Genomic DNA, 124,299 nt, shown 5'->3' on the forward strand with positions numbered 1-124,299 from the left:
CAGAGAGTGGAAGTGTGACCTTCCTCCCATACTTGGGCATACCAGGGGTTGTGACTTTAAGTAAGTATATATATATATATATATATATATATATATATATATATATATATATATATATATATATATATATATATATATATATATATATATATATATATATATATATAGTGCTTTTTGACCCCAAAAAGTACTGATTTAAGAACTCTCAACAAGGTTAGCTAAAATCTTAACAAATACCTCCCCAAAATGTTGGAAATGCGAATCAATACACGGAACATATTACCATTTATGGTGGACCTGTGAGGAGGCTAAAATTTTTTGGAAAAAGATCAAAAATTGGCTGGAGGCAATAACAGGGGTTAAAATAGAATGGAAACCTGAAGTTTTTTTAAATTAGGAATAATGTCTGAGAAATACAAAAAAGAAATCTAGTATTTAATACTACATATAATTACAGTGGCAAAGATTGCCTTTGCCCAGAAATGGAAAAACAAATTAACTCTAAGCGAAGATGAAATAATAAGAAAGGTTATGGATTGTGCTGAAATGGAGAAACTAACTAAAGAAATCCAGGGAAAAGAAGAATCAGAATTCTACCAGATATGGGATAAATGGTGTAGGTGGATGGAGGAAAGAAACAAGAATCAATGAAGAAATATAACAAAACTCAAAAATAATAGTTATGAGTAAAATAAGAAGGTTAAGAATGGTAAAATCCGAATGAAATACAATAGAAGGGAAAATAATATAAGGTGAGCGATATCGATTAATAATCAATTAATAACCGATTAATAAGTGCTATTAGAAATAACAGGAAGCCCCTGTTCGTATTGTATTGTGCAAATGTGGTGTATGTCTAAGTTTTGTGTGTGTGTATTTTACATGTTTGTTAGTTAAAAAAAATAAGAACTCTCTTATTGAAAAGTTCTAGACTTCATCATTTCCATTCATTCCTCCATTCATCTAAATAAGTCTAATCAGTATAGCAGCCATTACTTGTAACACTTGTGAAAGGTATTTTATTATTTTTGTAGGTGCTTTAATAAAAACAGCAGCAAAAATCCTCTACAAAACATTTGCTGTAGTCCTTTCTTTTGTCAGTAGAGGGCAGAAGGCTACTGAAATTCTTATGTGATGTTCTTGCTCCCTTTACTGGTAAAAAGAAAATATTGCAACCATTTTTTCTTTTCCTTTTTTTTTCTTTTTTTAAACAAAGAGAGCAATTGGATTGGAAGACACAAAAGTAGGTAGAACTAAATGCCAGGATTAGGCTTTGATGCACTTTTAACCATTTTTCTTTGTTTTCTGACCACACTGTCTTTGCTAAATAAATAGGTGAACCATTTAGCTCCTTGCATATCCCAAAATGGGAGGAATAGAGAAAACAACCTTTCTCAAACTTGCTACCTTTTTCTGCCAATTCAGGCATAATAGGGGCTTTTTGCTATCAGGGTTTTGCAACTTTAGAAAAAACCAGCCAGAGGGGCCGTCAGATATATTTCAAGTTATTTTCACCTTACTTTTAAACAGTGAGATCTTATAAATTGCTGTTCCTTGCTATTCTACTGTAGAGGCTACACAAATTCATCTTAAACTTAATCAATTTTCACATAATAAAATACATCTCCTCCCCTTTTGGAAAAATAAGTCTTGGTAGCAGAGGTGGGTTCCTACCAGTTCGCATCTATTCAGTAGAACCAGTTCGTCAAATCTACCGAACCGGTTAGAAGAGGTTCTACCAGTGGACCCACCTACAGAAGCAGGGCTGGATTTAGATGAAAAGAGGCCCTAGGCCCTTTCACCTCCCATTTTTAAGTTTGTAAATTACATGACAGACAATAAAATACATCATTACTGTGATATATATCAATATATATCAATATATATAGCTGGCCTCCCGACGGAGGGCGGCTCTGCTCTGCGGCAAAGGCAGCGAGGCTAGCCGCCTCCCCTGCTGCACTCAGCTGCCCGGCTCGGCCCCCTCGCCCTCAACTGCCTGGCCACTGGTAGGCTCCGCGTCAACGGGGCGGCTACTGGGAGCGGCTGCGACTCTCGCCTGACCGCCGGTGCTGGGAACATGGGAACTGCTGCGGCGCTGGAACGATCTTAACAGAGGTGGGTTCCTACCAGTTCGCACCTATTCAGTAGAACCGGTTCGTCAAATCTACTGAACCGGTTAGAAGAGGTTCCACCAGTGGACCCGGAAAGCAGGCCACACCTACAGAAGAGGTTCCAAACTTTTTTGAAACCCACCACTGGATCTTAACCAATACATTTTTATGTTTGTTTATTAGTCATATGCGTAGAATTTCTCCTTATTTTCGGTTCAGTGTTTAATGTTCACTGTTTTTAGAATAGTGTAATTTAAATTTTGCTAACAATTTGAATGTAGGGGCCTCTTGATCTTGAGGCCCTAGGCTGAAGCCTAGTTAGCCTATAGGAAAATCTGGCCCTGTACAGAAGAGGTTCCAAAAATTTTTGAAACCCACCATTGGTCCTTGGATATGATTATTCTACACTATCATGCTCATATTTATAAAACTCAGTGCCTCTGTGAAAGGTAAGGATGACTATTGCGTTTGTGGTGCAATCAGAACATTGCGTGTGTTGAAGTTGTTTTAACGGAAACCAAAGATGCGCCTTTTAAAAAACAAGTTTACATCATATTCTTATGCATGCCAGTGCTGTGTGTGAGGTAATTTAAGGTGGTTCTGACAAGTGTCGTCAGCATCTTCATATCCGGTCACATGGGGGCAAGCCACTGCCATCCAGTCACATGGTCATCCAGCCACTCCTACAAAGGAGGCCACACTCACAGAGTAGGTTTGAAGAATTTTTGAAACCCACCACTGCTTGGTAGTTATTAAGAACTCCCAAGCCAGAATCTGGGAGTCTGAATTCTTGTCCCAGCTGGAGGACCTTGGGTAAGGTGACCAGATTTTCAGATTGGAAAAGAGGGACACCCTTGACCGGGGGGGGGGGGGGGGGCCTTGATTAAAAAATTTTTTTTTGTCAAAAGGTCACCCCAGGACACTGAAACCAGCATAAATACGAATCTGTTGCCAAACAAAATTTTGATCACGTGACCATGAGGATGCTGCAACGGTCGCTAAGTGTGAAAAATGGTCGCAACGGTCGCTAAGTGTGAAAAATGGTCGCAACGGTCGCTAAGTGTGAAAAATGGTCATCAGTCACTTTTTTCAATGCCATTGTAACTTTGGTCACTAAATGTTTTCCCCCTCCTCGAGACTCCTCACTTCTTCCTTCATTCCTCTTGCTTATCTACCTTCACCTTATCTGTCTTCTGCTCTTTCCCTCTCTTCCTTCCTTCCTCCCTCCTTCCATCCTCTTCTTTCCTCACTCACTCCCTTCCTCCTTTTTTCTCTTCCTTCCTCCTTCCATTCTTTATACGATATAAAATTCAATGAGGGTGAAACACACCAAATCTGGCAAAGCTGCCTTGCACCAACCTGGCCTGCCCATAGAATAGCAGCCACTTTGAGACACATAAACCTGGTCTGAACATATTGCATCACAAAGATTTGCAAAGATCACATTTGCAAAAAGGAACATTTCTTGTAGTAAATACATTTTATAAACAATTTAAAAGTAAAAATCCCTCCAAAATAATAAAAAAGGTATTCTATAAATAAAAGAAATCCTTAAAAACCATTGTTAAGTATTACACCAGCAATAATTTATACTGTCACCATTTCAAACTATCATCAGAAATACGAATCTGTTGCCAAACATCAACATTTTGATCGCGTAACCATGAGGATGCCACAACGGTCGCTAAGTGTGAAAATGGTCGCTAAGTGTGAAAAATGGTCATCAGTCACTTTTTTCAATGCCATTGTAATTTTGGTCACTAAACAGCCATGTTCCTGACTTAACAACCACCATGGTTCACTTAACGTGGCAATAAAAGGTCGCAAAATGAGGCAAAAATCATTTAACAAACGTCTCCCTTAGCAACAGAAATTGGGGGATCAATCCTGGTCGTAAGTCGAGGATTACCGGTAGCCAATTGCAAAAGGCAACTTTACTTGGAACAGGTGAGATTGTGCCCGGATCCCTTTCATGCCAACATCCCATCCTGTCCATGGGGAGAACTCCACAGGCGGACAAAAGCCCCAATCCCCTCTCAACCTCCAGCTGACTCTGCCATCCGCCATAACCACACATGCCCCTCAAAGGCAAAACTCAGGGGGCTGAATTCTACAGGGGGAGGAGTAAAGGGGGGATTTGAGGGGCAGCCCAAAGCACCATCTGTCTAAATTTGCATCAGGCAGGCAGTAACATTTTCATAGACCATGATCAGAGGAGCAGCTGATCCTATGGAGAGACTCCTCCTGCATTCAGTCCCAGGCCTACAAGTGGAAGTACCCTTCCTTCCTTCCTCCTTTCACCTTCCTTCCCTCCCTCCCTCCCTCCCTCCCTCTTTCTTCCTTCTAGCCTTCCTTCCTTTCCATTCTTTCTCCTTCCTTCCTTCCTCTTGCCTGCCTTCTGTCTTTCTGCTCTTTAGATCTCTCTTCCTCCTTCCTTCCTGTTTCCATCCTTTCACCAAAAATCAGGATGTTTTATTAGCATCAGCATCATTCTGCTGAAAATGCCAGATTCTGTGGTACTTCTGGATGAGATTTAGAAAATTACAGAGACATGAGGAACCATTATATAATTTAACTTGGCAAAACTCTGATTAAAATAATAGCAACAAAATGTAAGGTTTTTTAATTTTAAAACTCTAGCAAAACATAGATTTATTTCCAGTTTAGTTAATTAATGCCATTATAAACAGGAATGCAATTGATTAAATAAAAATGACTTTTTCTTTTATTAAGAATACTTATTCTACACTAAACTAGAAAATATTTCATAGGCCCTTCAACAAGTTTGTTACAAATTTTCAGGATTGCATGCATTCTTGAAACTGATACCATGTAATGTTAAAAAGCAGATAGCTAACTAAGTACACTAAAAACCATGTTTAATTATTTGCTACTTGAGGCCAATAGCAATGATGAAGAAATTTCTGTCATCCTCAGTGACAATATTTTTAGGGCCAAAAAATAAAACTCTGTATATTGGATCTGTTGAATGGAGAAAGGCCTGCCCCCCCTCCCCCAAATGAGACACCTTCCATGATAATAGGAGAGGAGAGCCTGGAGACAGCAATCACAAGGCAGAACGTAGCTAAGAGAACGGAAACTTGCCTCTTGGAAGGAATGACCCGGTTTGGCTCCCACTTTCAACAATCGAACAGAGAAGCGAAGAGGCAGGACAGACGAAGCGGGAGCCAAGCCGGGCTAGAGTGTTGGGCTGAAGGAAGGAGGGATACACACACTCGTGTTCTCCCCCTTCCTCTCTCTCTCTCTCTCAAATGGCAAATCCGAGCCCGGTCCCATGCCTTCTCCCAACCCCCGCCCTGTTCTCTTAGCTCTCCTCTCCTATTATCTTGGAAGGCGTCTCATTGGGGAGGGGGAAGCAAGCCTTTTTCCATTTCAAGGAGCTGCCGCTCCTCCCCCCACCTCTTAGAAGTCCAGCCAGCTGCCCGCCAAGCTCTCCGCAGAGACTCACCCAGAGTTTTCACCGCGATTTGCCTGGTGAGGGGAGGCGGCAGGTTGATGCAGACCTTCAAACTCATGCTGGCACTTTAGCGTGCCCCTCAGCCGCCATTCAGCGAAACATCTTTCGCTGAATGGCGGGCAAGTTCTAAACTGCCGGCATGACTTTGAAAGGGCTGGATTGCCTTCTGCATGGGCCGACGTGGAAGGCAAGCGGCAAGCCAGCCCTTCAAACTCATGCTGGCACTTTAGCGTGCCCCTCAGCCGCCATTCAGCGAAACATCTTTCGCTGAATGGCGGGCGAGTTCTAAACTGCCGGCATGACTTTGAAAGGGCTGGATTGCCTTCCGCGCGGGCCGAAGTGGAAGGCAAGCGGCAAGCCAGCCCTTCAAACTCATGCTGGCACTTTAGCGTGCCCCTCAGCCGCCATTCAGCGAAACATCTTTCGCTGAATGGCGGGCGAGTTCTAAACTGCCGGCATGACTTTGAAAGGGCTGGATTGCCTTCCGCGCGGGCCGAAGTGGAAGGCAAGCGGCAAGCCAACACTTCAAAGTCATGCCGGCAGGCAGGGCTGGAGCGAGCGTGCTCCGTCCCGGTGGGTGCATGAGCGGAGCACTTTTCCAGCGCTCCTGTGCCTGGAGAGCTCCCTCTGCATATGAGCCCGGGATCCGCCATTTGCGCTCCCTTGCTCTGCCTCGCCACCCGCCTTCCCTATCTAGGGACTCCTCCAGCAGAAATAGCAGAGTCGCGTCGAGCGCCGCTCTGCCTTTCTCTGTGCTCTTCCCGCCCGGACGCCCAGAGCCTCCCAGCCCGCCCGGCCCGGGGTGAGTCAGCTGCAGTGCAGCGGGTGGCGATCCCGCCACCCCCCCTCACTCGCCCCGCCCGTCACTTACTCTGAGTTCGGAGAAGAAGCGGCGGCCCCAGGTGGCACTTTTCGCAGAGGTTTTTCCACAGCTTGTCCGGAAGTGGAGCTGGAAAGGCGAGCTCGCTCCCCGCTCACTCGCTACGCTACCCCGCCCATGCGAGCGGCAACGGATGGGCGGGGGACTCATGCGGCATGCTAAGTGGACTCCAGCCAATCAGTGAGCTGGCTGGGATGGAAAACTTTAAGCACGCCGCGTTTTCCATCCCAGCCAGCTCACTGATTGGCTGGAGTCCAGGCCAATCCAATCTGTGAGCGGCAGGCTGGGCTGGCTTAAATTTGTAGGTAGGAGGTAGGATAGAGAACAGAACGATGAGCCAGCCCAGCAAGCTAGCAGCTGATGGGCGGGAGCTGCGAGCGCCAAAAAAAGCGTGCTTTTTAAAAAAGCGGGCGGGACGCGGGAAAATGCATTGGAAAGTGGGTGTGTCCCGCCAAAAGCGGGATGTCTGGTCACCTTAACCTTGGGCCTAGAGCTTTCTCTCAATGCTGGGAAAGAGGCAAAGAAACATATTGCCAAAAAAACTGCATGATCTAGTCTAGGCCATCACCAGGACTCAAGACTGACTTGAAGGCACGTAATATGCTACATCTGTGCTTAATCTTTAATAAGGGATATTCCCCTGACATCCACATGAATGGGAAATTCTGTAAAAAAAACCAGTTTGTTTATTAAGAATGAGGGAAACTATAAAAAGCCATATTCTGTTTATTTATAGCACTCACAGTAATACTATCTTTAATTGATGACAGCTTGCTTTTTTGGAAGTGCCCCCTCAAACTTCAATCGTAATATTTTCTTTGCCTTAAAATATTGTATCTCACCATTTTGTATAAACCCCAGCTCCCACAGCACAGCACAATGTGATTCAATGGAAAAGAATAACGTAGCAATGAAACAGACATAGGAAAAAAGGCAGCAGAAAGAGTCTTAATTAAGGAGTTGACCTCTTGGAGAAGAAGAGTAAATCTCAATTAGTTTTATGGGATGTTGGCTTCCTGAACAAGAAATTTGAAGAACTACACCTTATTTAAGGATGGTTACAAGACAGCAGTTGAATGATAGACGTGAGGAAGAAATACTTTAATCCTAAAGTGTCTTCATTTAATGACTGTAAAAATAATTTACAATGATTATTATATAATTTATTAATACCATTTTTTCCAAAAGTATTCTGAAACACAAGGTAATATATTACCTGACCCACATATTTATTTATTTATTAACTATCCTACTATAATTCAAATGTGCCTCCAATGGTTTATAAGTTTATAACAAGCTTCAGCTATAGTTTCCATACAACTTTAAGAAATACCCTGTTTCCCTGAAAATAAGACCTCCCCAGATAATAAGCCCAATCGGGCTAAAATAAGTCCTCCCCAAAAATAAGACCTCCCAAAAAATATTGCAATGCAGCAGCAGCCATGAGGTGATGATGTTCGCTGCTTCCTGCACCAATAATAAGACCTCCCTGAAAATAAGGCCGTGCTTATTTTGGGGGTCAAAAGAAAATAAGACCCTGTCTTATTTTTGGGAAAACATGGTTTGTTAACCAGCCTGCTTATACAATATTTTGATGCGGAATCATGAAATGCTAATGCTTGTTACAGTACTGTATAGAGAAACAACTTTTATTTTAATAGCCCGTCTTTATGAAATCTAGTCGGTTGACATAGTGAATTGTTTGTTCTTTATAAAACTTACATGGTTACCTGTCTGAGTCACATGAGCCATCAAATCACACCAGGCAGGATTCTGAATGGAACATTTTTATTCCATTCTATATTAATCAACTATCAAATATAATTAAACTATAACCATTATGCTTGAGTTTATTAGTTGCTATTTTGTTTTTAGACAGAATTTAAAATGTTAAAGTGTCAACTTGAGTAAAGCAATAGATGTATTTAATGACAGCAAATGCACATGTGTTCCTATGAGATCTGAAGCACTTCTGAATACTTTTCAAAGCTTCCTCAGCCCTAAAATGTAAAATCTGTGTCTGACGTTTCCATGTTTTCTGGCTGATGGCCATATTTGGAATTTTGAGAGCATTTAATAAATATGTTCACAAAAAGGCTCCCACAATCAATGACAAAACATGTATATATAGAAGGAAGACCCCACCACCCCCTCAAACTTCTTAGGATGCTCTTTATAACTTTATTTCTCATTTCCCACCCTCCTCCGGCCCTTTTTTAAACAAAGAACTAGACTGAAGCTGTTTTCTATTTTTATTTCTGACGGGACCTCTGGACTCTACAGGAGGTCCAGAAACTTTCTTGGAAGTAAAATATACCCTTCAAGCTGATGTCGCAGCACACTGACTTCTTACTTATATTCTTAAGTAAAAGAACCTTTAAAAGCAAAATGGTACAAGAATGCCAAGAGATTTATTGTTGGATACACTGGCTCACACTGCTTATTGTGGTTGATTTCCTGCCTGGAAGCAGAATGTTCTTCCTTATTGAGCCCCAAAAGTTGTGCTATAATTTTCACACATGAATTCCTATATTCATTGCATTAGCATCTTGTAACTTCAGTTTGGTCCAGTGATTAAGGCATCAGGCTTAAATACCAGGTGACCATGAATCCTAGTTCTACCATAGGCATGAAAAACCAAGTGGTTGACTTTGGGCCAGTCACTCTCTCTCAGAGAGCTATTTGGGGAAATTGGTGGAAGAAGGAATATTAGCTGAATTATTTATAAACTACAGGAGGGGTATCAAACTTGCGGCCCGCGGGCTAGATACATCACGTGCTGGAAATACCCACACCCAGTTTACTGAAGGGGAAAAAAGTCACGTGACCACTCCATGGCAACGCAGGTTTGACACCCTGAACTACAGTAAATGTAGGATAAAAATCAAATAATTAATCTATCTCCTCTGTGTAAAGCATATACAGTATGAACTCCCACTAAGATGGCTTACAGAACACACTCCCCTTCTTGCTCCTTTTTGAAGGACTTATATCAGTGTTTCTCAACCTTGGTGACTTTAAGTCCTGTGGACTTCAACTCCCAGAATTCCCCAGCCAGCTATTTTTGGGGGAGGATTTATTTGCTGACATTCCATGCGGAACCGGATCTCAGATTACAGTAGCTGGGTTGATATGGGTGTATCTATTGGGTAATGTGATTTATGACACTGAGTGAGGGAAGGAAAGGAACAGGGGCAAAGTTCAGAAGCAAATAAAGAGAGCAAAGGAATGGCTGAGAATAAATATTGTCTAATGAAGAATGCCTAATGAAGCTGTTAATAAATCACTGGTTTTTGTATTATGACATTGGCTTGCTTATTATGAATCAGGAACGGTATTGTTAGGAAACTTTACAGACAGCCATTTCTTGCTTTTATATATCGGGGGTGCCTAGAGAGAACTCAGAAAACCATGGCAAAAGGCCAGCTATCCAAAGAAAGCCTGATTGCAACTAGGGTTCAGCCTGACCTGAGACATCAAAGCTGAGATGGGCGAAGCAAGAGGAGATGAGTATTCAACCCCTAAAACAGCTAAAGCTGAGTCCCCACTCCACCGCTGTGCCCAGAAAAAGGGAAAAGCCCTAAAAGAGCTGGGAAGAGTGTAGGGAATGCTGGACTGGAATCAAGCCAGACCCCCAAAGCCCTAAATGGAGCCCTTGGAAAGTTTCATAGAGCAACAGAGGGAGGAATTTGACTGGATCACCCTCTGTGAAGAAAGGCCATTATGCATGCCAAAAGAGAGGGGAGGAGCAGTGGATCCTCTTCTGGTGATGATAAGCACACGGGAACACAGCCCCCCTTCTCCACCCATTAGAAGGAAGATGAAACCAATGCGTCTCCCAGATAGCAGGCAGGCTGCCCAAGGCAGACAATCTCCCCCTCCCTCCGAACTAGAACTGAGGATTATTTTCAGACATATCAAACGCAAGCATACAGAGGCCGACAGGAGGAGGGAAGGGCAGTGCTGATTGAACCATCTTGGTTCAGAGGAAAGTTCGATGGGAACTCAGACCAGTTAGCCCTATTCTTGACTCAGCTGAGATCCACCTGGAATGCTATGGACACCTCTACTCATTCCCCAGAACCATAGTGAATACTATCACAGCAGGACTAGAGGGAGAGGCAAGGGAACGGCTAGCAGACCTCTACAAGAGGAGAGCCCCACAACTGCAAGGCGTAGATGATTTCCTACGACTGCTAGAGGCCAGCTTTGAGGTGGTGGAGGAGGACCTGCATGAGGAAGATGAGCTCAGCAACCTAAAGCAGAGGGGTTGCCCCATCAAAGAGCACATCCGCCAATTCAGGAAAGTCATTGGAAGGCTACTCCCTTCACCAGAGCATCTGGTAGTGTATTTTTTCAGAACGAGTCTGCAGCGGATTGCCCAAGTAGCTGCCTATCATGACTTCCCAAACTGACTCTCTGAGTGGTTCCAGGTAGCAATAAAAGTTGACAGTGGATTGCACTCTAACGACATGAAAAAGCCACCAGACACAAAAGAGAGAGGTCAACTTGACCTGAAAATACCCGGCCGACAGCAACACAGTGGGCCCCAAAACCAGCCCCCCCCTCAAAGTCCACTGAAATGCTAGATGCATGGGGTGGGCCACATGGCATCTTCATGCATGAGCCCAACCCCGATGCCAAGGCCAGAGCAGCTACCCAGGGCATGACTGGAATGGGGCAACAAATGGACCACCCACGCATCCAAGAAAGCCCTCCGGGCTGCAGAGGTCCCCCCCCCCACCTAGATGAAGCAGGTGGACTCCAGGCAACAATGACTAGTCACCAGAATCCTATGACAGTGACGATGAGGGGGAAAATGACCCAATGGTGAGAGGACCAATTCCCCCCTTTCCTTTTTTCAATACGCTTCACAGTGGTATTCAGCAGATTCTGACCAGTTCTGGAGAACCGGTAGTGGAAATTTTGAGTAGTTCAGGGAATCGGTAAATACCACCTCTTACTGGCCCTGGCCCTATCTATTCTCTGCCTCCCGCGTTCCAGCTGATCGGGAGGGAATGGGGATTTTGCAATAACCTTCCCCTGGAGTGGGTTGGGAATGGAGATTTTACAGTATCCTTCCCCTGTCATGCCCACAAAGCCACACCACGCCCACAAAGCCACGCCCACAGAATCGATAGTAAAAAAGTTTGAATCCCATCACTGGCATATAGACAAATATATTTGGAGGACATCAGACTGAGGGAGGTCCTGCTGATTGCTTATTAATAAAGTAGAATATTTGTAGCTCAGGGTTGACATGAGGGGTCCTCTGAATTTAGCACTGACAATGTTACCTAGTTTGGGTAATGAAATGTCTGCAATAAAACAAGCAAGCTCAGAGACCACCAAGGACTCCTCATGACTGCTTGCTGTCAGACCTAAACTGTTGCTGAGAAAAAGAAAATGAACAGGAAATGTCTGCTTAGTAATACATTTGAAACTTTGCCCAGAACAGAAACTGTTGAGTATATGTACACTACAGCACAATGAGTAATTCAAAATGGACTTGATTTAGGGAAAGCACATCCTGCAAATGAGAATGTATCATACCATAAGTTAAATATCTTCTGAGTTTCTTTGGTAAATTATAGACACAAATAAAATATTTCCCTAAATATATTTACTTAGAAGAGCTAACTGAATTCAACAAAAATTACTCTGCAATAATCAGGTGTAGAAATACTGCAATAAACTCCAATTGCTCCAAAGAATTAGTTTAGCTCTTGTGAGCAGATCTGGTGGTGTAATGAAAACATTTGGCAAAGAAGAAAAAAAGTGGGGAAAATATTTGCAAAATGCAAATAGATATATTAAATAATTCATCAAATTTGGCTAAAGATGCAAGCAGTATTATAAAAAAAATTAAAACAGCTTTGTTGAGTCTAATGCCTTCCAGATATCTTGGATTGGAAGCTCCACTTTCCTCAGCCAGCCTAATGCATTTAGAGAAAACTGGGAAAACAATTTTAAAGCAATCTAAAACAAGAATGATGAAGGGTAGCTAATAAAAAGTAAAATTTGAGGAAAAATAAGTATTTTTGTGTGAACGGCCATTTACTAAGCTTTTCAAAATACATCTCTATAAATAAGCTTTCAAAATTATTCACAAAACACTCATAACAACGTTGTGTTTAACTATCAGTCTTACTCTTAATGCATTGCATTCATGAGTGAAGACAGAAATTAATAAGCCTTGCTTCGGTAAGTACCATAGTAGGATACTCACAACTGCAATCATCCTCAGGCGGTGTTTTAATAAATGCTCATATTCAAGAGATAAGGTTTCCCAGGCACTATCTTACATTCAACTAATTAGACTGCCAGATCTCAGTGTGCATAAATTAGTTATTAAGGAAAGTCAGCAATAATTTGGCCAAATTACTTCTAAACAGATAGATCTTTCCATCTGAAACAGAAAGGTGACTTGTGTTTTGCTGGAGCAAATTCATTAGTGGGTTTTGGCTTGAAATATCTTTCTGCTCTAAAGACAGCTGTTTCACATATGGATGTTCCGTAGCACTTCAACCGATAGCACTGGGATAGCAGACTGACAGGTGAACACATCAAATGGGTACTATTTCCCCCCACTATGGTGAGATAAATCACACATTTTTAAAAAATAGAAATTATGTAATAGTGAAAGTGTTAAGCTAGGTGAGACTCAGCCTTAAGTTCGTCTTCAGCAATGGAAACTCACTTGGTAACTTTCAGCCAGACGATACACTTCAATTCAACTTATACAGAAGGTTATTGTGGGGATAAAATCAGAGAATCCCTCCTCGCCCACATTGTAAGCTGTCCTGAAGTTAAATGCTGTGTAATGTGAATTGAAACTAACCCAAACACATTATAACATAAAGATAAAGGAGGCGGTGTTCATCTCAGTTTCAGCTGAAGAGTCAGCGCTGTCCGAAGACAGCTCCGTGGTCATGTGGGCTAAATGCCAGAGGTGCACGGAACACTGTTACCTTCCCATCAAAGTTGGTCCCTATTTTTCTACTTGCATTTTTACATGCTTTCGAACTGCTAGGTTGGCAGAAGCTGGGACAAGTAACGGGAGCTCACTCTGTTACATGGTGCTAGGGATTTGAACTGCCAAACTGCTGACCTTTCTGATCGACAAGCTCGGCAGCTTAGCCACTGCTTCCAAGTAAATTTAGCTAGAAGCAGGTATTTGTTTTTGTAAGTAGCTCTTATTAATGCAGTTGAAAGACATGCAGTACAATTAAGGTGACCAGACGTCCCGCTTTTGGCGGGACAGTCCCTCTTTTGAACAATTTGTCCCGTGTCCTGGGTTTTTTTTTTTAAAGTTCCAATTTTTTTTAAGTTACGAAAAAGCCTCCAGCCGTCTTGAGGCTCTCCTAGCAACTGGGAGCGTATATTCTTCGAGCCGAGCGCATTCCCGCCCGCACGTCCTTGGGAGCTGTTGCCAATGACTGAGGGAGGAGAAGACTTTACTCCATGTGGAGACCGCGGGCTTCCCTCACAGATTTTTTCTTCTTCTGTTGCTTTGAGCAGCCCCTTCCTCCCCCCCTCTCTCTCTCTCTCTCTCTCTCTCTCTCTCTCTCTCTCTCTCTCTCTCTCTCTCTCTCTCTCTCTCTCGGAGCTGGCGGACTGCCTCTGGGTCATGTAATCACCTTGTGTGACCTTTTGACAAAATATAAAATTTTTAATCAAGCCACCACTCCCCCCCCCCCGGTCAATGGTGTCCCTCTTTACCAATCTGAAAATCTGGTCATCTTAATACAATATAATGAAAAAACGCAGTACTGTAGTATCTCTAAATCATAATTCTTTAAATGATTGATGATGTGCCATCAAGTTGGTGTTGATTCTTAGTGAGCACGTAGATTTCCTCCAAAATCATATGTCCACAGCTGGTTGTTCGTCTCTCCTAGTGCTGTACACATTGCAGCTGTAATTAGGTCTATCTACCATGCTACTGATCATTCTCTTTCCTTTCCTTCCACCTTTCCCAACATTATAGATTTCCTAGAGAAATATGTTTTTGCATAATGTGTCTGAAATAGAATAATTTGAGCCTGTTTTTTTCTGCCTCTATTGAGAATCCTGGGCTGATTTGTTTGGTGATTTGTTTGTTTTCTTGACTATTATCCATGGTATTCTCAGAAGTCTTTTCCAACACCAAATTCAAAAGCATTTGTGCTATTTCAGTCCTTTTCCTTCATAATCATTGCTTTCATAATTCTTATTTTTGAAGATAGACACATCCCAGCATCTGAATATTTGTTGCATATTTGGGGCATATTTTTTGACTGCTGGGTTCTTTACTGGTTATAGTTGATACCAAAAGACAGAAGCAATTCTGTCAATATTTTTGTTGTCAGTTTTGAGGCAGCTGCTATTACTTGTTGTCATTTGTTTAGTCATGTTTATGTTTAATCTCAGTCTCATTTTTTTCACCATACTTTTCTACTTTCATTACTAGAGCTTGCAGATTATTTGTCTATTCAGCCAACTAGGTAATATTTTAAAACTAGACTTCTTCTAATCTAATGTCCTTCAATATATATTCCGTATATAGGCTGAATAAATAAGACTATTCACCTTATCTCACTCCTTTGCCTCTACAGCCAGTCTCTTTTGCCAGCTCTGATCTGACTGTGGCTTTTTAATCTGTATATAAGTTTCTCATGAGGACAATGAGATGTTTTCGGATTCACATTTTTCTAAGCACATTCTGTAGTTTGACAAAATCAACACAATTAAGGCCTTTCTACAGTCAAGCACATATAGATAGCTTTTTGCTACGCTTTGGCTTTTTTAATTGTCCAGTGTAGATCAGCAATAATGTCTCTTATTTCTCAGACTTTTGAAACTCAACTTGAACATCTGGCATCTCCCTTTTCATGTTGGACTCTAATCTACATTAGATGATCCTAAGCTAAATTATTTTGTTAGCATGTGATATTAAGAATATTATACAGTAGTTTATACACTCTGTTAACTCTCATTTTTTGGTATGAATATGTAGACTGGTGTCTTTCAAACTATTGCCATTGTATCATTATCCAGATTTGCTGGAAGACTTTGGTTAGAACATTTACAGATTCTTTGCTATAATTCTGCAAATATTCCATCAATTTCTGCAACTCTCTAACTTGGTCATGACTGGTTCTGATATAAATTCATCTTCGAATACTAGATTCTTGTAAGTAGAGAAACTCTTCTAAGGTGTCCTGGATGCTGGCAACTCTGTTGTACAGACTGTCAATGTACTCCTTCCATCTTGGTTTGATCTTCTGGAACCAGTTACTATCTGTCCTTTGACACTCTTTAGCATATCAATTTGAGGATAGAACCTTCTTCTGAACTTGGAGATCTTTTTGGAAAAGTTTCCTTTTTTCATATCTATTTCCATCTTCTACGTCTTTACATATGTCATTGTAATAGTGCTCCTTGTCTCTTCCAAAAGATCTCTAAATAAGTCTTTTGAAGTTCCTTTCTGAGATTTTTGCCTTTTCTTGGCTTTGGCTTTTCATTTCTTTCTGTCAATTTCTACTGTTTGTTCTGACAGCTTTCTTTCTTTTTTTGGCTGGTCTTTGGTCTTTTCACATTCATTGTGAATATCTTATCTGATTTTATTCCACAGTTGCTCTGGTTTCCTATGAATAAGACTTAGGACTTTAAAATTATTCCTGATGTTCCTGGAAAGGGTGGGTATATGCTCAAAATCCTATTGTGGAAATTGGCTGATGACTTTTTCCTTCCATTTTAGTTCAATTTCAAATTTTCAAATGAAGACTTCATGATTGATTCTACAGTCCTGGTCCATTTCCTTCTTATAACTGAGCTCTTTCACCTTCTTATAATAATAATACAACCAATTTGTTTTCTCTGTATGCCTTTGGTGATGTCCATGTATGCAGGCACTATTTTGTTGTTGGAAGTTTGTATTAACAATAAAGAAATTATTGGACAGGCAGAAATTAGTAAATTGTTCTGATTTATTTCAGTTTCTTAGACTGCAAGACCAATTACTGCATATTTTCTAGCTTAACATTTCAGCTTTAGCATTGCAGTCTCTAACCAAAGCAGTATATTCTACTTTTATGTTCTGTCAGTTTGAATGTGACTATAAACTCATTAACCTCTTCTTCTGCATTAGTGGATGGAGCATAAATGTGGATAATTGTCACATTAAAGGCTTCTCCATAAACTTTAATTGATAAGAGTTGGTCCTTTGTAGCCAAACGTTGCTCTTGCTATGTCCTTCCTGATATAAAAGCAACACTTTTTGTTTCCTGAATAATAAAAGCATGGCATTCATTTATTCAGACCATCTAATAAGACATCGATATATCATCAATTTATTTCACCTTTACTGTGCTGACCTTTTCCTTGTTCATGCTTTTTATGTTTCATGTTCCTGTATCATTTTTTCTTTGAAGCTGTAGATTTTCTTTTCCTGCATGGTAAATCAACAACTATATGTCCCTAAGGCTTTAATCTAGCCATCTTGTAAACACAATTAGCACTCTAAAGATCCTAAGATTTTCCTTAGTAACATGTTCAGCACTGTCTCGCCTGAGAGGCATCACCCACCACTATGCTGTGTTTCATTTTATATTTTCTATCCATGTGGCTTTCTTGATAAAATACAGAAATGGTTTATCACTGCCTTTTCCTACACAATATGAAATTATGCCCTTGCCATTGTCACTATAGTAAACTTTACCTCAAGTATGTGCCTATGTTACTGTTGCCCAATGCAGGTGCCTGCTTGCATTGAATGGGCAGCTGGGATGATTCTCACCCCTTGGGTGATTCTGAGAATATATATAATTGGCATAAACTTCAGACGTTCTGTGCTCAACTCTCCTAGAAACACCTTCCACCACTGCCATGATGAAGCAACATAGCAGGACGGTGGGGGTTAATAATTCTGTGCACGTGGCTTAAATGAAAAAAGTGAATACTTTATAATATATTTAATCAGAAATCAAGGGTTTTAATGAAAAGAAGCTTTTGGTACCAATATTGAAAATTCTTGAATGGAGGATAAGAAAACTGCTGAACATTCATTATTTTTTGATACTTCCAAATCATTTTTGTATTTTTAAGGTAGATCTGCTAAGCAAGATATAGCTTCTTCCAAGTGAAGAAACTTTTGTTTAAAGAAGCAATTTATTTGCAAGGGTTAGATTGACGTAGAAAGTTATTAATTTTAACTAAGTTTAACAGGCTCAGATAAATTTCAAAGTTTATTCAATTCATAGATTTATTTAGAACATAAAAACATCATCAGAGTTGGAAGGGACCTTGGAGGTTTTCTAGACCAACACCCTGCTCTATCAGGAGAACCTATACCATTTTAGACAAATGGCTGTGCGGTCTCTTCTTAAAAGCCTCCAATGATGGAGCACCTACAACTTCTGAAGGCAAGCTGTTCCACTGGTGAATTGTTCTCACTGTCAGGAAAGTTCTAGGTTGCTTCTCTCCTTGGTTAATTTCCATCCATTGCTTCTTGTCTTGCCTTATGGTGCTTTGGAAAATAAGTTGACTCCCTCTTCTTCGTGTCAGCCTCTCAAAAATTGGAACACTGCTATCATATCACCCCTAATCCTTCTTTTCACTAGACTAGATATACCCAATTCCTGCAACCATTCTTCATACGTTTTAGCCTCCAGCCCCTTAATCATCTTTGTTGCTCTTCTCTGCACTCTTTCCAGAGCCTCAACATCTTTTTTATATCATAGTGACCAAAAATTGGATGCAGTATTCCAACTGTGATCTTACCAAGACCTTATAAAGTGGTATTAACACTTCGCGTGATCTTGACTCTATCTTTCTATAAATGCAGCCTAGGATTGCATTGACTTTTTTGGTGGCTCCAGCACACTAGTTAGAAATTGAGATTATGTTCTAGAAGGTTAATAAAATACATTATCCATACTAGCCGTGAGTGTGAGAAAATATTTTGAAGGGGCTTGAACAAGCAGTGGCATGAATTGCTTTCCTTCTGTCCTCAATTTCATATTTTCCCCCCTTCTGTTCAATTATGTCTGATTCTTAGAGATTGCCTGGACAAATTCCCACACTTTTCTTGGCAAGGTTTTTCAGATGTGGTTTGTCATTGCTTACTTTCTAGGGCTGAAGCAAAGTGATTGGCCCAAGGTCATCCAGCTGGCTTTATACTGAGGTGAGACTAGAACTCATGATTTCTAGTTTGATGTCTTAAGCCTACATCAAACTGACTTTCTAAGTTAGAGGCACAACATACAGAAACATTAGTAGAAACTGTAAGAGGGATCTTGGAGTCCTAGTGGACAAACATTTCAATATGAGCCAGCAGTGTGCAGCAGCTGCCAAAAAAGCCAACACAATTGTAGGCTGCATAAAGAAAGGTATAGAATCAAGATCACGTGAAGTGTTAATACCGCTTTATAATGCCTTGGTAAGGCCACGCTCACCACATCACACATTCAGTTTTGGTCGCAATATAAAAAAGATGTAGAGACTCATGAAAGAGTGCAGAGAAGAGCAACAAAGATGATTAGGAGACTGGAGACTAAAACATATAAACGGCTGCAGGAACTGGGTATATCTAGTTTAATGAAAAGAAACACTAGGGAAGACATGATAACAGTGTTCCAATATCTCAGGGGCTGCCACAAAGAAAAGGGAGTCAAGCTATTTTCTAAAACACCTGAGGGTAGAACAAGAAGCAATGGGTGGAAACTAATCAAGGACAGAAGCAACTTAAAACTAAGGAGAAATTTCCTGACAGTTAGAACAATTAATCAGTGGAACAACTTGCTTCCAGAAGTTGTGAATGCCCCAACACTGGAAGTCTTTAAGATGTTGGATAATCATTTGTCTGTAGTGGTGAAGTGTTTTCTGCCTAAGCAGGGGGTTGGACTAGAAGACCTCCAAGGTCAGTTCCAACTCTGTCATTCTATTCTATTAGAAAACAGTCACAAAAAGTTGGTCAGACCATGTGAGAGTATCCCTGCTTTTGCCAGTAAGGCCAGTAAGGATGTTGGGAGCTGGAACTTCACTAACATCTGACCATGTTTGTCCCCCAATACTGCCGCAACTTCAATTCTTTTTTTAACTTTCCAAAGGGATTGTCACCTGGAAACATGTTCTAATGTTTCATGACCTGAGTGTGTTCTGATGTAACCACCATCCAACTCTGAGTGATACCAAAGTATCTGCCTCACCTTGGCTAAAAAGCCAAGGAAACCCTGAGCAGCAAAATAACTGTTTACTGCTCTTTTCTCTCCCCCACCTCACTCTGTCATTCCATCTTCCTATTGGCCAGTTACCACGCGCGATTCCGCCGTCACTCAATCAACAGCCAATGAACGGAAGCCGCCTGTACCAAAACGCAAGTAGAATCAAAACAAAGAGTGGGGAGGGAGATAAACTTCCTGCTTATTGGTTGCGAGGGAAATGCCAGCTGGGTTGGGATTGGCTACGTGAATGAGTCGCTCGACCTGGTGAGGAGATCGGAAACTAGGCGAGGGAAGCGCCTTAGTTGCGGGGAGCCGCTCGGGGCTAGAGGAATCCCATTCGCTGCCTTGGGAGACCCTTCGTTAGAGTCGAGGCTTTGACAATTTAACCTCCCCCGGCTTCGCCCCGGTAAGTAGGAGAAGATTGCAGAAAAGAACAGAGAAGGCTGCCCTTTGCTTGATTTCACCAACCTCGGGAGATTTCGACACGTGAGCGTTACATCACCTGCGGAGCCTTTTTCACCGTGTTTGGATGCACGTCGGGTAGGGTACCTGATTGTCCATCGCCGTTTTTAACCCGTGGAAATGTCAGGATAGTTAAGGCTTAAAGTCAGGGGGCGTCGGACCACAGTGAAGGCAAAGCGGTGATATCTCCTTTCCTTTCCCCATCGGAAGATGAGAGACTTTGTTAGGCTACGGGTGGAATCTGATGGTACTTTTTGGGACCACCAAATTTGATTAAAAGCGTAAGCTGTGCTGACCTTGCATTTCATTTTATGAAAGGCATAAAAACTGTTGTACGATTTAAATTGAGATATCTGGAGATGGGGAGGGAGGCAGTTCAGTGATGCTTATGTGTTACTAGATTTCTGGTTTTATTTTTTTTTCTTCGTTCAGTGGTTAGGTCTGAAATAGTTGGGAATGTGGGAAGAGTTGTTTTAATTTAACGGAATTATTTGAAAGAATACTTAGCGCTTGACTTGTATCCTTCCTTTTGATTAAACTGAGTGTTCTATGTAATAAATAATAAAAATACAACACACAAAACAAAAAATGTAAGATGTACAATTTAAAGACTCACTAACATTTTTAACATTGTTGAATGAAATATACTTTGGCTGTTTTGCAAGGGCAAAAAGAGTAGGGGCTAAAAAGCAACACAACTAGGAAGATATTTCATAGACTAGGAGTCACAGAGTTCTATCTCCATATATTATCCATTAGGTACAACAGCACAGTGCTTACAGACTATGATATTTCGGGAACTTATGAAAATATTTTAAGTTGAAAAAATAAAACTTACAAAGTTACTGGTAAAGTTAATATTTATATATCCTAAAAGTAAATTTGGGGTAATTGTTAAGGCATCTGGGTAGAAACCAGGATACCTGAGTTCTATTTCCACCTTAGGCATAAAGCCAGCTGGGTAGATTTGGAGACATTTTCTTTTAGCCCTAGGAAGGAAGCAATGACACCTTCAAAATCACTTCTGATATTGTGCCAAGAAACATTGTGCAGGGGCTTGTTCAGGCAGTCACCAGGAGTTGATTGGAAGGCAAATTCAATTAACCAATCAATATAAATAAATAATCAAGGTATTGTTATTACTTTATTAAATATGAAATTTAATACTTTCTGCTTTAATTATGCAGTAATTGGTGTAGAAAATCCTAGTAATAATGGTTTGAAGGTCAGAAAAATACTAAAAATAGCTTACCTTGATTTTTTAAAATAGTCATATTTGACATTCAACTATACAAAGGTTAACAATAATTAATTTGAATTGAAGAACTGCCAAAATATCATCATTGTTAGAAGTCGGGGCATTTTATTCAGGAAGTGCCCCTGTGTGGTTTAAATCTTGGGATAATCATATATTTTTTGCAGTTTGGAGACAAGTTGATTTATCTTGATGCTAATGCCAAACAGGAAATCAAATTCAGATGATTTTAAATTGTTTTTTCCCCTTACAGGTTACAAAAAGAATGGAAGATATTTCTGATATAGATTCTTTGGCTACAAGGATAAAAAATACAATGATTCAGTATTATAACATTGATGACAATGAATGGAGAGTTGCTAGGAAAACAGTAAGTTATTGAGCAAGTTTTCTTATTTGAATAAGACATCAATGTAAACATTTATATTATATTAAATTGTGTTGATGACCATATTTGCTGTGCTAGTTTTAGAAAAATAGAACACAATATGGTGATTTGTAGTTTTCAAAAGAGTGAAAACGACCAACCAAACCTTTGAAGATGTGTTGCTACTATCTGATAGTGATAAATTATAGGTTATATTGTTTTCACGTAAATGCTATTAACATTCTCTATCTGCAGTGGTCTTAAAATGTATAAAATGTACTTAGTTTCTAAGTTGGATCAGTTTAAATATATTATTTAATTATTTCACATTTAAGTAATGTCTACAATGTCTCCTGCGGGAGCTGCATTGATTGCTGATTTGCTTCCGGGTGCAATTCAAGGTGCTGGTTGTTACCTTTAAAGCCCTTCATGGCTTGGGACAAGGTTATCTGAGGGACCATCTCTTGCTACCCGACTCATCAGAGCGGGGAGGCAGGGTCCCATCCCCGAGGGACATATGCCTGGTGGGACCCGGAAGAAGGGCCTTCTCCATGGTAGCTCCCTCTCTCTGCAACATCATTCTCCCAGAATGGCCCCGACTCTAATACTCTTCTGGAAGTCACTGAAGACCTGGTTTTGCTAACAGGCCTGGGGAACCTGAACGGGATGCAGGCCATTAAGTGGCTTGTGTGATCTGCTGTCGCCAAGGTGGGACGGGGGATGGGAAGTAGGGGGTGATTTTGCTATATTGTACTATATTAATTTATTTGATTCTTTTTGTTAGTTTTTATTGTTTTAAATATGGTTTTATATTATGCAAGCCACCTTGAATCGCCATGGGCAAATAGGCAGCAATATAAATTCAATAAATAAATAAATAAAACAATTTAGGGATGATGCATGGGTATCAATGAATGAAGATGGATATGCAAAATAGTAATTATTGTATACTTTGTTATTTTTTAAAATAATGTTTATGTATTCAGGAAGTTTTTAAGGTTTGCCTGTATGTGAAAAATTCCTTCTAATAAGGTCTCTGAATAAGGTCTGAAATACACTTTTTAAACATCTTAATTATATTCCACATTCTTAGATATGAGTCACTGAATGTTTTAATAACATATCAGTACGGTGATCCTTCATTTTGTTTTTCTGCAGAAAGATGTTACTGTTTGGCGTAAACCATCAGAAGAATTCAGTGGGTGTCTGTAAGTTCAACTTTAATTAAAACATTTGTACAGGATTAAACTACATGTGCATGTATATGTGCTGTCTTAATCAAAATAAATAATAAGATTTTGCAGTATTAGAGCAAAAATAAAAATTGGGCACCCACCAGTACATTATTATCAGAACTATAATGTATACCATAATCACAAAACTGTCTCGTTTTGAAGATGAGAATTATATTGAAATAGTCTGAGGTAACAGAATCTTGCAAATCAGCCTGTGTTTTCTTTTCCTTCCCTCTTATACTCCAGAGAGTCGGGAAACTGGCCCAGTGTTTTTCTAAGACTTTTCTGACTCCTTGGGCTTAACACATGCTTCCTCGTTGTCTGGCTTTTGGATGTTTTCTCTAAGATTATCTCCATAGCTCCTTACAATTATTTACTTGGATATCATAACTATAACATTGGATCTTAATATTAAACTCATCAATTAGCTGTGTTTGAAACATGTGAACTATTTTTTTTTCAACTGAAGAGTAAATATACCTCCAGATTGCTTTTTCTGGCAAGTGCAGTACACTGAATTATAGGACACAGTATTATAATCCAGGGACACGGTGGCTCAGTGGCTAAGAAGCTAAGCTTGTCAATCAGAAAGGTTGGCAGTTCAGCAGTTCAAATACCTTGTGCTGCATAACAGAGTGAGCTCCTATTACTTGTGCCAGCTTCTGCCAACCAAGCAGTTCGAAACCACATAAAAAATGCAAGTAGAAAAATAGAGACCACCTTGGTGGGAAGGTAACAATGTTCCGTGCGCCCTCGGCGTTTAGTCCTGCTGGACACATGACCATGGAGACGTCTTCGGACAGTGCTGGCTCTTCGACTTTAAAACAGAGATTAGCACTGCTCCCTAGAGTTGGGAATGACTAGCACATATATGTGAGGGGAACCTTTACCTTATTATAATCCAGTCGAGAGGAACTAATTTTTATAAGTGTAACTCCACCCTTTCAAATGGGATTTGTGCATAAACACTTGGAAGAATTAGACACTTACTACAGAGGTGTATTGGTTTTTCGACAACTTCTAATGACTTCTACAAATATTCTTATTGTAAGTTTTAACAGTTTTAAACCCTCTTCTATTAAATCTGGTATTTAGGTATAAGACAGAAGGTATTGTGGAAGATGTTACCAATAGAATAATAGATCACATACGGCCTGGACCTTATCGGATCAACTGGGATAGCCTGATAACCACAATGGACATTGTTGAAAAGTATGAAGAGGTAATGCATGGGCCATATTTCATGCACTTAGCACTTTTAGGATTTTCATTTATAGATCATAACTATCAAGATTCTGATTAACAAATATAAGATGCATTATGTTTAACAATCAGTAAAAAATTAATTTGTGCATATGCTATAAGTGACATTCTTACTTATTCCTGTGTTGGAAACCTCAGTAGAGCTAGCTACCACATCTGAAATCTGTCCATTCCATCTAAAATTCTTCATTAGAGCAAATCTGAAGAAATGAAGAAGGCACGATATGTAATTGTTTTAAAGGTCATAGTTGTAGAACACTCTAATTTAGCTCTCTACTGATGAAAGGGCAAGTATAGCCTTTTCTCCCAAACTATTTTGTCCTGTACAGCACTTAACACTGGCTGAATATAATTTTCATGACCCTAAAAAGATTTTCTTGATCTTAGAACAATATTAATACAGGTAGTTCTTGCTTAGTGATAATAATTGGAAGTGGAATTTCCATCATTAAGTGATGCAGTCATAAAGTGCAATGTCACATGATTGTACCAATTAGTGATGGCAGTCCCCAGTTACTATGGTGAAGGTGAATCACCATAGGTTGTTAAGCGAGAATCTCACATGATCATGACTTCTGACTTCCTGCCGGCTTCCTCAGTGACTTGGCTTGTGGGAAGCTGGCAGGGAAGATTGTGAAGTTTGCGTGATCATGTGCAACAGTTGGAAAGCTGGAGTGGTTGTTAAGCATCCAGATTGTGATCACATGACTGCTGGGTGCTTCAACAGTCAGAACTTCAAGGACTGGTTGTAAGTACCTTTTGTTCAGCACCATAAGTTTTAACAGTTGATGAACAAGTGATCATTAACTAAGAATCATTTGTATATGTGTAGCATTTTCAAAACCAGACTGCATATACAAACAGGCTGGATTAAAATATTATGCTGAACAAATGTTTGTTTAGCTATGGTTTGTTGAATAAATTGCAATTAATTTGGTTCATTCAGTACCCTAAGCCAGGAAGTGCATAAACCCTATCATTGTTTTTAGGACTTGCAAATATTTGCTTAATAAAAATGAATCACCCATAAACTGCCTTTCTATTATCACTTTGCAGAATTGCTGTGTAATGCGTTACACTACAGCTGGTCAACTATTGAATATCATTGCACCAAGAGAGTTCATTGATTTCTCCTACACAACCAATTGTGAAGATGGACTGCTGTCATGTGGTAAATTCTAATTAATAATCTTTTATCTTCTAATCCAGTTTTGTAATAGTAATCTAAAATTGCTGAAACCGCAAAAATAAGACACGTCCTGATAATAAGGCCATGCCACATTTTTCGGGTGGGCAAAAATGTAAGCCTTCCCCCCAAAATAAGCCCCCTGGACACACCCCCTCCAGCCAGGCAGAGCGCCACTCACCGATCTAGTGGTGTCCCGAAGGCACCAATCCGCAGGAACAGGATGGGGGGGGGCAAAGGCTCGCGTTGCTTGTTGCCTTCGGGATACCGCTAGGTTGGTGAGCGGTGCTGTGCCCAGTTGGAGAGGGGGGTTGCCGGGTGATTGCTCTCTTGCGAGTGGGCTCCCAAAGAGTCGGGCACAGCCTCAAGGTCGAACGGCTTTGTTGCGCTATCACAGCAGCACTACACAGCAACCATGAGGTGACCACACTCACGAGCAGCTGCCCAGCAATCCCCCTTTCTAGCCGGGCACAGCGCCATTCACTGATCATGGGGTATTGTGAAGCCGCGTGAGTGCCTGTTTGCCGCCCACTGGCTCCCGCGGCTTGGCACCTTTGGCCCCTAGGTTAGTGAATGGGGCTCTGCATGGCTGGAGAGGGGGGTTGTGCGAGCGGCTTTTCTGCTCCCCGTTCACGCGCCTCCCAGCCTCACGATTCCCTTGCCTAACTCTCCCTGCAGAGCCAGGCCTGGCGCCGCTGCCCACTTCCACTGCATGGCTTTTTCTGTGGCTTCCAAAGCACGGAGGTAGGATGCTGAGTCTTTCGGAAGTTGCCACTCTGGGAATACGCTCTATGGTTGTACGCTCTGGGAGTATGCTCTGCCGGCAGCCAGCCCACAAACATAGAGTATACTCCCAGAGCGGCACTGCCGAAAGACTTGGCTGCGGATCTCCAGAGTGTGGAAGCCGGAGAATAGGTTATGCTTGGAGCGCGGCAGCGGTGGCACTCTGGGCCAGGGCATGGATAGGTTGGAAGGCACACCAGCTGGGGACGGAACAGGCGCTCGTGCAACCTCCCTTTCCAGCCAGGCAGAGTGCCATGCCCTGACCTAAGGGTATCACAAATGCTCCAAGCCGCGGGAGCTGGGGGGAGGGCAGAGCATCACGTGGCTTCGTGTCTTTGGGATATCACTGGGTTGGTGAGTGGTGCTTTGCCCGGCTGGAAAGGGGAGTTGCCGGGTGGCTGCTCGTGAGCATGGTCACCTCATGGCTGGTGTATTGCGCTGCTGCGATAGCGCAACACAGCTGGCTCTTCGGGCGCCCGCTCACAAAAGAACAGCCACCTGGCAACCCCCAAACAATACCCCCCCCCCGATAATAAGACCCAATCAATATTTTGGGGTCAAAAGAAAATAAAACTCTGTATATTTATATGATTTCCTTCAGATTTACAGCAGAATCTGAAATGTGCAGTTGCTCTTACTACACAGCAGTTATCTGCTAACTTTTTAGAATGAATATTACTTGTGTGAAAAGAATTGTTGATATCAAAAAATACCTGGTCAATTAAACCTGTTTTCTTCTGTCTGAAAGATAAATTTAGTACATTTGTGACAAATGTGGAAATATGGAGAAAATCTTGAGTATTGTAATGGTTAATTCACAACAAGGCTCACAAAAGCTGGGACAGCTTGACATTTTAAAAATCTAATCTTGATTATGCTAATCAACAGAAAATAAAATAGAAATACTTGCAGTATCATGAAACAATCAGCACAATGCTGTCAATAACTTTAGCATGCATAAATATTGCTTCTTCACATGCTGATTTCCTTAATTTATATGGCTGAATGAAGACTCTCCTGGTGAAGTGGTGGTACAGATCTGGGGTTTGGATAGTCCCTTCTTTTAAAATTTTACTCTCATCTGTACAAAACAATTTGGAACAGAAATTCTGAGCTTTGATATATAAAATAGTTGCATGTCTCCCTGAAATTATGTTTATGTGAGTGCACATGTGCCTAAGATAAATAATCTTTTCAAGTCCATTTATTTTATGTTTATTGTTTTGTATGCTTTTTATTATGCTGTTTAAAATGTTGTTCATTCAGTTAAAAAGCCATTTTCAAAATGTGCTCCTTTATATCCTCATATAATTGCTGTTAATGTTTTTGTTAAAATAGGTATTAGCCTGGATTACAGTGAAGTAAGGCCAGGTTTTGTTCGAGGATTTAACCATCCCTGTGGCTGGTTCTGCTTTCCACTCATGAACAATCCAAGACATAGTCTTTTAGTTGGATTTATCCAGACGGATCTGCGTGGGATGCTCCCACAATCAGTAGTAGACACAGCTATGGCTGGTACACTAATCAGTTTTTATTCTGATCTTAGGAAAGCTCTGAAGGCATAATTCTACAAATTTTCTGTATATATAATTATGATATGTTGGAAAATTTCACATGAAGACCTGTGGTTTTCCATATTAGATATAGTAGTTTTATTTGCACAGATCAGTATATTTATTTTGAAATAAGACTCTCAGAGAATTTAGTTGAGATGATTGTTCTAAAGTAATATCCATATTTATTTTAGAAAAATGCATATGTCCTAATTTTAATACCTGACTTCTGTGAATTATTTTATTCTCTTGAACACAGAACTTTTTATAGTTGTGGAAAGTGTTTTATCAGGGTATTAATTTCAAGGATTTGATTTCTTAACAGCGTATTAGGAAACCATGAACCAGTGTATTTGTATTGGGGAACTTCTTCCCCATTGCCTTCTACACATCTTTACAGCAGAATGTCTGCTATTCTTGGAATTTAAAACATAATTTAGGGTTCTTCTGTTCCAAGGCCCTCTCTCAATCCATGGCTCCAGGTTATGGTATTTATTGGACTACATTCAGTTATAGTCCCCCTCAATGCACTGAAGGTGATAGGAATGCAAATATACTGTTGCCATTATTCCAAATACACAGAGACCTGTTTTTATGGACTTAAGAAGTCTGCAGTTTTTCAAGAAAGATCTTAAGTTTATATACTAAAGAGTTATCAGAACAATATATTGGTTGTGTGAAATGGCACACGTTTCAGTGCAGCAGAATTGGTACATTTTGGAGCTCTCCTTGCCATATTGGGAATACTGCAACTCAGTATAGTTGCACATTTGTTTTGGAAATGCTATTGTTATGTATCAGAGATCATCTGGGTGCCAGATGTGTTTGTCTACTTAGACCGTAGTACAGTGAGAATAGAAATTGCATTCCCAATCATTGCCTTGAGGGACATTATAACATTGTTGTGGTACATGACTTTATGGTGGCAAGGGAGATAGCAATAAGAGAAAGTATGCTAATATACTTGGCTTGTTATGTTATTCTAGCACTACCTGAAGATGTAAATATGGGATACTAAAGAATGAGCTCATAGCTGACAGACTAAAATTGCTATAAATGCTTTACCTTGGTTTCTATTTGTTCAGTCGTATCCTGATCTTTAAACGGCTTCCAAGTGATCCAGATTTACTGTATTTTTCGGAGTCTAAGACGCACCTTTTTCCCTCAAAAAAATTGGTGAAAATCTAGGTGCGTCTTATACACTGAATACAGCATTCTTTTGCCTCCTGAAACCCTGCCCCCTTTGCAAAAATGGCCGTGCATAGCTTTTAGGAGGCTTCCAGAATTCTCCTGGGGGCTGGAGAGGGCAAAAATGGGCAGTATCCAGGAGCACTCTGGAAGCCTCTTAAGAGCTATACATGCCCTTTTTTGACAAAAGTAAGCTGTTTTAGCAAAAAACCGGATTATTTTTGGGAGGTTTGCAGAGTGTAAAAACGTTTTTTTTTTAAATTTGCCTCTTCAAAATCTTGGTGCGTCTTATACTCAGAAAAATACAATAATTCATGTGTGATCACACATCAAGCCAGTAATGTTTTACCACAGTGCTTATTCCAATTAAAACAACAGAAGCATGGGTTTTAGGAAATGAACTCTCCTATGTTTATTCCTCATGTATTCCCAGATCTCTGGAGCTATGATGATGGAAAAGGTCACTTACCCAAAACAAGATTAAAGGATAGGGTTCAGATAGATACTTATATTTAGCGAAGATGCCATAGTAAGTGAAGAAACCATAGTAGTGAAGAAGATCAAGTAATGCAGAATGTAATAGTTCAGTCATAACCAGGCGACTGAACTATTACTTTCTGCATTACTTGATCTTCTTCAGGGTTCAGGGTTTAAATTCTGCATCTGTTTCTTCCACCGTTATGCAGGGATAGACTTATTGCGACTTATTTCTTAGTCTTCAATACAGAGGATGACTATACCAGATATTGATCATTGATCTATCTGAATCTAATTTTTTTTGGGGGGGGGGGGCTTGGCAGCTTTAATCCCTAAACTATTAGTTGATGTCCAAAAATAACACTTCCAACTAGAGGTCTTATAAAACCATCTACTTCAAAATTTACATTTTAAACATTTGCTGTGACCAGAATTTGGAGAACGTGTTTTTGTGAAAGAATTGGAACAGTATGTTGTTAAACCACTTATGCCATAATTTCTAACTTTTTGAAGTTATCATGGCTTAATGCACAGTTTGGAAACTCCATAGGAGACTTCGCCCTGAAAGTGTATTTATTATGTGATATATCTTTTCATTAACATTAATTCCATTTCCTATTTTTGCCTTGCAAGTATGAGAAAGAATATCAGTGGCACAATCCAAAAACTACTCATAATATTCACATCAACTCTTAAATCACAGATTCCTTATTAAGGGCAGCTCAAAGCACTGCAATTTATAATCATCATGCCTGTAGCACTTCTTATAGTGTTGGTTTACATGTACAACAGGGTTGTCAAACTTGTGTTGTCACGTTGTTGTCATGTGATGTATCATAACTTTTTTCTCCTTCACTAAACTGGGGGTGGCCATTGCCAGCATGTGAGGCATCTGACCCACGGGTTTGACACCCCTGATGTACAGCATTGGGAAAATTACATCAGCAGCATGATATAGTACTAGATTTTCTCACACAGCTGTGAATTGATGTAAAAGAATCTGCTTCTGCATTATTACAAACAGCTGAACATAAGGGCTATATTTACATACTGCATGGAGTTCATATCCCCATGAACTTAATTTAACTGTTATTTAAATAGACAATTCACCTGGCTTTTATTGTTGTGTGGTAACTGATTGGTATTCGTTTACCTGGCATAGAATATCATTCTTTTTCCAGGAAAGGGACATTATATATTTCATTATTCGATAGCAAAGCAAATGCCTAATAAATGGTATCTGGGCTCAGAAAGTGTTGTAAATAGCATGTCAGCAGTAAAAATAATATTTCCTGAAGTTTTTCTAAATGAATTGTGAATAGATGGCAAAATTAACATTAAATGCATGCAGGCCATTGTGTCTGTGTAATATAGTTATTCAAGCCAAAATGCAGAATCTTAGATTTGACTAGAAGATGCTTTTAAAAAAAAATGTGCATACTGTAGAGCTTGGTATTTGCTCCAGTACTTCTATAATAGAAGTAAAATCTATTACAGATTTAATATTCTAGTTTAATGCTGCTAGCGATCCCTTTTCTGTTCGTTTATAATAATAAGGTTTGTTTGTCTTAGATTTTTAACTGTTAGTTCTAGTTTAGGAGGTTGATTGCAAAGAAACTGCCCAATCCTCAGTAGTTTCAAGAATCCGCAGATTTTGGTAGAAAATAGCAAAATATTTTCTGACTCCTTTAATAAAAACAATGATACAATTCCATATTCTTCCTAGGAACTAGACAATTAGAACCATTAAATTTAATGAGGCTCAGAAAATGTGCACTGGATTATAGGTACAGGACTTGAGCATCTTGCACTGGATGTTTCTTTTTAAAGGACTGAATATATAGTTGATACTGTATAGGTTCATATATATTTTATATCCTTTTTTTTTTACTAATCTAGACCTAAGAATTTGGTTTCAATATGTTTCTATTTTATGAGGAAGGGAGGAGAATCCAGATGTTTCAACTCCCCCATGCTTTCCCACTACTTTTGTTTTGTATTAGCCAAGGGAAACATGCACAATCTATTTTTTGATTGGTGGCATTAAGAGCCATCACTTTGAAAACATCCCATTACTGCACCTTTTCTTTTTTCCCCTTAAAGGGTAAAGCCAATAATGAGATGAATGACAACAACCTGTTAACCTTCCTGTGAGTTGATGGCTCTCCAGATTCAACTAGTTAAAATCAGTATACTGGAAAGGGGAATTATATATTTCATTATTTGATAGCAAAGCAAATGCCTAATAAATGATATCTAGGCTCAGAAAGTGTTGTAAATAGCATGTCAGTATGATTTAGGAATGTGTCATTACAACTGGATGGTATTCAGGCTTGATTCAACATTTTTTTTCAGGAATAAAATTATAAGTTTTTAAGAAATTAAACAGGGCTTCTTCATGCTTCCTCTTTTGTTTTATCTTTATGAAGCATTCAGATGACAATCTGGCAGAATATAATCTAAACTGCTATGCCATTGATCTGAATTTCTTGTCAGTTTAAATAGATGTTTGGAAATCACTTTGCAGGCTCAAGTGAGAATTCCATTTAAGGTAAGGGGGGGAAAAGATGTAAGAAAGATGTTTGTAATATAAGAACAAATGTAAATTGTGATGCATTGCTGTTCTGTATTATAATAGAGATGATTTATATTTATGTATTAAAGTGCTTAGATCAAAATCGTTTTGTGTGTTTCTTAAAACTGAACAAATAAATTGGTTTATCTAATAATATATACATATCTAATTACCTAAATTGATTCATGTCATTGGCATTAATCATTCTGACACTGACTCCATAAGAACGAGGAAAAAAGATGTGATGTAATCAAACTTCAATTGTATCCTCATTTTAATCTGTTATTTCTGCATTTTGTCTGTTTTGTCTAGAAAGCCACTTTTTCTCTAACCAATCTCTTAATTTTCTTTTCATTTTGCTTTAAGAATGTCATAGCTTTATTCATTTTAAGGGTCTTCCTTTTGTTTTCTACATGCACTTTATTTATAAAATATACTTGTTCTCTCTGATAAAGCTATTTAATCCAGTGCTGGACCAAGGCAAATCTATCAGTCTTGCATCTTGTAATACATGGAACACAAATACTTATATCATGGTTTCATGTTGCAGGTTTACAACAAAAAAAAGTAGTTCTTGTTTCATTTTGCAACTCTGCATTGAAAAAAGAACAGATTTTGAAGGAAATGAGTACTATACAAGGGAGAAAATACATAGGTAATATAATGTAGTTAAATATGTACATAATGTTGCCCGACCAAGACCATGGGAACATAACTAATTCTAGTTGTTGTGTAATATATCTTATGATAAAGACATCATAATTGTGTGTCTTAGTGATGAAAAAAGAAATTCAGACCTTCATATTTAAGCCATTGCTTTTAACTTGAAAGGAAGCCTATTTTAAGAGTTTATAATTTCAATCAAATTCTTATGGCTCAGCCATAAGAACCTCCATAATGATGGATGCTTGTCTGTTTGCATTGCGTTGCTTAGGCAAAGATATTAGTTGAGTCACTTCCCGTTGTAGCATCTTAGATCTGAAGCGTCCATATAGTATTAACTTATGTGCATTTTTGTTATATTATCATCTATGTGTGTTGAGTTATGATGGCATAGAGTGGGTGGTCAATTCTGACAAATTTCTTTACTTTCTAGCTATGTCCCCTGTCTGTGTCAAAGGCGTTGTTTAAGGCTGATGTCACCAGCTAATCAGCTAATCCTTTCCCAACTATGTGATGGGAAAGGATACATTGTGAAACTCAATTATTGACTGAATAAAGTGGTTCACCAGTGGAGACTCCTTTCAGGCAGCTACTATATAAACCCATTATGATCGCTATCATCATCCCCTGTTTGCAAGACAGTTTCATGATTGTCACACATGGCAATGCAAGGATTTAATAGCATTGCGATCATTTTTCTAGCTGAAAACTGAAACCAGGTTGAAACGAACAGCATTGGATTGGAATTGTTTGCCGTCACTGGAAAACCAAAGGAAACCAAACCAAAGGGCTAAATTAAAGATGTAAAAACAAGTCTCCAATATGTTGAATGCAAACACATTGCCTATCAAAATTGCCTTGTCTCCATCTTGAAGGGTCCCCGTTGAGCTCTGAAGATACAGATAAGGCAGGCTAGAAAGCTCAGCACTCTCCTAAACATTCCTATGTACCACTGTTAGGGACCTACATTTCAATCTATGAATCCCTGGATTTCCCTCAGGTTTGGAAAAGTCTTCATCCTCCTAATCATACCAATATGCTAGGGATCCATTGGCGGTATCCATTTCGCTTTGTGAGTTAATGAAGACTTAACCCTAACACTAAGTGGATTTGTCCTCCAATGGGTTTTTCAGATGGATGTTTCCAGGAAACAGGTAAGACTTACCCAAAAATTCTGTGCCCTCCTAATCATACTGATAAGCTAGGAATCTGATGAAGTCCAACTCTGAGGTCATGAAGACTTAACACTGATTGTAAGTGTATTTCCCACCAATGGTATTTTCTCATGTATTTTATCAGGAAAAATATAGTGGGAGGGCTGGAAATGTCCCTGCCATCCTAAACATACTAATTCACTAGAATGCTGAGACATCCCTTTTTCTCTTTTAAGTTTATGGAAATCTAATTCTAATTGGGTTTTCACACAAATGGAATTATCCAATATTTTTCACAAGGGAAAGATACAGAGGGCGTGCTAGAAAAGTCTCCACACTCCTTAATCATACTTACGTGTTAGGAACCTGTTGGGAATATCCATTTTAATGTTAATTGAGACCTAACCCCATTTGTATTTACCCTACATTGGGGTCTTCCCATGGATTTTACCAGGAAATGTAGATAAGATGGGCCGGAAACCTTTCTCCTAAGCCAGTGTTTCTCAACCTTGGCAACTTGAAGATGTCTGGATTTCAACTCCCAGAATTCCCCAGCCAGCGAATGCAAATTCGCTGGCTGGGGAATTCTGGGAGTTGAAGTCCAGACATCTTCAAGTTGCCAAGGTTGAGAAACACTGTCCTAAGCAATCTATTGATGAAGTCCATTTTGCTTTCTGGGTTCATGGAGACCTAAACTTAACCTTAAGTGGGTTTCACCTAATGGACTTTTACAATCTATTACCAGGAAAGATATAAAGGTTGCGGCAGAAAAGTCTCCGCCCTCCAAATGATACTGATGCATATTGACCTCATTTATTGGTGAGGTTGATTTTGCTTTTTGAGTTCATGGAGACCTAACCCTAACTAACCTTAAGTGAATTTACCCTCCAATTTATCAGGAAACATACATATATGGCGGCCCAAAAAAATACATGGAAAATCTCATCGGGTTAGGTCTCTATGAATTCAGTAAAATGGACATCGCTAATGTATTCCAAGCGCATTGGCATGATTTAGAGCAGAAACTTTCCCAACTGCCCTCTATATATTTAGCAATAGCAATAGCTGTTAGACTTATATATATAGCTTCATAGGACTTTCAGCCCTCTCTAAGCGGTTTACAGAGTCAGCATATTGCCCCCAACAATCCGGGTCCTCATTTTACCCACCTCGGAAGGATGGAAGGCTGAGTCAACCTTGAGCCGGTGAGATTTGAACAGCCAAACTGCAGAACTGCAGTCAGCTGAAGTAGCCTGCAGTGCTGCACTCTAACCACTGCGCCACCTCGGCTCTATATTTCCCAATGAAAAATTCCATTGGTGTGAAAACCCATTTAGGGTTAGGTCTCCATGAACTCAGGCAGCAGAATGGATGTCACCAACGGATTCCCCAAACATCAGAAAGATCGGGACAGCTAAGACTTTTCAGGTCTGCTGTATCTATGTTTCCGGTTAAAATCCATGAGAAAATACTGCAATGGGGGTCAAATCCACTAAGGGTTAGGATTAATTCACCATAACTTCTGACAACAAAATGAACATCACAAAAGGATCCCTAGTGCATTGGTATTATTAGGAGGGCAGAGACTTTTCAAGTCTGACCTATTTCCTGGTAAAATATATGGGAAAATTCCAATAAAGTGGAGGGGGGGACCCACTTAAGGTTAAGATTAGCTTTCCTTGAATTCAGACTGAGATAGAAACATCAAAAATGGATACCGAGCCCTTCAGTAAGCCCAGGAGGACACTGGCTTTTCAAGTCTGACCTATATATGATTCCTGGTAAAATACATGGAAAATCCTAATGGGCGGGCAAACCCACTTAGCATTAGGACTCCTTGAGTTCAGAATCAGATATCGACACTACCAAGGATTCATAGCCAACTGGTAAGCCTAGGAAGACACTGACTTTTTGAGTCTGTCCTATCTTGGTTTACTGGTAAAAAAAACATTAAGGGTTAGATCTTGAATTCACATTGAAAAATGGATATCGCTGAACAGATTTGTAGCCTGTCTGTAAGCTTAGGAGGGCACTGACATTTCTTGACTACCTTGTTTCCTGTTAAAATACATGGGAAAATCCCAATGGGTGGGCAAACTCATTTAGGGTTGCGATTCGGTGTCTTTGTCTTCAGAATGAGATATAGACATAACCAATGGATTCGTAGCCAACTGGTAAGCTTAGGAGGGTGATGACTTATTGAGTATCCTATCTAGCTTTCCTGGTAAAAAAAAAAGATGGGGAAAACCAGGGGGGGGGGCAAACCGTGTTAGGGTTAGGTCTCCTTGAATTTGCACTGAAAAATGGATGTTGCCAACAGACTCACACCCTATCATTAAACTTAGGAGGGTATGACTTTTTGAGTATGCTCCATCTATATTTCTGGGTAAAATCCATGGGAATATCCCAGTGGGTGGGCAAACCCACATAGGGGTAGGGTTAAATATCTTTGAATTCAGACTGAGATATGGACATCAGGAACGCATTTATAGCCCTTTGATAAACTTAGGAGGGCACTGACTTTTCGAGTTTTTCCTACTTAGGTTTCCTGGTAAAAAAATTGCCAAAATCTGATAGGGCAAAAAACCCACTTAAGGTTAGGGTCTCCTTGAGTTCGCACTGAAAAATGGACATCGCCAATTCATTCATAGACTATCAGTAATATTAGGAAGGTGCTGACTTTTCTTGTCTGCTTTATCTATGTTTCCTGGTAAAATGCAGGGCGAAATCCCAATGGTCAGTTAAACCCACTTAGGGTTAGAGCTCCTTGAATTCCAACTGAAATATGGACATAACCAATGGATTTGAGGTTCATCAATAACCTTAGGAGGGATTTTGAGTTTGCCCTATTTCCTGGTAAAATACATGGAAAAATCCCAATGGGCTGGCAAATCTACAGAGAGTTAGGGTTAGGTCTCCTTGAATTCCGACTGAAATATAGACATCACCAATGGATTCATTGTCCATAGGAAAGTTTAGGAGGATAATCACTTTTTGTGTCTGTCCTATCTAGCTTTCCCGGTAAAAAAAAAAAAAAGATGGGAAAAACCCAATGGGGGGAGGGACGCACTTAGGTTTATAGCAATAGTTAGACTTATATACTGCTTCATAGGGCTTTCAGCCCTCTCTAAGCGGTTTACAGAGTCAGCATATTGCCCCCAACAACAATCCGGGTCCTCATTTTACCCACCTCGGAAGGATGGAAGGCCGAGTCAACCCTGAGCCGGTGAGATTTGAACAGCCGAACTGCAGTCAGCTGAAGTAGCCTGCAGTGCTGCATTTAACCACTGCGCCACCTCGGCTCTTATTGAATTTAGACTAAAAAATGTTTGGCTCTCCTTGAATTTAGACTAAAAAATGTTTGTTTCCAATGAATTAGTATCCCATTGGTAAGCTTAGAAGGGTGCCGACTTTTCTTGACTGCTGTATCCATGTTTCATGGTTAAATACATGGGAAAATCCCAATGGGGAGGTGTAACCCACTCAGGTTCATGGTTAGGACCCCTTGAATTCAGACTAAGATATGGAAATTTAGAGATTGAAATGGACATCGTTAATAGATTTGTGGTATATTGGTTTGCTTAGGAGGCAGGATTAGTCTCCAGTCTCCATTTATTTGTGAAAAGGATGGGCATGTTCCCTCAGAAAATAAGTTCACACCACCTATTTGTAATACATTAGTAACTTGAGAAATTCTTTGGTATTTCAAATATATTTTTATAAAACAAAATTTCATTTGAGTTCATAACGATGAATCCTTGGAAACTGATAAAAATAGAAAACTTCCCCATTTCCTTTTAGAACTCTCAAGATCGCCCTAAATCTGTCTTCCTTATAATTTGCCAGATAAACATTTCCTCCAGATATAGCAGAACGTTTACTATTTGGCACATACTAAGTTGGTTGAGGTGTCTTCTCTTTTCTGTCTTCTACAGTCTTCTTGATGCAGCATTTGTAGCAATAGATGAGAATCCTTGTTATCTTCCTCAACAATATTGGTAATATTTCTGGTTTGGACAGCCTATCCCTCAGAAGGACATGGGTGGGGGGAGCAGAAGGGAAGCAGATAGTTTCTTGTTTAGTTTTTTTCTTTTGGACTCTCAGAAAAGATGTACAGTATGTTGGATAGGATTTCTGATTAGCTCCTTGGATAGGGAAATGAGCTGTTCCATATTCATGTCCTGGGGAGAGGCAATCTGTAGCATCTCTTTTCAGAGTTCTGGGATATTTATTTGTTATATTTGGTTTTTTTTTAAATTTATTTATTTCAATTTCATGCTGTTCAACTCCAAATGACTCTGAGCAGTTCACAAAACACCAAATAATTTAAGAAACAACAAGCATCATCAGTATATAGATAATACCAAACCCCAAATCAACACATACTCTTTACCTAGCAGATAGGTACCTATGTGGCACCTGACAAGAGGAAAGGAGTAAAGAGTGACCTCCTCCTCCAAACAGCTCTGAAGGAAGGGAAGGGAAGGAAGGAAGGTTCCATAACACTTGTATGTGTTGCTTATTTTTTCAATGAAGACTTTGTCAAGAGATGAATCAGTTCTGTTCACCTCATGGTCAAGTTTCAAATATGCTCAATAGACAATGAGAAGGACCAAATGGTGGCAATTCAACAACAGGCCATTTGTTTCTGGGAGGCAACAAACATATTGACTCATCAACCAACTCTATGGCTTCTACTATGAACTTAGCAATTACTCTTACACAAACCAGGAGTTTTTACATCCAGAGCTCAGAAACACTGACATCTAAAGAAAGAGCATTAAAACATAAGCATAGCACTCCTTAGCCATAGCAAAAAAAAAAAAAAAACCAGCTGGACATGCCACACTATTTAATAGTAACCTTCAAAAGGCTTCCATAGCTGCCAAAACTTTTTTTTTTTTTAAAGATTTTCTTGGTTTGTCTTCAGATTCTCTCTCTCTTCCTTGAAAAACATGAGTCTGCTCTTGACTGTAAACTGCTACTGCATCTCATAACATTGGCAGATACAAGAAGTCTGTGTCATTGGTGTGTGGGGCAGGGGGAAATCCATTCAACATTATACATTGTGGTCATTGGAGAAAGCAGTCTCCATGCAGAAACTCTATCACACTGTTTGTTGCTGTGTACAGTGGTATATTGCTTTGCTAAAACCAGTGCTCCACTATGTATTCTATGAATTCAAGAGATGTTCCTAGATCCTCTGCTGGTTCTGGTGGGATGGGGTAGGTTTTGTCTGCTGCTTCCTGGGTTTCTTTCTAGAGCAGGGTTGTCAAACTTTCGGCTCATGGCCTGGATGCGTCACAAACTGGCCACACCCATGCTCAGCTTAGCAAAGGGGGGGGAGTCCTGATACGTCATGTGACAATGTCATGATAATGCAACTTTGATACCCCTGTTCTAGAGGATGTAGTGATTAGCCCACCCAGGTGCCACTAAGTCCCCTACTGATCTCCTTGGTAATGTAATATTTAGAGGCAAAACAAGGTAAAAAAGTGACAATACACTCACTCAATGGTCCAGTCTGCTTGTATCTGCTACTCTTTTACAGTCCTAATCCCTCCCTCCCTTCATTCCTTCTTTCCTTCCATTTTCAGCTATAAAGACTGGTGCAAAAACAATGCTGCTGTTCCTGAGAAGTCAAAAGGAAACTTTCAAGCCCCTGACAAGAAAGGAACATTAAAAAGTCAATAATCTCACAGATTTATATAAGGAGTTTTAATGCAGGAATGGGGAGGGGGGGTACAGCACCATATCTTAGAAACAGTGATATAAAGCTTCAGCCCTCTTAACATTACATTCATTAAGGTGGAGTCTCTGGAATTTATTAATCTCTTTTTCTTAGGCTTTTTCTATCCTGGACTAAGCTGCCACTAGATAATCCACTAATTTTCCTGTTGATTATATCTACATATCCTCTTATTTCTTTTGCAGTATCCTCACAATGTATCACTAGTGGTTTCCTCACAAGAGACAGAAAATACATTATTTTTGAGTCTGTCAAAAATACTACACCAATAATTAAGACAATCCTCTCACCTTCATCAATTTGATGACCAAGAATTTGATGGCAAGGCAGTTCTACACTTTTGCCAAAAATCTCTGTACCTTTGGTGAATCATACAAATATGTTTGGAAAGAGGCAAGAGGCCCATCTTAATACCAGTCTGGAAAATCCTTCTCTAGTTATTGAACAAAACTTCCATAACTAGATCTAGAAAATTGATGTAGCTGAACCAAAGAATGTCACTGATACTATTATTATGAAAAAAATTGAATTTCTTGCTTTACAAGTCATAAGCAATCAAAACATGGAATATGAGAAACATAAGGAAAACAATATATATTTATTGGAATTAATGAGTAACTATTAAATATCAATGTTATATCAATGTATGCACTTACTAGAGATGCAATGAAAAAAATTATGGTATGGAATTTTATGGTAAATTGCAAGAAATGACATGCTACAGCTAATATGTGCACGGAATGTTGGGGGAAATGGTGGAATCTGGAATTATATAAGATAAGGATTAGATAAATTTAATAATGCAGAAATAGATCAATTTTAAGAATATTACTCTTCAACAGCTCCTTCAAGCAACATGAACAGAATCTTTATAAACTGATGTCACCAGCTGGACAGTATCAGAATGAAATGAATGAAACTGGCATATAATAGGAAATAAAAAAAATTAAAAATCAGTCAGCCAAGATACTTTTAGCGAGGATAGTGGGAATATGAATAAATAATGTATGTGTGAAAACTAACAAAATTACAGAGTGTTAAAGAAATATGAAGCCTTTCACAATTAGTAGTTGCCATGGGGTGGTCCAATATTGGGTAAAAAAAACTGCCAGACCAAAATAATAAATGATACGAAAGACCTAGAGTAGGGCTGTCGAACTCATGGTCCGCGGGCTGGATGCATCATGCACATTCAGTGGTGGAGGGACTAGGCTGGCTATTATCCCCAGGGGCCTGTTCCGCCATAACAGCAATCTGGATGACTGGAAGGGACTAGGGGCTCTTCACTCACCACCCAAGTTGGCACACAAACGCTTTAGCGCTCCGCAAGGGGAGCCACTGAAGGTAGCAGGCAGGAGTAATAAGTTGAAGGCAGTCTCTCAGGTGCGAGTTAATCTCACTCCCAGCACCAGTGCAGATGCAGAACTAACGAGCCTGATCCCTGATGCTAAGGAAGAGCTCGAGCCGTGGGGAGCAATCCCCAAACCAAGATCCCGCTGGAGGACCGGACAAGAAGTCTGCAGTGGCGATCTGCAGGGAGCAGGGCAGGAAGAGAGGCACCGGCAGGCAGAAATACGCGGGAAAGGAAAAGTGAAGCCAAAATGGCAGCCATGCCAAAAAAGGCAATCCAAAATGGCCTCCGGAAGCAAAAAAACACCTATTGGACCTGTTGATTTTTTTGGACTAGTTTGGATTTCTTATCAACGCATACAGTTCCACACCTTCATTGAAAATCCGGCAAGTCAAGGCAACACCAGAGGCGTGGCTAAAGTTTCAATTCAGTCCTGGGCAGATGAGCTAAGTTTAACCCATTGCTTGGATTCTCCAAGCAGCGTACTGGAAAAAGAGCATATATAGAACTTTTTGCTCAAGAGGTTATTGATCTAAACAGAATTAAAGAAGGTGTATGGTTTAGATATGAGGTTACCAAATGAAGTCTCAACAGTATCTATATGATCTACAAGGAGTTAGAGAATTTGGGGCATATTTAGGCAGAAAATGTCTAAAGCCAGAAATACACATGATAACTTTGACAGTTGTCCTCTGCCATGTATTGTATACAGATGAATTAACAGACAAATTGGGCAATGCTAGCTATCTCTCGAAATTTGACCTGATGAAGGGTTATTGACAGATTCCATTAGGAAAGAAATCTATAAAAATGGTACTTGCTATCCCTCAAGATCTTTCGCAAGTTATAAATACCTTTTGGGTTGCATGGAGTACCCAAAAACCTCCAAAATCTAATTAATAAAATACTTACAGGACGAGGTAGTTAGTGTGGAGTGTATTTAATGATATAGTCTTATCTATCAAAATCTGGGAGAAACAAAATAGTTTTAAAAAGTCGTAACTTGCTTAAAGAAGGTGTGGCTATAAGTATCAAGTGGGGTTTACATCAGAGGTGGGTTCCTACCGGTTTGGACGGGTTTGGCTGAACTGGTAGTAACTTGTTGGCCTGGATCGCTGGAACCGGCAGTGACCCAGACCTGCCACGCCCAACCGGTTCTCCTGTGGCACCACCATCTTGATTTTTGGTTCTGCCGCATGTGCAGAACAATTTTCATTGCAGAAATGTAAGGTTTCCCCCCCCTTTTTAATGTTTTGCGCATATGCAGATCTTTTTAGGTGCAAATGCGCACACTTGCCGAACCGGCAGTAAAGCTGGCAGCAACCCACCCCTGGTTTACATAGGTTATTATTTAGGATACACACACAGTAGGAAATGAGAAAGTAAAACAAAATATATAAAAGTTAGCAACCTTAGAGAAAAAGATTGACCCCAAACAAAAAGGAAGTCAAGTCGTTTCTAAGTTTGGTAGGCTACTATTCCCAATTTCACAACTGGGCTCAAGCTTTTAGAGACCTTATATGGAAGACAACCCCCGATAAAATGCATTGGACTCTTAAATGTGAACAAGTTTTTAAGGATTTGAAAGTGCCTCATGCAGCAAACCTGCTCTATGCAGAATCAACTTTGATAGACCCTTTACAGTGCTCATTGATGCAAACAGAATAAGACTAGAAGCAGCCCTAGTGCAGAACTATACAATGGAGATTATCCTGTCATAGACTTGGTTGAAAAACTGGCACCAGAACAACAAACATATATCACCATAGAAAAAAAGGCCTTGACACTATGATGGCACTAGGAGGAGGAGCTTAAAGTCTTTCTACGGGGATGAAATTTCAAAATCATCACTTACCAGCCTACAAGTTTACCATTCAGTATCAAGCTGGAAATATCCAAGCAGACTACATATCATGCAATGGAGTATCAACCCTAAGCCTCTTGTCAAACAGCTAACAAAGATAACAGGCTGAATAGGTAAAGGGTTGTCCCTCAGTTAAAGGGAGAAGGAATTTGGCAGGAAAAATTTAAAGCTGCTGACCTGAGTTTTCCTTTTTTAATGGATAGTGTCCCTGGGACTTTAAGGGAGTAAGGACAACTCCTGTATTGCATGGAGATAAAAGAGAATCACTAAGGCACAGGGCCTGGCTATCGGTGGAATAGAGAAAGGCAAGGGTGTTAGAGAGTTAAAGCAGCCAGCTGTGTGTTGAGATGGTGAGACTAAAACAATTGGAGCGAGCAAAGAGACCCAATACCTCCTACACTTGAGAAAGGAGTAGCTTATAGCATCAGAAGCCTTTCAAAGATGCAGATCAGCTATAGCCAGCTAGCAACAAGTACTGTAATTATTTTCTGTGTCTTATAAACATATGGAGCCAAAGAAGCAATTCAGTAAAACAGAACAATTACAAAACTACTTCATATTTTAGTGGCACCTAACAAGGTGTAGGGGCTAGGGTAGAAGGATATTACAAGGCTACGTGTAAAAGACACAAAGTCCTAAGTAAAAGGAGCAGAATCCTACTTCTTAAATGTAAGGGTTAAATAAAAAAAACTGTGGCAATAATATTTTATTGTTGGAAAAAGTGGACAATTAACATAGGGAAAAGGGAAAACTTGTTAGTTTATTAAATATTGTTCCTTTTCACTTAGATCTATATCATCATTTATACATATGTTATTAGGCACATACGTAGATTAGTTGTATATATTAGGTTTAATAGATTATAAATGTATATTTTGTTTAATAAACCATTTAATGAAAATGAAGAAATGCATTCAATCTTTTGATCTGTGGTTTGTACCATAATTTAATTGGAACTGTCTCACAAGTAATGAGACAGCAAGAAAGACTCAGAAACCATCTGAGCAGCCAGAATGTAAAAATGCAATGAACAAACTAACAAACAAACAAACACTTAACTTATGTAGAAACGAACCCAAGGAGCAATGGGCATAAATAAGAGATAGTAAGAAATCCAAAGCAGGAAAAACAAAACCAGCATTTCAAAGGAGAAAAGATTCAACTACTTTGTAGAACAAGCAATCGATAGTAAAAAAATAAATAAATAGGGAATTAAGATCTTGGTGAGCAAGAAGGATATATAATAATGAAACATAGGATAGCAAACTTAAATGAAAAAGGACAAGGGACAATTGAAAAATGAGAATACCATTCGGAAGTGCCAACAAATAGAGATAAAAGAAAAATAAGAATTCTTTTTTTATAAGATCAAAGAAATTATAAGAAAATGTTCAACTAAGGCAGTCCCAAAAGATAGAAAATGGAGGTAAGTGTGCTTAAAAGAAAGATGGAAAAACTTCTGAAACTCTTTAGGGCAGGAATATAGAATGACAGAATCATTTGCAGTGGGAATATATTCAAGAATTCTACTTAAAATTGAAGTGTGTAGTTGAGGAAACAGATAATGCACTAAGAGTCTGAGTCGGTAAATGTGGATCAAGACTATGGATTAGAGATTTACATACCTGTATCAGCTAAAGAACAAAGCTGTACTGGGAGACAGAAATGCCAAATTACTAAAGCAGGTTTGTGAAAAGGCAGAGGGACAGGGGAACAAACAGCTAATATAAAATAGATAATGAAGAGCAAAAAATAAAAGAAATGAATCCTTGCTTCATTGAGTAGAGGAAAGCCTTTCACTATGTAAATCATACACAATGTAGAAGGTGTTAAGGCTAATGGTGTGCCAGAATACCTGATTGTTTTTCTAAGAAACTGTAAGTATGATCAAGAAGCTTCTTTAAATTTTGTGAAACAAAGTGATTTGGAATAGGAAAATGAGCAATAAAAAGATATATGTTCTCCCTTGCATTTAATTTATACAACCAATGTGTTTTAAGAATTGCAGATTCCAGGATTTTAAAGTTGAAATCAGCACTGGAAATTAAAATACTAATGTTTTGAGAAATTCTTATTACACCATTTTATCAACCAAAGAATTATAATTATTGTGCATGTTAAAATGGAAAATAAAAAATAAAATATCAAGATGAATATTAAATATTAAGACAACCAAAATAATGACAATGAAGAAGTGAAGGCTTGATGGTTTTGTTTTCTTGAAGTAAATACTATTCTAGATCAGTGTTTCTTAAAGGGTGATCCTAGGACCCTCAGGGGTACCTCGAGACCCTCTCAGGTTTGCAAAATATTTATCAAGCTATGTTGAAAAATAATCCAATATTAAAATCCCATCAAACAATCCTGAGATTAGTATCCTAAATAATGATAAACATAACCCATACAAACAAAAACTCTTTTGGGTCCTCCATAACTTTTTGAAAAGTGGGAAGGGGTACTTTGAGGGGAAAAGTAGTTTAAGAAACACTGCTCTATATAAAAATGGATATGTGCTGGAAAAGTAAAAAAGGAGGATTATTCTCAGGAAGAAAGAAGTTATAGGAAGAAAGGAAAAATTAAACAGAATAGTTTAAATACTGATCTTTTTAGTGGCATTGTATAACTCTGAATATTGAGAAAAATTGAGGTACAGTCCTTTGAGTTTAAAATTTTGGTAATGTTACTAAACCATTCCTGTTCCAAATGAAGGCCGATTGTTCCCTTAAGACAATGAACAGTAAACAAAAATTCACATATTGTATTCTGAGCATCTGATACAAGAGGGGAAAAGGTTAGGAAAAACATGGTACTTGATGAGGATGAAGAAAATAAAGTTGATTAGATGGGCTCAAGGAGACTGCTGAGTTTTTACTAAAAACTGAACTGGAGTGACTTGTCTCAGTAGCACCTAAATTAGATTCCTTAGTATTAAAACGCTGGCTTTTTGTAGACAATTTAAAATGTAATGTAATTATTTAGTGACCACAATTGGGACTGGCAACAGTAGTTAAGTGAAGGAGGTGCTAAATGAAACTGAGTTTATCATCTTACTTCAGCTTTCCTCTGCTTTACAGATCTGCAAAGATCGTAAATGCAAGAACTGGTCATAAAATTACTTTTTCCTTACTGTTGTAACTAAGAACAATTGATAAATGAGGTCTATTTGTATGTTTCATCAAATACTAATTTTATAGTAGAATCTCAGTGGAAAATGTGCAGCATAATCTTATAAAAACAAATAAATTACCATTTATACCCTGTCTTTCCACACTTGCTAGAACTAAAATACACAGATACATTCATATAGCAAAATCAATGAAAGCAAATTCATGAAAGCAATAACCGTATATTTGTGCTATCTAAACCATCAATGCAAGCCATGGTGAAAACTACTAAAGTAATTCATTGATTCATTTCAATGGGGCATGCATTTAACTACACCTAGAAGCTATGATATGATGGTTTGAATATCTACACAGATTTCTACAGGCCTAGGGAATTTGTATATCATGTGAAAGAGGGGATGATTTTGAGTTCAGTTTATGCAGTTTCACCAAAAGTCTGTGTGTATGTGTGTGTGTGTGTGTGTGTGTGTGTACACGCACTTATTCATATATATGAAGTGCTTTAGATATTGCTGGAGGTTTATTATAGTTGTTATTAATTTACTGTCTAAATCATTTACTCCAGGCAAGAAATGTAGTTGTTAATACTGATATTAAGCCACCTTTTTCAACTCACAAAAATAAGCTCTTGCAATGATTCCTTGTGCTTGCTCCAATTATTCCTGTGTGAAACAAATATTTCTCATGTTCTTATTCATGCATTCAGAATAACATTGTATATTTTAGAAAAGCATTTATAATATTTACTGCATAAACAAACATATGCTATTTTGTACTAAACCATGATTCTATCACACCTAGCCTCACACAAATAATGTTCATTTACCCTTCATTTTAATATAATAAAAAGTTAAAATAATTCATTCCTTTTGCTTCAGAACATGCTCTTGGTTTACTAATAATTGTAGTTCCACTGATGAACAATGCTGCTGAAAGCATAATTAAGAAAAAAATATCAAACATATTATGTTATTGTGCGTGTACTAAAAAGCAAATGAGACTGTACTTATATACTTAATTGGTTTCTGCGAGGTTGAAATTCTAAAACTATACTCAGTTATCACAGAATATATACTATTAACTCTTTAGGACTTATTTCTGAGTAGAAACATATAGAACTGAGCAGTTAGGGTAACTGTCATCTCTTTCTTTGTAAATTTTTTGTATTCAGGAATTCAGATGTTAGAATTACAAAGAAAAGTTTCTTGTTAAAAAGCCATTCTGCTGATAGTTCAACTCACATAAACTATATTTAGCAAAGATTGTATACTGACAAGGCACCCCATTCACGTATCCTCTGATTGAGGAAGTCCCTGTATCACCTACCATATAAGTATTTCTACAGTATGTTGGGTACTCTCCTTCTGGATACCATATATCCTTCTTGCAGTATAATTCTAAAATTTCAGATCAACATTCCCAATTTTCAATAAACAAGGGCACAATTTCATAATGATGACTGATTCTAAGTTTTCTGCAGCATATTTTCTTCACCCTCTTGGGTTGTGTGCAACTCTTACAGGAATTTGGTTCTGCCAAAGGAATATTTAATTCTGAAATGCCAAATGATAGCTATAAATTAAGACTGTACAGAAATGGTTATCAACAGAAGTAAGGCATTCTTAACATCAGCATCAAGATCTTTTAGTCATCCCAATCACTTCTCAATTTTTCAAAGGAACAAACAATATTTTTGCATATAAATCTCTTAAATTTTCCATCATAAATATTTTTTAAGGTATCATTAATAAATAAAACTCCTTCATAGGCTTTTAAAAAAACACTTGATGGATCCTTGTGCCTACTGGATAATTACAAATTTGAAAGGAAGCATATTGGAAAAATGTCACGATTGCTAAAGAATGCCTTTCTTGTGTCAGCAACAACCATCCTGCATTTTATATATTATCTTTTAAACATTCTACATTACTTATTCACGTTGCTCATAAGATGTGAGCATACTTCCTATTCTCCAATTCACCTGTTGGCATTACTGTAAACATCACTTTATCCACGGCATGCCAATAAAAGACTTTACTGTTTTTCAGAAGCAATCACATGCATTAAAGTTCAGGTCACCAGCTACAGTTGGACTTTACACCTGAAAGCAAAGTCATCCATAACTCATTCGTTGAATGGTAATTTGGCTGGTGCATGAAATGGGAGGTCTTTGCTAAAAGAAGACATTGCAAGGTTTACGGCTCTCCGCCTTCAGATCCTTTTTCCTGAATGTCCGTTTCCTGAATTATGTGGCATATTGATGTCCCCTTTTCTTCTGTATCATCTTCTGAGATTACAAGCTGGTTTTCACTCAGCTTATTGCTGTCATGGGAGCTATGGTAGCCTACACTTCCAAGACGAGTTGATGCAACAACAGCTTTCACTGCAGCCTGATTTTTTTTAAGACAAAAGAGAAATTGTATTTTTTTACATATATGGTATAGCTTGGCTGCACTGAATGTAAGGTAGTTCATCACATATGTAGAAAAAAATTATAACATAGCCTTAATGAAACTAAGTCACAGATCTTCTCATATGTAATATGTGATAAAGTCTAGGTTTACACTGTAAATAAGTTATGCCCAAGCTTTATTAACTGGCATCATTTAACAAAACAATGAATTTTATTCACATTTGCTGTACTTATATAGAAAAATACGGTAATGCTGTTCTTTAAAAATTTTGAGAAAATGCAGGTGCAAAGCACAAAATGTATACATAAAGGAATGGTATAGGCAGATATGCACATGCACATTTGAGTAAAGTTATTTAAAATGCACTAGGAGAAAGCATGCATTTTCTTGCACATTGTCTCCACTATGCAAACTGATATAAATAAGCCAGAAAAATGAGGGGGAAAACTAAAAAGTTATGCCAAAAACTACAAATAGTACAATGCATTCATAGTTTTGCAATGATATAATAATAAGATAATACTGATGTGATTAAGGCAGACTTCTCCATCCTTGTATGTCCTCCTCTTATAGCAAGAGCATTCAAATTTACATACTATCCCATAGCACTTTGAAGCATTCTCTGGGTGGTTTACAATATAAGCATAATGTAACACATATTTGAATATTCCCCACAATAATCTGGGTCTTCGTTTTACCAACCTCGGAAGGATGAGTCCACCTTGAGCCCTGTCAGGATCAATCTCCAGATTGTGAGCAGTTTGCCAATATTGCAATTAACCACTGAACCACTAGGGCTCCTTATTATAATATGTTAGGACGTCTATCTCCCAGAATCCCAAAAGAATTATATCATTTAGGGAATGAGTCTCAACATATCTACAGAGCATAACGTTGGGAGAAGATGGAGCCATGAAGCAACCCACACAAAGCAGAGGCTGTGGGGTTAAACCTTTTTCTCCTGATCTGTACCTACTAGAATTGACAGTGGACAAAAGAGAGTTACCATAATACTATCCCATCACCAGTTCTTAGCCGGTTCAGAAAATACTATGGTTGCAATAAAAGAAATGAAATATTCAAAATAAAAAGTTAAACTAATACAGATTAGCATTGCCCCTCTTTTCTATCTTGATATTAGGACATAAATACACATATTTCTTAAATATAACCCACTGTTTTATAACTCTATAACCCATACACTATTTTAAACTAATTAAGATGAACTCTTGGACTGCATCTTCCAAAATATGTGTCCCAAAGTATTGACTACACCTTAATTTTCTAGAAGATAGCCAAGATGACGGAAAAATGCTAAAAATGTTTCTAGAAAAAATACTGCTTTTCAAAAAGATATGTTGTCAAACATTGAACGAATTTGTATTCACATTTAACTATAACATTATAGTTAACTATAACATAGTATTTGCATTAATGCAAACATCCTGTTTATGCCCACTGACCCTACTGCAAATGCCTGGAGCAATTTGCAAACTAGCCATCTGTAGTTGGTTTACACTTACACTTGTAAGTCTATTATCCAAACATTAGATAACACTTCTGGCCATTTAAAAAAATCAATATAAGGTATCACAAAACATAAATAGATTTTCTGATTTATTATAATAGCAATAAGCTATGAGCCATGGTGGCACAGTGGTTAGAATGCAGTATTGCAGCCATCAGTTTGATTCTCAATGGTTCAAAGTTGACTCAGCCTTCTATCCTTCCAAGGTCGGTAAAAACGACGACCCAGATTTTTGGAGGCAATATGCTGACTTTATAAACTGCTTAGAGAGGCCTATAAAGCACTATGAAGCAGTATATAAATCTAAGTGCTATTGCTATTGCTATTATAAGGCATGAATTTAAACATTGAATTTATTATAAATCAGGATTGTAAGCACTTATGTTTTAGTCAACTACACAAAGTCAGTGAATATATCCAAGCTATGAGCTATGGCACATTTGATATTAAACATGAATAAGTGTCATGTGAACATGCTGGCAGCAACTATACTGATAATCCCCTCTACAGCAGGGGCGTCAAATTTATGCGCTGTGGGCCATATGCATCATGTGCTGCCCTTGCCCAGTTTAGCGAAGGGTAAAAAAAATCTGATACGTCACGTGAAGCCACCGTGATGATGCAAGTTTCACACCCCTGCTCTAAAGGGTTCACATTTACTTTTAGTTTAAGCAATTAACTACATATAACATTACATTTGGTTAGTGGGAGTATCTCCTGAACAGAGCGAAATGGTCTTCTGATGAAAATAGTATATCAAAGATTCCCCCCTCTTTATAACACCTTCCCTCATCATTCTGTAATATTTCCTAAACTTGTAGAATATATTTTCTCTGAAAGGGATTTTCACAGAAGTTAATTGCCTCAATATGCATTCCAATTGCCTTTTATCCAAGTATGGTTAATGTTGGATTCATCTCAATGTAATTAGGCAGTTTCAGTTTCTGGAATATGCATATGCTTCAGTCAATATTATGACAGGGTTACAAAAATAAAAACTTTCAGTGTTTGTCATTAAAAAAAAACTATTTAAAACCTTTTTCTCCCTCAAGATATATACCTTCAGTTTACGTCGAGCATTGAATTCCTGGAGTTTCTTTTGAGCTGTATCCATATGAATAAAATTGGCTGCCTTTCCAGTGACCCAAGGATGCTGTAAAGCTTGGAAAGTGGTAAGCCGTTTTTTGGGGTCAAGCACAATTAGTTTCCTAACCTGCATGATATGAAAAACATAAGATTAACAAAAACCATTCGATTCCTTGAGTATTTATTTTATTGTTTCCAAAGGTTCTAATCTAAGGCGTGATATATCCAGCAGATCTCATACATCTATATCTTTATGACAAATGACCAAGCTGTTAGTTCTAGCTGCAATAAACTGGAAAAGCTGTAGTAGAATTTAATCTTTCAACCTTCTTCCCCACCACAGGTAATTGGGATGATATGACAAATCAAAACATTATGATGTCATTTTAAAACCTCAAAGTTGTCAGTGCTGAAAAAATTGAAACCATATATAGGATCCCTTTTTTCCACTCTAGATATTACATTTATGCTTCTGTATGCATTATGACTGCTAATTTATAATCATAAATTATGGATGGCATTTTGCAATACAGATATTCAAGATACTATAGCTATCAGTGCATGCTCTGAAACTGAAGCATGATGAAGAAATCATGCTTGTTCCTTTGCCCTCTTTCAAGGCTTCTTTTAAAATCCTATCTGGGGCAAGCAATAGAAGGGAAATAGAATAGAATAACAGAGTTGGAAGCAGTGGTGTGTTCCTACCAGTTCTGACTGGTTCGTCCGAACTGGTAGTGGTTTGGCGGCCTGCGTCGCTGGAAGCGGCAGCAACCCAGGCCTGCCACACCCCCAAACCGGTTCCTTGGTTGGCGCCGCCACCTTGTTTTTCAGTTCTATGCATGCGCAGAACAATTTTAATTGCACTGTGCATGCGCACACAGCACACATCAAACGTGCACACGAGCGAACCATCAGTAGTGCCAGCTGGAACCCACCCCTGGTTGGAGGGGACCTTGGAGGTCTTCTAGTCCAACCCTCTGCTTAGTCGGGAAACCCTACAGCACTTCAGACAAATGGTTATCCAATATCTTCTTAAAAATTTAAGAACTGTGTTGGAGCATTCACAACTTCTGGAGGCAAGTTGTTCCAAATTATGTAACTAGACAGCTGTTTGGCCATTTGTCCATCTTTCTCTCATTAATCAATGGCAGAAAAAAAGTGGGAAAATACAAGTGTGCTCCATGTGAAAGAAAATGTCACACAGACTTTTCTCTGTAATATTCTGTAAATTCTCTGTGTGAGTAAGTCTTATTGAGAAGCCAAGAGGCAGAGAAGAATTGTTTACTCTCTGTTATTTACTAGATTGGGTACACACTTTGTTTAGTGGTTTGTGCCTTCTCCCCCCCTCACTATGTAGAGAGTATGACATAAATGCTGTTTGTTAAATTACATAAATATTAAAAGAAATTGAAAGGCAGGTGACTTCACCACTCAAAAGTGTAAAACTTTACTGAACTTACCAAATCCTTGGCATTCAGAGATACATCATCCCACCAGGGAGAAACAAAATCATATTCACAGTTCAGAATCCTCTTGAACATATATTGATCTCCTCTTTCATCATAGAATGGTTCAAAGCCACAAAGTCTACATGCAAATGAGATAGAATGATGTAGGTCAGCCTTCGCTTCCTTGTACAAAACTGTATTTATGCCCAGAAAATGAGTATGCAAATAGTGAAATATTGTACATTATCGTGGAGATTAAAAATAATACATTGTGATACAGAAGCGTTAATAGATTTCTTCAATATGAACAGTTAGCAATTGTTGGAGTCATTAGACTTCTATAATAAAGTACATATGTATTTTTAAAATCTCATTGGGCTTCAGGTGCAATTAAAATATAAATATATTTTTTCGGACTAATACTTTTGGAAATGTATGGTTGTAAAAGCACAAATTTTATATGAAAAAATGGAATGCAGTAATGCTTTGGTTGACAAACAGCCATTGAAGATCCTGATTTGCTTTATTTGCTACACAAGGGTAACATTCACGATTTTTAGAAAAACAGTGAAGTTGAACACAGATTTCAAGAAAGCAGAAGTTATTAAAATTAGCATGATAACTACAGGGCAGAAAAAAACTAATGAGAAAAGCAACTTACAATGGGTAATTTTCTAAAAAAGAAAATGCTAGGAGCATAATTACAACTATTTTTTTTATTGAGGAAAAGTATGGAGAGCAGTAAAAAATTGTTGCTAAATGAGATGAATGTTTGAAAACAAAAAAAAGAGCAACATACAGTACTATAGAAAATAGGAACAAGGAAAGACAATTGAGCAGTACTGTGGATGGTTTCAGGAAAGCTGAACTGAGATTGGTGAAGGTTTCTAAAAAAACAAAATGAGCTGCTGATTCAGATTAAATAATCATTTGTCATATAAACCTGATTAGGGAATATTTCTTTAATCTGAATAAATTTAAATTATTTGGACTAAATAAGTAGCTCATAGAAAACATTTGAAATGTTGATGACTGTAAGAGGGCAAATGCTTTCCCTACGGATGGATGGATGGATGGATGGATGGATGGATGGATGGATGGATGGATGGAAGGAAGGAAGGAAGGAAGGAAGGCAGGCAGGCAGGCAGGCAGGCAGGCAGGCAGGCAGGCAGGCAGGCAGGCAGGCAGGCAGGCTTAGGAAACTGTTGTGGCCCAGCAGGATCCGGTTGAGCGGCTGATGGACTCAGATAGTGAGGAACCATATGAGTCTGCCCTGGACGATGTGGAGGACCCTGGGCAGGGTTCAGACTTAGAGCAGGGACCAGAGAGGCTGGTTGGCCACCAGGAGGTGCCTGAGGCATGGAGCAGTAGGGAGGATCAAAGGCAGTTTGTCCCTGATGCTAGATTGAGAAGGGCTGAAAAATGGAAGCAGCAACTCCATAGGCAGACTCACAGATGATGATTAAGCACAGGTGGTTGTTGATTGGCCCCTCCCAAGAGAGATTATAGGTGAGGCGTTGGGAGGGGACATTTGCAGGAAAAAACCATTCAAATTAATAGTTAAGAAAATCTATCTGTGTATTCTAGCCGTGTCTGTTCGTTTGGACTGTATGTGTTGCTGCAGAGTTACTCTATTGAACAAGTTGCCTGGGTTCTCAGCCAAAGGATTCATTATCTCAGTAATTGAACAGTGGCAAACAGCCAAGCCTGTGTTCTGGTTTATTCACAGGCCGGGGGGGGGGGTGTCAGTACAGGAAACCATAAACTGGGTAGTCTTATATTGTTACTTTTGAATGTTCTACAGAAGATCACAAATTAATTTGCAAAAAAAACTTGAAACCAATGCAATATTAATTAGGAGTCAGCATGGATTTCCCAAGAATAATACTTGCACTGGTTATTTTATTTCATTTTGATTGGGATATATTCTTAACAGAATGTGGGAATGCTGCAGACGTAATACATCTTGATTTCAGCAAAACATTTGACAAATTTTCCATGATATGTGGGTTGAATGGAATTATATTATTAAGTAAATAACTAGCTTAAAAATTGAACTCAAAAAGGGCTCAATGATTTTTCAGCAAACTGGGTGGAAGTATTGAGTAGGGAACATTCAGGGCTGTGTATTCTTCAATATTTTTATTAATCACTTGGACAAAGAAGTAGAAGAAATGCTTGTTAAATAACATGACACAAGTGGGATAGGTAATGAGAGCCGAGGTGGTGCAGTGGTTAAATGCAGCACTGCAGGCTACTTCAGCTGACTGCAGTTCTGCAGTTTGGCTGTTCAAATCTCACCGGCTCAGGGTTGACTCAGCCTTCCATCCTTCTGAGATGGGTAAAATGAGGACCCGGATTATTGTTGGGGGCAATATACTGACTCTGTAAACTGCTTAGAGAGGGCTGAAAGCCCTATGAAGCGGTATATAAGTCTAACTACTATTGCTATTGCTAATACCTTAAAATACCAGAAGCAAGCTTCAAAATTATGTTGATGGGTATGAAAAATGACCTGAAAATAAAGATTGCAATCTAATTTGGTCTTTGTCCACGTTTATATAAAAATAATAATTAATGAAAGGATCTAATCTAGGAAAGCAATCAGATGCACACAGGGGGTGGACACTTGGTTTTGTATTAATATTTACAAAAAATACAGTATATTGGAATAGTAACTTATATTTTAAAGGAATTTAGATTTTAAAAACTCTATGTTTATGTTATCAGCTGAAAATCTGCAAGGTGCCACCTATCATTTAATAAATTAATACATCAATACATTAATGACTGTATTTGCTGCTTTCCTCTATTTAGAGCTAAATTAATTTAAATGGCAATTTTTATTCTTGCAGTTTTTAGAATTTGACATTACTTCCTCTTTGCCATCAACATACGTGTATACATACATACATACGATAAGAGAAAAAGTAGATATGCATGTATGTATGTAAAATAAAAATAAAGACAGAACATGACAAAACACAATGCTAGGAAAACCTTCTAGAAAAAAAAGGAAAAATTGTTCCGCTTAGAACGTCTTGAAAAGGCCCTTTTCTTGCTTGGTAATCAGTTATTGATGGTCTTGAAAATCAGGTCTTGAGGAAGAGCTTGAGAACACTCTTCTGCATGGAAAGGCTCATGAAAAAGAAAGCCACAAGATGCTCATTTACTGTAGAAAACTCATCTACTTAGACTTATGCTCACACCAGTAGAGTTCTTATTCTACATCTCCTGCATAACTGAGCAATGCATCATGGCCTTTTCCCCCTCAGTTCATCCCCAAAATGATTGCCAATACCCATTTTTAAAGGAAGAAGCAGCAAGAAAGTTTTTAGAAAGCAAAACATTGGTATGTGTGTCCTTTATGTTTTCAAAGCATGGTGATAAGATAATAAATAAAATTTCATATCAACATCATCTAATAATGGCTCTCCCTTCAGCCCACGTTCTCCATCTTGAGACTTTTTTTCACACTCTTACACTCTAGGTAAACATCCATCTACTTTGAATTTTCGTGTCTCTTTTTTATATCCATTTTGGAGCAGTGATAGTGAGGGGAGCGGAAATACCTTGCTTTATGAAGAGTTCTTAAGAGACAGAGCTGGCATGCCTTGGATTGCAACCTAGATTTAAATCCAAACTCATTCATGAATCTCAGTGTAGGGAGAATCATTGTCTCATATGCAGCTACAAGCTACCATAAAGATAAAGGAAAATAATGCCCCCAAACTCATAATTTAACAAACTGAAACTAATGCATATTTTAAAACCTGATTTTTTTTTGCCTTTCAATAATTGTTGGACTTTCAAGCTTCAAATCATTAAAAACAGAGCAAGGTAAATTATTGAAAGTCTTGTTGACACAGTAAATAAATGCCGATCATTAGAAAATAATGAAATAGCCACCTGTTTCATACTTATGTCTTCTAAACTTACAGGATATAGGTGATTATTCCTATGGACCACATGTCCACTTCTGAGCCATAAGCACACCCTCGTAGAATTTCTGGTGCTGCAAATGATTTTAAAAAATCTTCTTAGTAAAACAAGATAACAGCCATTAAATACATGGTCTAAACTCATGAAGAAAAAAAAGCATAATTCTACAAATTCAACATGAAAAAAATTATAAATGTAACTAAATAAAATAGAACTTAAAAAGCCAAAAGTGGAATATTTCTGTATGAAATGCAAGTAATTTTTAGTCCTAGTTAAAAGCTTTCAAATGTGCTTAGCAACTAAGCTGCAAGAAAGAGATTTTGGAATGATACTTTGACATAACAGTTCTAAAATTAAAACAACAAAAATTATAAGTTACTATGGCAAATACTTTCGAGAATGTTGGCCAATTTGATTCTGAATAATATGGGCATAATTTTTTCATTTAACAACCTATTTCTGAACTTCATATGGGATTTCCTAAAATATTCAAAATAGATTTACTTAAGAGATTTTCTTTTTCAAGAAGCATGCATAAACTTTTGTCTGTACCTTTTTTGTATGCTTTTAATGAATACTACTATTATTTAAATATTACGGGGGTGGGGGGATAAGCTTCATTCAGAAGACAAAATTTCCTCCTTAAATTAATTGGTGGATGTTCTTTCTACATAGCTTCTGAAATTATTTAAGATGTTTTATAGATTCCTGAAGATTCTAGCAGTGTATCAGAAGCTGTTTATGGAAATGGCATACTTTTCCAGCCTCCATAGAGTAACTCCTAAGACATTTGAAAAAGAATTTTATCTCCCAGACAGAGGTGGAGAAAAATCTATCTCGACATGATAAACAAGATCTGTCCTTGGAGAAGGTGATTCTAAACCTGCAAGTGTGCTTGAGAAGGTGTATGTCTTTTAGGAATGTCTGTGTTGTCAGATAGCCAGTGTGGAAAGGCAGCCAAAGTCCTCCCACTATAGAGTCTTCCTGCTGAAATCAAAGATAAAAGGTTCAAAATCACAAATCAGAATAGGCTCTAGACAAAGATCAAAATGCAATAGAAAATGCCAATTTAATTGGGAGAACACTCCTCCTTGCCTGAAACTATGATTGGGTGAACATTGTTCCCAGACTGAAACTTAAATCTCTTTGATCAACTAATAAAAAAGGTCCCTGCCCCAAAGAGATTACTATTTTTAATTGCCAAATGCTAAATAAGTAGAACCTACAATTCAGCAGGTTGCCTGACTGCAAAGGCCCTATTCTCAGCTGGCTAAGTGCATTTTCTTAGAATTCCTGCAGGGGGTACTTTTGCACATTTTTCAAAGAAAAAAGTTTGGGAAATATCTAACCATGGCTGCCTCCCAAAGTTATTTTTGTGTATTATGTTCTTGCAATAAACTTCACCTTTGATTCAAGCAACTGCTTTTGTTCTTTATGCCTGGAAATGAACCTGGTAAGATTTCTTTCTAACACCAAGAAACTACATTTGCCTCATTTGTTATTTTCATAAACATGTGAATGTTGGGCATATGGTAGAAATTTATGCAAAATCCATAAAATGTGAGTTATACTGTGCAAATGAAATAAAGTACAACAATTATCCACACCATTGCAAGGGGTGAAGTCTGATATAAAAATCTAAACACTGCATCTGAAATCCACTAAACCGAAGTCTGTATAATAGAGATTTTATTGTATTATAAACTGATACATTTAACCAGAAACTTCATCTTCATCTGGATGGTCTTCTCTCTATAACCATGTAGGGTTATAGTTAGTATATGACTTGAGCAGATAAATGATATTTTCAATAAGTGTATACAATATAGCTTTATATATTTTAATATGAGCTGGGTTCTTTTTAGTGTGATAGTTGCTAAATTTAGAAAATACAGAAAGTTAAAACAACAGAATACAAATAAAAACAGGTCTAAAATAAGGTAAGTTCCGAAACATACCGCAATATCCTGGAGTTCCACAGACTGTTTTCATGGTAACATGATCTGCAACTATCTTGGAAAGTCCAAAATCAGCTGTTATTCAGAAATCAGAAAATTATATTTCTTATGAAATGATTGTTGAATTAGACATAGCAAATCAATGTTGTAAGTCAGGTAGGAAGCCTACATAGATGGAAAAGGTGACCTTCAGCTATGTGGCAAAGTAATGAAAACAGGTTGTATGATTGTTCTTTTTCTTCCCAATTGCATGTCTTTTAAACACACAACATCATAACTGAATGTTCCAGTGTCTATCTGTAAAACAGCATGCACTGAAATACATGGGGAAGGGGGCATATGAAGCACACAAATTATTACTGTATAAAAGAATGTAAATTTGGAGATGAGAATAATTATTTTCGAATTTCAAAGAATTACAGCTGCATGCAGAAGTCTGTGAATCAAACTTTGGTTCTGGAATATTGTCTGCATAATTGGGATAGAATGAAAATATGAAAGAAGAAGAAATTAATCCTCTTCAGCATGAAATGAATGGGGCAAGTACTATAAGAAAAGCTTTCCCCTTGTTAAATGCAATAAACCTAAAACTGAAGGATGTTTTAAAGTTTTATTGATCTGTGATCACAGGCTGTTCTCTTAGAGGAGAAGATAAAATTGTGATCCAAACAAGGTCTTTTGTCAAGCTGCTTACATATATCATCTCCCTCTGTCTAATTAGGAACAAGCAGTGGTTGATTTAGGCTAGCAGCAGCTTTGTCCTTCATCAGACATAGTTATTTTTAACTTGCTTCATTCTTTGGGAATTGTACAAGGCTGCAATATGAACAAAGTGACTTTGTTTCTAACTTATGTATTACCTCTATTCTATGTCACTCGCTCCTTTTTATTCTAGAAAATTGTTTTATGCAACTTATCTGCTATTGCAATAGTTTCTAGCTTAATTCATTGTGCACCCTAAATATTGCTTTGATTATGTCTCTATTGCTTTGGTTATGTCACTGCTGAATCTGAGGTCCCACAATACCCTTTAGTACCAACTTGCTAAGGATGCTACTAAAAGATACTATTGGTAATTATCAATTACCTATTTTTAAAGGTGCATCTGGAGCCTGAGTTGCATACAATAAATTTTCTGGTTTCAAATCCCGGTGAACAATTCCATTGGCATGTAAATACTAGAAGGAATGTGAGGGTATACAATGTTATTTCATACAATTAATACATTTTCATAATACTGTGTATTATTATGTATATGGATTTGACTTTTGGAGAAGAGTGGAATATAAATCTAAGAAATAAAATAATTCTGCAGACCACAATTTCATGTACTGAAAATAGAAAAATATATAACTTGTAATGTCAAAAACAACTTGCACATTCATATGGAAAATGAAAATAAAAGAGGAAGTCTAACAATCACTATGAATCACAGTCCATGAGTATCAAGATAAAACTGCAAATAAATACTGTTTGTGGCCTTTCCAAAGGGCCTGAGAAAGCAGTGGATTAAAATGGTTACTGATTGATCCATTTTTGGTGTGTGGACAAGACTGAATGAAGTGCAAATGGTGTACTTTGTGTATGTATCTTTGTGTGTGGTAAAACAATAAGACCTGCAGTCAAAATGTGAGTGAACATGTGTTGAACTTAAAAGTGGGTGGCCAATACAAATGAAGTACTAGAAAGTGTTTTATAGAAAAAAAAATGAAGGAGGATCCAAACATAAAAGAAATATATGGAGCAATAGTTAATCAGTCAATGGGAATGAGAAGACAAAAATTTGTGGCTGGATAGAGCTGCTGAGATCATAAAAAGAAAAAGATGAGAGGTTTCAATAAACAAAAGACACAGTACAAATTAGGGTATGGAAATAGAGAAAGAAACAATGTTTATAAGATAAAAGACAGTAGGGAGAGATAGTAAATGGCAATGCTATAAACTAGATTTAGTTAGATTTTCTTTTCTTTTACTTCCTGCCATTAATCAAATACCACAATGAATATGTATGTGTGTACACTTTTTAAATCATATAGTATAGCGTTTTCATGGAAAATCAGTCTAAGACTGATCAATCTTAATCAGTCTAAGACAGCAGTTCCCAACCCTTGTACTTGGCGGCCAATCTGGGGAGGAGAGAGTAACTGGGCACCGTGAGTGGCAGGCCAGCATGCATACGCACATAGCTCAATTTGAGAAAGTTTAGCTGTGGGCACACAGGCATTTCGCTTACACGGCCCGGATTCAAATAGGCCACAGCCCAGTAGTGAGTCATAGCCTGGGGGTTGGGGTACCCCTGATCTAAGACAATCCTGATTTGTCTAGAAGAACATGATTGTGGATGCATAATATTTTTTTCATATCTAACAAGAGACTACCTAAGTTCACAAAACATGCAAAGTCATACTGTGGTTTGTTTAGAGTCAACATGTTATGTGAAACCAGCCCATTATAATTAATTCAGGAAACCATGATTAGTAAATTGGTTTTAATGCAAGGTGCTATACAGTTGAAAAGTAGCTGTCTGTAAGCCTCAGGTTTCCACTGTAAAAACATATTTACTACGCCCTCTGTGCTACTGCAGAGCTGGAAACAATAATAAGATGGGATCATCTAGGTATAAAGCTAACCACCCAGATACAGAGCTAATCAGGAAGTGGGGGAAATGCCACAGGTGGAGGAAATGGGTAAATAGTTGTATGGTCACAGCTTCCACAACAATAAATTATATCAGAATTACATAACTGCTTGTGAACATCAAGAAGTCTAGTTTAACTTTTCAGTTGAAACTGGATTAATTTAGTTCAGGGGTGTCCAATCTTGGTATCTTTAACACTTACAACTCCTAGAATTCCCCAGCCAGCCTTTCTGAGAGTGAAGTCCACAAGTCTTAAAGTTGCTAAGGTTGGACACCCTGCTCTAGTTCTTCCCTCATAACAATTGAGTTAACAGACTTTTAACAGCTTCATTCAAGGGTCCTTGGTGCTCTCTGAGCTTGCTTGTTTTCTTGTAGACATTTCATTCCCCAACTAACATAGGTAACATAACCAGTGCTAGCTTCGTTCTTTGATGAGGCCTTTCCTAGAGTTCAGCCAACTGATTTTGATAGGATTCGATTAGATCCTGGAGGACTATGGCTGAAAGATGTTTCCAAGCCTCCCTCACAGAGGAATGAAGTATTTCCTATTCCTCTGGTGACTTTGTGCAACTTTCTTTTCTCATCAAGCTTATTCATTCTTCACTTTCGTTCTTACCACTAGTTCCTTGTCTCTTTTTCTGCTTCTTGTCTTCTCCCCTTCCCCCCTCAACTCTTATTTTCTTCTGTACACTGACTCACTTCTAACTCACTTCTATTCCATCCTCTATCTTTTCAGTCTCTTTCTTCCTTTGTTTCTCTCTAGCCTGGTGCTTTTTTGCTCTACCTGGGTCTACAATTGCCTCTGTTCCAGGAGTTGTCTCATTGTTCTCTTTCCTATTAGCATGAGCCAAGACCTGTCAGGCTTTCAAGAGTGATATCATTTTTTTCTCCAGTGCCATTTTGACTAGAAATCTGTTTTGGGTTAGGGTGACCAAGAAGAAAGCTGAAATTCTTGAATTTCAAAGTAGAACAAGAAAGAAGTGGGATGGCTAGAATTAATTATGATTTCCTGAAAATAAGTAGGAATGTGCTGGTCCACCCAATACTTCTATTCATATAATCTTTTTTTTTTTGTTTCTTATGTCTCTTTCAGTTGCTGCCTTTATATAGCTATGTTTTTTCCAGACTGGTTTCTTTTCCTGCTGTTGAAATTTTTCCTCCTTTGCCCTCATTCTAATCCTCAGCAAAAGACTGTTCTTGACTTTGCACTTTTTCTTCTAATATCTAGTGGCCCCACGCCATGCCTTTCCTTTATCTATGGCTATTGTATAACCTCTAGTTTTTGTCACTGGCATGCATCTACATTTCTCTGGGCAAATGAATTGCTTTCATGAATCATGTCTGATATGCCCTGAGGAAATTACTCTGTCACTTCTTCAGCCCTATAGATACAAAGCTTTCTTTTTTCTTTTCACTTCACAGGACACTATTTTAGATAATGCTTTCTGAGATTTATTTCACCTTTTCTTTAAATGGTACAACATTATGGCTTCAGGCTCAGTTCTCAAGAATGAGAAACATAACCCTTTCTGCTGCTGTTTCCTTGTGTTATATCTTTTCAACAGTGTGAAGCAGCACAACAATGCTTGCAATAAATAAATAATCTGGTGTTAGCAGCATATTGGAATCAACAAGTGAAATTTACACAATTTTTCAATAAAGTTACTCAAATATAAATATAACTATCAGATTTACCACTCTTTTAGCCACCCAAAATGGCTGAAAGACAGGTCAATAAATTATTATTCTTTTGATAGCAAAGTAAGGTTTAAAAATATAAGTTCATAAAGCATCTTTTCCATTTTATCATGTAGCAAATGCATCAATCAAATGAATTTTTTTTTAAAGGAATGAAATGTGGAAACTGGATCAGTTTATTTTGCTACACTGAATAGTGTGTTTTTATTTAAAATATTTATATTCCACTCTTGCTCCATATAGTTATCAAAGCAGTATATTCTAAAAGAGTATTTATTTATTTATAGTCTTTACGTCCAAATTTTTTTCTAATAGGCTTACACAGGAACACCTTTTAATTTTAAATCTATGACCTTAGTATTGTGAGATAGGTTAGGCCAATTCTCCAGCCAGGAGAATTCTGGGAGTTGAAGTCCACAAGTCTTAAAGTTGCCAAGTTTGGGAACCACTGGGTTAGGCTAATAAAAAAAAAACAGACCCAAAGTCACCCAATGAACTCTATTATGAAATTGAGACTTAAATCTGAGTCACCCTGCTGAGATCCAACAGTTGCCTCACAGGCAGTATTAAATAAAGAGCTGTTAGAAGTCACTCTGGCTTTACCTCCATTCTTCACCCAGAACATAACACTTTGCTTGTCGGAAGATGGCTGGGAAGGTGGCAAGTGGTGATCACGTGACCCCAGGATGCTGCAATTGTTGTAAATACATGACAATTCCAAATCACCTGAGTTTGGATCATATGACCATGGGGATGCTGCGGTGGTCATAAGTGCAAGGACTAGTCGTAAATAATTTTTTCAGTGCCATCATAACTCTGAGTGATCGCTAAATGAATGATCGATCATAAGTCAAGGACTACCTGTATAAATGAGCAACTGCCAACACCAAAGGATAAAACAATAAATGTATCAAGGAAAACTCATAATTAATACTTTTGTAAATGCAAACAGTGAAGGAATCCTATTTTTCCAGCAGTACAAATGTCTCTATTTAAATATAATTTTAGTTATTATACTGTAAAGTAGCATCCTTAAGAACAGAATGAATTATAGTAAAAGCAGCCTAGATGCAGAATCTAGTCTTTGGGGAGCCAAAAAATGATATTTTAATGCTGATGTCCTATTTTAAAGGAGAAGAGAGTTAATAAAATACAGCAGCTAATTGAGTACTGTTGTGAGAAATGATTCCATAGTAAATCATGTTAAGGGTTCAGCAAACAGTATATACTTAAAGAATATGCTACCACTGAAATCAAACTGAATAAAAGCGATATGGTTTTGGAATCTGAATTACTTATGATTTTCTTATTTCAAGAAAAAATAAAATCCGTTAAATGACCTGGTTCAAGTAGTCCTCAATTTATGACCAATTGTTTAGCAATCATTTGAAGTTATACAACATTGAAAATAGTGACTTACAGTCAGTCTTCACACTTACAATTACTATACTGCAGCGTCCCTGCAGTCACATGATCAAAATGCAAGCACTTGGCCACCAGCATGTATTTATAATGGTGCAATAACCAAGGTGTTATGATCACCATTTGTTACTTTCTTAGACAGCTTCCAACAAGCAAAGTCAATGGAAAAAGCTGGATTTGTTCAATTACTGGGTGATTCACTTAATCATGGAGATTTGCTTATTGACCATAGCAAAAAAGGTTATAAAATTGGGTGTGATTCATTTAATGATCACTCACTTGGCGATAGAAATCCTGCTCCCAATTGTACCATGTTTCCCCAAAAATAAGACAGGGTCTTATTTTCTTTTGACCCTCAAAACAAGCACTTGGCCTTATTTTTGGGGAGTTCTTATTATTTTTGAGGTGCAGGAGGCGGCAAATGTGGTCACCTCATGGCTGCTACTGTGTTGCAATATTTTGGGGGAGGGCTTATTTTCAGGGAAAGGCTTACTTTAGCGCATGCTCTCAAAAGCCCGCTTGGGCTTATTATCCGGGAAGGTCTTATTTTCGGGAAAACAGGATACTTGTAAGTAAATTGTATTTGTAAGACTACCTGCAATCTTAGACAGAGAGAACAGAGAGACACACACATATCCCCCAGTAACAGAGAATTATTGCAATGTACTGTGCAGATTAGACTAGCAGCATATTGACTGCCTCAGTTTGAACAGAATGTTACCTATGACTGAAATTACAATAATTAAATTCTCACTATAAAGAACACAGTTGAGAAACATATGGCCCTTCAAATGTCATTGAACGAAATAGCCTCGCAACTTCCACTGCTGGCAATGCCAAATAGGAGTAATGTTATTACTGGTTTCTGACATAGAGTGTTATAATCTTTGGTATATTTGGAAAGTGGCAAACCAGTGGACAATAATAATCAATCAAGAATAAAACTTATGTTGGAGCTGTTCCATGGCAGCATAAGGAGTCCCATGCATTTTAAATATTCATATAGGGTGTTTGTTTATACAGTAGGCATATATTGTGCAATTAAATGAATTATTTTCTATAAAATTGATTGAGCTAGGTTCCATTTATATTGCCCCCCCTGGAATATTAGATCTAATGGATTTTTCTATTGATGTAAACATAGAAGAGTCTTTTAGTAATTTTCCTCAATTCTTCAATCCCGATAATGCTTCCCATTGGAACAGAAAGAGAGTACGAAGGGCAGGGGAAAACAATGAGAACATATTATTTAAGCATGCTGTAAGTAGAATGCCACCATTCAATTACAATTCATAAATAATGCAAATATTATGCATTTATAAAATAATCCAAGTACTGAGAACTGAAACAAATCTTCTTATTAAAATTATCCTAAACTCATAGTGGCATTTTACTTCAGCTCTCTTTTCCCATTTCTCCTTCATTTTCCTTAAATCATTATGGCTACATAGATGCTATGATGTTAGTTCTAGGGACTGTATAAGTTCGTAGATTCCAGGCCTCTTCTGATCTGTTCCCTTATTGCCTTTATCGACATCAAAGCCATAACTTGAGAGAGGATTCTAACTGTATATTTTGTTCCATGTCTTGCCTGTTCCTGAACCTGGGAAACCAGAAGCTGGAAAGTGTGATGAATTAGGCATCTTTCAAAGGTCACAGACTGTTTTATGAGAATAACTGGAATGAAATACAACTACATCTGCAACACCATTTGCAACTGTAAATGGAAGATCGGTTATTACCACAGCAACAAACAAACGGGACTAAGAATGATGAAAAGGATATCAAAGAGCAGGTGGCAACTATAGTGAGAAGGACCTTTACACACTGTATTGTGTACCAATTGTGCCTATTCCTAGACAGGGACAGCTTGCTCTGTCACTGCAATATGCTAAGCGTGTAGTTGCCCTTGAAGAGCATTTAGAAACTTCAACTGATGCAAAATGAAGCAGGATGGAGTGTTAGGGGTGTCTTACTCCACAATATTTTTCTTCAGAAAGTAAGACATCTGTGTTCCAAGTTTGGTTGAAATTGCTCGAGGTGTTCCAGAGTTATGCTAGAACATACACACACGTACACAGCCATTTATATATACAGTGTGTATACATATATATATATATATATATATATATATATATATATGTGTGTGTGTGTGTGTGTGTGTGTGTGTGTGTGTGTTGTATTTGTGCTGATAAATAAACAAAGCACAAATACAATACAAATGTAACAAAGGAAACAGTAAAAAAAATATTGGGTTTCTGTCTGGATGGTCTCTTGTGACAAGCCAATAGACAGAGAATGGAAGCAGTGAGCTTCCTCCCATATTTGGGCATACCAGGGGTTGTGACACTAATTACACAAACACACACACACAGATAGAGAGATAGAGATAGAGATAGAGAGAATTAGAGGATTATATAGTAATCTAGAAGAATATTAAACTATGAGCATTCAGGTTAACATTTCACTACAATTCACATTTATAATATAATATAAATAATAAATAAAATAAAATAAAAATAATAAAATATTAATATACTAATTAAAATTAAATTAATAATATATAATATAAAAATAAAATTAAAAATAATAATAAATAGATAAAGATAGTGTAACCAGAGAAGTTAGATGGTGCTGCCAAGAACATTCCAGTGCTACCTCATACAGAGAACCTCTGGGGCAGCCTTCCAGAAACCAAGCATCATTCAACTGCTGGGATTCTGAGCAATGGAAGGTTTCCAGCTTAAGAAAAGTCATTCTATGTCAAGGACTGATTCTGTATTTTAGATGTTTGTCTTCAGTATGAGGAGAAACATTAGTATGGTGGTGAAAGAAGTGTAAAGTAAGTGTGCTTTTTCATGGTCTTCCTCCTATGTTGTTTTGATCATTGATTGACATTGATAAATATATGAGTTTGGACTGTTATCAAGAAGTTTTTCTTTCATTTAGTGGTCTATACTGCTCAAACAAGTATTTTGAGATTAATGAAATATTAATCTGAGGCTAGTAAAACTTACAGCAACTGCCTCCAAGATTTGTTTCACTGCATCAGCAGCATCTCGTTCGCTGTAATATCCTTTTTCCACAATTCTATAAAGAAACAAAAATATGCCATTCAAATTCAGGGATTTCTAGAACAGCACAATTCTAAGCAAATTTATTAAAATAAATCACAGAATAATCAAGCAACAATATAATCTATCATGATTTGGTGGATAAAGCTATCACTAAAAACAACTTTACTCTGGTTTAATAAATAAATATTTTGAATATAATATGATAATGGAGAAGTAAGGACTCTAGCAAACAGCTCAGTTCCTAATAACCTCATAGAGACATTCGTGTTAACTTCCTTGATTTAGATTTCCAATATTATCTACAATTATTCCTTGATTTATGGCCATAATTGAACCTGGAATTATTGTCATACATTGTGCAGACCATTTAGTAGGTCACCATGCAATCATATCCAATTATGGCCTTTATTGCAGGGATTAACTCCAAATAATTAAGAGAATGTATTGTCCACAATGGGCATTATTTTCTGGAAATCAGAATTAATCTAATGCAATTTCCAGCAAAAAAACCCAACTCCATCATAAACAGAAACATCATAAACCACATCATAAACTGTAATATGTGACTGTGGGACATTGCAAAAAGCTGTAAATGCAGGCCAGTTGCCCCAAATGCTATTATGTGATCACGGCAGGGCAGCAATTGGAACTTTAAATCTGGGTTGTATGTAGCCCTGGGGAGTTTTGTCACAACTTCAAACAGTTGCTGAATCAAGGACTACCTGAACTATTATTTTTTTTTAAAAAAATGAATACATAAAACAATAACAACAAACAGAAGAACAGAAAAAGGCAACAAAAATTTAAAAGTCAAGTAAGTAGAGGAAAAATTAAGTCTACAATCACCTAAACCACCAGTCTCTAACCTTTCCAAGGGGAGGGAGGATAGTTCTGTGTGAGTGGAAGGCTCCATTTGTGCAAGTGCAACCTTCCACCACTTGTGTGAGTGGAGCTTTCTGTGCAAGCGAAAGTGTGCGCTGCTCATGTGAGGGGAGCTTTGTGCTTGAGCTCAAATGCCTCCTGCTTGAGCGCACAGCTCCATTCACATGCAGCTCCACTGTGCGCAAGAGGCTGGCATTTGCAAAACTCTACTTGCAAGCACCTGGAACTTGTATGGGTCGAGCTATGCACGTAAACACAAGTGTCCACTGCTCTTTCAAGTGGAGCTGTATGCATATGTGCACTCACCTGACGCTCACATGCCCCAGTTCTGAACAGGCCATGGCCTGGTACTAGGCCGCAGCCCTAGGTTGAGGACCCCTGATCTAAACAATTAAGTAGCCATCAGATGGACTTAGTCATAAGCAGATTCTTGGCTTTCCTTGCACCTCCCTGTTATATTCAGTATTGACTGAAGAGGCGTGAGGCGGCTGAGGTAAGAGAACAGCCATTTATTTGGTAGAACAGCAACAATAACTATGTACAGCGATTCAGCACCTTGCCCTGCTTGACAGCTATTTATACGGGAGCTGTCAAGCAGGGTGACCAATAGGAATGCTTAGGCAGCCCGCGCTCAGCCAGCCACGCCTTAGCCAATCAGGCGTGGCTGGGCTGTTGCCGGCTGTCAGTCGTACGTCGAGGACCTGTGGCCGGTCATAAGTCGAGGACTTTAGGACCGATTGCAAGTCGAGAACCTAGCACTCCTTCCCCCTAGCGATGGCGCCTGCACAAATGAAGCGAATGCGTAATCGCTTCAGTAGGCGGGCTGGTGTCGGACCCGCCAAGAACGCCTCTGTTGTAGAGGCGCCGTCAACGTGGTAAGGAGTCCCTGTGGTAGCTCCTCTCTGAAGGGAGTGTAGCTCCAAGCGACGTGATTGCGGCCTATCCCAGAAGGCGGATCCTGCAAAATGGGTAAGTCCAGGCGAGGGGGCGTGTCAGATGGACGTGAGACTGGTTGGGTCTGCCGGAAGGAAGTGGCCAGATAGGCGAGGCCTGATTGGGTGAAGATCTCACGCTGGAAAAGGCCAGGAGGTGCACTTGCGGACGGAGGTAGAACTTGGGCCACCTGCTGGAAGGTGGTAGCAGGGTAGGGAAGGCCTGATTGGGAGAAGGCCTCAAATAGAATGGCCGCCGAATTCCACCGCTCCGAATGCTTGCGACCAAGAAGATATTAACCGTGGCGCCCAGGACCCCTAACATGGTAACGGAGGGGTTCCTTTTGGGCACCAGCCTTCAGCCTTCCCAGGGAGGTGGTCGTTTAGGGAGGGGACCGCCCTTAAGCGGCTCCAGGAACAGCTCCGGAACGACGAGATCCTCCCTGGCGTGGCTTTTTGCATCGGACTTTCTAAACAGCTGGGAAGCGGCGGCGACGGCTTTGTGCGAGAGGCGGAGGCTTTGGCCCTGCCGTTTGGAGGAGTGCCGAACCCCCTCACTGACTGACCAACATCGTGGGGCTGGCTTATGCCCCGAAGAGGAGGTGGGAGGCCCAGGAGAGATGTCTAGACTGGACTGGGACTGGGACCGGGAGGCAGAGGAATTGATTTCCTGTCTCCGTTACAGCTTCGCTCCTATCCCCCCCTGCATTTTAAAAGGGCGTTTTGCCACGATTTCAACGCTGTTTCTGCAGGACCTTAAAAGGTCTGACCATCTATCGGCTTGGTTTAGGAGTAAAACTGGAAGAACTAATTTACGGACTCCCTGTGGCAGCCATTACCATCAGCTGCCACCATTACAATTATCACTGCCTCAGGAGTGCTGTGTTAGCTGGGAAACTGAACTCCCTCTAGTGGCCATTACGGGTACTTATCTGAAACCTTTACCATCATCCAGCACTATTACATCAGAGAGGCAGTGTGCCAAGAACTTAGACTCCCCCCAGTGGACATTGTTAGTATTTCTTTTTGGACATATACTTTTCTGGACCATTTACAGCTTTCTATCGGACTCCCATTAGACCTTATTAACGAGAAGGCCAATCCTAAGATCCTGCCTTCACCAATTCGCACAACCGTTTAACCGCGCAATTTTTTATCTGGTATGATGAGTGCATGGGATTGTATGTGCTTGAGTGAATGATCCCACTTTTATTATTCATTATCATTGTATTTTTATGTGTTTTAACTTTCTGTGGGGACTGCTTGGGTGAATGAATGAGTATGTCTGATTCGGAGGACCTGCCAGGAGAAGCGGGGGCCATGGGGGTGGTTGAGGGAACTAGAGACACGGGAGAGGGTCGGGGTATTATGGTCGTAACAGGGAGGGGCAGATACGGCGGGGACTTCAGGGCAGGCCATTACCGGGGAAGGAGGGTTCGCTACATTACAGAGATCCCTCCTTCCGGCCCTGTGAGTCCCACTCCGAGACCAGATGGCGCAAGTAATCAGGACCCTGGACTCAGGCTGCTGTCGCTAAATGCCAGGTCTGTGGTACATAAAGCTCCTCTCGTCCGGGACTTAATTTTAGACGAGAGGGCAGACCTGGCATGTATTACTGAAACCTGGCTGGGCCCAGAGGGAGAAGTCCCCCTTGTAGAACTGTGCCCAGAAGGATTTCAGGTGCTGCACCAGCCGAGAGCCCAGGGAAGGGGTGGGGGTGTGGCCGCTGTTATCCGGGAGTCGTTAGTTCCTCGTAGGGTCCCTGCTCCGGAGCTTGTCGGGTGTGAGTCTCTGCTGATAAAGTTGGACCTCAAGGGTCAAGTGGGTTTGCTGTTAACGTACCTGCCTCCCAACAACGTTGCAGCAGCCCTCTCCTCGCTCCTCGAGTCGGTAGCCGAGCTGGCAATTGAGTTCCCTAGGTTGATGGTCCTGGGGGACTTCAATTTGCCTTCGCTCGGTGAAAACTCTGATGGGGCACAGGAGTTCATGGCTTCCATGACAGCCATGGGCTTGACCCAAGTAATTCGGGGCCCAACCCATTCGGCGGGTCACATGCTCGACCTCGTATTCCTCTCGGAGCAGTGGATTTGTGATCTTGGTCTGAGGGGTAACGACATCATACCCCTGTCGTGGTCAGACCATTGCCTACTGAGGCTCGACTTCCAGAGACCAAACCCCCACTGTAGGGAGGAGGAACCGACCAGGTGGTTCCGCCCCAGGCGACTCATGGAACCATTAAGGTTCCAGATGGAACTTGGGGTCATTCCTGATTCTTTCGCCCACAATCCGGTAGAGACTTTGGCTGCTGCCTGGCATTCGGCAGCATCAGAGGCCCTCGACCGGATTGCGCCACTACGGCCCCTCCGAGGCGGCGGATCCCGGAGACCCCCTTGGTTTACCGAGGAACTCCGGGAGATGAAGCGCCGGAGGAGATGCCTAGAGCACCGATGGAGGTCCAATAAGTCCGAATCGAACCGAGCAATGGTAACCACCTGCACCAAGGAATACACCAGAGCACTTAGGGCAGCGAAAAGATCCCACATAGCCACCTTGGTTGCGTCCGCTGAGTCCCGCCCAGCCGCCCTGTTTAAGATAACCCGCTCCCTATTAAATAAAAGGGAGGCGGGGGAACCCTTGCAGGGCAGAGCTGAGGATTATGCCCAATTCTTAGCGGACAAAATTGCTCGGTTTCGGTCGGACTTGGACTCCACCCCTGCAGTTCCAGCCGAGGCACAAGAGGATCAGATGGAACATCTCTGGGTTGAGTTTCAGGATGTTACCCCCGGGGATGTGGACAAGGCCATGAGGGCTGTGAGTGCCTCCACCTGCGTACTGGACCCGTGTCCCTCATGGCTGGTTACCAGCAGCAGTGAGGTGACACGAGGCTGGATCCAGGCGGTCGTGACCGCCTCTCTTCGGGAGGGGAACTTCCCCGCCGCACTGAAAGCGGCGGTGGTGAGACCCCTCCTAAAGAAGCCATCTTTGGATCCAGCTGTCCTTAATAACTATCGTCCAGTCTCCAACCTTCCCTTCCTTGGGAAGGTTGTTGAGAAGGTGGTGGCCTTTCAGCTCCAGCGGTCCTTGGAGGAAGCAAACTATCTCGACCCCTTCCAGTCAGGCTTCAGACCCGGTTACAGCACAGAAACCGCTTTGGTCGCATTGACTGATGATCTCTGGAGAGCCAGAGATGGAGGATTTCCCTCCATCCTGGTTCTCCTTGACCTCTCAGCGGCTTTCGATACCATCAACCATGGTATCCTTCTGCGACGACTGCGAGAGGTGGGAGTGGGAGGCACCGTGCTGCGGTGGTTCTCTTCCTACCTCTCAGACAGGTCGCAGTCGGTGTTAGTGGGGGGGCAGAGATCGTCCCCTAGGCCCCTAACATATGGGGTGCCTCAGGGTTCGGTCTTATCCCCCCTACTATTCAACATCTACATGAAACCGCTGGGAGAGATCATCCGCAAGCACGGGATCAGATACCATCAATATGCGGACGATACTCAACTGTATCTGTCCGCCCCGTGCCAACTCAATGAAGCGGCAGACGTGATGAACCGGGGCCTGGAGGCGGTTATGGACTGGATGAGGGCTAACAAGCTTGTGCTCAACCCAGAAAAGACCGAGTGGCTGTTGTGTTTCCCTCCCAGGGATTCCACCAATATTCCATCTCTCAGGCTGGGGGGTCAAACTCTATACCCCTCAGAGAGGGTCCGCAACTTGGGAGTCCTCCTAGATCCACAGCTATCGTTCGACCACCATTTGACGACTGTGGCTAGGGGGGCATTCGCCCAGGTTCGCCTGGTGCGCCAGTTGCGACCCTACCTGAATCGGGAGGCACTCACAACAGTCACTCGGGCCCTCGTGACCTCTAGGCTGGAATACTGCAATGTGCTCTACATGGGGCTGCCCTTGAAGAGCATCCGGCGTCTTCAGCTGGTACAGAACGCAGCCGCGCGAGCGATTGTGGGTGCACCGCGGTTCACCCACATTACACCTATCCTCCGCGAGCTGCGCTGGCTACCTGTCGATTTCCGGATGCGCTTCAAGGTGCTGTTAATCACCCATAAAGCCCTACATGGTAGTGGATCTGGATACTTGAGAGACCGCCTTCTGCCAATCACCTCCCTGCGACCAATAAGATCACACAGATTGGGCCTCCTCCGTATTCCATCGGCCAGCCAGTGTCGGCTGGCAACTACAAGGAGGAGGGCCTTCTCAGTAGTCGCCCCGACCCTTTGGAACGAACTCCCCGTGGAGATTCGTACCCTCACCACCGTCCAGGCCTTCCGCACAGCCTTGAAGAACTGGCTAGCCCGTCAGGCCTGGGGATGAAGATAGTTGCCCCTCCCGAATGATGAATGCATGTTGGTTACTGTTTTATTATATGTGTCTTTGTTATTGTCTGCATTTCCCCTTCCCTGATTTTATGTGAGCCGCCCTGAGTCCCCTCAGGGAAAAGGGCGGCCTACAAATGTCAATAAAATCTAAATCTAAATCTAAATGGATTTTCGTGCAACAGTGGAACCATGGGTTGAAACGGAACTTGGGCTGGCTGCTGGACGACGGCGGCTGGGCAGGAAGGGCCTGATTGAGCGGAGGCCTCAGGTGGAAGGCGGTGCCTAAGTTGATCCACATGGCGCCGCCACTCACTGCCATCTGGGAAGCCGACCCTTTAAGACCAGGGACCGGTTACAGTAGTGATGGTGGCAGGCACCCACTTTGGATCCCCCCAAAATTTCGAGGATAGACTGAGTCCCCCTCTCTGAAGGAGCGGGGGGGGGGGGGCAGGATGGACCGGGGCGACTGACCTCTTAGGTCAGCACTCCACCCCTTGCCCTGTATAGAGTGGGTGCAGTCTGTCCAGGGTGGTCCACAGGTGTCAGCCCATCAGCAGCTCAGCGGAGCTTTTGGTGGAAACAGGGGTCAGTCACCCCGGTCCATCCTGCCCAACGCCTCTTTGGCCGAGCGGACAGTACGTTCCACCCAGCCATTGCATGCAGGATGGTACGGGGCGGTAGGCGTGTGGGGGATCCCTTGCATGGCCAGAAACTCCTGGAAGGCCGTGGACGCAAATTGCAGCCCATTGTCGGACACGATAATATCCGGCAACCCGTGGGTCACAAAGAGGTGCCGCAAGACCCCTTAAGACCACGAGAAAATCTGAGAAATGACAGGGTCGGCCATAGAGTGGGCTGCCACGTCCGAGGCAGTAAGAGGCAGGTCTAGAGAGGCTATCACAGACATGGAGGGCACTGGGTGCATTTCAGCAGCAGGGAGGGGGCAGCCACTGAGGGCATCAGCATGCCCAAGCTGCTTGCCCGGACAGTACTGTAGCATATAGGAATATGCTGCGAGGAACTCTGTCCAATGAATCATCCGAGGAGAGAGAATGGGAGGGGTGGGACAGTCACCGGCCAGAAGCCCAAGAAGTGGCTTGTGGTCAGTGAAGAGCGTAAAATGCCATCTGTAAAGTCATGGAACTTTTTAATCCTGGACACGGCAGCCAGAGCCTCTTTGTCGATCTGGCTGTAGTTCCTCTCAGCGGAAAAGAGTGTCCGGGAATAAAAAGCAATGAGGGCCTCGAAGCCATTGGGGAGGACATGGCTCAGAACCACCCCCAGACCAAAAGGGGAGGCATCACATGCCAGCATCAGCTTGTCACTATACTGCACTAAGACAGCCGCTGACATAAGCATAGCTTTGACAGCCACAATTGCATGCGCTTTGCGGCTGCCCCCGCACCAAGCCACAGATCGGTCCAGCAACTGATGTAGCGTCTCGGCTAGTGATGCCTTATGAGGTAGAAAAGGTGTGTAAAAATTCAAGAGGCCAAGGAACGCCTGCAGCTCCGCCTTAGAGGCGGGCGTGGGGGCATTCCAGATGGCAGCAACTTTGGAGGGGGTAGGGTGGATGCCCTGGGCATCTATTAAGAAGCCCAGGAACTCCACCCTCGGCACAGCAAATGAGCACTTGCTGCATTTTAATTTTAAGCCCGGGCCCCTGAAACGCTCGAGGACCTTCTGCTCGAGACCTGAGAGGCTGCGGGCAGTGATCAGGATGTCATCGAAGTAGGGGACTACGCCTGGGAGCCCATGGAGAAAGCGCTCCATGAGGCTCTGGAAGATTCCTGGGGCAACGGAAACGCTGAATTGAAGGTGGCAGCAATGGAAAGCCCCTCGGTGGGTGACGATAGTCTGGGCCGCCGCAGCCTCATCATCCCCCGGGAGCTGCTGGTAGGCCTGCGCCATATCCAGTTTGGCAAAGATGCAGCCCTGCCCCAAGGAATGGACAGGTGCTGCACCACAGGGACTGGATAGGGGTTTGCCTGGAGGCCGAGGTTGATGGTCGACTTATAGTCAGCGCAGATGCTGAATAGACCCGTCGGCCTTAACTGGGACCACTATAGGGGTCTCTCACTTGGAATGGTTGACGGGCTCCAGGACTCCCTGTGCCAATAGCTTGTCAATCTCTGCATCAACCTTCGGCCTCAAGGCAAAGGGCACCCTGCGAACCTTCAGCCTGATAGGGGCAACCTGGGGGTCCAAATTCAAGGAAATAGGGGTACATTTATATTCCCACAACTTATCATCGAAGACATCAGCGAAGTCTGAAATGATGTCCTCAATGGTAGGTGGAGAGGCCGTGGTTTGATGAACCCCCAGGAGGGAAAGGCCCAGGGAGGGGAACCAGTCAAGCCCCAACAGGGCAGGTAATGGCTTTCCCACTACCAGGACAGGGAGATTACCATGGAAAGCCCCATAATCAACCCACACAGAGTAATTGTCTAGGGTGGGAATTTGAGTCCCCTGGTAGTCCTTGAGGGTCAGATCAGGTGGCGTCAGGTGGTCGCGGGAGATGGTTGGGCACAACTGGGAGAGGGTGGCCTAGGAGAGGAGGGAGTGGAAGGAGGCTGAGTCGACCTCCATAGAGCAGGGCGACCCTTCAAGCAGCAGAGACATGGTGATTTTCTTAGAGTCAGTCGATGCCTTGCTGACCGACACTGCAGGGGCATACGGCAGATTCTTGTTAATGGTGTAGCAGTCGTCGTTCCGCCACTGCTGGTGGCGGGGCTGCTGGTGGAGCTGCTGCATGGGCTGGCTGTAAAGTGGCGGCCGGGCATCTGGTTGTGGGACAGGCGGCAAGGTGGCATGGCACACCTGGGCCAGGTGTCCCTTCTTATTGCACCTGCGACAAATGGCAGCCTTAAAGGGACAAACGGAGCAGGCGTGGTTGGCCAGTTGGGGCGGCAGCCGTCTGGGCAGGGCATGTAGGCAATCTACCTGGTCTTCCTCCAGATCGTCTAGGGGCACCAACTCGTTGATGAGGTTCTCTGGGAAGGAGTGAGCATTTGCTGAGAGCGGTGCATCTCAGCTGGAGATTGTTCCGAAAGTTCAGCAGCTCTAGCCTCCTCTACTGCCTGTTGTAGGGTGATTTCTGCCCGTGCGAGCAATCTCCACTTTAGGCAGAGATCCCGGACCCCGCAGACGAACTGTTTGATGAGGGAATTGTTGAAGTCGACGAATTCGCACTGGATAGCCGCCGTTCAGAGAGACTGTAAGAATTGGCTCAGTCTCGGTGTCTTTCTGCACTCATTGTCGAAAGGCATACCGGCGGAATATCCTAGAAGGCGTCGGGGCATAGCGGTTTCTTTAGTTTGCTGATAAGAGTGTCCCAAGTTAGTTCGTACATGGCCAAAGGCGAAACAAGAGCCTTGGCCATATTAAACATATCAGGACTGCACGAGCTTAAGAAGAAACTACATTTGTGGTCCGAGGGTAAATTGTGGTTATTATATCCTATGAGGAAGCACTCAAAGCATTCCAAAAAGCCAGCCCATGACTCGCCAGCAGTTCCGAAGGGTGCAAACGGCGGGAGCAAAGCCATGGCTGTGGTGGCTTGAGGAAAAAAATTTCTTTTTCTCTTGGAGACAGAAGGAAAGTAACTGAGCTTCCTTTCTGTGGTTGTTCAGGCAGGAACTGTCAGCATCCCACCTTTGTCGCCAGTGTTATATTCGGTATTGACTGAAGAGGCGTGAGGCGGCTGAGGTAAGAGAACAGCAACAATAACTATGTACAGCGATTCAGAACCTCGCCCTGCTTGACAGCTATTTATACGGGAGCTGTCAAGCAGGGTGACCAATAGGAATGTTTAGGCAGCCCGTGCTCAGCCAGCCGCGCCTTAGCCAATCAGGCATGGCTGGGCTGTTGCCGGCTGTCAGTCGTGCATCGAGGACTTGCGGCCGGTTGTAAGTCGAGGACTTTAGGACCAATCGCAAGTCGAGGACTTAGCACTGCCTTTCTCAGGCTGGCATTTTAGAGTCACCAAAAAACCATCCAATGCAGAATTATTGGCATGCTAGCCTTATGGGTTTAGTAGGCAATGGTAGTCTGTCAATATGGTAAGCACAGAAGCACCTGGAAAAGTTAAAAAAGGATGTTATGTTAAGCCTTGGCTATGAGGAACTAAGCTATGTGGTGATTTACTGGCAAACAAGTACTGATTGGTGCACTTATTTCTGTAACGTTGCAAAATGGGAAAGAGCTAATTAGCAAGTGGTTTTCTGCAAGCCAAACATACATACAAACTGGGCTGCGCTCATAGTATCCTGCTGCTTAGATAGATTTGAAAATAGTCAAAACTGCACAAATGTATTGCCAATGTATTTTAAACTGGATTAAGTAGGTGGGAAGATGAAGAGGCTGGCCAGCTCACTGGAACAGACCTGAAGATCTGCACTCATATCTCTTAAAATAGAATTCCAGCCACTGAAACACATGTCACAGAGAAAATAATGCATTTTCAGCCTCTTCTAAAAAATATTAAACCCAGATGAATATATATATATATATTATAATGTAATATTTGGGCAACATATAGTACAACAACATGCACAATCCACCAGATACCTGTCGAACAGCTCTCCTCCTGTTACCAGTTCTAAGACAAGGCTGATTTCTGTGGGGGTTTCAAATATCTCCTTCAATTTTATCTGAGAAAAGCAACAAAGTAAGCAATTGTCTATTTTTACCTTCTTTCCTGTATGTACATAATTTACAATAAATAGATGTATCTTAAATATTATCTGATAGTTTGGATATATTATAATTTTTATTTCCCTCCCTCCCAATTTCTCTCCTCCTCTCTCTCGAATTAAAAACTTCCCAATTGATGGTTCAGTAGAAAGCATACCGTATTTTCACCCATATAACCCGCGGGTTATATGCGGTTTTTACATGCACAGCGCCCCCCTGCGGGTTATATGCGTGGGCGGGGTATACAGAAACTATTTTACACGATCGGAGGCTTACACGATCGGAGGCTTGCTTCTTTCTCCGTTTCTTCCCCCACCCCGATCTCAGCTGTTTCCTTCTCCTTCGTTCCTTTCCTCTTCCCCAGCGTGCGCAGGCTTCTTTCTCCGTTTCTTCCCCCACCCCGATCTCAGCTGTTTCCTTCTCCTTCGTTCCTTTCCTCTTCCCCAGCGTGCGCAGGCTTCTTTCTCCGTTTCTTCCCCCACCCCGATCTCAGCTGTTTCCTTCTCCTTCGTTCCTTTCCTCTTCCCCAGCGTGCGCAGGCTTCTTTCTCCGTTTCTTCCCCCCCCCATCTCAGCTGTTTCCCTTCTCTTTTACTCGCCGCGGGTTATATGCGTGGGCGGGTTATATGCGTGGGCGGGGTATACGGGAAACATTTTACACGATCCAGAAAACCCGCGGGTTATATGCGTGTGCGGGTTATCTGCGTGGGCGGGTTATATGGGTGAAAATACGGTAATTAAAAAAGCATGCACTAAACATTACTTTCTTAAGTGATTCTTCAGAGTGTTTGAAATATCTTGACTACTGAAAATAATTTTAAGTGGACAAAACTCTGATGCTTCCCAGAACATACTAATAAATAAATAAATATGGACAAATTTAAAACATGTAGAGTTCTTTTGGTCTTCTTATGCGCAGCAAGAGGAGGAAAATATGTCCACAATCAGAAATCAAGATGCAGGCTAACATTTTTAAATCTGGGCTTGCAAACAGATACAACTTACAATATTTGGATGTGAAAGTCGAAGAAGAACACCTATCTCTGTTCGGACAATCTTCTTATCTACCTGGTTAAAAGGAAAAGAAAACATAATAGGATTTTGAAAGTAATTTTTCAATGATTTGACTGCTGTATCCATTCTGGGCATTTGTAATAGTAAGTGAAAATTTCTGTTTTAATATTTTTTAGGAACCAAACACTTATGGCAAAAGTCAAAAAATAAGTTAAAAAAGAAATTTGTAAATCTGCCTCTGAAATATATGGGAAAATGTTGATTAATATTGAAATTTGTCACCAAATTTAAAAGTAAAGTGAAGTTTTAAAATACAAGAAACAAACAACGGTTAGGCATGCTACTTATCATTTAGAATTGATACTTAGTTTATCCACATAATGCCCAAATAATATCAGCATATAAACTTTTAGAAAAACTATTTTGAAAAAATATTCTTTCTCTGAAGAGTTTGCAAGACAATCTGAAGCATCCATTTGTGAATTCACAGAACTGAATCTATGACAACTTTTCAATAAATCTTAATACTTTATATATGGTGAAAATGTTACAAGCACTTTGATTTGCATCATTAAAGCCTTTGTATGGCGCCTGACAATGAATCCATGAAAATAAAATTAATACTGGGAGAAACCCGGGCCAAGAAGGAGATTTTAAATCTGAAATGAGGAAAGCCTTAATCAATTATTTTGGGCAATCTGGGGAGTAGACAAGGAAATCAATGTTTACCATGAAACTGAGAAAAGCAAAGTATAGATAAACCAATATTTTCTTTTTGGTACAGATTAGTGTATGGAAGCCATATTTGTAGTTGTTATCATTAATGCGTCACACAAGATTGCCAGCCTCTTTGCAAAACAAAGACAACATTTTATATATTACTTACTTGGACTTTGGAAAAAGAGGCTGCTGTTTCTTAAAAGGAAAGGCTATCCAAATAAATTGGTTGAAGCAGGAGAACAGGAATAAATGCTTAATGGGCAAACAGATTTTTAAAAACTATTCTTTAAAGCTTCAGACATTTTGGGAGTTGTCTTTCTACTTAAGATGACTCTTGTGCCTGCATAACATCACAGACTTCGGTAAACATTAGTCGCATATTCCTTCAACACATTTTGCAAACACAGCACACAGTTTCCATTCACAAAGTTCCAAATGTCCATAGATAATCTCCACTGTATACACATTATCATTACGTGGAGTACAAGTAAATTATAAATGTGTTTTTATTTACACAGTCATGCTCATAATTATATGCTTATTACTGCTGTACTGAAATACGTTAAAGCCTTGGTGTTTGTTAAAATAAATAAATAAACAAATGGTCTATAAACATGCCCTGGAATTATTAACTCAAGTAACCCCGATGCAATCTACTAAGCAACTACCGCTGTACCATTACCATTGACAGAGTTTACATAAATAAAGACCATGGAATTTGTACAGTGGCTGAAAGAAATGGTTCACAATTACAATCAAAATTACAATCTCCATTATTTCACATGGAGAGAGAACTTTCTCCTTACACCAGTTAGACAAGTAACAAAACCAGTAACCTATTAACAAGAACTTGAATGGGGTATAAATTAAGGTCTGTTTTTAGCACAGCTGATTTGCAGCTTTGTATTAATGAAAGTGGGCATTACGTTCTTGCATAGACAAATCTTTTATGGATCAGCACAATATGCAGATCACTTTTAGTGTTCTCATCACCTAATCATTCCACTGATGAGAGGAAAGGTGATTGCAAAATTTGCTCTATCCATCGATCAAAATTCCTAGACTTATATCAATATATTAAACAAATATAATTCAGAATTCTTGTATAAAGGCACAATGCTTCCCTAATTGCAAAATATATAGCTATACCAAATTATATACAATAGGTATAAACAAGGCAATACCTGTTCTTCAAATAACTTCTTTAGAGTTGCACAGAGCTCTTCAGCAGGCAACTCCTGAAACAACATTTTTTAATAACATTATCGAAGTGCTATAATGAAAAATGGCTTTTGGACTCCTTTTCTCCTTGGGCCAATGAACACATTGGCACTTATTTTGTTGGGGCTATCAATGAAAAGAATCTATGATACATCATTTGGTTAGGATGATTCTTTGGTAAGTTTTATTATCTCCTGATTAAACATTTATTAATGCAAGCTTTTCTAAATCTCATCTATTTACCATCTTTCCATTAAAATATCTATATTTACATATAGATATATCCAATTTCCCACTTCATTATTAATGCACTTGTGAATTAATTGTCCTTTAATAGTGAGTTTTTCATCATTTTGACTATCAAGTGAAATGCTTATGTTTTTAGGGTTTTTAATGGCATTTCATATTTCTGCTTCTTAAGGCTGAACGGAACATTTCTTTAACTTCACATTTTAGAAGAAATTATAATTTAGAAATGGTAAAAAACTGGCACTACCAGTAAACATCTCAGAAGTTGAAATGAAATCTTGTACTCACAAGAGAGGGTTATCTCCTTTCATTAATAGAGGGACCAGGACTTAAAGTCACAATTTCAGTTCTGAACAAAATAATAATTACTCATGCTATTACTACTAAGCTCCGCTTTACTATAGTAGTAATAGAAACTCAATTTAGTTATTAGCTTATTATATTACTCCAGGCAATTATATTTCATATGGAATTAGTCCTTGACTTACTTTGATAATTGAATCTGCAATTATGGCTGTAAGTCATGCTGATCATTAAGTGGGTCATCACATAAATACCTTATTTTACAACTTTCTGTTTATTCTGTTGTTAAGTGAACACAGTTTGTAAAGCGAATGTGGTGTTTGTTAAACAAAGACTGGGGTTTTTAAAGGCACTATGAGTTTTGCTCACTATGGGTTGGGGTTTTTTTTGGCCAAAAATCAGATGTAAATGAAGATTTCCAGCAAAAAAAGTCATAAATTATGCTCATGTGGCTACAAGATGCTGCAAACGGCTTTAAGTGTGAGTTGGCTGCCAAGCATTCACAGTGCAGTCACATGACCATGGGGGGTGGCCATTGGAACTTCAGTCTAGGAGGTCTTAAGTACCTTTGGGGAATTCATCATAAGTCAAAGACTACTAGTTGTGTTTTCCTTGCTTCATTAACCCGAGCTTCAGTTTGAAACAGATAAACTCTAACTATTGGAAGAATGGAAGGAAAAAGAGAAGATGATTAATTGGTCCAGCTGAGATGGACCATTGGACTTACCTGAAGGGTCGTTTTCAGGGCGCTGCGAAGGAGAGTCCAAGCAATGGGTTAAATACAGCCAAACTGCCCAGAACTGAATTGAAACTTTAAGCCACGCCTCTGGTGCTAATTATCCTCAGATTTTTGAAATGAAGACGTGGAACCGTTGCGTGCTGAGAAGTCCAACAAGTAATCCAACGATCATACAATAAACAAGTCCAACTGGAACTTCAACTGAACATGAAACAGTGGAGCCAGACCCCTTACCCTTCAGTAAGTCCAATGGTCCTTTTCCAGGGTGCTGCTCAGGAGAGTCCAAGCAAGGGACATACCCAAGCTAAACTTCACTAGGGCGGGAAGCAGAAGCAGTCAGGGTCTCTCCACTGGAATGAATACCCTGCAGCACACGCCTCCCAAAGGCCCCTTCCGCTGAAGCAAACTTGTCCAACTTATAATTCCGCACAAATGGAGACAAGGAAGTCCAGGTGGCCGCTCTGCAAATTTCCTCAATCGGAGCCCGAGTCGCCCAGGCTGCTGTGGTGGCAGCGCTTCTAGTTGAATGCGCTGTGATGCGGCACCAGTTTAGACTGCAGAACATGAGCAAGGGCGATGCAGGCCCTAAGCCAACTGCCAATGGTAGACGAGGACACCTTCCGGCCTTGAGAAGATGGCTGGAAGGAGATGAACAGCAACTCAGAATGCCGGAAGCTGGCCGTGCACTTGATGTATCTGCGAAGCATCCTGCAGACATCCAACTTGTGCCAGCGCTTCTCACGGGGATGCCTGGGATGTGGGCAGAAGTCAGGAAGGATGAGCTCCTGAGCCCGATGAAACCAAGAATTTATCTTGGGGATAAAAGACGGATCCAGTCTGAGGATAACTCTGTCTTGTTGAATCAGGCACAAGTCCTCACGGACCGACAAGGCAGTAAGTTCAGAAATACGCCTATCCAAAGTGATGGCGATGAGGAACACAGTCTTAAACATCAAATGCTTCATGCTGGCCATCCGGAGGGGCTCGAAAGGAGACTTGACAAGGGCATGTAAGACCATGTTAAGGTTCCAAGTCGGATACCTGTGAACCGTAGGAGGGCTCGGGTTAGTAGTCCCCCAGAGAAAACTGCGGATGGTGAGATGACAGCCAAGGGACGACTGTCAGGATCCAAGATGGTGGAAAGTGCCGCTACCTGACAGCGGAGCATGTTGGGCGCCAAACCTTTGTCAAGTCCGTCCTGTAGAAAGTCCAGAATAACAGGAATCTACACAGAGGGAGCCGAGGTCCCCTGAGAAGCACACCAACTAACGAAGGACCTCCAAGTAGCATCGTAGATCCGAGTTGTAGAAGGACGGCGGGATGCCTGGATGGTAGAAATCACCTTGGTGGAAAGGTTGTCCCTGCTCAGGAGATCCCTCTCAAGTGCCAGACGGCTAGCTGCAGCCACTGGGGCTCCGGATGTTGAAGGGCCCCCTGACTGAGAGAGATCTCCTGTGGCGGAATCCACCATGGATCTTCGACGGAAAGGCTCACCAGGTTGGCAAACCAGGTCCTCCTGGGCCAGAAGGGAGACACCAGCAGGATCTCCACCCTCTCTGCCAGGATCTTCCGGATGACTCGGGGAAGCAGCGGTAATGGTGGGAAGGCGTAGAGTAGGACCCAGGGCCAAGGGCAGTGGAGGGCATTGACCTCTTCGGCCCTTGGGTCATGAAATCTCATGAAAAACCTGGAAAAGTGCGAGTTGGACGCCGTGGCAAACAGGTCCACCTGAGGGCAACCGAACCTCTGAACTAGGCGCTGGAACAGCCGTGGATGAAGGCGCCACTCCGAGTGGTCGACTGTGGCACTGCTCAGCCAGTCCACTTGGGTGTTGGTCATGCCGGAGATGTGCTCTGCCTGAATGGAGAGAAGATGTTTCTCCGCCCACCGACCTAGGTCGTCGGCCTCCGACATCAGGGACCTGGAGCGCGTACCCCCCTGGCGGTTGATGTGCGCCTTCGTCGCAATGTTGTCCATCAACACCCTCACGTGACGACCCCGAATGCCAACCTGAAAGAGAATCAGGGCCAACCGGACCGCTCTCAGCTCCAGCCAGTTGATGCTGTGCGATGCCTCGGCCGAGGACCACCTGCCCTGAGCAATCTGATTGCGGAAATGGCCCCCCCAACCATACAGGCTGGCATCCGTCATGATGGTGAGCCGGGTTGGCTCCTTGAACAGGGACCCCTTTGTCAGGCTGGAGACATCCACCACCTGAGCGAACAACGTACCTTCATGGAAACTGGGATGAACCTTGGTGAACTGCTTTCGTTGGCCCTTTGGTAAAAGAGCAGGAGCCACTGGAGCGGTCAAGAATGAAGTCGTGCCCATGGGACAATGGACAGGCACGAGATCATCTTGCCTAGGAGCTGTGACAGCTGAACGACCTTGGCCTGGGAGGATTGCTGCACCTGTGCGACCTTCTCTGAGGCTCGCCACCCTCTCCGGTGACAGAAAGACCTGGCAGGTGATGGTGTCGATGATGGCCCCCAGGTGTTGCAGCCTGGTCATCGGATGAAGGTGGCTCTTTTACAAGTTGATGGAGAAACCGTGGTCTTGAAGTACCTGCATCGTGTATTGCAGGTCTCAGACCGCCTGCTGGTGGGATGACGATTGAAGGAGGACATTGCCTAGGTAACAGTGCAGCCGCACTGGATGGGATCTGAGGAAAGCCGCCACTGCCGTGAGGATCTTTGTGAATGTCCTGGGGGCCGATGACAGGCCAAACGGCAGGGCTCGGTATTGGTAGTGCTGACCTGCATAGGTGAACCTCAGGTACCTGTGGTGGGCTTTGCGGATGGAACGTGGAGGTAGGCCTCTTTGAGATCTATGAAGGTTAAGATGTCTCCCTGAATAGATTGGAGGGACTGCATCTTGAACCTCCGATAGGTGATGTGATGGTTCAACCTCTTTAGATCTAGGATCCCCCTCCACTCTCCGGAGCTTTTGGGAACCAGGAACAGGATAGAGTAAAACCCTGACCTTTCCTGTCCTGCTGGAACTGGCTCTATGGCCTTGATATCCCTGAGGTGCCTGATTTCCTGCTTCATGAGGGACCATTTGACTGGGCATGAGGGAATGGGGCACCTGATGAAGTGACGAGGAGGAGGGGAGAAGAACTCCAAGGTGAGTCCCAGCCAGATCGTTTGTAAGACCCACTGATTCGACGTGATCTGCTCCCACTGGGCATGAAACAACTGGAGCCACCCTCCAATGGGAGCCGACCAGTGACAGTCACTTATACCTCCTGAAGGGGCGGGAACCAGAGCCCCCTCGAAAGGGGCGATGGGAATAGTGCTGCTGGTGACCCCTGTCCCGGAAAGACTGGCGATCCTGGGGCCTATCTGACTGCTGGTTAAAAGGCCTCTGCGACTGAGTGGAGCCGGAGGAAGACTCCGGGTTCCGAAAGGGCTGCCTCCTGTAGGAGTAAAAACCCTTCTTGTCGGATTTCTTGGTAACCGACGGCATCACCTTCTTTTTGTCCTTGTTTTCAACTAGGACCAGATCCAGGACCTCCCCGAAAAGCTTGTCACCCCTGAAGGGAGCAGACACGAACTTGCCCCCCGATAGCTGCCTGAGTGGATGCCAGGGAAACAAGAAGTGAGATCCAGAAACTAAGCACTTAAAATAGTCAAGTCTCACTAAGCCTGCTCACAATTTAAAGGGAAACTACTCACAATTAGCTCAAAAGAGTCCAAGCAAAAACTTTCAGAATGAAGAGAAACTCTAAGCGCGTCCACTGGGCTAGCTGAATTGAAAAAATCTGAGGATAATCAGCACCAGAGGCATGGCTTTTATTCAGTTCTGGGCAGTTTGGGTGTATTTAACCCGTTGCTTGGACTCTCCTGAGCAGCGCCCTGGAAAAGGAATCACTTCTATTAGTAAAATGGGAAGGAAAACAACCCCTCTCACCTTATAAGACCTTTTACATGCACACAAATGGCTCACTTCCGAAATAGGTTAGTAATAGGATGAAAAACCAAAGAGGTATTGCTACTTTTTCAGGCAAACTCCATTTCTTTAAAAGTTTTCTTTAAAAAATATATGGAAATTGCTCTTTCTTCTATGATTTTCTTTTCAACTTCCCAGGCTGGCCTACAGTCCAGTTATTTCTTGATAAGTCTCCTATCCAGATATTAACCAGCTATGACTCAAATCTGATTTTCAGAATCAAGTATGGTTTGTAAGATTGTGCCATCAGCTAGGAGAAAATTCAAAGATACAGTACTGTTTTTGCTAAACAAAATATACTTTTTCAGTTATCATACTTTAATCAGGCTACAGTCCATATTTTTATTTTAAGTAACATTCATTCAAAGTTAAGGTCCAAAGTATATGAATTTGCATGTGCAAAATCCCCAGCAGACTTTCAAATCAGAAAAGATGGACAGTGAACAGTGCTGGACCCTCTAGCCATAGCTCCAGATCAATATGTAATAGGTTTTTGCTTATTCAAGCCTGAAAAGATAGTAGTTGCACAGATAGTGACATATATGACTATTCTAATGTACTATTACTAACTCCATCTCAATTGCCCCTTGAGAGGATTACCGTAATGCATTCTAGGTAGGGCTGCCTTTGGAGACAAACCAGTAGTTGCAACTGGTAGGAAATGTACTATCTAGATTATTAACTGGATACCTTTCCAATTCAGAATTACACCTACAGTATATTGAAGTCAGTGAATGGTTGCCAGCAGTCACAATGCTAAGTGCTGTTAATTACCTTTACCATTATCTAAACATCACAGCACCAGGATATATCAAGCAACCTTGCTATTGAATCTGCATATCCCATTATCAAGAATATCCCTTCCAAAAGTTTAATCCCTTCCTGAGGCTTGAAGGCTTCCTCTGCACTATCCCTTCCTTTATAGAATACTCTGTCCCCAGGAAGTAGAGTCAGTTTCCATCTTTTTACATTTCCATACACAGCTTAAAATACACAGCTTTATTTCAATGTGCTTTAAAAACTGACCATGGGCACTTAGTTATTCTTTTGTTTGTTTTGTTTTCTTTCTGTTGTATACATTGCCCATATTTTGGGGGATTGGGGTGGTTTAATAACATTCAGTGCTTAAAAGAGAGGGTAGTACAATGCTATATCTGTTTAAAAATAATGATGATCATTTTAAATTGTTTAATTTTCAAAGAAATTGTTTTCACTTTTTATGAGGCAAGATGCAAAACCAGTAAGAAAATCTTGTTATTTCTTAGAGAAAAAAAAATAAGCTGTAATATCACCCAAGGTTTTAACCAATTTTTCTCAAACTTGGCAAAATTAAATGTACACAGAAGCAAGTGACTAGGGAATTCTGTGAGTTGAAGTCTTATACATCTCAAATTTGCTAAGTTTGAGAAACATTAGTTTAAAAGTACATCCGGATGTATTTTCAGGGGGAGGTAAGAGGGTGGGAAGTACAGGTTAAAATGATTTTAATGCATATAGTCACAGCTTGTTAGATTTGCACTGGGAAACTCCATGTCTCAATCTCAGAACTCATTGAATGGATTTCTCTTCTACTCTATTAACTTTCCTGTTGTTTGATTAAAATTAGGGAGAGCACCCCAAATTTCTTAGAGAAAAGTTGTTATAGAAAAGTCATAAACACATAAATAAGCAAGTGCCATTCAATTTAATGCACTTGATCAGGGGTGGGTTCCAGTGGTGGGTTCTGGATCCCATTGCAACCGGTATGCCCTTAACTCCTGCAATGCCTCTGCGATGCTCCAGCTGCTTGGCGGAGCATTGCGTAGGTGCCATAGGCTCTGTGCGCGGAAGCGCTGAAGACCTCAAATACAGGTAAGGAGGGTGGACGGGCCCTCCAGAGCACTGTACTAGAACGGTACCTGGTGCTCCTAGCAAACACCTGTATGCCCGTACCGGGGCGTACCGCCTGCAACCCACTACTGGTGGGTTCCTATGCTAGTCGGTACCGGTTCGCTGTGTGCACACTTTACAATATTTTAAATTAAACTGTTTTTCAAAAATCTAGAAAAAGTATATGTATGTACACACATGCACACGCACACACAATCAAGCAAAAGTTCCACAGTGTCATTTGGATTTTCGGTAACAATCAGATGAATGACATATTAATTCCAGAGCTTTAGTGGGAAAAGAGAGAGGAAACAAGACTGTTTTGTAATATGATCACTAATCTTAGCAGCAGAAATTTGCTGAGGAAAGACAGTTCCAAGCTGATCAGTTTTGCTGTTTTCTATTCAGTTCTCCCACTTTATGAAATAAGATGTCACTCCAATTTTCCCTTTTTTCCTTCTTCCACTCACAGCGGTAGTGTTATTAACTTTATTTTTCTCATTGTAAATTCCACTGAATCAGTTGGAATGCAGATCTAAGTAAGACAAACTAAGTAAGATCTTGGATTCTCACTTAGAATGAAAGGCTTTGTTATGCTGAATAGTGTAAAATTTTGTTTATTTGTATTTACCACTTTAAACTTACAGATAACTGCAAGAATCTATTCTGCATTACTATTTTATTATAGAAATTCTCAAAAAATCCTTGATGAAACACTTTTTGGACTTTTAAAAATTTGCTTATTTTATGTATAAAAAATTAGTGGACAGATGTATGAAACCTCAAATTACATTTTAAAAAACTATAAATAGCAAAGAAAGAGGCCTGAACCAATTTTCAGTTTCTTATAATGCATACATAAGAAACCAAGCAGGAGAAATAGACTTACGATCTGATTTGAGGTGGTATCAATGTGATTTCTGTGTCTGCACATAATTTTTCAACTAATTTAGATGCAGAAGTTTTTTTGTTTATTTTTTTTAATTAGCAAGTAGACTGGGTACCATCACTGCATAATTTATCTGATTTAGTTTCTTGGCTATAACATAAAATTGCTTCCTAAGCTTCACAGTAAAGATTGCTATAAAATGCTAATGTAAAGCATCTATTATTTATGCCTTCTTTAGAGCCTACAGGGAAACAAATGCAGCAATTTTCCCATGCAGTAATATTTACAGTTTACTTTCATAAAATCTATTTGTTTATTTACTGAAATTATTACCCTACTTTTCACTATAAATGACACATATGGTGCTCATAGTAAGAAAAATAAAATAAAATAGATTAACAATTAAAATACTTAAAATACCATTAAAAGCATATCAATAAAAAGAATACACACTGAGTTACAATGAACTCAACAGCTAGTCAAATTATATGCCAGAAAGAGATAGCTTGCCAGAAAACAAGAGAGAATTAGCCTAGCATTTTATATCAGAAAGTTCTGAAGCCTAGTTTAAACCTGTCAGATCTCTTAATCAAAAATTTCTACAATAATTGGAAGGGAAGGAAGAAGAGATGGAGGAAGGAAAGCTTCTTCTAAATGACGTTAAGTGTGTGCAAACGTGTAATGATAAATATATTATTTCAAAAACCTGATTCTAAAGGATGTAGGATTTAGAGCACTGTGCTGGTAAAAAGTCCTCCAGTCATCTCACTATTGCTGGCCTGAGGCAAATATTTTAGTAATATCACTGAACATTGTTCAATGTTTTCAAAAAGCTGCCAAATAATATAATTGCCATAATTTCTGTATTCCAAGGGAACATATCATCCTGGTTTAGCAAAAATTTCTAGAAATGTTTACATCTCTGCAGAGTCTGACATGCGCAAATCTTGGGTGTTGAGATACGCAAATCCTGGCTGAATCTAGGAATGAACACAAACTATGATTTGTAACCCGATTTAGTGTAGGTTGCATCCTTATTCCTGGATTTGCATTTCAGTTTACAAACAGCACCTGTCTTGTTTGAATTAATTTCCAACAGGCTTTTCCTTTGCTTACTAAAATCAGATACCAATTTAGAATTTATTTTGTAGATTTTGAATGATGGGAAAGATAAAAGTATTGATAATATTAAAGGATTTGTTTAATCTCAATCCAATATTGAAAGGAAAACATTTGTACCAGTGTCCCTCAACCATAGCAATTTTAAGATGCATGGACTTCAACTCACAAAATCCCATGCTATTATGACTGGCTGGGAAATTCTGGGAGTTGAAGTCCATGCATCTTAAAGTTGGCAAGGTTGAAAAAACATTGATTTATATTCTGATCTTCTCCGCCTATGATTGTCAGAGCTCCATCCACCTTTCTTCTACTAGGTCTAGGAATTCCAAATAAAGGAGGGAGAGTAAGAGACAAGCTGTATAGCTCTATTCAGTATAGCAGAAATTAGCTCACTTTAATTTAGTTTTCATATTTTAAGTCACTATCACCTCTTTCCAGTTTTCAGATATGTTACAAATATTGAAATCTGCAATTTTTGGGTGTGCTAATTTTAATGTTATGCTACATGATTTTTAGTAGTTTAAAGGGTATTCACTGCAAGATATTGCACGCAATTTTTTAAAATCAATATCTTTGGCACTTTTGAATTAGAACTATTTTATTTCACTTTGATTGTCATTCTCAAATTAAATTTCCCTAATCATAAATTGCTATAAGCCATATAGTGGATTTTATTCATAATGAAGAGTAATAGATACTTTCTACTTAATGGGAGATTAGGTCCCATGAAATCCTAAATTTAATAGACATTTAATAAGAGCTATATAGTCATGATGAAATGCTATTACAACATAATCCCTATCTGTAGTTCACCTATGCTGGCTGGAATTCCTGGAAGTGGAATATAAAAGAAGTAGAAGATTGTTAGTTTAAGGAAGGCTCCCATAAACATTGCTTTTTTGGAGTAGATCTGTTGAACAATTCTTACATAATAGATAGATTCATACTTCAGACAAAGCTGTTTGTTCATACAGGTAGTCCTTGACTTACAATCAAAATTGACCATGGCAATTATAGTCATAAGTTGTAATGGTCATATAGCAGGTCACTGTGAATGCTTCCCCAGGTGTCTCTCCAGATGAGGAGAGGAGGATGAGCCAGTCCCAGGCTTGTCAGGAAGAGAGGCAGCCAAGGGCTACGAGCAAGAAGTGGAGGGCCGAGCACAGTGGTGTGACCGGATGAGCAGCTGGCTGAGCTAGAGACAGGAGAGACACAGCTTCAGCGGGGAAGCCCAGAGACTTCAGATGGAGAGGGCACACAGCTGCAGCTTGTCAGTGGAGATGAAGAAGAACTGCCTCCTCTTCCAGATCTGAGAGCACCTAGGGCTGAGAGGAGGCAGGCACAACAAAGGTCAGCCAGGCTACTTGCGAGGAGCAGCCTCACCCCCTTTTGATGGGTTGCACCAGGAAGCAGTTATTTAGCTCAGCAAGCAGAGTGAAATGGTGCTGGGAACAATGTGTCCATTTCTTTGCTGTGTGTTCTTGCCTTGAACTTCAGATCATGACTCTTCGGCTGTGGACTCTTTGCCTTGTGGACTTGTCTTTGCACTGTGGACTAGCGCTGGATTCTTTTGAATAGCCTGTTGAACTCATCAGGAATGGGTTGGTCCTGGCACAAGGAATTGTTGGAGAATACTAATTCAGGCTTGGAACCCCTAATAAAGATCGTTGTGTAGGCGAGGAGAGAGACAGCACAGTCACCATGTGACTTGACCCGCTTTTATGATTTTTTTGGAGTAGTTGTTAAACAAATGCCACAGTTAAGTGACCTCATTGTTTGCTACAGACTGCTTTTTGTCAGAAATTGCAAGTAAACTTCTGCTTCTGTCAAAAACTGTAGTAAATCATGGTCATATGACTATAATGCACTGCAAACAGCCACAATTGTTGCTGAGTGGCCAAAAGGTGGTCATGTGACTACAGAGGGATGGTGTTGGACCAATTCAAAAATTGGTCATAAGTAGCTCTTGACAATCTATTATAACTTTTGATGGTCGCTAAGCAATTGGTTGTACATAAGTCAAGGATTATTGTGCAACGTGCATAGACCAAAATACAATTGTTCCAGTTGTTTGGGGGAGAGCACAAAGGGCATCAGCAGTGCCAACCAAAAGAAGGCAGAAAAGTTGCCAGGAAGATTGGGAGTGCAATGATTAGGAAAAATGGGAGTGAGAGTATGTTGTACTGGGAGTTTCAGCACAACATTTTGAAATTCTGAATTTGGTTCTGCTGAATTATACTGGATTTCAAACATTTCTGCAGATGTCCTATTCAGTAATAGTTTGCTTTGAATTCAACATAAAATTTCCCATAAGCCTTATTAATTTGGATTAACAGAAGCATAATGGTCTACATTGATGAGACTGTGAGAAATTGGCACATTTATATTCTGATGCAGCTCTGTTCAAAAGCAAAATTCAGCAATAAAAAACTCATGAATACGAACAGCTACACTTACAGTTTTCTTCAAGATTTTGACAGCAAAAGGCTTTTGAGTTCCTTTTTGCCTGCACCTGTAGACAATAGATGTAGCACCCCTGAATGAAAAGACAAAGAAAGACGTATCATTTAGTTGGTAATAAATTTGTAGGAGAAAGCACAGATTTACCTCAAAACAATGCCAGCTTCAAAATCTGACATTTGGAGTTTTAAATGGGGGAAAAGTCATATTTCTCTGAATTTCCCCTGTACTGCTCTTGTATTTTCAGTTTTGACTCAAATAATGAATCAAAAACTTGGTGCTTTTGTGACTAACTTTTTTCTTAGTCAAAAATTTACATGTTTTCAAAAAATAGAGGAAAATGGGAATTTGCTTGTTCCATTATTAAAGTATATTTAATGCAACAAATATTAAAATATTTCATATTTTAAAAGAAGTTATAAGATACACTAAATCTCAAAAAAACCCAATATGATCAATAAGACTTTACAGCAGAGATGATTGAGTCAGTAATACTTGGGCCATTCAACAAATTGTCAAACATGTCTACTGAGAATCATCCTATAATAACTGCTGTATTTCCTCCATTCCTTAGTCACTTAATCCTTCCTTATTCAAGGCAGTCTTTGACAGATACAATTCTTTTCTCAAGAGGTTTTAAAGGAGATTTTTCTTGTTTAACTCTTTTAGCTCTTTTAAGCAGATTATGCAGCAAAGAGAAAAACAGCAAATTCAATTCATTTATTTTTAGTCACAGCCTGTGTGTATGTGTGTGTGTGTGTGTGTGTGTGTGTGTGTGTGTGTGTGTATATATATATGTATGTATGTATGTATGTATGTATGTATGTATGTATGTATGTATATATATTTCTTTTTTGGTCTTATTAAAACAATATAATTTATTTTTAAGCCCATCAAATTTGAGCTAGTAAAATCCAGAAGGCCACTAGATGGGAGCAAAGATAACACAAATTCAAATTCTTTATTGTTCCAGATCAGCCACTCAGACTAAATAAGATTTGCTAAATATAACTACCAAATACAACCTAGAAAATAACATTCAAAATAAGGCATACAAGGTAAAAAAATGTATGATCACGCTTGCACTGTTTTGCTACTGACAATCTGCAAGTTTTATAAATGGCGCAAATGTTGCAATTATAAAAGTTACCTTGGGATTCTTATCTACCAGTGAAAACGGAACATAAAAATTTTCAGTCCCTCTTAGAAAAAAGCTTAGAAGAGTAATTACTAGCTTTTTATATATATTTCAGGGCAAAGTTATACAAAAAAAAATTCTTCAAAAGTAGTCCAGCATTTTTTATTCTTTAAAGTATATTTTATGCTTTAAAATATCACTTTACATTTGTTTAAGAAATTCCTCTTTTAGTTTTAACAATGCCACATTTGAAACAACTTCAATATTTAGGGAAGTGCATTTTACTACACCAAACTGGATATTATTTTTTTAATTCTTCCCAGGTTAAAGAATAATCTTCTCTGTAATATATGGGAATCTGATAGGACAAAGCTGATAGAATTAAGCCATGGAACTAGTCCTACGGTTTTACAAATCCTTGGTTGTATTTCAATGCTAGTTTATCCCTAAATGATAACAGATATGACAAAGTCTGGTTTTAATCACTTTCTGCTAAATATACATTGGTTATTAATTCCATACAATATGCCAATAAGAGTTCATTAATAGTGAAGTTAGCTGTATGGGATACAGCTAATTATGCTCAGCTAATTATGCTAAGATATTAGGACTCTTGACTTTAAGGGAAAAGATTCTTCAGAGGGCATATTGGTGTGTGTGGAGGAGCTGTCAGCAACTTCATAATCCAAATACCGTATTTTTCGGAGTATGACGCACCTTTTTCTCCCCCCAAAAGAGGGTGAAAATGTGGGTGTGTCTTATACACTGAATACAGCATTTTTGGCCTACTGAAACCCCACCCCTTTGCAAAAATGGACGTGCAGAGGGTTTGGGAGGTTTGCAAAGTGCTCCTGGGGGCTGGGAAGGGCAAAAACAAGCAAAAAACGGGCTGTTTTTGCTTGTTTTTGCCCCCTCTGCCCTCCGGAGCACTTTACAAGCCTCCCAAAATCTCAGCATGCCCCCCCTTTTTTTCCCTGCAAAAAATGAGGCGTGCAGAGGGTTTGGGAGGCCTGCAGAGTGCAAAAGCTTTTTTTAAAAAATTACCTTTTCAAAATCATGGTGCGTGTTATACTCTGGTGCATCTTATAGTCTGAAAATACAGTAGGTTCTTTTCCTGCAATTGTGCTGCAACTGCAGGGAGCAGTCACACAATAGCAGGAAAGAATTGCTGCTTTAAGAAGTTGCTGACAGCGCTACCCAAGGACTCCTGCCTGCTGCGAAGTTGTACACAATTCTATTGAAATTTCTATATTAACATTTCTATATTGTTATTATTTTTAGACATTTTTGAAATTTTAAATTATACAGATGAGTATGTAACCATCTAGAGAAGGATGGCTTGAGAGTATATGAATCTTTCTGATGCGTGCGAGCACACAAACACAAATCTTTTATATAAAATATAGGAGATAGGAAACAAATTAAGGCAGAACATCCCAAAGATGCTTTGCAAAAAGCAACTCAACTTTCTTGGTTTTGTTTCCTTGAAAACATTTCATTTCTCATCCAAGAAGCTTCTTTAGAACTTCTTGGATGAGAAGTGAAACACTTAATGTGCAAGCAAATTCCTTTTGATCATAAAAAAATGCTCTTCTTCATTGCATCCTGAAGGTGCCAATACCCCATACTGATGCCAGCTGAACTAAAACAGTTTAAGAAAATTCTGTTTGGATTGGAATGCTGGTTACCTTGATCTTACTCTGAACAATTTCCTGACTGCTATGCCTTCTAAAAGCAACTCCGAATCATTTTCCTTTATTTTTGTGGGGTTTATTGAACATGTACTGCATACTTTTTTTTAAAAAAGTGAGTAAATACTAAAATGACTTATTACTGCATTTACCAATGTACCATGAAGAAAATTGCAACCCTGCTCATCCCGCTATGTCCCTAGGAAGAGACTGCTGACCCACCAACCCTTAATACCTCTCACTAGCCAGCATTCAAGTCACTTTCCTGTCCTTCCTTTGCTGCCTGCCGCTGTTAAAATATTTCAAATTTTGGCCTTGTATCCAAAGTAGCCAATCACTGCTCACCCATTCAGCCTTGTTGCCACCTGATTGGGCAAAGGGACCAGCAAGAAGCAGAAAAGAGGACAGAGACAGCCCCCTCCCATCTTCCCTTGCACTACACAACAGAAGTGTAGTCAGAAATGACTGACATTTCATGAAGTGGCCACAGATGTATCAAATTTCAACCCCATGGGAGCCATGGATCCTGGATCTTGGATACATTCTATAAATTAGTTGATTTTAGGTACATTGATTCAAGAATTATTGCCCTGTGATACACTATTTTGCCCAATCTGAGGGCTACAAAGAAACAAATACAAGATTTTTAATAGTATATAGATCCATGATGGCGAACATATGGCATGCAGAGCCCTCTCTGTGGGCACACGAGCCATTGCCCCAGCTCAGCCTCAACACGCAAGTGTGCGTGCTTGCTGCCGGCCAGCTCATTTTAGGGTCTCTGTCGTGCATGCGGAGGGGTGGGGTGCATGCGGGAAATGCGGACGCATGCACAGGGGGTCTGGGGGGGTCATGCACACATGCACAGGGGAATGGTATTATGTATGCATGGGCGGGGATGGGGGGAGAGCAGGGGGGTGCAGTGCCCCCCAGCCTGTTTTTCATCCCAGGGGGCTGCAGGGAGGCCTACTAGGCCAAAAATGGGGCATAGGGGGAAGGGGAGAGTGGGGATGTCACGCATGAATGTGCATGGGGGGCACATGTGGGTGTCACACTCACATTGCATTATGGGTTTCCAGCATGCAATGACAAAAAGGTTAGCCATCAGTGGTATAGATAGCTAAATAATTTTATAGCTTAAAAAGGCATGCTCACATAGTAGAAACATTAATATTTCAGGTAAGAAGGCTTAATCTCCAAATTGTAGAGATATTATTATACACACCAATTTACTACATTTCACACCTGTCTAAAGTCAGAAGCTAGAATGAAGGGGGAGTGGCCATATAGTTTAACTAGATCAGGAGTGTCAAACCCACGGCCCCATGGCGCTGTCACATGATGTATTGGGACTTTTCCCCTTCGCTAAACCGGGTGTGGGCATGGCAGCCTGGTCGTTTGATAGGCCTGAACTAGATGCTGCTCACATAGTAGAATGAGAAAATAACCTGACTTGGAGATACTATGTAAATAAAAAACAATGAACTTATTCACATTAAGGTCCATGTCTGTTTTGTCTGCACAATCCTTTAAAAGCTGTCACAGAAAAAAGAAAATAATAAAGCTCTTTTCTGCAATGATTTTAAAAGATGAGGCAATGTAATCACAGATTATGCTATTGGAACTATTGAAGCAGTCACTGCAGCAGAAATTATGAAGCCAAATGTGGTAAAATGCAAGAAACACTCCCCCCCCCACCCACAATGCATGCTATTGCAGGGCTGAGGGGGCATTCCTGCCACTTTGTGCAGCAGCCAAAAACAGCAGAGGGCTGCCCAGAAGAAATGAAAATGTGGCAGGCAAACCAGACAGCAAAGCTTGAGCTGCCAGAAGCCAGAAAGGACTACTTCAAACATAGAGGAGGAAAACAGAAGTTGAAGATGCATTTGCAGTGGTCTGGCAAAGGACATTTTTAGCCATTCCTGCTTTGCAGAAATGGCTGTTATTTCATACTCGTAATACTGTGGTGATTGTAGGACAGTAACAATATTTAAAATTGTAACACAAATACCATAAAATCACAGTGCATATCTGATGCATTTTGACAGAGTGCGCATAGTGTGACTAAGTGAGACAACCCAGGAGCAAATATACTGAACAGAGGTTTGTATTTAAATAGTGGTTTTATCTACAACGAATGTATACATACACATACTTTAGACAGACCTCAAACTAACAGCAATCAGGAATTACAGCACAGAAGCATGTATGGAAAGAGAAATACACCACAACAGGGCCTCTTCTTATAACAGGCTCTTAAAGTTATAACAGCCCCAAAAACCTTTCTGACTCATTCCCAGCATTATATCATTGTAGCAGCTGGTCAACTCTTAAATCATTGCCCTGTCACATTTGATGTAGTTTTTAAAATAGATATTATAGGACTTTTATATGCAAAGATTCTGTGCACCTCATTTTGTGAGTGCTACACAAGTGAGTATTACTACTTCTAATTAAAGGTAGTCCTTGATTTATGAACTATCATTTAGCAATCATTCAAGTTTAGGACAGTCTCAGAAAGGGTGCTTTAAGGGGCTGTAACACTTCTAGCTGTCGTGAAATGTCACACTGTCCCTTCCCCCTCAGTCACATGATTGCAAGATGAATATTTGGTAACCTATTTGCACTTGCAGCTAGTTTGTCCAACACCTTGTGATCATGTATTTGCATCTCAGTGTTTACCAAGCTGAGTTCACACTCTGCAGGTCAACAAAGGAAGCAGGAGACAATTCTTAATTAAACTATCTTCGGTGTTATTCTCAAGAGATAGTCAAGACAGACATCAGTAGAATATCTGCTCATTACTCAAGAATTTTCAAGAGGCAAAAGAAGCAGGAGAGGTTTTATACTCAGGTATACTGTGGTTTAGGATTTTCAGAGAAATATATAGATCTCAAGAGTATCATAGTAGATGCCCACCATTGTGTTTGCTTCTGTGATTTCAATACAAATAGAACCAATTTTAAATTAAAACCGGGAGATCCAAAACTAAAGTGGTGATTTCAGCAAACCTACGAGACTGTCCAAGTTTGCAGGAACTAAAAGAAAACAAAACCTAGGTGCCTCCAAAAAAACAGATAAGGATCTGTGTCCCATAGTTTCAGATGCATAATATTGGAGCAACTGAGCCAGGTAATATTATGGGAATCGGTTGGAAATTAAAATGTAAAATAAGGAATTGGTTGAGTTCTTAATATCTTAGATAATTTTGATAGAGAATGGTCTGCTATAGTAATGATATTCTATTTTCTTCACGATCGGTTTTATAGCGGGAGTGCGCACATACGTAAAAGGTCTTTGATGATCTCTGGGTCGATGGGCGGAACCTCACACCATTGTCACTACTGGTTCGCCCAAACTGGTCCGAACCGGCAGCATACTACTTTTGGTCTCCTACTTGGCATTCTGTGAAATGGGGCTTGTGTGTACATGTGGTGTGGGAATATCATGTGTGAAGTATTAAAAGGGAAGAGTGTTTTTTTTTCTTTTTCGAATCTCCAGAAATCCAAACCTACAGGATGTTAACATCCTCAGCAGAAGGGCAGCCACATCTAAATCACAGCTTTTTAATACCTTGTCATAAAATTCAAATAGTGCTAATGGCTTTGATTGCAAGATTATATAATATGTACTGGCAATGAAATACATAAATCTTTAAAAATTACCTCAAATATAAGAAGGTTTAGAAGGCCAGACCCTTTATTTAGCCATTTTTATTAAAAGAAAGATGTGGGAACATCTATCAACAGATTTTATGGCCATGTTTCTAAGTTTAGCAGAGGTGAGATGATTTGAATGACAAGTAAACAGTGAATCTTTTCTAAACCTTTACTGTAACCCACCTTCTCAAAAACCACCTCCACTCAATTATTTTTAATAACTGATTTGCTTTCTTTAGCACACCCTTATAGTTACACTGAGTTATAAATCTTATTGTCTGTCTTCAGATCTTTGGGTGCCAGTAGAAAATTCCATCAAATGATTTTTTCATCTCAGAAAAAAGAAACAAAAAAACCTGTCTCTCTTTGTAAAAAGATTTGTATACATAAAAGTTCAAATAAAATCCCCTCTCCCCCTTAGATTAATAAAGTGAGCTATTTCTATCAAGGACAAACAGAAACGCTAGTTCCACTCCAGGCTCATAATGTGAATTTCAATACTTTGTTAATAGACTTTTTATGGCTCAACCACATGTTGCTGCTATTCAGTACCTGTTTTCCATATTTTCCCTTTGGGTCCTTCATCTTCTCTCAAAGCAGCCTTTTTAAAAAACCAACAATATAAAATTTGTGGAATAATTTCTACAAGTTTAGGTAGAAACAGCACTATTACATTTTTTTAAATGTAAAAAAAATCCTTAGCTTAATTATAGATATGATGAAGAACTTGTTTTTATTTCTTATTTATATAGATTTCAAAGCTGGAAGCATTGATTAAATGGAAATTATTTCATGCATTCATCAACCTGGGGTCCAATGGGAAACCTGTGCAATGGCTGTACTGTTTCTAAATATGTATTCTCCCACAATCTTGTTTTTATTATTTTATTTATCTTGTTTTTATTATTTTATTTATCTTGTTTTTATTATTTTATTTATCTTGTTTTTATTATTTTATTTATCTTGTTTTTATTATTTTATTTATCTTGTTTTTATTATTTTATTTATCTTGTTTTTATTATTTTATTTATCTTGTTTTTATTATTTTATTTATCTTGTTTTTATTATTTTATTTATCTTGTTTTTATTATTTTATTTATCTTGTTTTTATTTATTTATTAAAGTTTGTATTACCGGTTGCTGTGATTTTGTTTTAACTACTGATTGTATACCATCACAATCATGGTTAGTGAGATGGGAAGCTATATAAATGTGTCAGTTAAACAAACAAACCTGTCAGTTTAGTCTAATCTAATCTATTTCACTGTTTATGCATTTTTCATGATAGTTAAGGCAAAGGGGCTCTCTTCCAATGAATAGTTGACAAAACAGTTTATCTGAATTTTCAAAAGCTATAACTGATGGTGAATTTTTCAGCCAAAATTATTTATGGTAACATTTTTTATATTAAATATCAATTGAAATGTCTTTCTTTTCACATCCTATGAGTATTTGGTGATAACTATGGTTGATATTTTATGATTTTAAAAAGATTAATTTTTTCTCAAAATATTAACTAAATCAATATAATAATCCTTTGTTATGCAGTAAATGGTGGGATTTCTTAAAATCCTATTCCTTTATAATATATGCTTATACGTCAGATATGAATGAAACATTAGATTATTTGAATTTTCCCTTAACTAAAACAGATTATAATGGCCTCTTTCTGTTCATTCTCACTCTCTCCTTAATTTCTACTTTTAAATCTTTTTCCATACTATTTTAAATCATGTTGAGAGGTTTGTAGTTATTTCTAAAATTATCTGGCAGATGTTTGAAGGTCGTTCCTAAACTTGTGATGTAGCAATTTGCATATGTTCTTCAAAAGCTGTGAGCTTTTAGTGTTTATGACATTAAACTGTCAGAAAACATAGTATTTTATGAATCTGTATCCAAAATATGAATATATATTTCTGTTTTTTTTCTACCTGGTTTCCAAATATTAAGTTTTGGTTAATATTAAAAATGAGGCTATATAATACCGGTCTTCCTTCCTTGAATATTAGATGTAGACATAGACATGGTTTTCATATCTGCAGAGTAACAGATGTCCAACTACAGAAGTAAAGTCTGGGTGGGGGATGGGGTCAATGTCCTCAATTATTACACTTAAGAGTGAATTTCATCCAAAGTACGGATCAATATTTGAAACCTTGTAATGGAGCAACACATCTCATTAATTAGTAAGACTAGTCATATTTGATTCTAAAAGTTTTCCATCTTTCACAATACCAGAAATACATTTTTGATTGATTTATCAATTAATAGTACCACAGTTATGGTACAGCAAAATGTAGCCAATTGATCTAGTAGAGAAATATACTGTATTTTTCGGTGTATAAGATGCACTTCTCCTACCCAAAAGTGGACGGAAATGTCTGTGTGTCTTATATAGCGAATGTTGCTGAAGCCTCACCCACCTGCCAGCCCCCACCCTTCAGCCTCTGCCTCCCAGCCATTTGCCTCCTTGCAGCAAACAGCCTGGTCAGTTTCAGCACAGCCTGATTTAGCACCAGCAGCTGATTGGCAGCTGGATCTGCCTTCTGGAATACTACCTATCAACTGTTCCAGACTACGGGGATCACCACTGTCTCCGCCCATCACAGTCTCCACACGCCCCATTTTCAACCTCTGCGTGCCCAGTTTCAGCCCACTGGAGGATTGTTTGTGCATACTAAGCCATAGACATATCAAGAACATGTACCTCTGAATATGCACACACACATTGAATATAGTTGTTTTACTGTAATCTGTACTTTTACATATGTATTTTAATTATATTTTGCCTTGTACCTTTTATGCTTTTGTGTTAGTGTCTTAAATTTTCCTAGTTCTGCATTCTTCAGTGAACCGGTACAGGCAAACAAGTCCATAAAAGAAGCAGTGAATGATATATATTTGGAACAACCATTTTTCAAGTATTACAAAATCTAATACTAACATCAATGATACCTCTTCAGCTTTCAATGTTTAAAAACTTTAACCAATTCACAAAGACAGAGTGCTCGCTAGGAAAGCTCCAGAGTTTTGCCTTATAAAAGTATTTATATGCTCCCTGTCACCAGAAAATTACATTGAAGAATCCCCAAAGAGGATGATGCCGGCCATTAACTTGTTGTTTGTTGCTGAGATTCCCAAGATAAAGGAGAAAGGGCGTAAGATTTGAAAGAAACTAACAAAAATCTGGGGCAGGTGGCAATTTGTTGAGAGTGATAGTTGGAACTCGCAGATGGCTGCATTTCATGGAGCAGGGCACAGAATAGGAAAAGAGAGCATCTTTTTCTACAGGAAAAAAAGTTAGAATCCTTCTAGCTACGGCACCAGAATGATACCTTCATGGAACACTTTGGTTTCACCACAAGGAGAGGACCACTATAGGGCAGCAAAGAATAGGGTCTTTCTGCTGTCTGTGTAGTATTGGGCATCTGGATTTTTGCAACGTATCTGGTATCACTGGGATTGGGGTCTTCCCCAGGGCCATTGTCTTTTTGGTGGCAGGAGAATCTGATTATATCAAGCCAGGCTTTATTTGCCACTTCAATAGCATGGTGCTGCTCTATTTGATTAGAGAACTAGGGGGAAAAGAGGCCTTCCCCTTGCCAAACCTTAAGAGAAATAGCCAATTCTTTCCCTGAAATGTTGCACGGAGCTGCTTTGTGCAGCTGGAGATCTGGTGGAAAAAGAACCATCTCTCCACACTTCTCCTGTTAGGATGACAAGGTGGCAAGGAAGCTGACTGTTTCACCATGCCAGTCCAGAGGTAGGTTCCGACAGATATTACTGCTGGGACATACCATGTGCCTGCTTTATGTGCATGTGCTGTGCGTGCACGCGCTGTGCGCACAACTAAAATTGCTCTGTGCATGCACAGAAGCAAAAAAACAAGATGGCGGTGCCTACAGCACCACTGGGAAACTCAGGGGCGTGGAAGGCCTGGGTCTCTGCCAGTTCCAGTGACCCAGGCCACCAAGCTACTACCAGTTCAGCTGAATGGGTCTAAACCGGTAGGAACCCACCACTGTCCCAGTTTCTGAATCTGCAGAAATGAACCATGTAATTGAGTATCTGGCAGACAAAAAAAATCAACTGGCAATTGTCAGCCAGACCCCTCCCTTCAAATCTTACCAGGTCCTGCGAAGAAGGGGAATGTTGAATTAGGATCTTACTTCATCTTATAACCTTATGGCCAGAATGGAATTCAGGTTATTGTCTTATAGTTCTGAAATAAGATTGACAAACGCAGAGAATCCTGCCCTTTTATGGATCATTATTCCCTCCATTAATGCAACAGTACAAGATAGTAGGAGTTCCTTTCTGAGTTTCCTACATCATTAGATGAAAGATATATTAGTATTAATCCATTCTATATTTCCCCTATTGTTGCCAAGAAAACTACAGAAACCCAGACATGACCATGAAGTCACCAAGAGTCAAGTTCAGCCTGATATAATCTTGACATTTCACAGTAATTGTGGGTGAATTCATGTTTGAAAGATATTCATGGTGGACATGTCACACGCAACAACAGGAAAGGTCTTGGTCCAAATAATAGATAGGACTGCCTCACTGCAACCAAGCAATTCTAAAGTGTTTCCCCAAGACTTCAGACTCTCCTTTATCTAACACAAATCCATTCTTCTCTCTCTCTTCTTCACACACATTCATATTCATTATTCACAGTTTCACTCCCTCTCTGCTCCTCAAAGCAATTTAGATTTTAGAGAACTTCCATTGCTCCCAACAGAGGTTCATGGCAATGCAGACAATTTGGAAGGAGATACCAATACTCCAGAAAATAAGCCCGGTCAAAGAATTCTCTTTGTGTTACAACTAAGCCTTTTAAAAGGCAAAATGCAGCAGTGGAAGATTTCTTTTGATGAGTTTTTAATGGAGGAGAAAAGATTATCCTTCCTGAATAGTAAAATCTATTCCTAAACTGCACACATTAAAATCAGGCTTTTAAAAATCTACATGCGTAGGAAGAATAGCTCTTTTTTTCTATAGCTGCTAGGGAAAGCTGTGGGGGCTCCATTTTTGTTTTTGAGAAGAGAATGGACAACAATTTATTGAGAATGCTATAGTGCAGTATTTCTCAACCTTGGCAACTTGAAGATGTCCGGATTTCAACTCCCAGAATTCCCCAGCCAGCGGATGCTGGCTGGGGAATTCTGGGAGTTGGAAGTCCAGACATCTTCAAGTTGCCAAGGTTGAGAAACACTGGTATAGTGTCTCCTGCTTGAGCAGAGGATTGGACTAGAAGTCTTCCAAGGTCACTTCCAAATCTATTATACCAGGGGTGTCAAACTGTTGACCCGCGGGCCAGATGCGTCACGCACAGGCTGCGCCCACCCCAGCTTGGCAAATGGGAAAAACATCGTGAAATGTCATGTGACAGTACGAGTTTGACACCCATGTGTTATACTGTTATTATAAGAGTTGGGGACAGGGGTCTCATGGAAAGAGAATATGAGAAAAAGCTTGCAGTATCTGGGAAGCCTAAAGGCTAGAGACTCACCATTTCTGATAAATACAAATATCGACAAATAAATTTCAAAAAATGTTTTTCAAAAAATGTTCTAGGTTCTTTGATTTTTTGAGTGATATTTTGATTGGTTCTATGAAAATACTTTTCTAACAAAATTAGTAGCTTCCATAAAGAAAGAGAACTCTTTCATACAACAGGATTTTTAAAAAATTGAATATTTCCAATATGATGTCATGAGTATATTTCTAAAAGTATCCAGTGACATTTAGTTGTGTTTAACAACAAGGCAAATAAAATCAGAGAAAGCTTCACAGTCAACTTGACTCCTACGTATTCATTAAGGCTCCAGTTTTCTTCAAATATTGACTGATTGAAGCTTCCCCTTTTCTGGTGAGTGATCACAGCAATATGAGAGCTTAGGATACAAATCAAAGAATATAAATCATATTTATCAATTTATATTGATATCTGAGTAACAGAAATAAAATTAGATGCATAAAAGGCATGTCAAATTTAGCTTTGATTCATTTTAAAAATAGTAAATGTGGGGATTATATCTGAAGAAAAATGGGAGAAAGAAAAATACCCCTAATCTAGTGATTTCTGTTAGATTTTCATAGGCAAAGAAGAGTAAACCTTTCTACAGAAGTACAATATACATATTTAATACAGCATATTACCTTAAACCAATTGTCCAGCAGCTTTCAATAATTGGGCAGAAATCTGAATGACAAGTTATTGTTCCTGAAATTTCTTGAACCAAACAATCTTAAAGGAAGAGGCAGGAGCCTGTCTTCTTGGATACGCTCTGAATATTAATACGGCAAATACAGACACTACCACAAGTATTGGTATGTCTCCATTAAAAGAAAAATAGTGACTACCATGTTATCTGTCTTTCAAATGTGGGGTCTTTGTGGACATTTACTTGTATCAGTTTCAACTTAATTCCCAGCAAATTCTTTGAAGAGGACGAATACCAATAGGACGTTTGGCCACATCTGTAAGATTAATCAGACTTTTGGTTAAGTTTAGGGGTGGGCTGCTACGGGTTTGCCTGGGTTCAGGAGAACCCATAGCTAACATTATGGCTGGTTTGGAGAACCTCAAAATTCCACCATTGGCTGGCCCCTCCTACCCTACCCCTCCCAGGAGTCTTCACACAGCCCATTTTGGATGTGAGGTAAGTGCAGGGCCCATGTGGAGGCTCGGGGAAAGGAAAAAAACAGGTCCTTTGGAAGTTCCAGAAGGCTGGAAACAGGTCCGTTTCTGGCTTCCGGAGGCCCTCCAGAGTCCGGGAGGCAGTTTTCACCCTCCCAGAGGCTCAAGGAAAGCCTCCGGAGCTTGGGGGAGGCAAAAATGGTCTCCCTGCCATGGTGCAGGAGGCTGACTGGGCCACGCCCACCATGGCCACACCCCACCCAGCAACCAGGCAGAGAACCCGTTGCTGAAATTTTTGAAGCCCACCCCTGGTTTAGTTAGTTCTGTGTGGTTCCACAACATTTTGAAAGTGACACTTTTAAATTGTTAGACTGGATCTCAGTGTAATGGGAGATTTCTTTTGGTGAATTCATTATTAACCCTTCCTGAATATTAAAACCTCTTTCTAAACATTGCAATCAGACTTCCCAATCTTTAGTCTGGTATTCAGGGCACTATTTAGATCCCAGATCAAAAAACGACAAATTGGTATGCTACACTGTTAAATTTTTGCTATTTTACTAAGTGTGACCAGATGATGACAATTTGCTAGTCTTCCACATTCTGATTTTTTTTCTTTGCTGTTTTCCAAAGTTTTAGCCCTTACCTCTTCAAATCACTCCAGCATCCCCAATTCCTGAACAACCATCTATTTCCACTGCAAGAAAATACACCAGATCTCAACTCCAACATACCTTTGAGTAATGCTTCTGTCAATTTTATTGCTTCTTGACCTCTCTGGGTAGATATTAAACAAAGTGCTTAGCTGTTCTTCAATCATTATTATTATTAAATTGCTCTATAATAAGCCAATTTCTTTTCCAGATATTTTCTGTGTAATTCGATTCAAGACTTGAATCTGTCCATGCTCCTTATGACTTAGAATCTGCCAGTTGTAAGCCAACATGAAACAATATAGCATGGGCTTTATGACACGCATATTGTTGCCGGGTGCAAAGTAACAGAGCAAAGAAAAATTACAACACAGAGAACTGAACACAGCCAAAGTGTAGTAGAGCATAATGAAGTACAACTAAAGTGGCATTGGTTTTTACTTGGATAGCCCTAGAAGTGGATTAACCTACAAACAGGCATTGATATCTAATTATTTTGAATACCTGCAATTAGGTGCTTTGTGGGGAGGGGTTTAAGCTAAAGCTTTCTGAACACATAGGGCTTGCACCAGAAGATTTTTGACTTTGGAAAATATAAACCATTCCTAAGATTTTCTCCACAAAGAAGGGAGATTGATATCTTAGTGTGCCTCATACTTTTAAAAGCATTTTATCACATAAGCAAAAGATCATTACGTTAATATTATTACGACCATAGTTACTAGTAACTATGGATACCAAATGTTTTCTATTGCCTGTAAGCATACTGTAAATTAGCCTCTTCAATTTAGCTCATCCTAATGTAATTTGTAAATCATACAACCAAGAGTCAAATTACCATAACCATGGAGGGGGGGGGACCATTGCATATAGACAGCTCTCCATCTTAAAAGCATTTATCTAAGTCTGTTTCAAGTGAATATTGTAATATACGAATTTGACCAAAGATGTATCTTTTGAACGGTTCCCATTATCTCAAAGTTATTGAAGATAAAAATTAGTCTCTATACTGAACTAAATAAAATAGCACAAGGCATAACATGGAAGGGAAGATCTACTGTATAAACTAGTTAAGTAGTTTTCTTCTGCATTAGTTGTAGGAATTTCTTCAACCCATAAATTCCACAAACAGTTTTGAGTATTGCTGTACTAAGATTTCTGGTATTGCTATATGTAGGAATGTGGAAAAAGCAGGGAAGTCTTGTCACTAAGCAAAATATATTGCTAATGTAGAAAAGGATTCTCCTTTGAAAAATGAATGGGAAAACATGAGTATAAGCCTGAATACAATTATGTCAATTTCTGTTTTCAACCTCTTCCAGGAAAGCAAATAAAGTTATTATTCATAATCTTACATGTATGTGTCAATTATATCAATACTTCCAATGTCAAAAAAGTCTATTAAAGATAACCAATACATTTGAATCAGCGCCCTTCCTGACATATGGATCATGGTTCTTCTGGCATCATTCTTATGATGCCAGAAGAACATCACACTCTATTTGCAAAAAGCAAAACAACACCACAGTTATTGGAGACCTGCTGTTGAGAGGAAGCAGGATTAGTAAAAAACCTTTCCCAAACTGGTGTCTTCTAGAGGTGAGATGCAACCCATTCAGAGCGTTAAGTTGAAAAACTTGGAATATTGTGTAAAGGTTGCCAAAGTTCACTTATCTCTTAGAATAATAAACACAATTTATGGCTAAAATATTATACGAATTGAAGTCCACAAGTCTTAAAGTTGCCAAGTTTGGAGACCCATGCTCCAAAGGAAGGAGTTCAACCATAATTGATATTTATATCACATGGATATTGCAGAACAAAGGTTCTTAAATTAACTCAATTACCCCTTTCCTAGTTTTGAAAAAATGTCGTTACACTCATACCCAAAAACCAGATTCTTATTGTTTGGCAATCTCCAAGTGGATTATCCACTCACCAATTTAAGAACCATTAGTATAAAAACCAGACTCTTATTGTTCGGCAATCTCCAAGTGGATTATCCACTCACCAATTTAAGAACCATTAATATAAAAACAAATGGATGGATGTTAGTGGGGGGAAAGGAGATCTAGTACTGCTGGATGAAAATTTAAAATTCTAGATGCATTTGAATCACGACCAGGAAAAATAAACACAAAACTATAATTCAGTATTTATAGGAATTTATTTCATATTTGGTAGAGTGCACTGCATTCTGAAATCTGAAAAATTACCAAATTATTTATATCCACCAGTCTATAAAATGGATCTTTCCATCTGAAGAAAAGTTAGAATCCTGTAAGATTCCAAATATAATCAGGCAATGATATTACAGATTTGGTTTTGGCATTTGTAATGTAGATCACTTTCTTCTTGCCCAGAATAGAAAAATAAACTGTTGCAAGCGTCACATCAATTATAATCTGATACATACAGACATAGAGACTTAAAGATATATTCATGGATTGGTTCCCACACATCACCAGACATGTGGAAAAAAGACATTCACTCTAGAACAGCAGTGTCAAACTCGCGTCATCACGGTGGCATCATGTGACGTATCAGGATTTTTTCCCCCTTTGCTAAACTTCGGCCCACAGGCTGCGAGTTTGACAGCCCTGCTCTAGAACAATTACATTCTTCGCCTTCTCTACATTGAAGTAATATAACAAAAGTCAGCTAACTACAAATAGTCTCTGAGCTTCAGATGAACAGAAGACACTACAATCTATATTTAAATTTTGATATTGGCTTTCTATTCTGTTTTTCTGATGTAAAAGAAATATTTCTTTGAGCAAATTTTGGAGATGTCTTCCCAGATACTGTCTGTTTTCATACATGTATGGCAGTGATTTCAAACATTTTGGTGTTAGGGTTCTTTACATTCTTAAAAATGGTTAAAAACTCCTCAGAGCTTTGCTTCATGTAGGTTTTATCTATTGATATTTACTCTACCAGTTTAGAAATTAAAACTGAGCCACTCTAAAATATTTATTTAACTTCACAGACTTCCTGTAAGGGCCTCGAGACCCTAGGAATCCTCAGACCACATTTTGTGAACCATAGAGGTGTATCCTTTTTTTTCAAGGGTATTACTGATTCTTGTTTGAATTATTGTGCTACCTGATCTCACCTATGTAGCAAATTGTACAAATAGATGGTTCTGTCTAGTAAAAAGAGTTTTAACCATGAAAGTATGCTCACTTTACGAATTTCATTTGAAAAACTAACAGTAAAAGACACCTGGTTATGTCATATAAATGGGAATTTCGAAAAAGTTAATGTAGGTTTTATATTTGCATTAAAATCTAGTATAGCCATCCATAATCTTGTATCTTCCAAAACCGCTGGGCCTATTATTCTAGGATTCCCAGCTATGCAATGGTCTATTATGTAAATCTATGCTTCAATAAGTTATATGAATGACTGGAGGATAAACTCAAAATAAAAATAAATTAGAACTTCTGATATACTTGCAACATTTGGAAAGTATTATTATAACAGTTTGCCAAAAAGACAAAGTAAGAAATAATGTCATTCTAGAATTGCTACATAAGATATATATATGCGGCATGCTGTTGTTTCTTTACTGCCATTTCCAGAACTCAGGGTTCTTTAAATATTAATATAACTCTATAAATATATACAACTAAAGATGAGATCATAGAAAACATTAAACTATGGAATTTACTAATCTTATTCATCAAATTTTAATATCACTTTGAATTGGTAGGATCAGCAGGATGTTTCTTGTCTAGAAATATGAATGTATCCAAATAGTTCTTCAACTTACTCAAATAGAAGTCACTTCACATTTGTTATAATAGTGACCTATATTACACGAAATTAGCAAATAAATTGTTAAATGGAGAACAGGCTAACTATTTTGTAACTAATCCTTTCCAAACTTTATCCTCTGATAAGGAATTAGATCCTCTGTAACTTTAGATGTTTCAAAAAGCTTTAATGTTTAAAACATTTCTATGCTACTGTAACAATGAGTTAGAAACAATTCTTGTCCTCAAAGTTAAAAATCACAGCAAACCAATGACTTTTCTTTACTAATAGGGAAAAAGAAATCTTCAGCCCCATTCAGCAGGTATTAAATCTTCAGAAAAACGTAAAGTATAACCAATTTATTTACCTATTTATGAAATTTCTATACTGCTTATCTAAGTGATTCTGGGTGGTTTACAACAGCAATTTAGATAAGTATTGTTTAAGATATTGTTTCCTTGCTTCAAATTATTTTCAGTTTTCCCATCACTAAAATGCAAGTAGAATTTTTTTTTAAAACACATCTAATTTGTTATATATTGTTTAAGCTATTGTTTATTTTTTCTTAAATTATTTCTAATTTTGTAGCATTACAAATATCAATAGAATTTATTTTTGCTTAAATACATCACATGTTCCTTTCATTTTTTTTGAATAGTAAAAAGGTGGCAAAATATAGGCTAGGCCTTGTTACCACTTATGGGATAGAGTTGGTAAACCAATTATATTCTGTAAGTATACAAAATTGATCCTTATCAAGCTGAAAGGAAATATATATATAATATTTTCTTGAATTACAAAATGGGTTAAAAATATGATTATCCAGTCTGCTGATGACATGAAAAGAGGAGAGAGCATCAAACAAGACAATATCAATGTTTAGGAGAATTTTAATAGGCTGGTAAAAAGCAGAAATATGAATTTAAAAAGGGAATATGCAGCATATTACTTTTGGACAGGAAACATCTAAGCATGAATAAAGGATAGGAAAATCATAATGAGTATTAGGAGATGCAAAAATGATCTGAGTACTTTGGTGGATCACAAGCTGTACTTGAGCCAACGGTATAATACAGCTGTAAAAAAAGAAAATGCAGTCTTAGGCTGCATAAAAGTATAATGCCATGACCCAAATAATTAATCATTCCTCTCTATTCTAGACAATCAGACCATAACTAGATTATTGTGTTCAGTTCTGGGCACCACATCTTAGGAAGGATATTGACAAACTGGAGCATATCCAAAAGAGAGAAGAAATAAGATGACAAGGAAGTTGGGATGAAAAAGTGATGAAGTTTGAGAAGTTGGGTACAGAAGAAAAGACTGTGAGGAGACATGATATCTGGCTTCAGATATTTGAAGGGCAGTCTGTTTAATTGAAAAGAATTCACTTGCCCCCAAGCAGGCTGTTCTATTATTGAATAGTGCTTACTGCTAGTACATCCTGCCTGATATATACTGCAAACCTACTTTATCATTTAACCCTATATTTTCTTATTTTGTCTTCTAAAACTACTCTGAGCACTATAAATAATTTTATCTTAGATTTTATTACCAACATATATTATAGTTCTCCATGATTTTATAGAACATATTGTCACGTGATACTTTACTTTTCTTTCAGTCTTCCTCACCATTCTCGCTTCATTATTTTTACACGCTGGGTAGCATATATTATAGATCAGGGGTGTCAAACTCAAGACCCGTGGGCCGGACCCAGCTCGTGAGGTGCTTAGATCTGGGCCACCCTAGAAACAGCGAAGGACCGGCCCATGGTGCCTCTCTCAGCAAAGTTGGAGCTCGAAAGCGCCACGTGTTTCACTGGCAGAGGGTTGCCATGGGAGCCCATTTTCACTAGCAGAGCACTCGGGCCACCCCAGGTGCCCCGGACACAAGTGATGTCAAACTGGCCATGCCCATCATGGCCACCCGAAGTCAAACACAACCCTGATGTGCCTCTCAATGAAATCAAGTTTGCCACCTCTGTAATAGATCGATCACACTCTGACTGGAATTCCTCCTAACTTTTATAATTGTTCTTTATAAGAAATTCACATAAACCACATACTTATTCTAAAATTTGAATGAAGTTACCATACGAAAGGTGCACTATTATTTAATGCTTGCTCTTTCACTTTTTCTTTCCACTAAGTCAAATACTATTGCTTTTGTGGTTTTTCCACACTTGAGTAAAAATATAGTCTTTGGAAAATTAAGTTTTGAAGACAATAGAATTCAATATGCTTCATTTTTACAATAACATTATTGAAGTTTCAATTGAAAACAAATAATATTCATGATTAGTAACATGAATGTGTGAATGAAGCCATCTGGTTTCCAGCTTTACACCTTTATTTGATTAGACTTTAATCTGAAAAGCCCTAGGACAGTGATGGCAAACATTTTTTGGTTGCCATGCCAAAAGTGGGGGGGAGCACAGGGGGTTGTGCGCTGGCGTGCCACACCCATAATGCTATGTGTGTGCAACCCCAAGCATGTGTGCATGTGCGCAATCAGCTACCACCCGCTTTTGCCGTGGTTTTTTCACCTTCCCCAGGTTCCAGAGGATTTCTAGGAGCCTTTGAAGCCTCCGGAGGGCAAAAACAGACCTACGGGGAAACTGGAAGTTCAGAAATGGTGACTTCCAGTTTCCCCGTAGGGCCTATTTTTGACCCCCAGAGCCTTCAGGGGCCTTCAGGAGGCTTCCCTGAAGGCTCCGGAGGGCAAAAAACCAGACCTATGAGCAAACCGGAAGTCAGTTCCCAAACTTCCGGTTTGCCCATAGGGCTGTTTTTTCACTCTTTGGAGGCTTCAGGGAAGCCTCTGGGGGCCAAAAAACAGACTCAAAAGAAGGCCGGTCAGCTGGCCAGCACGCAAATGCACGCTGGCTAGCTGACAGGGCATCGCCTTGTATGCCCTGACAAATGGCTCTGTGTGCCACCTGTGGCACATGTGCCATAGGTTCGCCATCACAGCCCTAGGAGCACAAAATGTTCAAAATTACTCTGTTAACATGCATGAAAAATATTTTGTCAAACCATAAGTATTCAACAGCTGTTACTGCTAAGTCATGGAGATCTTGAGATGGTATTTGCAAAACATTTCTTTACCTTTCAGAAGATGAGGCTGGAAACTCAGCCTCTTCCTAGATAATTAGTGCTAGGCTGTTCATTTATCTGAAGGGGTGGGGACATCATCTTATTATTCTTGCATCTTATTGTCTTAAATGATTATCTCCCTGTTCCTAACAACTATTGGAAGAACTACAACAATATGTTTGCACAGGTTGAGTTTTCAGTTGTCTGGCGTATAAAACAATAAATTTAATGTATTTTTAAAACATGCAGATTTTCACTTCCTATTAGACAAGTACAGATGGTGCACCTTTCAGTGTTACCGCCCACTCATGTAAAGAAAGGGGCAACATCAAATGGGGAAGAATAACTGAACCATTTTCAGCTCCTTTTCCTTTCTTCCCACGCTGTTTAGTGGGGGAGAATGGAAGGAAGGATCTCCAGCAGCAGCACTGGAGAAAATTGTAAAGAAACCAGCCCAGGATATTCAACCAAGTCTGAATTGCTGTGCAATCAGACAAGTTCTCCAATGCCAGCAAATGCAAACAAGATATCAGTGAGCCATCCCCTTTTGGACAGTGATGCTCATAAGACCATTACAGCCTTCCCTGCAGCCTTTCCTCCAACGTGCATCTCTTTTAAGCCAAAGACAGGGAGTCTATCCCTCCGACCAGCTTAGTCTGAAAGGTCTACTCAGTTGCCCTACAATTGCATCCTCCTCTTCCCTCCACAAACAGCTGCACACCCACCTCATCTGTCTTTTTCTTTCCTTCCCCACCTTCTGACCTTTAATTGGATTAAAACTGCACATCCCTCCCCCCCACCTCCATATTACCGCCTTTGGCTCTGCTCTTTGGGAAACCCTGGAAATCCTAGCCTCAGCATATCCGGCGCCCGGTTGGAGACGGCTGTTCCAAGCAAAACTAGAATTCGCGCCACCCCGCTTCCACTGCTGTCTAGGAATGTGCAGGCATCGTCTTCTGTGGAACGGCGCGCTCTACGTCTCGGCCAGGGCTCCCCCGCCCACGCTCCCCTGCACTCTTCGAGGCGAGTGTGCCCCAACCTGCATTGCCCCAAATGGGGCACTCTTCTTGCACCAGCGGCCTCTCTTTCTCTCCCCCCTCCCCACTGCACGGGGAACACGGGGATCGGTCAGCGCACTGTTTTGTCTAGGCATCTGCTCTGCGTAAAAACACCCTCCGCCACAGCAGACCCAAGACTGGCCAGCGCCACCGAGCCCAATTATCACGGCACCCCCAGACAGCCTCCCGCCCTGCATCCCGGGAGCTTGCTCAGCTCCGGGTTTTGCTCCCTCCCCAAAAGAGAACGGGGCTTGGGGGGGGGTCTTCTTCCATAGGCGCCTACCCTGGATTTCCCCCCCCCCATTTCCTTGCTCGCATGCCCCACAAAGCCCCCTCGCCTCCTTACCGTCCCAGCTCTGACTCGAGGTCGTAATAATCCGTGAGGGAGTCCCTATTGGAGCCGTCGATCCAGAAATCCGGGCTGGCGGGGCCAGGGGTGGCGACACCTCCGACTCGGCCCGGGGTAGGGGCAGGGAGAGGGGCAGAGGCAGATGCAAGAGTGCCAGTGGCGCTGGGGGTGGCGGAGGCAGAGGAAGGCGACGAAGACGAGGAAGAGGGCATGGTGACTTTGAGCATGCTGCGGTGGAGGTTCAAGCGGCGGTATTGGGGTCCGCCGGGACTCGCCGGCTGTTCAGAAGCTGCGAGGAAACGAGAGGACAAAGCGGCTAGCGGCGGCTTCTCCCCTCCCACCCCCGCCTCCGGCTCTTGAGCTGACGAGAGAAGCGGGAGGGGGAGGAAACTCTCGCGGGCTGCCTGAGGAAGCCGACCTAACAGCCAAACTTCTAGCCGGGCGCAGCGGCAGAAGCAGCCGGCGAGCAAACCTCTCGGGCTGCAGGGGAGGGCGCGCTCTCGGTCGGATGCGCGCGCCCGGGTACGCGCTTCCTAGTCTCTTCCCAAACGCGCCCTGCGCACACAGGCGCGTCCTGTACAGGGTGGAATGGGATGGGGGGCGAGCCGAGGAGTCACCCACTGAGGGAAGGCCCGGAGAAATCACCCCCAAAGCCAGCAATGGTCGCGATCAAGGCAAGCCCAGAGAGCAGAAAGACTCCAGAAAGCACCTGGCGAGGGCAAGTTCCTATCGGAGACGGGAGGGAGTTTTGCTCCCGGACAACCGTGTGCCAATTGATTGAACTTTGAGATACCAAATTAATGGCAGGATTTTGACTGCTTCTTTCTTGGCGAAGTACCTGCCTTTTCTCCCTCCCTATCACTCTCGCTGTCGGGGTGGGGTGGTAGTAAGACACAGTCCCATGACAAGGAACCCCAGTTGTGGTACCACTCTTTTTGTGGTGTCCTAACGTATCCTTTTCCTTGCCCAGAGAAAAGGAGACAGGACCTAGACCAGCAGTTTGTTTCTAGGTTCTTCTAAACCAGGCTAGTCCTTCCTACATGGTCCTTGAATTTCATGGTCCATTCATACTACCATCCCTGTATCCTTACTTTTATTTTTCAACAATAAAAGCAAATCTGAGAACATCCTTGCTTTCCTTGATGGACTGAAGTTTCCCTGTTCACTGCTAAACATACTTTAAGTTCTAGCATAGGACTTCTTGCTTGATGCTCGAAATACGACTGGACATGTGAAATTCTAGAACTAATTATTGAATCAGCAGTAGACAGAAATATGCTTTAAGAAACAGTGCACGGGTCTGAGCGCTGTTTAAATGGTGATGAAGGCATATCTTGTCCACTATCAAAGTTGATATCAAATATCAAATATAAATTCAGTTTTAAGTAGGATTAGCAGATATCTGAACAGGCAAAGGGGAACATGAGCAATTAGAATGGCAGATAAATGGGAGGTGGGAAGACTCACCTACCTGCTTAACTTTCTTGGCATCTGTGACAAAAATTACAGAAAAAAAATAGCAAAAAAGCCCCTACTTAGGCCTACCTGTATATGAAATTACTTTTTCCAGCTTCAGAAAGACTGACTTTCAGTCACAGTATTTTTCCAACATATCTTTATTTTTGAAAACTAGAAATTAGTTACGAAATAGAATTGACTTCAACATGCTTTTCAAATTTTGCCATAGAAACTTATGATGAGTTGTGATCTACACACTATAATGATTTAGAAGGGGCTGGACTAAAATTGATTTCTGGAATCAAGATATAATTTAAATAATGTAAATTGATACTGTCAAGTCTGTTGATGGAAGAGGGAAAGAAACAGAGAATTGACAGAGTCATGATGCAACTTTGGATGACCCCTATTGTGAAAACAGTTAAAACGCTCCCCCACCTCCCCGATTCTCAAAAGCCAGACAATGCTTGATTTCAAGGCTATGCCTTCTGAATGGAGGACAGGAGTACAAACAAGAGGACATCTCTTCTTTTTGTCTGGCATCCAGTATCCTAGCCTGAAACTTCATAATTACACCTATGCTAATGAAACTTATTTACAAACATTCATTGGATGTATCCACTCTAAATTCTAGGTTTTAAAAAGTCAGTAAAATGACATTTGGCTCCATAAGGATCATTAGATTATTTTGGCATAAGACCATTTTACATTATCAAATACATTCATGTTCTGAGGTTGGATATAATCCCTCTCTTGGGCACACAAAGTAATTAATAGTAAATAGTGAAGTTAAAACAATAACATAAACATCAATGCCTGTGCCAATTCAACATAAAGTTTTAAGATAAGCTGAACCAATTGAAAATTTACATTATCAGTAGCTAATAACTATCATGGAATTAATTCTTAAAATTGATTAATGCCTGCAGTAGGCAAGAAACTAATCTCAGTTCAAACTTTTGTGGATGAAATAAAACTTTCTGATGAGTGGACTTCCCACATATTGTTCAGGGAATATGTATTGTTCAGGGAATACATTTTAAACTAGAGTGTTTCCCACTGTATTTAAGAGAAACATCAGACCCTAACTTTTGTTGGAACAAAAGGAGCAAGGATACGGCTGAACTGTATGTGGTAAAATTCCGAATACTTACATTCAGGATAACTCAGGATAGACTTATTCTAAGTGAAGGCCAAATCTCTAAAGGGTTATTTGCCTTTAGTTCAGCACCAGCTCCTACTGCTGAGCTGTTGAAACTGTGATTATGGATCAAACTATGGCAATACTAGGAAGGAGTGCAACTGTGGCTTTCATTACAAATGGCAACAACACTGTGCTTTGCCGAAAGTCCAGAAACTCTGGGAACAAAAGTGCTGAGAGATTTTGCTGCGTGATCCATTATGCTACGATTAATGAACACTGCTACTACAGCTCTTCATTTCACTGCCGGCAACACATTTGGGTTGGAGAAAATTGACAGAATATGTGAGGGTGGAAATTACATTCTTAATAGAGTAGCACTAGGCAATGCGTCATTATTGCTTCCTCCTGGTCTTTTGCTCTCCGATTTTAATTTTTAGATTTAAAAATTTAAAAGATTAAATAGAGAAAGGGCATGCTTCCCATTTCCTAATTATTGCAAGTCATGTTTTTAGGATCCTCAAACCCCTGGAGGTAATCTTAAAAAGGGAGGCACTTGATTGCAGCCTTATGTCTTGGAAGTGTGCCTAACTACTTGGAGAAGGGAGGAATACTAGCAAAAACCTGGGATAGGAAAGCAAAACTGCTTGTTTGTGGCAGCAGCCACTCTAGAAATAGGCAAATCTTCTTCTGAAGGACTCATTTTATCCAAGCAAACACAATATCCCCATAACATTTTCAGTATGCATATTGATCTAAAAGTTGTGATTCCTTGTGGTAGAATGAGACTTGGGCTCAAGAGAGGCTGTATTGAGCAAATATGGGCCCAATCCAAATCTAATTTACAGTAAATAGGCTCATTTTGAGGAAACCTAGGAAAGATCATGTATGGATAAATTAAAGGTGTTTGCTATATTTTTCTATCTTTACAATAATGTTGTTCCCATTCCCTTCCCAACATTGGGGAGTTTCTCAGGAGATTACCTCTTTATTCTTTCATGACTTTCCTTGTCCCAGTTACTGCTTCTTTCTGCTAGATGTTGAACTTTTTTGTCTTCCTGTTGCTAGGTGACATATTATTACCTCTTTCTTGTGACATGAAAGAGAAATATTAAATAACTAACCGCCAACTATCTAAATTAGTTAAAACAACTGTGCTTTTAATATCAGTTCTTTTTTAAAGTGTGTTCAAATGGGAAACGATTAGGAACAATGACATGTAAGTATTATACTAAACTGAATAGTTCTAAGTAAAAGTAAATATTTCTTTTAGCACAGCTTGACTTCTAATGTTTTCATAGACACATCCATATATGATTTGGGGGGGGGGGGCTATAATATAAAAGTGATACATCACTTCATTTTAAAAAGCTGAGATTTTCTTCAGGAACCCTTTCCAAGTACTAAACAGACCCAGGTGTACTCAATTTCCATATTGAGTCAAGGTTACCCAGATACTGCCAAGTTAGAACTAACACCATTATTATATTTTGTTGTATTGTTTTGTTTTATAGTGCCTTTTATTGTGAATTTATAGTCTCTATTATTATGCTAAGACAAATTATACTTCTGATTGACATTACTTTTAATCTCTTTTCTAATTAATTTTTTGTTTCTTAAATCTGAAGCTGATCATATTATCCAAATTGTAGAACATAAATTTAGGCTGTAATTCCAAAAACTATTCTTGTTCACATATAGGCAAAATTCACTTATGGTTGCCATACTGCAACTTGCAAAAGCGATGAAGAAAACTTGTTTTGGTTTAAAAGCTGTATTCTTTCCATTAGATGAACCCGATTGAAGAAACTACAGAGACATCAATTATATGCAAATGTTTCATAGATTCAGAGGTTCAGTGAATGTCATATCAGAAGTCTTGTTTTGTTGAGACACTCCACTTAGTAGTAAATCCTGCTTGGTGCAGTATTTCTGTGTGTTTATGTATTCCTCATATTGCAACAATGGGATAGAATAGGCTTAAGTGGGACTGTTCACATTTTTAAAATGATTTGAAATAATTGCTTCATATCACTTGTGAGCATTGCCTACAGCCCTATTCTACTATTCTACTCTAGTAGAGTAGAATAGTAGAATAGTGAATAGCAGAAAGGAACTGTGTTTACATAATGTCCAAAGCATTTCTTTCAAATCATTTTCAGACCTCACACAGCTCTCCTATATAGATGTATTGTTATTTCTTCAGGTTCAAAACAGAGAAGCATATTGGAAGAATGGTCTATATAGAGCAGCAATGTCGAACCTTTTTTGGCTCACGTGCCAAAAGCGGGGTGGGGGTGGGGGTGCAGGGGGGTCGTGCGCAGGCGTGCCACACCCATAATGCAATGCATGACCCCAGCGCACACGCGCGCATGACCAGCACTCCCCCCCCCCATTTTTTGCATGCTTTTTTCGCCCTCCCCAGCCTCCAGAGGCTTTATAGGAGCCGGGGGAGGGTGAAAACAGCCTCCCCCCATCCCACAGAGGCTTCAGGAGCTTCCCTGAAGGCTCTGGAGGGCAAAAAATGACCCTACAAGCAAACTGGAAGTCCATTCCTGAACTTCCGGTTTGCCCGTAGGGCTGGTTTTTTGCTCTCCAGAGGCTTCAGGGAAGCTCCTGAAGCCCCCTGAGGGCCTCCAGGGGAGGCTGTTTTCGCCCTCCCCAGGCTCCTATAAAGTCTCTTGGAGCCTGGGGAGGGCAAAAAATGGCCTCAAAAAAAGGCTGAAGTCATCTGGCCAGCGCACGCATATGTGCTGGCCAGCTGACAGGGCAACGCCTCACGTGCCCCGACAAATGACTCTGCGTGCCACCTGTGGCACGCGTGCCATAGGTTCGACATCCCAGATATAGAGGGTACATCACTGTGAAAAAAGTTCCTTAAAAGTAGGGAAAAATATAACATTATGTAACAGTCTTTTTTGTTCTGAAATAATGTGAGAAATTTTCATGACTGCAGAATGTTCAAATAAAGAACCATAAAAATATAGCTTGTTCTGAATATGATTAGAAGCAATTAAAAAGATGCAGAAAAACATTTCAATCACATCAAATCACATTAAAAGAAAAATTTGCACTAAGAAATGCAGAAAAAACATTTTTCCTGTTCACCTCTTACTTAACTGACTCCAGAGACACTTAAAATAATAAATAGAAATGAAAACAATCACTCTATTGTCTATCACTATATTTTATGAGGATTATTCTTATTTATCATTGAAGAAGGTTAGAAAAGTTAGTAAGGAATTGTGGTTTCCAAATCTTTTTTGTAAAACAAATCACAAATTATGGGGTTGCATTTTCAAAATAGAGAAGAGGGAATGGCTATCTGTGTAGGAAACCAGGAAGCATGCAAACCAGGGACTTGGACCATTTCCTCATAAGCGATTTATCACATCTTATAGTTTCTTCAGATCACGAAAACAAACTATTATTATAGCAGTGACTGAGGAATAATATAAGATGTGATAAATCGCTTATGAGGAAATGGCCTTGGTGTGATGTCTATCCTGCTGTTTCCATGACAGTAAAATAAGACAAAGTGAGAGAAATAGGCAGGGCGAGCAAAGTAACTTCTCACACAATTAACATTCAAATTTTTAAAAAGAAAAACATTTTGTAAAAGGAAAGGGAGATGGCAGGATAAAAGGAGCTATTCAACTTGTTGCCTTGAAGACATTTTACCTGACTATTTTCTCCAGCCTAGACTTACCATACACGGAGTGTACATATGCAAATGGCCACCAGATGGTAAGAAAAAATATTTTTTAACTCTCTTTACTGCCATCTAGTAGTCAACCAAATATTTGCAACTATGGGAGACCTACCCCAACCTATAGTCATCCTTTTTTTTAGATGAGTTCTTGTAGTAAATATCCAAATTTTGAGCATTTTTCTTCTGCTTAGCTTTTTTTTTTATATGATCATCTTCTGAAATGCAGCAAGCAGTAACAACTTTTAAGGATCAATTTCTCAGAGCAATGAGAAGTTCTAAAAGTGTAGCATTTTCCCAGTTTTGATTTTTTTGAAAGGATAAAGTGTTTATCTCAGCAACTTTAAGATGTGTGGACTTCAAATTCTGGACTATTCTGGGAGGTGGTCTGTACATCTTAAATTTGCTGAAGTTGAGAAACTCTGATCTAGAAGATAATCTATAACAGGGGTTCCAAAGTTTTCTCATCACATCTCCATTTAGTCTAATCTTAAAAGTACACACTTCCCCTAAAAATCCAAATACAAAAATGAACATAAGTGAACAATGAAAATGTAATGAAACATTTATTCACTCACATCTCTCCTGGACTCTGCCTCCTCACAATTTGGGAACCCCTGATTGATAGGCATTATCAATTTGCAGATTCAAAATCAGGTCATCATTTTATTTTAATCAAAAAATTATTATATAGATTAATGTCCTTTGCATGAATTTCAATTGTGGACCCAGTTGCCCTCAATTTTGGTTCATGTGAACACCCAATTATTATTTTTAAATTATCTAGCTCTTGCTGTATCTTAGCAAATTGCAGTTTTTTTCATTTTAACATATAAAGATTTAATGTTACTATCCAGGTATTTATATTATCATGCAATGTACACATAGCTTTATGGATAATTGCTACCCCCCCCCAAAAAAACCTAGAACCAATCCCTAGGCATATATTTTCATGATTCGATTCCATCTCAAAATATAATTTACCATGATCAAACTACATAAGGTTACACATGGATGACAATTTGGTGATATGCAGAACAGACTGCTCCTTAGAAGTTCTACCCTCAGCCTGTGATGAATCAGAAGTCACAGTGGACTTTTCCAGCTGAATATCAAGAATCTCAGCTGCTTGAGATGTCATCCATCAACATAATTTGTCTTGAGACGTTACCTATCAACATAATTCTTCTATGGAGGAGGGATTTAGAATGACCTCATCTATCAGAAAAGATAAGACTCTGTCTTCTGTTTTATGAGGCATAATTAAATCTAGATTTTCTTTAAACAATGCCAAGATTAAAATGTATGTAATAAGTTTTTTTAAAAAGCAAAAAGATAACTCCCCTAGTTCAATAAATTAAATAAAGAGAAGACAGACAACAATTAGCCACTGCAATCTCCATGCCATAAATCCACTCTTGGTTCCACCATCCAATTCTTTTTACCATAGAGAAATGTTTAATATTTCTTAATATTTTGGAATTTGTTAGCTATCCATCAATCTGTAGTGTTATGAGCTTCATGGTCTTATTTCCAAGTAGGATATATGTTTGTGATAAAATAACTAATTGCCAATACACTATAAACTTCAAAGCTAGTCAGACCCTAAGGTTAAAATCCTGGTAGAGTTGTCAAAAGCTGGCTATCTTTCTCAAGGATTAGACCAGAATATCTGCCTTTAAATCTACCATTAGTCAAGAAATCCTCCTAATTTTTGTCTGTCCAACAATTCTGTCCCAATTTCAGAAAGAACAAAAAGGAATTGTAAGAATGGAAAAATGAGGAAAGTTACATGATCCAAAGTTTTCCCATTCTCTGAACCTGTTTCCAAGAGGAAAGAGAACATATTCAGCATAACTAATTTCTCTTTTGTTGCTTCAGTAGCATAGAAACATTAGGAGTCCAATGATGAAAATTGGATTCCCTCCCATTTTCACTTCAAAATATGGGCCCAGCAAGAAAAATGTTGTCCATATTGGAGGTTTCTCACCTTCAATTTCTAACTTTTGTTTTTAAATTTCGCAACAGGGATTTTTCTGCATTTTATTTATTTACCATATATAAAATCTAGAAACAGTAAGACATATACTATACTATAAATGCAATCATATAAGCTCCTACAGCTTACAGTATATTTGTAGTTCTAAGACCATATATCATGTGATGGACTGCTAGAATTTGATATCTCATACCTTTTTAAATTGATTAATGTCACCAATATGACATAAACTGTTTTATAAATTTCTTCAGTGCAATGACATGAATATGTTGACCTGTTGGCAAATCATGGAGAAAAAGACCTGAGATTGAGGAACACACACACTATCCATAGGGTCAGAAGGGAGTTTTTAAAATATAAAATTATATACGCATGTAGTTCAAATATTTATATTCATGTATAGCTGTGGCAAAGGAATAAATATAAAAGCATGACTGGTTTCCATCATAGATATGCTTAAAGACCAAAAGTATTAGTGAAGATTTAAATGTGATTAAAGGATCTGAATGCTGAATAGACAGCATTGGTTAATTGCCCTGCCCTGTGGAACATCTTCCTCTGAGATCCAGCAGACTCCCCCTCCTGGCCTTCTGTCAACTCTTTGAGGTTCAGCAGACTACAAAACTAGTTATGGATCCTAGTATCATTACATGGTTACAGTGACAGAATCTTGTAAATCTGAATACTCTTCCTCTTTGTGAGAATTAGGATGGAAAGTCTGAGACATTTTCTCAAATTCTATGTCTGCCCTAGCCTCAGATTTTTTTTTATCTGGTCACTGGCTTTGTTGCTGCTCTTCCTCTTGCTCCTGAAGGCTATTTTTGCAGCCAACAAAAAAAAAATTCTGAAAAGGTGTCAAGACCAATCTTTTCCCACCAATCTTGAAGGCTTATATAAGTCTGGGAGGCAGGGAAACTCTACAAATTGTTTGGATATGTGGGGATGTGTTGGGTTTAGTACGCCAGGAAGTAATTTTATTTGCACTTATCCTATAAAACACTTTAGGGAATGAATTGAACACGTGTACACTTTGTTGGCACAATTTTTTTTTACAATTACCTTCTACTGAAGGTAAGAGTCACTTTTTAAAATATTGGTGCTACTATGAGAAACACTTCTTGGCAGACACACTTGGCTAATAGAAGCTGTATCCGAAATTTGAGCTACTCTGGTGAACAGAATTGCAATGTCCTATCTGAAGAACCTATTTGAATCATGTCCTGTACGGAGATGCATTTGCAGTGTGCAGAGCATGAGACTGGGCTCCCAGATTAAGTCTTAATCATGAACAGAGAAAACAGTCCTACCTTAAAAAAAAAACACCTACATTTTAGATTCCAAAATATACCCAAGATGGGCTTATCTGCAAATAGAGACAGTACTAATTTTTCCCCAACAAAGGCTGCTGCCTGTCAGGAGAA

At 39.7% G+C, this 124,299-nt stretch overlaps 2 protein-coding genes across 3 annotated transcripts; one reads left to right on the top strand and one right to left on the bottom strand.

The window, feature by feature from the left end:
* Positions 1–19,903: 19,903 nt before the first annotated feature.
* On the top strand, positions 19,904–28,969 carry STARD4 (StAR related lipid transfer domain containing 4). 2 transcript variants are annotated; one of them, XM_032212618.1, is made up of 6 exons: positions 19,904–20,080; positions 21,645–21,761; positions 22,917–22,966; positions 24,089–24,215; positions 25,313–25,427; positions 27,564–28,969. In XM_032212618.1, the coding sequence occupies exons 2-6, from the start codon at positions 21,657–21,659 to the stop codon at positions 27,788–27,790; spliced, it is 624 nt and encodes a 207-aa protein (XP_032068509.1). In that variant the 5' UTR covers positions 19,904–20,080; positions 21,645–21,656; the 3' UTR covers positions 27,791–28,969. The 2 variants fall into 2 exon arrangements, with proteins under 2 accessions (XP_032068509.1, XP_032068508.1); XM_032212617.1 differs by having other exon boundaries at positions 19,926–20,214.
* Positions 28,970–45,750: 16,781 nt separating this feature from the next.
* CAMK4 (calcium/calmodulin dependent protein kinase IV) lies at positions 45,751–114,890 on the bottom strand. The gene is made up of 11 exons (XM_032213705.1): positions 114,569–114,890; positions 92,515–92,593; positions 78,986–79,048; positions 77,856–77,938; positions 67,076–67,148; positions 59,388–59,478; positions 58,301–58,375; positions 56,340–56,415; positions 52,413–52,539; positions 50,927–51,079; positions 45,751–48,314 (listed from the first exon to the last, which is right to left on the bottom strand). Exons 1-11 carry the CDS (start codon positions 114,796–114,798, stop codon positions 48,120–48,122), a joined length of 1,245 nt encoding a protein of 414 aa, XP_032069596.1. The 5' UTR covers positions 114,799–114,890; the 3' UTR covers positions 45,751–48,119.
* Positions 114,891–124,299: the final 9,409 nt, after the last annotated feature.

Source organism: Thamnophis elegans, chromosome 3, assembly GCF_009769535.1.
Source record: "Thamnophis elegans isolate rThaEle1 chromosome 3, rThaEle1.pri, whole genome shotgun sequence".
NCBI lineage: Eukaryota > Metazoa > Chordata > Lepidosauria > Squamata > Colubridae > Thamnophis > Thamnophis elegans.

What these genes read in the sequence shown, in the direction of transcription:
- STARD4 (XM_032212618.1), top strand. Translation starts at nt 21,657, where the DNA reads ATGGAAGATATTTCTGATATAGATTCTTTGGCTACAAGGATAAAAAAT. An exon ending in GGAGAGTTGCTAGGAAAACA is followed by an intron (nt 21,762 to 22,916) that starts GTAAGTTATTGA and finishes GTTTTTCTGCAG; the next exon opens with AAAGATGTTACTGTTTGGCG. An exon ending in GAAGAATTCAGTGGGTGTCT is followed by an intron (nt 22,967 to 24,088) that starts GTAAGTTCAACT and finishes TCTGGTATTTAG; the next exon opens with GTATAAGACAGAAGGTATTG.
- CAMK4 (XM_032213705.1), bottom strand. Translation starts at nt 114,798, where the DNA reads ATGCTCAAAGTCACCATGCCCTCTTCCTCGTCTTCGTCGCCTTCCTCT. An exon ending in AAATCTTGGAGGCAGTTGCT is followed by an intron (nt 59,479 to 67,075) that starts GTAAGTTTTACT and finishes CATTCCTTCTAG; the next exon opens with TATTTACATGCCAATGGAAT. An exon ending in CTCTGAATGCCAAGGATTTG is followed by an intron (nt 51,080 to 52,412) that starts GTAAGTTCAGTA and finishes CATATCATGCAG; the next exon opens with GTTAGGAAACTAATTGTGCT.